This window comes from Nuphar pumila, chromosome 10 (assembly GCF_984573655.1).
Source record: "Nuphar pumila chromosome 10, dmNupPumi1.hap1.1, whole genome shotgun sequence".
In the NCBI taxonomy this organism is placed as follows: domain Eukaryota; kingdom Viridiplantae; phylum Streptophyta; class Magnoliopsida; order Nymphaeales; family Nymphaeaceae; genus Nuphar; species Nuphar pumila.
The window spans coordinates 112,613,111-112,735,006 of record NC_143258.1 but is presented as its reverse complement, the minus strand read 5'-3'; the positions used below and the strand labels follow the sequence as shown (position 1 = coordinate 112,735,006).

Genomic DNA, 121,896 nt, shown 5'->3' with positions numbered 1-121,896 from the left:
AAAGTAAAACACTGGTGTCAACATAAAACCATCAAATTTATTGAAGCATGTTGGAATCTACAACAATTTGGAAATGAGCTGTTCGAATATGAAGCAACATTTTTGGTTTAGCCATTCCAAGATTTGATAGATTAGATGAGATTTCATCCATCATTATCTTATCATTTGAGATTAGTTTCCATATGAGTTGTAGATAAGGTTTCTTAATTTGGATCTTAAACCTGTGTAAATGTGACTGAACATTTTCGGTGTTTTTCTCCCTTTCTCCTTTCTGATTTCTAAATTTATTTTTATTCAGTCCTTCCTTTATTTTTCACAAAGAAAAATTTCTTAACTTATAGATTCTAAGTTTTTCCATCCCAAATGGAACATTAGAAAAAATGAAATATCAAGCCTAAATATGCAACAGAGGTGACAACATAAACAGATATAAAATAAGAAAGGAATGAACACTTAATTTATTGTCCGCACAGAACCTTGCATCTTAGTACCTTATCATGAACATAAAACCCAGGTGTCACCATAATCCTTACCCTTGATGGCGTTTGCAGTCTCTGCTTCCCTACCAGAATATCATCCATGTAAAGAGGATTGTAGTTTCTGTTCTCTTCAACCCTCAGTATTGATAATGGAGGGCTGAAGGAGCAAGCCAGAAGATGAAGCAGCCACACACATTTTGCTGCAATGAAGAATGATTGCAACAGTTGCTCAGGCCAGGGCCTGGACCAGTTCAGCGTAGAAATGATGCAACTCATTTTCTGATCACAAAACCTACCGAAGTCTTCACTGTAGTATTTAGTTCCTTTCTTCAATACTTCATTCCAACTTAAATTCCTCAAAGCAATAAATGCTTCGAATTTGGCTTGCTGATCCTGATGTGGGTCTAAAAATGTTGGACATCCATTCTTTTGGAACACACTGTTCTCGAAGTCTTGATATAAGGCATGGTTTAGTATTGCTTCCAAATGGTACATGACCCCTTTTGTGGGTTTCAAGCTCATACTAAGGTTATATGGTTTGAGTACTAAAGTGAGTTTCTCCATCAGATCATCATCAGTTTCTTCAATCTGGCTTACAAGAGTTCGACAAAATTGTTTCATTGAAAGCCTTGCTTCAGACACTATCTGTAAGAACCCCTCCACCATTACTTCATGGCTCACAGGCGTAGAGTTATCTTTGTTACTGTTACCATTAGTTTTTCCTTTCTTTGCCAGGTTTGGTTTTTCAGGAACCAGTGCATCCTTCCCCTGCATAGCATGTTTCAGAGCTTGCTTCAGATCTTCACAGTATGCTTCTAAATGTGCAAGCTTCTGTTTGAGATCCATCACTATAAATTTCATTTCTGATGCCTCAATCAATGCTGCATCTCTATTCTCATTTGCTTCCATAAGCTCTCTCTTTAACGATTCAAGTGACAATATTCCCCACTCCTTCAAAACATCTGGGGCATCGATAGATACTGCCCTGTTAACTGTTGCTGTTTCAGCTTTTGTTTTCTTCTTTAAACGAGGAAATAACCAAGAAAAGATTGGAGCACTTTTATTCTTTTGAGCAGTGTGCAAAGACAAATTAGGCTCTGTTGCAGGCACAACAGAGTTCTTATGCTTACTGTAATTGTTCATATCAGTCCCCTTACTCTTATTTGCAGGCTTGCATTCTTCATAAGACATAACTGTGCTGAATTGCCCAGAACTTGTTCTTGTACATGACCTCAAAAACACATTTCCTGGTGAGGATTGCAGTATACTCATGCAGTTGAGTGATAAACTCGTATAAAGTCTATGATCATCTTCTGAGCATATGTGCCGTTCTCTGCCGAACAAACCAGAAGACGGTCTTCCTCTCCCTCTTTTAATATCTGGGAAACCCTCTTCATTATCTTCATCATATTCTGCAACTGCTTCATCAAGCTTGCAGTCAATGCCATTCTCATTCTCTAATAACCTTTGCAAGTCTGAGAGTTTGTGATGATAACCAGGTATAGCCTCTTCTTCGTAACTCTACCAATGATTACAACTTCAGAAACCACCAACCAGAAGCATGATTACACCAATAAAGCATACACAAGCTGGAAAAACCACAATTAAATCCAACATACTTGGAAAATCTTTAAAGAAAAAAGACTAAATGTTACAGGAGTATATCAGTTTATGCTATACACCGGAAGGTCAAAATTGACAGTTATGCTTCATCCATGAACCGTGATGAAACCCATATTTACCAATGGTAAAGCATACATTAGTTGACCTATTTTTAATATGGAAAGTGTTAGAGGATCATTTTTGGATCGATCTCAATTGGACCCATCAGGCTCCCATGGAATATCCAACTCCGGTTCAAGAAAAGGCCAAATGGATAAAGATGAAGAAATCTTACCTAAGATAAAAGCAGGTAAATCAGAAGGTTCTCAAAATCTGAAGATCTCGTGATATTTCAGCACCCTCTCAAGATCACGCAAATGCAGCTGGCGATGATCCCTTCATGCGTGATGTCTTTCCATTTTCTGTTACCTTCCTTATCTTATGGTGACGGGTGATATTTTTCCTGATGTAAATCTGGACTCTTCTGCTGTAACTCTGTGCCCTTCTCTATTAATAAACTTCACTCTTACTCTCAGGAACAGTTGAGAGAGTAGAAAGCTTCATCCTGGATGTAAGATCAGTTGATCTGAACCACGTTATATAAGTGTCATTTTCTTTTAGGGTATCAGAGCACCATGGCTTCCAGCTCATTTACGCAGTCGTCCATGCCTAGTGCCTCATATTCGAGCAGATCTTCCGGTATGTCGTCCGGCCTCTCCTTATCTTCAACTGCTAATAATCTGCATCACCTGTTATCTATCAAGCTTAACACTGAGAACTACCTACTTTGTGAGTCTCACTTTAAGTCAATCCTCGTTACCGAAGATTTGGTTGGATTTGTTGATGGATCCAAACCGCCTCATTCAAAGTTTAAGGATGGCATGACAGAGTTAAACCCCTCAAATGTTGAATGGTGATAATGCATATTCTTAATACATAAAATCATGCATTTATACATCTTTTATTGGTTTACATTCCATACTTATAATGTTTCAGGAACAAACAAGATAAGATTCTAATTTCGTGCAATTCGGAGTTAAAATGAGAAAGTTATGACCATTTTACGGTTCAAGAGCAAATCCCAATGCAATTCAGACCTAGATCCAGTCCAAAACACATTAATTGGATCTTGGATCCAATTCTAATATGTTTAGCAAACATTTTTAATCAAATCCATTTCAAAGTTTTAGAAAAATCCATTTTGAAAATGGTGCCTAGCAATTATTTTGATTTTAAAGCTCTTTTTGAAATTTTATAAAAATTAAGACTTAATTGTAATTAGTTTCAAAGCCATTATAAATACTCACATTAGGGTTGGTGTGAAAGGGTCTTCAGCCCATTTCACGCCAACCTCACTTCTCTCTCTCTTTCCCTTCTTTGAATTCCAAGCTTTTCCTCTTTTGTTTGTTTCTTTCTCTCTTTTCTTTCTTCTTCTTTTTCTTTTTCTCGGATTCTCAAGAAATTGGTGAATCTTCTTTTACCTCTCTCACTTTGATCCATGCAAGGAATTGCATGAATTTGTATTTGTAGTTTTTTTTTATGTTTTGATTTCTTTTAGTTAATCTCATAATTCTGCAATTTTCATTGTGTTAGATCTTTTAGAATTAGATTAGTAAATGATTAGATCTCATTTCCACTAATTTCTTAAGTGTTTATTCTTTGTTCTAATGAAATAGATCAAAGTGATATATGAAGATTTCAGAATCCAAATTACGATCTGTAAATTGAATCTGATTCGTGCTTGAGTCTAGTTGCTCTCCGCAAAAAATCAGCACGATCAGAGTCCGATTGACGGGTTGTTCTGAGCTTTTCCGGCCATATATTCTGATATCTCTGTTTTATGCAACTTTTATTTCCTGCATTTTTTTAGTATTTGTTTTTGTAATATCTGGAGTTTCCGAAATCCAAATCCGAATATGTAAAATGGATTGGATTCATGAATGAATTTAATTTCTACAGTGAAATTTTTATTTATTTTCAATCTGTTTTGCTAGACTAAATCTGTTAAATTCCAGAAGTTGTCAGAAGTTTTGATAGCAATTTTCACAGTTTTGAAGTTGTTGTTTATTTATTAATAAATCAAGTTCTACTTTGAATTTTTCAATTCTGTAAATTAGATTCTTTGCATTCATGTTTTGAGAATATATCTGAAAAAATTGAGAAGGATTGTAATCCAATTGCTATCTGATTCTGTCGAATTACAGAAACCTGTTCTGACATAAAATTCTGTAATATCTAGTGGCAGAATTGTAATTTCAGGTAGAAGTCCAAATTAGTGAATATTTTGCATTTCTTGTGTTTTTGTATTGTTTTTTGAGGAGGTGGCACCATTTGCTGATTCCACATGATTGAAATGAAGTGAAGAAGCAAAGGCGAAGAAGCTCTATTTTTAGTTTTTTTTAGCATTTTCAATTCCTAGTTAATTATGGCCTTTTTTGCTACATTTAAGCTTTGTAATTAATTTTAATTTCAGAATAATTTAGGGTCTGTAATAATCCTTTAATTCTCATTTTGTAATTATTTTTAATTAGTTTAATTTTTCTTTTTAAGGCAATAAATAAAGTAGCATTTGTGGAATACGAAGTTGTATCAACCCCTTCCTCGTGTTCGATCTCGGTTCTCACTACTTGTGAGAGTTGGATTTTTAAATTTGGTGACAAACTTTTATAAACTCTTTTAATAAAAACAACCTTTAAAAATACATTAAAAAAGGTTACACCAAATTTTGACGTCGTTGTCGGGGAACGACGATTGAAAAAACAAGTATTCGTTTATTGCCTACGCTTAATTAGGATTATTAGATTTGATTTTTACAAAATAATTAGGATTGTTAGTTTAACTTCTTGCACTTGAATTAGGATTGATAGTTTGTTTTTGCAAATTAAGATTAGATCTACGTTGCTTGCAAAGCCATATTGCCGAGTTTACTTTCTTGCATGGCTCACCCAAAAAGGAAAAACCTATTATAGGTGACAACTTTTCCTTGATTGGTACCTTGCACTTAGTTTAATTTTTGAAAATCAATTGCATAATTGCAAGTGCGTGTTGTTTGTTTGATTGTTTACTCGCTTTATTTACTTTTCAAAATAACTGTTGCTTCGTGGTTGCGTGGTTTGATCGCGAGTGCACCTTAGTTAGGTAGAAAATCCAAATCTAGGACGTTTGCTTACACTGGTCTTGCGTTAGGTGTATGTAAGGGCATAGGTCAAAGGATCTAGAGCTTATATTGCCATTCGAGGACCCCAAGTCCTTAGTCAGAAAATCCAATAGATCTATCCCCGTGGAGGAAGATCAAAGGCTTACCCATCCACTTCAAGAATATTTTATTCCCAATGTCTATACCCCTGCTTCCTACATCACCAGACCGGATGTGGGAGCAAACCAATTTGAGATTAAGGCCAGTGTGATACAGATGCTACCTTCGTTCTATGGCCTTAGTAACGAGGACCTATATCGTCACCTCGATGAATTTTTAGAGATCTGCTCCACTGTGCGGATCCACAACTTCGAGGATGACGCTTTGAGGTTAACTCTATTTCCTTTCTCCCTAAAACACAAAGCAAAACACTGGCTTAAGTCTTTAGACACAGTTCACATTGCTACATGGGAACAATTACAAAAATAATTTCTGAAAAAATACTTTTCCATTGGCAAGACGAATCAATATCAAAAAGCCTTAACCAGTTTTTTGCAAAGAGAGAGAGAGCAATTCCATGAAACCTGGGATAGGTTGAAAGACTTACTTAGGAAGTGTCCCCACCACCAAGTTCCAAAATGGCAACTGGTGCAATATTTTTATGACGGTCTTACTGAAAAGAACCGTCAAATGGTGGATGTTGTGTGCGGGGGCACATTTATGCTAAAAAATGAAGACGAAGCATGGACACTTTTCAAAATATTAAGTGACAATTCTATGCACTATAATTCATCTTCTAAATTTGATAGGACCACCTCTGATCCTAATGGTCCGAAGAAAGGAGGGAATAATAAGTTGGGTCCAACCAAAACCTTCATATCAAAGTGGACCAGTTGACCAAAAGAATAGATCAATTATTAGTCAACCCAACTTCATTGAATCAAGTGAGTCAAGTGTGTCAGCTATATTCTAGCCTGGCACACTGTGTTTCTGACTGTCCTGAAGTACTACTCTATCCTAAATTTGTTCAGGAAAAGGTGAATGTTGCCCAAGGTTTCGCTAGTCTTACACATGACCCATATATACCCACTTATAACCAAGGTTGACGAAACCACCCCAACTTCTCATGGAAAAATCCACGAAGTCCCACCCACAAATCAGACCAGGTAACTTTCAGCAAAGTTACCAAAGATCCATTTCTCAACAGCCTCCTCAGTTGAGCCTATCTTCTCCCCAAGAACCCGCAAGTCAATCTTTTGAGAAGAAGCTCCTCAAGGTCTTTTCTGACATAAAGGTCAACCTTTGTTCTCATACAAAGTCAATAGCAAAATTAGAAACTCAAATGTGACAGTTGGCTGAGGCCTTGAGTAGGCGCAACAAAGGGAGACTGCCAAGTCAACTTGTGAGTAACCTAAGGGGTAAAGAATCAATGCATAATGACCTGCACATGGCAGAGACTCATCAGGAGCAGGCCAACATTGTCATGACTTTTCGGAGTGGGAAGGAATTTCACCCACCTCAAAAGACGACTGAAGAACACAAAGACCTACCCATGGAGCAGTCAACTTCTTCTTCTAGGCCCAAGGAAAGTGGTCAGGGCCCATAGCCTGAGCTTTCTTCTTCATACATTCCTAAAGCTCCATTTCCTGAGGCCTTAAACAAACAAAGTGTTTTTAGCAAGCAAGGTGCCAAAATGCAAGAAATGCTTCACATCTTCAAGTATGTTCATATAAACCTTCCCCTGCTTGATGTCATCCAACAGGTGCCAGCATATGCAAAGTTCCTTAAAGAACTTTGTACGCAGAAAAGAAAATCTAGATCTTTGCCTAAGAAAATTCTTCAGACTCAACAGGTGAGCTCAGTGTTTTTGCACCAAACACCACCTAAACTTAAAGATCCTGGGGCACCGATCATTTCATGTTTTATTGGAAATAGGAATATCGAGCGTGCTTTGCTCAATCTTGAAGCTAGTGTGAACATTTTACCTAGTTCCCTATATGATATGTTTGGGATTGGGGATTTAAAACCCACTACGACCATTCTTCAGTTGGCCGATAGGTCCACCAAGCTTCCTCGTGGAATCTTGGAAGATGTTTTAGTAAAGGTCGATGATTTTTATTTCCCTGTAGATTTCTTTGTTCTAGATATGGAAGGCACCAACATCACCTATCAAACTCCTATCATTTTAGGCAGACCATTCTTAGCGACTCCCAATGCATGTATAAAATGTAGAACAGGGGACATGTATCTTTCCTTTAGCAATAAGAAAATCAAAATAAACATCTTTGATACTGTCATGGGAAATTCAAGAAATGATGAATGCTTCTCTGTTAAGCATTCTGATCCACAGTTGGATATGAGCATGTTGAAATGCTCGGTTTGTCGCTCTACAACACATCCACACATACTTTACATTGAATTACAATTAGGTGTGGATGCTAATAATGTTTCAAATAAAAAAAAGAGCTACTATAGGGTGACAAAGGGTTGAGTTGAAGGTAATGTGGTTGAAAAGGAAAAAGATGAAACAATTTATTTAAGACCTCCAGATTGAGCATGGCCATCAGTCCATTGATCTCATGGACGATGGAGGGAAACCAGAGATCTGTCTAGATGAAGACGTAAAACTTAACGCTTGGTGGGAGGCAACCTACACTAGTGTTCTAAATTAGTAGTTTTCTTGTTTTATTGCTTTATTTCTTTTGCTTTTTGTGTCGTGAGCGTGAATGATAGATCGTGCATACTGTAATGAGTTACAGGACTAGGACAGTCTGGAGTTTCACATCACAAGGCACCATATCAAAATAGTTTCAACATTTTTGAGCATTATCTGATCGTATCTTTTCCTTCTTTTGCTTTCCTATGTCTTTACGCGCATTCATATAGTTTCACTTTCCTATGTCTTTACGCGCATTCATATAGTTTCATTCAAGCATAGGGGAGTGTCACTGAGGATAGTGACATTTAAGCATGGGGGAAGGTATGATATACCTAAAAATTTCTGTCCATGAATACATTTTTAAAAAAACTCATAAAAATTAAGCATTTTTAAAGCAAAAGATTAACAATATATGATGGTTTTTACAGATCTTTGACATTTTGAGATGAATTTTAAGCCCCATGTAGATTTTTTTTCAAAAAATCAATTTAGATAAAAAGGTTACTTATGTGGTATTTGAAGAAAATATTTGTTTATAACTATGAAAATCTATTATGATTTACATAAATACATATGTGCTGAATTTTCAAAAAACAAGCAAATGTTAACAAAGAAAGAAAATAAAGAGCATACAAATAGTATTTTGACACTTCTAAGCTGTAGTGCATTTAAAAGCAACGTTCAGGCACGAGTTGAAGTGCTTGCACTAATATGATTGAATTCCTAATCATTGGGCTCAGACACGAGTTGAAGTGCTTGTACTCAAGTGAATAGGGTAGTTAAAATGTCAAAACTCTCTGTGCAATTATCATATGAGGCCTTTTGGATTTGAGTAATTAAGCATGAGGGATGTTTTATACTTTGTGCCCTAAAGCCATCTGGTTTAAGAGCCACCGGCCCGAAGCTCGCTACAAGGATCCATTAGAAAACCCGATTAGTAGAGACATTGCTAAAGCAGAGAGAAAAAACTATATGTAACTATGAAAATCCAAGATGTAGTGACTCGAGTGACTAAGTCTAAGGAACACTCTGTGTCTAGTGCTCTAAGGTCGTCTGATCTGGGAGTCACTGTCCTAAAGCTCAAAAGAAATTTTAAAAAACAGTACAAAAGTGTTTATGTAATGATAAATAGAGGATGACATAAGTAAGCAAGTTTTTCTAAAAATAAAACATACATGATCTAGAAGTCTAAAGAGATAAAAAGAAAATTTTCTAATGTGGAGGCATAGATGATTTAATAAATGAAAAAAAATATGAATACTTGAAATATATTCGTTAAAAATAGCTTTTTACTTGCCTGATATTTGAGAAAATGGTGAAAAATATGTATGACAAAGATGTTTGTGGGTAACATCACTGAAAACCCTCACGAGACCTTACTCGTCTACTGGAGTAACCCAGGGGTTTAAAGGGCTTGTTGCATATGCTAAATGCAACCGTGATTCCTACGAAAGTGAGTTAGGCAGTTTTATTTTAGTTATTGTATTTTTTTAAAATGGAGTTTTGTAGCCTAGAACAGTGTTTGCTCGAGAACTAGCAAACAATAAGCATGGGGGAATTTGATAATGCATTTATTCTTAATACATAAAATCATGCATTTATGTATCTTTTATTGGGTTACATTCCATGCTTATGATGTTTCAGAAACAAACAAGCCAGGGTTCAAATTTGGTGTGATTCAGAGTCAAAATAAGAAAGTTATGGCCATTTTACAGTTTAGGAGCGAATCCCAATGCAATTCAAACCTAGATCCAGTCCAAAACACATTAATTGGATCTTGGATCCAATTCTAATATGTTCATCAAACATTTTTAACCAAATTCATTTCAAAGTTTTAGAAAAATTCATTTTAAAAATGACGCCTAGCAATTATTTTAATTTTAAACCTCTTTTTGTAATTTTATAAAAATTAGGACTTAATTGTAATTAGTTTCAAAACCATTATAAATACCCACATTAGGGTTGGTGTGAAAGGGTCTTCAGCCCATTTCACGCCAACCTCACTTCTCTCTCTCTTTCCTTTCTTTGAATTCCAAGCTTTTCCTCTTTTGTTTGTTTTTTTTCCTCTTCTTTCTCTCTTTTCTTTCTTCTTCTTCTTCTTCTTTTCCCTCTCCTCTTTCTAATTCAGCAATAGAGGCATGCTTTGAGCCCAATCTGGAGTGAAGTTGCATATCTTTTTGGTTGAAGATCAATCGGATTCTCAAGAAATTGTTAAATCTTCTTTTACCTCTCTCTGGAGTGAAGTTGCATATCTTTTTGGTTGAAGATCAATCCGATTATGAAGAAATTGGTAAATCTTCTTTTACCTCTCTCTCTTTGATCCATGCAAGGAATTGCATGAATTTGTATTTATAGTTTCCTTTGATGTTTTGATTTCTTTTAATTAATCTCATAATTCTGCAATTTTCATTATGTTAGATCTTTTATAATTAGATTAGTAAATGATTAGATCTCATTTTCACGAATTTCTAAGTGTTTATTCTTTGATCTAATGCAATAGATCAAAGTGTGAAATTCTAGAATTTTGTTTTTCCTGATTTTCTGTAGCTTTTTGTTATCTGAAGATTTCGGAATCCAAATTATGATCCGTAAATTGGATCTGATTCGTGCTTGAATCTAGTTGCTCTCCGTAAAAATTCACAACGATCGGAGTTCGATTGACGGGCCGTTCTGAGCTTTTTTCGGCCATATATTCTGGCATCTCTATTTTCTGCAACTTTTATTTCCTGCAACTTTTATTTCCTGCATTTTGTTTTGTTTTTGTTTTTGTTATATTTGGAGTTTCCGGAATCCAAATCCGAATATGTAAAATGGATTGGATTCATGAATGAATCTAATTTCTGCTGTGAAATTTTCATTTATTTTCAATCTGTTTTGCTAGACTAAATCTATTAAATTCCAAAAGTTGTCAGAAGTTTTGACAACAATTTCCACAGTTTTGAAGTTGATGTTTATTTGTTAATAAATCAAGTTCTACTTGATTTTTTCAATTCTGTAAATTGGATTTTCATTCAAACTCCGCCTGTGTATAACTGTTTAGTTATACACTGCCGGTCCCAAGCCCGAATAAAGGAGGAGGGTTGCGGTAGGCCTGTGACAACCAACATAAAAACTTAGTCATACCCTATGAAAATGAACCAATATGAGAATTTCGTTGGGGCGTTCCCTACTGAGCGACGCGCTGTACTCTCTAGGCCCGGAGGAGTGATAAATGGGCAAGGGTTGCTAGGTCGTCGCCCAGAAGCGACGCGTCACACCGGCGCCCGGGTGTGGTGTCAAATAGGCAAGGGTTCCCTCACTTTGTTGGACGGGTGGGGGTAAAGAAGTTAGTCCAAGACCATAAAATTAGGTTAGCCACTTGGAACATAGGGTCTTTAACTGGTAAGTTGGTAGAGTTAGTAGATGTTATGTGTAGTTATTTTATGTCTACAAGAGACCAAATGGGTAGATGAGAAAGCAAAAGTGATAGAACCTTGGGGATATAAGATTTGGTATACAGGAATAAATAGGAATAGGAATAGGAATGGAGTAGGGATTGTTATGAGTCGTCAGTTTATAGATAATGTAGTTGAGGTCCGTAGGAAGGGTGATAGAATTTTACTTAATAAATTAGTATTAGGTACAGATATTATTAATATTATTAGTGTTTATGCACCTCAAGTAGGTTTAGATGATTTCATTAAGCATCAATTTTGGGAAGATTTAGATGGAGTAGTACAAGGGATATCTTATGGAGAAAAGCTTTTCATCGGCGGTGACCTTAATGGACATGTAGGCATTAGTAGGGATGGATTTGAGAGTATCCATGGAGGCTATGGTATAGGAGAAAGAAATGAAAGTGGAGAAAGGATTTTAGATTTTTGTTTGTCAATATGATATGATCTTAAACTCCGCCTGTGTATAACCCGGATAAAGGAGGAGGGTTGCGGTAGGCCTGTGACAGCCAGCATAAAAACTTTGTCATACCCTATGAAAATGAACCAATATGAGAATTTCGTTGGGGCGTTCCCTACTGAGCGACGCGCTGTACTCTCTAGGCCCGGAGGCAGTGATAAATGGGCAAGGGTTGCTAGGTCGTCGCCCAGAAGCGACGCGTCACACCGGCGCCCGAGTGTGGTGTCAAATAGGCAAGGGTTCCCTCACTTTGTTGGACGTGTGGGGGTAAAGAAGTTAGTCCAAGACCATAAAATTAGGTTAGCCACTTGGAACATAGGGTCTTTAACTGGTAAGTTGGTAGAGTTAGTAGATGTTATGTGTAGGAGAAAGATTGATATTTTATGTCTTCAAGAGACCAAATGGGTAGGTGAGAAAGCAAAAGTGATAGAACCTTGGGGATATAAGATTTGGTATACAGGAATAAATAGGAATAGGAATGGAGTAGGGATTGTTATGAGTTGTCAGTTTATAGATAATGTAGTTGAGGTTCGTAGGAAGGGTGATAGAATTTTACTTATTAAATTAGTATTAGGTACGGATATTATTAATATTATTAGTGTTTATGCACCTCAAGTAGGTTTAGATGATTCCATTAAGCATCAATTTTGGGAAGATTTAGATGGAGTAGTACAAGGGATATCTTATGGAGAAAAGCTTTTCATCGGCGGTGACCTTAATGGACATGTAGGCATTAGTAGGGATGGATTTGAGAGTATCTATGGAGGCTATGGTATAGGAGAAAGAAATGAAAGTGGAGAAATGATTTTAGATTTTTGTTTGTCCTATGATATGATCTTAGCAAACACTTGGTTTAGGAAGAGGGAGTCTCACCTAGTAACATTTAAAAGTGGGGTTAATACGAGTCAGATAGATTTTTTCCTACTTAGAAAGAGAGATAGGGGTTGTTGCATCGATTGTAAGGTTATACCGGGAGAAAGTGTAGCTACACAACATAGCGTCTTAATTTTAGATCTTAAAATTAGACAATGCCACAAAAGGGATAGACATAGGATAGATCCTAGAATTAAGTGGTGGGCACTGAAAGGAGCTAAACAAGGAATGTTTGTAGAGAAGGTAGTTAAGGAAGCTGATTGGTGTCTCGAGGAGGATTCAGAATCAATGTGGAATAAGATAGCGAGTGGCATGAGAAAAGTGGCTAAGGAGGTATTGGGTGAGTCTAAAGGCGGTGCACCACTAGGTAAGGATACATCATGGTGGAACGAGGATGTCAAATTAGCTATTAAGGTTAAAAGAGAGTGTTATAGAAATCTAAGTAAGAGTCGTGATAATGAGAATTTAGAGAAGTATATGATAGCAAAGAAGGAAGCTAAAAAAGTTGTTCGAAACGCGAGGGCTAAGGTATATAAGGAGGTTTATGACAAGTTGGATACCAAAGAAGGCGAGAAGGATATTTATAGGCTTGCAAAGATGAGAGATAGGAAATCGAAGGATTTGGGTATGGTTAGATGTATCAAAGATGAAATGCAAAGGGTTTTAGTCAAAGATGAGGAGATTAAGGAGAGATGGAAAGATTATTTTGATAAGCTATTTAATGATAGTCATGCTCAAGATCTTGGAGACTTCTCCATTCCTTTTCATGAGATAAATCGTGACTTCATGCGCAAGATTCAAAAGAAAGAAATTGTAGAGGCTTTGAAGAAAATGAAATCAAGAAGGGCAGTTGGCCCAGATGGTATACCTATCGTGGCTTGGAAATGCTTGGGAGAGAAAGGTTTAGAATGGTTGACAAATCTTTTTAACTTGATTTGGCGAACAAATAAGATGCCTAATGAGTGGAGGAAGAGTAATTTGGTGTCTTTATATAAGAATAAGGGTGATATACAAGATTGCACAAACTATCGTGGTATAAAACTCATGAGTCATACTATGAAACTTTGGGAGAGGGTGATTGAGTCTAGGTTGAGGAAGGTTGTCATGATATCGGAGAATCAATTTGGTTTTATGCCTGGAAGATCAACTATGGAAGCTATACATCTTCTTAGACAACTTATTGAAAGATATAGAGAGAGGAACAAAGATTTGCATATGGTTTTTATTGATTTAGAGAAGGCATACGATAGAGTACCTAGGGACGTTCTCTGGTGGACAATGATGAAGAAAGGTGTTTCTCTCAAGTACATTAGTATAATTAAAGATATGTATGAAAGAGTAGTAACCAATGTCCGCACTTGTGGAGGGGTGACAACCAATTTTCCGATAACGGTTGGGTTACATCAAGGATCTGCTTTAAGCCCTTTCCTATTTGCGATAGTGATGGATGAGCTTACGAGATCAATTCAAGAAAATGTACCGTGGTGTTACGGTGTATCTGGGTCCAAATTTAATATCTTGGACTTCTCAGAAGTTCTGCTAGATCCAGCACAGAGTTAGAGTACAGATTTCTAGCTAATACATCAGCTGAAATTACTTGGTTCAGGCAGATTATTCAGGAACTGGGTATTAAGCTTGAAAATATCCCAACTATATGGTGCGATAATATTGGTGCATCATACTTGGCCTCACACCCCATGTATCATAACAGAAACAAGCATATGGAAATCAATATCCACTTCATTAGAAATAAATTAGCAAAGAAGGAATTGGTTGTAAAGTATATATCCACCAAAGACCAAATTGTGGTCATTCTTACAAAGCCCTTGGCAACTCAGAGATTTCAGTATTTATGTGACAAGATCAACGTGCTTATCAGCTCCTTGATCTTGAGGGGGGATGTTAGAGGATCATCAGGATCATCTTTGGATCAATCTCAATTGGATCCATCTGGCTCCCAAGGAATATCCAATCCGGTTCAAGAGAAGGCCAAATGGAAATCTCACCTAAGATAAAAGCAGGTAAATCAGAAGGTTCCCAAAATATGAAGATCTCGTGATATTTCAGCACTCTCTCAAGATCACGCAAATGCAGCTGGCGAGGATCCCTTCATGTGTGACGTCTTTCCATATTCTATTACCTTCCTTATCTTATGGTGATGGGTGATATTTTTCCAGCTGTAAACTTAACTCTCACTCTCAGGAACAGTTGAGTAGAGAATTTTATCGTGGATATAGGATCAGCTGATCTGAACAACGTTATATTGGTGCCATTTTCCTTTAGAAAGCATGTAAACTTGTTATTTCAAGAGGAACAAATTTTCCTTGTTTCTTGGCGACCATGAATTGCCAAATACCGAAAATTTTACATAAAAGCATAATCTAGAGGAAACATAGAGGTGAATCATACCAATCAATAGAACTTAAGTTAGTTGTAGTCACGTCTTAACGGACAAAGAAAGACACATCCTAGAAAAAATAAAAGCAGGCACTCAATTCTTCTCCTCTTAAAAGATAAATATCTTAATTACCAACATCACTTTCCAATTTCTCTTTTCTATTACTACTTCAGTTTTAATATCATATTTTCCCTCAATTTGACAAATTCTAAAATTCCCAGCGTGGTGAATATATCAACACCATTGAGCAAGCAAAAGAGAATCAGCATTCAGCAGACAACGCCTTCCGAGAACAATAAAACAATCACACACTTATATCTGAAAGATCTGAAAAATAAGTGAACAGACAAGAAAAAAACAGCATCACAAATCATCTATTTTGAACAACCATATATTCAACAAGTACAAAAGAAGAGAAAAAAATGCACTGGAGCAAGAAGCCCTTACTGGTGTAAAAACAGGATAGTCCTGAGCAGAAAATTGCTTGGACGAACGTGAGCCACAAGGAGAAGCACAGCTCTGCACCTTGAGATTAGTGGGACTGTTACCCTGTAGCAACGTAGCATGAAGGGCCCTGATATCCACGGCGTTTGCGATGGCCGCCTGAATTTCCTGCCTGCTGATTTCCTGGCTGTTTTGAAGGACTGGTGTGGCCATGGAACTACAGTGACCAAGAACAGGCAGTGGAATTTGTCAGAGAATGAAAATCACGAACACCATGAATGAAATAGTGAATAGCCACAAACAGAGAAGAGTTAAAAAATCTCTCAAATAATGAAAACCATGAAGACAATCGTTGAAATAACGAAATCCCTAAAAAAGAGAAGAGAAATGGTTTCTCAGAGAATGAAAATCATGAGAAAATAAATGAATTAAAAATCCAGAACCAGAAGCGGAGAGGAGCTACAGTCTGCCAGAGAATGAACACCATGAAAAGTTGTGGTTTGGAATGAGAAGTGGGTCAGCCTGCGTGCGCAAGGAGATAATATCTAGTGCAGGATTTAGAGGAAGCAGAAACTAAGAGATGACAAAAATAGGTAGAGGAAAAATAAACGGCCAGAATGAAAGGGGGTAATATCCATTCCTTTTGTCCTGAACTACCTTTTCTACTGCACACTACCAGACTCATCTTTGCCTTTTTAGAATGAAAAAGGTACCCTTGTACTGGAGTCTGGTGCTGCTTTATTTGGCTCATTTGATTGCCAACTAAGCCAGGATTACGAGTTCATATTTCATAAGTATTTTACTCCATTAGGTAGGGCTGTCAATGGGTCGGATCCAATGTCAGGTATCCACCTGACCCGGACCCATTTTTCGGGTTGACAAGATAACTATAAAACCAAATTAAAAACTGATCGGGTTAGGGATTTCGAATTAGAACACGGTCTGGTTCAGATCCTGGTATAGAAATTTTGAAAATGCACGGGGTGGGTACCCGACCCGATTAGAGTTTGTAATGTTGTCAGTATCGGTGCCGATCCTTACGGGCAGAAAAAAGATACCCTTCACCCCTAAATCGGTTATTTTTAATAAATATACAAATATTAAAAAATATTTTTTAAATAAAAATAGCTTTTGGGACGTTGCAAGTTCGAACCCCAAATGGTATGGTTGTATAACTGATATAGGAGTTAGCCTAACCCAGCTTTCTCTGTCGAAAAGAAACAATAGTATTGCCAAAACGATGGCCACTGCGAGTGAGTCCCCCGTCCCATTCCGGTGGGAGATGAAAGGAATGATGCCCCCACAGCCCGGGTCTTGACAACGTCGACTCGCTCATGGGCGAGTATTGTAGAGGGAGATTCGGCCTCTGGCTTCGCTTCTAAAGCCGTCATGGTCCAGCAGGGAGAGAAGATGCATTTGGTGATTCTGGCGAGTCGTCATGATGAGATGCTGAAGCCGTTTAAATGGACTCTGCTGGCAGGGTTTTCGGAAGGAAACCCTCATAAACACCTCGAGTATCGGTACGCCTTTCAGGAATGGAAGGCTCTCTGGAAATTTGCATCTTCGATCAAGTTTTCATCCCACAATCATGGGTTTTTCCTGATAAGGTTGAACAGCATGGACGAGATGTAAAGGGTGCTTCAGGGCGGTCTATGGAAGATGGCCGGACGCACTCTGGTGGCGCACCAATGGATGCACGGTATGGATCTAGGACATTCCACAGAGGTCACCTGTGGCCATCAGGCAGTCGGATTAGCAGAGGTAAAGGAAATAGCGATGGCCGGCGACAGATCCCGCAGGCCAGACGATCAGCCGGCGATACCTCCAGCCGAATCAGTGGAGCGGGAACGGTTGGGCAACACCTCCCCGTTGCGCAACCACCCAGAAGTGGCCCATGTGGGAAGTCCACAGGTAGACCCCCGACACATCAGCAGGTCATGCCTTCCATGCTGGCTCCAAGAGCCCAGATCGACTCGGGAGACGATCAACCGCAATTCACGGCAGCTCGACTCCCGTCTCTTTTGAGGTCGATGCGTGCTTCCAGTTCTCTGCTACTCAACAGGAGAACAAGGAGAATCAACCTCCCGTGGAACAGAGGTTTCCAAAAGAGGGCCTTCAGTGTAGTGCGGCCAAAGTGCGCAGGCGTTACAAGGTCGGAGCATTTGACTGTCCCCGCCGTCCCCTGCATGACGCTGGTATGTCACGACCGTCTCTCATATCAGAACGCCTGCAACGCAGAGGTGGCTGATGGGCGTGTTTGACCTGTTAATCGGACCGGACCGGACCGGCTCGTTGAAATTTGGACGGTTCAAAAGCTACAGTAACAGTCCGGGCCCAACCCTTAACCATGTAGTGTGGGGCCTTACTGGTTTTATCCCTCGACCTAAAAACCTGTTATGATCCGGACTAGATTAACCTGTGACTCAAACTGGACTAACTCGTAAACCCGCATCAACCCGTCCAACTAACCGCATCCATCTTCAGAAGAAGACAACTAGTCTTAATTTTATTTTCAGTTCTAATATTTATAGTTTTAGATTTTTTTCTTTTTAATTTTAATTTGTAATTTACTTGTAATTTTTTTCATAGTGAAATTTTGGACGTTGGTCCTGTGATTTTTTCTCCTCTGAATTTTTTTACGTAAAAGCATGGTGTTCATTTTTTTTTTCTATTTTTTTTCAATTCTGTCGATTCGGCCTGTTCAACCCGTGAACCTAAGCCCGGCACAACCATGCCGATTTCACTGGGCCATTGCGGTTTGGCCTTTTCACAAATGGTCTGGTTCAATGAACCAGCCCGTATCAACTGGTCCGGTTCATGAACTGGCCCGTTAATGGGCCTGAACCGGCGTGCCGCGTGCCGGGCAGTGCCGATTCAGGCCCCTGCTGTCTCTACTGCAACGCAGGCAAGGTGTCTCATCGAGTCAATGTTGTAAACCCCTGATGGGGGGCTCCCTAACAGGTAAGGATCTGCCTAACCCCAGCTTTCTTATGTCAAAAAAAAAAAAACTTTTGACTGATGGATTAATCATGTGAGGTTGTGAACCTTGCTCAGAAAAACTCGAGATGCGTGACCAAGTTCACGAACGCCAAGCAAATTTTAGAGTATAGGCACATCAGTTCCCGAACTTAGACACACTAATGACACTTTACGTACCCCTCTTAGTTTTGTCACCTAGAATTTAGTCAAGCTCGCAGATGAAGTCAGGTCATCATGAGTAGAACCTGACCCCAACATGCCCACTATTTATGTGTGGGTTCGGGTTGACACGACCCGACCCTCATCTGACCTATTGACAGTTCTGATTAAGATAAGCCCTGACCTGATCATGACCCGACCCGTGAATAGAATTATGCAAATATGGGATTCATGAAAAATAATGTGGTCGGGTTTGGGTTCTATATATTTGACCTGACTATGACCGGCACCCGCCTAGTATTTCTATGGCCAGGTTCGGATCAACCCTGATCAAGCCCTAACCCAACGCGTTGATCCTACCATTAGGTGACCCAATCTTCAGTTAGAGCACGTTTGCAAGTGAGAAAGATGTTGGAAAAGTGATACAAGATAAAAAAAAAAAATTATGTATCATTTTTTGACCTTAAATGAGAGAAACTTGTTTTTAACAGAGTTTTTCTAAAAAATACATTTTTTGATAGAAAATCTTCTAGAATATTTTCTACCAAGAGAAAATAGTGAGGTCCACTCCCCCCCCCCACCACCCACCATCTCACCGTTACCACCATTCACCTACATTCCGAAATACCACCCTTTAGGGATGGCAGTGGGGCGGGGGACAAGGTCTCCACCCCCGCCTCCATCCCCGGCGGGGAATGGATTTTATCCTCCATCCCCGTTTCATGTCCTCCATCCCCGGTTCAAACGGGGATGAGGCGGGGCGGGGATATTGCGGGGAAAAGTGGTCGGGGCGGGGATGAGGCGGGGATCGTGGCGGGGACGGGGCGGGGCGGGGAAAAGTGCACGTCCATCCCCGCCTCCACCCCCGGACGGGGATGGATTTTAACCTTCGTCCCCGCCTCCATCCCCGTTTCATACCCTTCATCCCCGGTCCAAACGGGGCGGGGCCCCGCTTTCCCCGGGACCACTGCCATCCCTACCACCCTTCCCACAATGAATTTTCACTATCTATCACCACCATTCATCATACCACTACCACCATCATCCACCTCTTGGAAAATAGCATCAAACAAGCTCTACCCACCACCAGGCCACGATGATTTTTCACCACCACCAATCACTACCATCCATCTTACCACAACCCACCTCTCAAAAAACCAACCTCTCCACCATCCATCACCACTCAAGGGGGAGAGCTCCCCATTCTTGGTTCTCTGGATACTCTGAAACTACAAGAATCCTTAGAATGATATTTCAACCTAGCACCTTTTGTTTTGAGAATAATTGTTCTTTGAAGAGCACTGAAAGTTGCAAGTTGTGTTCGGGAAGAGAGTTATTGTCTATCATTGGCCTTCGTTGTAAAATCAGTCGAGAAGGCCTGAAGGCAGTGGTTTACCTTGTGACTAATGTCAACGGTTTGAAGGATCTAACCTAACTAAGATATAAAAATAAATATGCAATACTTTTATATCTTCTGATAATCATACATTTTTAATAAATCAAATTATAATGAATCCTTGAGAAGAAATTTTTTTTTAGAAACATAAAAAAGGAATAAGAATAATAAGATTCTCATACATATATTTTCCAAAAGAAAATGATGAATAGGTACACTTCTAATTATTTATTTTAGATCTACATTCTTTGCACTCGTATTCTAATAACTTAGAATATAATATACTTATACTTATAATATATATATAATTATATATAATGGATATACTTACTTTATAATTATAATAGATATCTTTATAACAATTATAACAAAAAAGAAGTATCAATTAAATAAATACACTGAAGCACCAATTCTAGTATGATATATCTGAAGTATTCACCTATTGATCCGGGAATATTGACATGAACTGAATGTCTTGCCGAAACCAATGAGCTTATTTCGAAGAGTCTTGACAAATGATAATTGAGACAAGATTTGATATTTTTGGACCACAAAAATGTTAGACTTTCATTTGGGTTGTAGATGTAACCAACCTGCTATCAAGGATATGGCAAAAATAAATAATAGAAAAAGAGGTCTAATAAAAAGATCTTTGTTGGTGAGCATGCCAATTGTATACCACCATTGATAAACACCACCATTATTCACCTCTCGAAAAACAGTGCCGAAAAATCTCCACTACCACCCACCATTATTCACCTTTCGAAAAACTGTCGGAGAAGCAACACCATCACCCCCCTCTTCCTCTCTCTCATTTTTTTTATTTTTTATTTTATTTTTCTCATACTACCAAACAAGTGCAAAATTTTCATTTAAAAAAATCATCATATCAAAACTTCATGTGGGCAAAATTTTCTTTTTTTATGAGAGTTTTTCTTGCTTCCAAACAATCTCTTTAAGTTTTTCTCATTATTTAAAAAAGTAAACTTAAGAAGGATAAAAGAGTAAATTTTTGTTTCGAGCAATCCTGAGAAAAATCAGGTCTTGTTTGCGAGCCCTAGTTGGGAGAGGGGGATTCACCAAAAGCATCTACGTTGTTTAAAGCATAGTTTTGGGAGATGAGACAGAACTGAAAGCGATGTTGGGTGGGGGCCTTCTTAAATGAAAAAAAAACAATAAAAGAAAAGTGACCCACATGCGGGGCTTAGATTTGTGGGACAGATCCTACTCGTCTCAAGCTGGGCAAGTCTAAGTCTTAAAAAGGCTTGCGCAGGGAGACAGTGAATCCTAGTACGTGTCAGGAACCAAAATTCTTACAGTTTGGCACAAATATCATTTTTTTTTGTTCCCTTCTTCCATTTACAGTGACCAACGGGATCTCAGCGTGGTTGATAGAAGCTGTCAGTGTACGTCTTTTTTGGTGGAAACCCTGCGGTGCGTTTTGGTTGGGGTTTGCCTAACCTCGTAACCCCAGCCTCTGTAACAAATATCGCAAGATTTATAAAACTCTTGCGATAATATCGTTAGAAATTGCCTGAAAGTTTAAAACGGCAAATTCTCATGAAATTTTCAATCCGTGACAAATATCGTGATATTTATCATTTTAGCAGATATTTATCGTGAGATTATAAAAATTAAATTTTTTTATATTTTTTAATTTATTTTTTATTGCCAAGATTTTGCCAAAAAATGCAAGATTTATGAAAATTTTAAAAATCTTTGAAGTTTTTGACTCCTGAGATTTTGCCGTTTTAAACTTTTGTCACTATGACCCCAGCTTTCCTTTAAAAAAGAAAAAAGATTGTACAGTGGTGGAAGCCACCACTAAACCTCGCAATGATTTGACCCACAAAACTTTTATGTCTTCTTTAAAAAAAAACCTCAATGCTTTTATGTGCTTTTTTTTAATTTTAATTAATTAAATGTTGTTAACATTAATATAATTACCTTAGATAAGTGCGTGCATGCCCCCCCTCCCCCCCCCCCCACACACACATATATATATATATATATATATATATATATATATATATATATATATATATATATATATATATATATATATATATATATATATATATATATATATATATATAAGTTTTAGAATCTCCTTGACAATGCCAAACCCCTTTAAAAAACAGATTTACACATTTTTTTTACTTGAGTTCGTGTGTGTGTATATATATATATATATATATATATATATATATATATATATATATATATATATATATATAGGGAGAGAGTATTGTGTAAGTTTTAGACTATCTCATGGACAATGCCAAACCCCTTTAAAAGACATATTTATGTCTTTTTCACTTTATCTAAATGTGTAGACGTTATCTCTATTTTATTTACTTGATCTTGATTAACTAAAAATCAAAATTTCTTGTTAAATTGATTTAATTCAAAGCATGCTTCTTATTGAATAAGCAAATGGTCACATTACTCTCGCTTTCTCTTATATATATGAGTTAATATTTGGTGCTATTGAACTTACCAAATTATATAGAATTATTGAAATGAAAAATCATAGGTTCAAGTTTTATCAACTCAATCTCACCACATAGATGTGTTCAAGAAGGTTTGTTTTATAAGGATCGAACCTTGGATAGTCTTATTTCGATTCAAAAAGTTATTTTTTGAGTCCTGAAATTTTAGTACATTATCGACTATTAATTTTTGAAGTCTTTAAAAAACCTGCTTATGTGTCACAATCATATAATTGAAAACTCATTTTCCCACTAAACAAATATTGTAGATCACATCCATAAAACTTAATTTAAACAAAAAAATCTAATACCTATGATTTAATTTCATATAATTTGGTGCCTTCATATATATAGGGAAGTGTTACATGCACAACCATTTGTGCATTTTAATAACATGCACAATTATGTATAACATAGAATTTGAGTTCTCCAAAACAGACCAATTCACCTGGTCATAATCTTTTGAAAGGTCCAATTTGATACATAGGGCAGGGATATGAATCCTTATATTCGAATCTACAACTTTATGGGCAAACAAGATGTTGTCTCGAATATCCTTGCCCTTCGGGAAGGCGTCTGGATTATAAGAAATGATTTTTGTGAATTTCTCTCATTTTATTGACCATAATTTTCATTATGATCTTATAGAAGAAATTGCATAAAAAAATAGGTATAAAATGAGAGACCAATGTCATCAAACCACTGGTAATTAATAAAACATCTGTCGAACTTACTCTGAACATTTGCAACACCAGTATGATTATTAGTCCACATGAATTTATGAGCAGGATCATGGATTTTGAATATCCTACCCATGAAAACAAAGTCTTGAAAATGGCTACAAGCTTGAGGGGGAGGTGGCAAACCTGTCTTCTATGAAGAATTAAGGATACAATTAAAGTCTCTAATAATCATCCATGGCCCTTTTCGAAAGTCCATATTGGCTAAAAGAGAGCTAAACTGCGGAAGGCGAACACCATAAAGATTACTTAAATAAACCCCAACCAACATAAAGCTTCTATTCTTAACAAGATCCTGAACAAAAAGCCAATATCTTAACATGAAACCCTCTCAGGATTCCATAAGCACATAATATACACACGCTCATCTACAGACCAAGCATCATGCACAAAGAGAAAATCTTTATACCTATAATGAAAAGCTTCAAATCTGTTAAGAGAGATCAGGGGCTAGAAAATAATATGAATATCAAGTCTATAAGACCTAATAGCATTATGTAACTCCACGTGAGTCAAATTTCTTGCAAACCCTCTAAATTCCAAGATAACACTTTCAGAGGTAGATTTCCCGCTGCTTTCATTTGAGGTAGCCGGAGAACAAAGATTCAAAGATCCCCCAACAAACACTTGAAGGCTGATCGCGAAGTTACTTCTTGGGCGTGTCGGGCTTCTTCTTTCCTTCAGATTCCAATACTCCTTTCCCTTTAGAATCAGCCCCAAGCTAGTCTTGGGAACTGCCCCCTACCCATTGAACTCTCTCGTGCTCCCCTTGTTGGTCCTTCATATGCACAGACCTATCCTCTACCAAAGGGATAGGTGCTACCTCTGTCGAAGTCGATTGCACCTCATAACCCGTAGGAAGACTAGTAGGACTCCTTACAAACACCTTTCCAGAATCCTCAACCTGTATCGGCTCCATGGCTGAAGTTTCAACAACTAATTGTACAACCGTATCCTGAACACCCGGCTGATCACAAATGACATGTTCTACCTGCTGGCTGCCACCACCTGATTCTCTAGAGTGAAAAATATTCGAACTTTGATGCCCATGCATCTCATCCACTGCCATCAGATTATCAGGAGCATAATCCAGATGCTCATCCAACCCACTGAGGACCTTGAACACATTAGTCCTCTCTGTAGAGGTCTTAGGTACCCATACCCGAGCCACCTTCCTCTTCAAGACGTGCTGCATCCATCTCGCTTCTGATTCACATTAAAAGTGGCCTTCAATTTCTTATGTGGGCAATTAGTGACAATGTTAATGACAAGGAGGAGCACGATAAGGAAGAGCACAAGAGGCATAATCATCTGATGCACATGAAGAGGCATAACCAAATATGTGATAAGAAAGTTCATGATAAGGAGGAGCACGATGAGGTGGCCAACCGAATATGTAATATGGAAGTCCTTGATGAGGAGCACTATGAGGTGGCTAACCGAATATGTGGTTATTAAAGGCTAAGGCAAATGGAGTCTGTTGTTAACCAAATGAAGGTTATCGATAATAACCAACTCAGGCCAAAAGGAGTTCATGTTAAAAAATAAAGAGAGAGAGAGAGAGAGAGAGAGAGAGTTCAAATATTATCAACGATAATCATAGAGAGTGAGTCCAGATATTATGATAAGAGGACTTCACGATAATCATAGAGAGAGAGAGTCCAAATATACTTGAACTATCTAATTGTAAAAACTATATAAAGACTCTCAATAATGGAACCTATTCAGGTAGTCGAGTTGAGTAGAGTTTTGGCTCATAGACGTAGGTGATCACAAACATCGAACCACGTAAATCGTGTGTAGTAAGTTGCTTTTTCAATTTGTTCATTTTGTTTTCATGGTATTAAAGCTAATAGCCTGATGAGGGTATTTTTGCATTCATATTAATTTTCTCATTATGGCTGCCATCTCAATCGAGTCGACTTCATCGGTGAAATATCCATACTTGTTTAACTTGAATGTCACTAATTTTGTGACAATCAAACTTAATCATAGAAACTTTCTATTATGACAAACTCAGTTTCTTGGTCTTGTTAAAATCCAAGATATGGCAAGCTTTCTTGATGGGGAATACCCCACGCCTCCTCAATATATGCAGACTCTAACTAGTGTTGTTATAAATCCCGAATACATGGCATGGAGGAAATCATACCCTTTACTGGGAGGATGGATTACTAGTACTCTTGTAGAAGAAGTCCTTGGAATTGTTGTTGGACTATAAACCTCGAGAGGTATGAAATGTTCTAATAACCTTCTTTGCTCATGTATCTAAAGAACATGAGTTCTTTCTTGTTTAAAAGTTGCAACTGCATCGAAAGAATGAAATGTCTATAGTCGATTATATAAATAGTTTCAAAAATATATGTGATGAGCTTGCAGCCATAGGCAAACCTATTGATGATGACACCAAGGTGTTTTGGTTATTAAATGAGCTTGGAGCTGGTTACAAATCATTTGTTACAACCATCCTAAAGTCACCAACCTCGTCATATGAACAAGCTGTCAGGTTGTTGCAAAGTCATCAAACTAGATGTGATTTGTATGGAGTGAACAATCACTCAACATCTTTTAGTCAAAGAACTGGAAATAAAAAATATTGATACTCCGATAAAAAACAACAGTTCTCTTTAAAAGGTCGTGAGTTCACTCAAGCAGGTCAAACCATAAATCATGGAAATAATTCAGCACAAAAGAATCCTTTCAATGGTCAAGTAGGAAATCAAATTCAATCAAAAAATAAAGAAAATGGTGTGACCTGTCAAATTTGTTTCAAGCCAAATCACAATGCTATCAATTATTGGCAGCGATTTAATCAGACATTTCAAGCAGAAGATGTTCTCCAAGCACCCACAACATTAAAACTCTCTGATGGTCAAGATAATGCATGGTTTCCAGATACAAGAGAAACTACTCATGTTACTTCAGCTGAAGGTAAACTTGACAATCTTAATAAGTATTATGATTAAAAAAAAATTATGATTGGTGATGGCTCTAAACTTGCTATTATTCACACTGAAAGGACAAACTTAAAGGTTGGAAGCAAAGAATTGATTCTTGAAAATGTTCTTGTTGTCCTTGAAATTAAGAAGAATATGATTTTTGTTAGCCAGTTAACATCTAACATCCCTTATTCCTTTGAGTTCTTGTCTAACAGTTTTTTGGTGAAGGATCAAGTCAACAACAAGGCAGCGGTGACGGGCAATAGAATTGGTGTCCTGTATGGAGTCACGCTGGAGAATAAGCAAGTCTATTCTACATGATTTTGATATGTTAGCAAGGATGTCTGACACGCGAGACTCGGCCATCCCAATATGCACCTATTTGATTTTCTAGTTAAAAACAATTTTATTGAGGTAACCGCACAGATTAAATTCTCTTTAGTATGCTCGAGTTGCCAAATGGGAAAAATGTGTAAGTTGTTGTTCCTTTAAGTTGATGAACATTGTTCTCAATCATTTGATAAGGTTCATTGTGGTTTGTAGGGACTGACACCTATATCTTCTTTTCAACAATTCAAGTTTTATACTATATTTCTTGATGAATATTCTAGATTCACATGGTTTTATCCGTTAAAGGCCAAATATGAGCTCACAACAAAATTTATTGAATTTTATAATTTGGTGATTACTCAGTTTGAAAAATAGCTATGTGCTGAAAAAATATTTGAAAGAAAAATGCATCAAACATATTAAAGTCTGCTAAAAAATGCCAGAACAAAATGGAATGGTAGAGCGTAAACACCGCTCTATTACTGAACTAGGATTAACTATGATTTTTCATAGTAATATTCCAATACGTTTTTGGGTGGAAGCCTTCTCCACAACTGTGTGGTTGATTAATAGATTTTTATTTCCAAATCTTCATATGAAGTCACCATTTGAGTTATTAACAAAAAAACAATTGGATTTTTCATGCCTTAGATCATTTGGCTGCAAATGTTTTCCCTATATTAGAGACTATAACAAAAATAAGTATGAAACACAGTATCTACCATGTGTATTTTTTGGATACAACGAGTTTTATAAGGGATACATGTGTCTTTACTCTCCTACTAACCGTGTTTTTATATCCAGACATGTGTTTGATTAACATGTTTTTTCCATACAGAGCTCCTGTCAAACTGTTTTCGTTTATATCTGACAATGAAGAACTAGTAAGTTTTATTGATTCAAACCATTGTCAGCAAGATGATACTTTTATGGAGAAGAGCTACATTGATGATAACCGTCAAACTAGTGCTCTCTAAGATAACACGTCTAGTCTTCCCACTGAGAGTCCAAATGATTCTCAAGATCTTGATAACCATGAGACTCATGGAAATCCAATTTCTCTTAAGCTTGATGCTCAACCGGAAGAAGATGTTATTCAACCTAAGAATTCTAATGTTGCTGAGACAAATGTTCAGAACATTCATCATATGATCACACGATCGAAAGAAGGAATAATCAAACTAAATCCTAAATACTTCTTGGCTCTAACTGTATCACTGGAACCAAACATTATTAATGAGGCTTTGAAGAGTCCAAACTAGTGTCAAGCTATGGAAGAAGATTTGCTTGCATTATAACATAATGAAATGTGGGTTTTAGTTCCTCACATGTCTAATATGAATGTGATCGAGAGTAGATGGGTGTTTAAAACAAAAATTAAAAGTGATGGAAGCGTAGAATGCCTTAAAGCTCATTTAGTGGCTAAAGGGTTCAGTCAAATACCTGGAGTTGATTTTGCAGAGACCTCTCGTGTCATAAAACTTCCATCAATTAGAATTGTTTTGACAATTGCTCTTGCCTATAACTAGGATATCAAACAGTTAGATGTTAAGAATGTGTTTTTACATGGGTTTCTGACTCAAGATGTCTATATTGATCACCCCTTGGGTACCGTGATAAAGATAAACCTTATTTTGTGTGTAAATTAAATAGAGCTTTGTATGGATTGAAATAAGCTCAACGAGCTTGGTATGACAAGTTTGGTACATTCTTGTTCTCTATGGGATTTTATTCCAGCGTTGCAGAATCATTCCTGTTTATTTATCAAAGTCATCATGGGACAATGCTTGTTCTACTTTATGTTAATGATATTATTCTCATAGGAAACAAACTATGTTAAATGAGTTTGTTGCCAAAGTTAGCTATGAGTTTGCCATGAAAGATCTAGGCTATCTTCACTACTTTCTAGGAATCGAGGATCATCACTTCTCTCAAGGCCTATTCCTGAATCATAAACAATATGCTTATGATTTATGAGATCGTGCTCAGATGCTTGGCACCAAGCCCGTCTCCACTCCTATGACATAATCTTTGTCCTACAAAAAAAAAGTAAAAAATTATTCTATGACTGTACTATATATAGAAGTTTGGTTAGAGGGTTACAATATTTGACATTTACTACCAGACATCTCATACAACGTAAATTATGTTAGTCAATTCATGCAAAATTCCCACTTTCAAATGGTGAAAAGAATTTTGCAATATATTCATGGTACCATTGAGTATGAAATGCGATTATTGGCTAATACTCAAATTTAGTTATATGCTTTCCCTGATGCAGATAGGGCAGGTTGTCCTCTTACCAGAAGGTCCACCACAGGCTTTTGCACCTTCCTTGGAGCCAATTGCATATCTTGGAGTGATAAGAAACAACACACAATGGCTCGTTCCAACACAGAAGCTGAATACAAGGCAATGGCGTTGACTACAACCGAACTTACATGGTTATCGTTTATTCTTTGAGACATCAGGATATATTTATCTGAACCGCCTATTCTATTTTGTGACAATCTTTCAGCTCTTCACGTGATCATTAAACCAATATTTTATTCTCGCATAAAGCATGTTGATATTGATTTTCACTTTGTTCGGGAAAAGGTGGCTCATGGCAGTCTTATCACTAAGTTTGTTCCTTCGTCACAACAGATAGCTGGCATTTTGACCAAGGCACTTCCTCGAATTACCTTTGATCGACTTTGTAGCAAACTTGGACTGTGGATTCACCACAACTCCAGCTTGAGGGAGAATGATAATGTTAATGATAAGGAGGAGCACAAGAGGTACAATCGTCTAATGCACATGAAGGGGCATAACCGAATATGTGATAAGTTCATGATAAGGAGGAGCACAATGAGGTGCCCAATCAAATGTGATTAAGAAATCCATGATGAGGAGTACAATGAGGTTGCCAAACAAATATGTGATAAGGAAGTCCATGATGAGGAGCACGATGAGGTGGCTAACCAAATATGTGGTCATCAAAGGCTAAGGCAAATGGAGTTTGTTGATAACCAAATGAAGGTTATCGATAATAACCAACTCGGGCCAAGAGGGGTTCACGTTAAACATAAAGAGAGAGAGTCCAGATATTATCAACGATAATCATTGAGAGAGAGAGAGTCAAGATATAATGATAAGAGGAGTTCACGATAATCATAGAGAGAGAGAGAGAGTCCAGATATGCTTGAACTATCTAATTGTAAAAACTATATAGAGACTCTCAATAATGAAACCTACTCAGGTCGTCGAGTTGAGTAGAGTTTTTGGCCCGTGAACGTAGGTGATCACAAACATGGAACCACGTAAATCGTGTATAGTAAGTTGCTTTTTTAATTTGTTCTTTTTGTTTGCAATTAGTTTCATCACGAGTCCTTTTCCTACACACACGGGTGCCAGATTCATATTCAAAACGTAAATCCCCTGAAAAAAGAATTACTCAACGTAATAGAAATCAAATCCGGTTGTCCAACATTAACTTTCGCTTCAATTAATATCCTGGCAAAGTGGAAACAAACTTGAGAGGCAGTTGGCTCATCAACCACAATCAACTTCCCATCAAGAGCTTTCACAACTAAACAAAACACATCATTGCAACATAGCGTGGGTTGAAGACGACAAACCCTAACCCATACTGGGATTGATCGCAAGCCATGGAACTTAGGTATACATGTCTCATCCCACAGCTCCCTCAAGAATGTCCCTCCGACTATGCTCCAAGGCCCTCGACGCATCACCGATAACAAATCCTCATGTCTACTGAAGCGAACCAAGAACTCATTATCGGGTAAAGTGGAAAAAACTGGTTTCGACTTCAGATTCCATCTTTTACACAACTTCAAAACATAGAACTTCCTCTCCATCGACTTTGTATCCTACTTGCAAACCAAATAGTACAAAGTTTTTCCTTTCTCAGCGTAAAAATTCTGAGGGATATGAATTGAATTGTTACCTCCATCATCTAGTGGTGGCAGCAGGTCTGGATCATCGCACAACCCACAACTTGAGCCCAAGAATGAGCACCCATCGTCCTCATGTCAGCAAACCTTGCTACACCGTCTGCTTAAACTCCAACGTGAACAACTTCACGTGCATGCTGCAAAGTCCATTCACCATCTAACTCATTGTTGACCACTGAATCAACAACCTGGCCAATCAGACGATTGACCCTGCCATCACCATCGTCGGTAGACTCCATCATTGAGGTTGCACGCTGCTCAAGATCACTCTCTGTAGGTCCCGAATTAGATGGAGGGATTGCGGGAGTTGTTTACTACCTTCTTTAGAAGGGGTTTGCTTTCACATGATATTTCGTATTTTGGTGAGCAATCCCTCTCTTGTTTAAATAAGTGAGTAAAGTAGTTAGAGAGATTTACTCCCTCCTGGGTAGCTGATAACTCAGCTGAAATTTGTTTAACCATTTCACAATTGAGCTTATTCAAAATGAGGTGCACTTCATTTTAGATAAGGCCCTCATCTAGGAAGTTTCTCCCATTAGAGAGAGAGTGGGCCCACCTCTCTCTTCAATGGGTGAGACTCTCTGTGAAACATGGCCACGAAGATCTCAATAGATCAACATCTCACGCTTGGCCATGTGAGACAAAACAAGATGCATGATTTAGCCTCCCACTATTGAAGTATTTCCCTTACATCAATATTCCTGGAATGAGTTATATTTTACAGTATCTCATCTGGACATGTCTTTGTTAGATATATCTTAATCTGATACAGAATACATGTTTCGAAAACATTTCCTCTGATATGCCCTTTGTTAAAGGATCAACAATCATACCAGATTTATGTAAATAACTGACTTTGATTTAATTCCTTTTAATCATATCATGAATATAATGGTACTTTACCATTATATGTTTGTTTTTTAAATTATCAGCTCCACTCTTCATAAGAGAGATGGTAGCCTGATTATCATAATAAATCTAGACTGGCCTGCTGGTTATTTCTTGCTTCAAATCATTGATGAAGCGGCTTATCCAAATGGCAAATGTGACAGCTGCATTGCATGCAATATATTCAGCTTCCTGAGTATGTTGAGCTACACAACCTTGTTTTTTATAAGACCAGGAAATTGTTCCTCCTCCCAGGAAGAAAACATATCTAGAGGTGGATTTACTATCATCTCCACTGCTTGCAAAGTCAACATTAGAATATCCAGTTAATTCTAAAGAATCACCTTGAAAACATAATTTCAAGTTTATATTCCATTTTAAATATCAAAATATTCTTTTTACTACTTGCCAGTGTGGCCATCCAGGATTACTCTGGTAGCAACTAACGAGACCAACAATAAAGTTGATATCAGGCCTTGTGCATAACACAACATACATCAAGCTTTCAACAGCTTGTGCATGAGGGACATTAAGCTTTTCCTGTCAATCACCTCAACTATCATTCTTACTCAACTTGACACCTTTTACCACTGGTGTTCTGCTTACAATCACTCATTTTAAATTTCTTGAGTATATGATTTATACATCTTTCTTGACTCAAGCTTAAAAGTTTAGAGTTTTTATCTCGAGTGATTTTAATTTCAAGAATATAGGATGTTTCTCCCATGTCTTTCATTTCGAACTGAGAATTCAACCATGACTTAGTTTTGACAATCATATCGTTGTCATTTCTAGTCAGAAGAATGTCCATATAGTGAGAGAATAACAAATTTACTCTTACTTTTTCAGACATAAACACAATGATCAAATTTATTTGCCACAAACCCTAATGATGTAATAACCTTATGAAACTTTAAGTACCACTGACGTGGTAATTGTTTAATTCGTATAGGAAAAATTTCAACCTATATACTTTATCTTCTTTGCCTTTTATTATATAACCTTAAGGTTGCTCCATAAAAATGGTTTCCTTAAGCTCATCATTAAGAAAAACAGTTTTAACTTTCATTTGATGTAAATCTAGGTCGTAGTGAGCTACAATAGCAAGAATTATCTTTATTGAGGCAAATTTTGCAATAGGTGAATATGTGTCAACATAATCTAATCCTTCTTTTTGAGAAAAAACCTTAGCAACTAATCTTGCTTTAAATTTATCAATAATTCCATCAGACTTGAGTTTCTTCTTTAAAAAATCAGTTTTCTGAAGAAATTTTCAAAATTGAAACCCGAACTCTCAGAAAACACTTCTTTTGTAAATATCTTTAAAATTTTGCAAAATTAGTTTAAAAACCCTTTAGTTTTCAAATTTTTTATATCAAAAACACAAAAAAAATGGAAAATGCAAAGAAAAAGAACAAAAAAATGAAAATAGAAAAGAAAAATACAAAAAAATAATAGTTTAGAATACCCCTTTTTCTTTTGAAAATGGATTTTTTTTAAAAACCCCCTTTTAGAAAATCTTTGAAAAGGGAGCCGCCTCTCTGAAGTTTTAAAACAATTTTCAATACCAAATTCGTAACTTCCCTAACGGCCTCCCGCTATAAAGGGAGACCACAGGGGAAGGCTAAAGGCATCGATTGTTAGCGCATTCTCAATCTTCACCATCGCATCTACTTCTTCTTCTCCCTCCATCCGATTGGTTATTCACCTCCCTTCACCCACGATCACCCTCTGATCCCCTTTTTCCTCTTCCTCTCATCTTGTTTTTCTGTTTCCCTTTTCTCCATTGGTGAGGAAGATCGATCCAGTCTTCAGCGCAAAAGAAGTCGATCACTCTGAAGCTGTGACTACAGGTGAGCAACCATCCTTTCCCTTCCACTTCTCCGATTTATTTTTCTTTTGGGTTTTCTGTTTTAGGCTTCCATTAACGCACTTCTGGTGGTGTTGGGTTGCCTGTGCAGCACCAATCCACCCTTGTGCTACAGCAAGAGGAATAATCACGTTCCAACAGTTCTTGTGTTTTGTTTGTTTCGTCGATTTGCACTTTTTTAGTTTTCGCTTATGATTATCAGATTCAATCATCTTATGTGTTTTATCTAGACCCAATCATATTCTTCTGTCGATTCTCTGTTTTGCTTTCATTTCAATTTTTTTTTTGAGAATTTTTGAACTACCTGATTCATGTTATTATCTTTGTTCGCAAAATTAGATGTTCTGTTTTCATTGGCCATTATCTTTTGATCTTCGTTAATATTAGGATTTCCTGTCTTGCTTCATTTCATAATATTTAAACCCTTTAGTTTTACTTTGCATAACATGTTCGGTTCATCTTTAAATGCATTTTGATGGTTCTGGTATCGAAGGCCCTTATAATCTAGTTTTGGATCAATGGAATTCTCAAACTCCGGTACTCCTCTGTCGCATTTGCAATTTAGTATGATTTACATGCTTTGGTGTGAATTAGCGTTTGCGCATTACCTGATCTAGTTACCCTCGGCGATAGAAGCATCAGCCAATTCATTTTGAATCAATGGCTGCATCGATTGGCCATCTGACTTCACAGTGTCGATGCCCAATCCAAATATGTGAAATTTTCTTTTTCCCTCATCGTCGTTGTCCATATTTCCTGTGTTTTTTTTAGTCATCTTATCTTCAGCGTCTTGTAAATGATTATTGGCTATTTCTGAAGTTTTGATCCATCGATAATATGTCTTCATTGTTTCTGCTATGTTTAACATCCCTTGCATTGGTTTGTCCGTTTCATATTGACATGGCGTTGTAAGTCTAATCCAGATCAGACGGTAAGAGATAAAGTCTTATTCCGAGAGCCTATGGTAAGGGCTCATTGCAAGAGACGCAAGGTTTAAACATCACTATAAGAATCTAAAAAAAAGAAAAAAAAGAAAAGAAAAGGGGATTCAACGAATGCTTCACCTGGAATTTAGAGGTTATGACGTGTGGTCATAAACAACAATAGGTTGTTCAGAATTTAAGTATGGGTCGATATATAGATTTCTGGAGGTGGGTTGAAGCTTGGGTATGATAGCATGCTGGTAGAGGATGGGTGAGCTCAGTCAAACGTTGGCTCAACAGATACAAGTTATGCGGAAGGGATTCAGATGAGATATTTTCGTAACAGGGGATAAATGGTGGTATGCTTTTCTATGAACAACCATCAACCTTTTCTTGAAAATGAGGAGTTAATGTGGGTTCATAACATAGTTTTATATTGAAAATGGTGAAAAGAGAGTTCCTCCTGTATTATTGACAAATCTACAGGTAACTCCTACTGTGTAGCAAGCCCCCGACTTAGATGCTAATATGGGCTAGAATCCATGGTGAAGAGATTACAGTACCTCTTCTGATGATCTTTTTGCAGGTGGTCTCATTGCTTAACTTCAAGTGGTATTATATTTAGTGTGTATGGAAAACCCCCATACTATAAATTCACCTATGAGTTTTTCCATCAATTGTGTAATTACTTAGTGACAAGTATGATTGCTGGAATCCCTTCCTTGAGCCAGTAGATGGTGTCGGAAGGTTCTACAAGTACCAGTAGATGGTATCGCTCATAGCATGCAGGCCGGCCAGGGAAGCGAGCTCAACAGGGCTAAGGGGTGCAGACTAGGGGCTGGTAGATTGGTTGCAGGTGGTGAAATTGTGTAGAGCTAAGGAAGGTGAGTTAGGGTTAGGCAGCTGGGTCACCACCACTGGTGGTGAAGGAGGAGAGGGAGATGGAGTCACTTGAGTGAGTGGGAGAGGGAGAATGGTTTGAAAGAGACAAGGGGTCAGCCCTTTAAATAGGGGAGGGAGAGGGTTGTGATGTTGCCAAGTAGCAACACCCAACCCTTTATGTTAAGTCTCCTTCCTTGCAAGTGTTAATTTCCAAAAACTGGATGCACCCCATGGGAAGTGAAGGGATGGATCTTGCCATATCTAGATGATCCAATTAGATCTAATCTGGTTGGTCTCTAGGTTAGTTAGTTACATTTTAATTATTTTCTAACTACTTCCTAGTTATTCTTCTTAATTCCATTTTGCAACCAAAAATTAAAACTTTCAATAATGTTTTTATGAAAGTATGAATTTCAATAATTGATTGAACTTAGTCAACCAGGTCATGGAAAATTATGACCCTCTGGTCATAAATATTCTTGTGATATTTATTAAATGACCATTTTACCCTTTAATTTTTGTCGGTTGCCTTTCAAGAGCATACGAGCTCCGTTTTTGACGAAATCAAAATCGTCTTTCTTATAATTGATACGAATGCAACAATGTGTTAGAAACTTATAAAATAGACCTTAAAATTATGATTTTTTCCTTGGTATTGTCAAGCATGGTTTAAGCTTATAAGAATTTCGATTTGGACGAAATCACTTTCATTCTCTTCGAATTTTTGATATGAACACAACCGTGCATTAAAAAATCATAAAACAAGTCATCAAAATATCCACTACTTATATATTATAACTGATCAAGAATATCGAAAGTTTTCAGGTGTTACACTTCCACTATACAAAATCTTCTAATAATCTCTATGACTGGTCAATGTACTACTAGCTTTGCAGTTAAGAGAGTTTGCCACTATGTTTGCCTTTTCAGAGTGATAGAAAATAGTAAATTCATAGTCCTTGATGAATTTCAATCATCGCCTCTGCCGTATGTTCAGTTCTTTTTTAGAGAACAAGTACTTCAAGCTTTTATCATCAATGAAGACTTCGAACTGTTCCCTATACAATTAGTGTTGTCATATTTTCAAAGCAAACACTATAGCTAACAACTCTAGGTCGTGGGTTGGCTAGTTTTGTTCATGAACATTCAGCTGATAGGATGCATAGGTTATGACTCTACCATTCTGAATTAATATGCATCCCAAACTTGTACCCGAAGCATCTGTGTACACAAAAAATCTACCTTGACCAGACAACAAGGTTAAAACAGGTGCAGTAGTAAGCTTATTCTTCAGGATCCAAAAGTTCTCCTCACAGTTTTTCGTCCACTTGAATTTAGCTCCCTTCCTCAGAAGATTAGACATAGGCAAAGCGATCCCCAAAAAATCATGTATAAAGCATTTGTAGTATCCTACCAGATCAAGAAAGCTTCTGATATCTCCTACTGTCTTCAACTGCTCCCATCTTAGTACAACATCAACCTATTAAAATATTTGACATGCACTAATGTCTACTAAAGTTGACCCAGATGTTATCTATATCTAATTCAATCAATTAGATTTAATCACATTAATTAGAATTTATCCAATAAGAATCATGAATATAAAGATGTCAGTTGGGTCAGATATTTTTTGATATCTACCTTGATCTAAGTCCAATTGGTCGGATCTTGTATCCAAAGTAGGATCCAATTAAGGGTTTGAATCCGACAAAAGTATGAATATGAATACACACAACTTTAAGATTTTAGGTTAGTCAAATCCAGGTATTAAAAATTATAACCACTCAATTGATATCCAAATGCATTGAAAATTCTCAGATATTACATATTTCTATTCTTAAAAGAATTTGTCCTTTCCTAATCCAATTCAGCTTGCTCTATTGTTAGGGTTGATATCACAGCTACTGTTGGGGTTGGGCTCCCCCAACTGATTATTTCTTGTCATCAGTATGTCTTCTTCAGCTTCCAATGCACTAAGACACTTCCTCTGTGAGTGGTTCGTGAATTGCTTAAGATATTCCCTCTTATTGCTTGTGTGCCTTCGCTTTTGCGAAGCATCCCGTGCCACCCCCACCATGTTGCTCGGGAGAATTTGCTCATCCCTCTCTTGCACTTTTTGAAAATCCTTAAAGTTTGAGGCTCTGTCGACAAGGATCTTCATCGCTATCCATTTCTGCATATCAGTCGCCTTATCATCTACTCTTCTTTGCATGTTGGCCACGTTCTTAGGACACCACAGGAGATGATGGCCCAACTCACGACAATAGAAATAGGCACCTGAGTCAGGAGGGCACAACTGTCCAACATGAGAATGGTGGCACCTCGGACACCGATTACCCCATTGTTGTTGGGGCCCAGTCTCTTCTTGTTATCGTTCTCTTAAATGGTGAATAAAAAAATTCTCAAATTTTAGAAGAATGTTCCAGATGCATGAAAAGTCCTAAATTTTTTTTGGCTCTGTTTGAGGTCCAGATTGGGTGATACGACCTTTGCAAGTTAGAATTTTTTTTTTGTCCTAAGAGAATTCTGTAATGATATACCTGAATTTGTGAATTTTATTTTTCTAAATTCATACATGTTTGTGGCTAAAAATTTTATGTGTGGTAGTTGTTATAATAAAAAACACATGATAAATTTTTTATGTTCAGATTCATTTTGGTTTGTGAATTAAAAATCACGAAAGTTGGTTCAAAACTCTAAAATTTCTGGAAGAGAGTCCGTTATGAAACATACACAGACTGTGGTGCGTAAATTTTAAATCAAAGATAAGATGAAGTTTAGACCTGATTTATATGAAGATTATGCTAGACACATTTATCTAACTACAAAAAAATTTACAAAATTTATCTCATTCTATAAATTCATTGGTTGATGCCTCCTCGGTAAGGCCAAACCAGACAAGTCTATTAGTGAACAGAAAACCAGTTTTACTAAAACATTTATTTCTCTCTGATCCGGAGTCTGATTGTGGCAAGGTTTGTGACTATAGTTAGCTAACACATTTGAGCATCTATTGTTAAAATTTTAAATTTTATTTCACTGTATTCTAGCCATAACAAAATTTATTTCAACTGATAAATTCTATTCATGTTATTTCAAGTTAGAAATTATGTTTAAATATATGTCATAATTCAGAAAGTGAACCAGCTGGACATAAATGATGTTCAAAATTGAACCAATTGGACACATAAATTATTTAAATATAATGTGGTCTAAATGATGTTAATTGTGTTGGTATTTGAATACGAATATATGATTATGCATATGCTATAATTTTCAATCATAAGGTTAAATAAATGCATGATATGTTTACATGCTTGAATGAGAATGATATACAACATATATTTATGATACAATGTTAGGGCATATTTCATGTTACACATGTGAATGCTTCCAAATGAGCTTCCTGGTTCAAGGAACCAAAATAGTGTTAAAAGAGCATCAATGACTATATTGCATATGTAAATGAATTGTTGTGCTATGAGACATGAAAATACATGAATGCACGTGAATTAATTGAGGTTCGAGGAACCTATATGGTGCCCTATATGCATAATTGAATTATATTTGGCATGTAATTTCCAATGTCGATTTGAGCATGTCATGAATTTATGCATGTAATTATGAAAATCCTATGTATGCACTTGTGAGCTCATTAATGTATGCTGAGTAGAGGTTCCAAATGAGAACCATATATACTAAATGCAATGGACTACCCCCATGAATATGTCATATCTACCTATGCCCTTAATAAAGATAGTCCTATGTTGGGGATTCCCTCAGTATACCTCACAAGTGTATATTTTATTGAAAATCCTAATCTACCTTGGAGAGGGTAGGTGGTACCCCCTGTGTGGCTAATATTATTTTGTTTAGTGAGAGTATTGTTGCACCGCGACTCACCTGGTCTTCAGTCCATAGGTGGTAAGAGACCCAGACTACTGAATATTGTTCTGGATGGTAAGTTCATGTCTTCTGCAGAAGTGTTAAGATCAATTATGTTTGCTATTACTGGTGGGTTTTCTCTCGACATTGGACCGCTCTCAGTAGATCCACTACAATAAGTCACTCGTAAAAATTTAAAATACATAGCATAATAAACACTCGAGTGGTCTTCTTTATTGCGATGATTTGACATATGTGTACCTGCATGAGTGATAAAAAGAGAAACAAAGACCTTATACATGAACAAATTTATTATGTGCAAACTTACGTGAAAACATACCCTAATAATTCATATGCATATTCATGTATTTCATCATGTTTTCTTATATGTTGCATGAAGCATTGATTGTGCATGATCAATTTAAAATCTTGTTATGATTATGGGAAAGATATGAGTTCTTATTGTTGTTGATGCCATGTATTCTTAGTTCACATATGCATGCATGATTAGTATATTTTCTACTAAGAGTTATTGAAGTTTGACCCCTACTTTTATATAAATACAAGTAATGAGTGAGCAATTATGAAAGGGTTCTGAGCTGTTGCGAGGGTATCATTTGAACCAATCATTTGGATCTCAGGAACATTCTTTGATTATTTGAATTATTAAATTTAAAACTAGATGTATGCACTTTTATTTATGTGATGAACATTTAAATTTAATTTACGAATGGATGTGATGTGCTTTGAACCTCACCGAGGACATGACATTGGATAGAAATGATTAGAGGAGAAGAATTCATGTGGAAGACCCAAAATGATTTTCTTTGTTGGTTCATATCGCCGACCCCAATTGTTTTGGGATGAAGCCATAGTTGTTGTTGTTGTACACCTAATTTCCAAATAGGGCATAAGTAATTTTCAGTTTTAAGGGATAATACAAAAAATAAAAAATTAAGGACTTGTCAATTCCAATATGATGGGTGTTGACTTTAGGCCCTTATTTTACAGTTTTATGAAAAAGTTTAGCCCATATTTGAAATTTCAAAATTATGTTTCTCATATTTGGAATTAAGGGCAAAAGGTTGGCCCCTAAATGGATTTTTCCTTAAACAAAAACAAAAAGAGAAAAACGTTAGCTTTTCCCATTTAACATGCTTTTTCTATTTTACTCTTCCATTCCTCAGTTGGATAGGATGGTGGCATCCTCTATGCAGTCTAAACATCCTCTTATGCATATCCATCTCCCAACTATCAATGTTTTTGGCTGTCAATCTTTATTATACTAAGTTCCTAATATGGTAAGGATGCAAATTATAATAAAACTCCCCGTCCATTTCCTACATTGAAAGGGTAGACTCTTCTTACCCCCATTATTGTAGTGCAACAGATACATAAGCAACGATCCTTCAAAACATTTTTAAAATATCCTTAAAAAACATGTTTTTTGCAAATTGGTCCCTGCCTTATAGCCAATTTGCAAATCGGTCCCTGCCTTTTCATTAACCCTAGCAAATCAGTTCTAGAGGTTAACAACTGTTAGCTTTCCTGATGATAACTGTTAAAGGGCAGTCAAACTGATGGTTCTACCCTTACAGGAGGACCCATTTGCAAAATGTAAAGATGGCAGGGACTAATTTGCAAAAACTTAATGCAAGCAACTATTATGAAAGGCATTTTGAACCATGGTCAAACTAACAGCTGTTGCCAGAAGAACCAATTTGTAATAATGGTGAGAAAGGGAAGGACAGATTTCTAAAATGGCATAAGGCAGAGATTATTTTGCAAATTGGCTATAAGGCGGCACCAATTTGCAAAAAATCCAAAAAAAAAAAACAGATTGATAAGCAACATAGTAGCAATAATTCACCAAGCTAGTGAACTGCTAAAATACAGCGTTGTGGTTCACCAAGTCCATTGTTTAGAAACAGACATATATAACAGCTAGTCCTATGTACAAAAAAAAGGGGCAAAACTACCAAAGTATTCGTGAAATTCTTAGTCAAGGACAGGAAAGACCATCATGTTGATGAAAATCCAGTATGGACTCTTTGACTTTATTCTGTGACAAAAACATGCCGATCCCCAGCCTAGTACCAAGGAGAGATCGATGCATCGTTAGGGTCATCTTTGTCATTTATTATCATATTAAAGTCAAAGCGCTTTCATGTCCTTGATTGAGACTCACGTAGACTCTGGTAACATGCCACGGTACCAAGAGAGAAAGGAGGGGACTATCAAACCCAGTTGTTGACAGGCAAGGATAAGTCTTCTAGCCTGAATGAGAATTCCCCAGCTGTATCTCTGCTTAATCTCATGCCTCCCTGTTCGTCAGCTAACCAGGCATCAGAATGAGCAGACGATGCCCGGAGCTCAGGCGGAAATGTTGACTGCACTGGTGGTGCTGACGGTGGTGGTGGTGGTGGTGGTGGTGATGATGGTGGTGGTGATGGAGGTGGTGGTGGTGGTGATGGAGGTGGTGGTGACGGAGGTGGTGGCCGTTTAGCAGTCACACCCGCACGACTGGTGCAGGCTCGGTCCCAAAGGAAGAGATGAATAAGGATTGGCTTGATAGCGTGCCGGTGCAGCGAGAGTTTCTGGCTGAGAGAGACTGTATCAAAGCACCGAATTGCACCTGATGAGGAAACCATCCACGGGAGAACCTTCTCATTGGCGACCCTTGAAACTATGAGGAGTTTTGATGCTTCTGTTGCTGCTCTATACAATGCGTTGAGTCCCGCTCTCTGTGAGGCCGACTGGTGATCTCCATCACTATCAATTACTGAAGATATGTAGATGAAACCCTGGTGCACATAAAACAAATTAAGCAATTCAAAAAAGTATCGAAATGCATGATGGCCATCTTATCTAAGTTTCATACGATGATGCTGAGCATTGACCAGTCTTAGCGCAAGATAGCAGTGACGTATTTTAGTCCAATTGGTTCAAATTACCACTGGTGTGTGTTGGCTTTCAGTTCATCTAAATTCAGCAGCATTTGTCCACACATGAAAATAGGCTTTAGTAGGAATCAAAATAAACAGGAGGTCGATCACATGAGATCATGCCATGACAATTTTCATTCCAACTGTGAAAATCCAAACATAATGCCTCCAGCATAATATCTAGGCATTTTCTGATAAAAAAGAAAATAGATTTCCAAAAGTTACACCTGTTTTTGACAGCATTATAAGTTATTCCAGCTAAAAATGTATCAAACTTTGTTTTTTTGTTTAAACTCGAGTTTATTCTTGAAATATGCATCTAATGTCCTAGTGCTACCTGCATCACAACAATGACAACAGTATCAGGGGATTTCAGAACCCATCCATTTCATCAACATATGATGCGAGTAACTGAAAAGGAATCCACATAACAGGGAGCATAATTTGCATTTACGAAACTTGTTGTCAAGCCTTGAACATGATTGTTTGGTCATGCTTAGTATTTCTAAATGCCAACCATCTTCATTGAAAGCCTTTGAACACTCCAGTGAAATTTCTGACACTACAGAAACTCTGTTTTTATCTTATGTAACATGGGTACTTCTATAAGGTCCGTGTTGAGGATAACCAAACTGTACATAAGGGCATAAATGTCATTGTTTTTTGTATTATTGTATCTTTACCAAGGGTATTCTTGTTAACACACACACAAAAGAGGAGATGCCTCAAAGGGACACCTTTGGCTGCAGCTCCTCTCTTCCTCATTCTCTTCTTCTTGGGCTATGTTTTTTCTTTATTCTTATAAGGCACAAATATGAAGGGAAGATTAACATGGCATCAAAGTAGACAAGTGATAAGACATTTATCAAGTATTGTTTAACCTCTTTCATGATAAGGCATTTCCCATTTATTAACTATTGTTTGATCATTCTCTTCTCCTTCACATCTTCATCTTCTTTTCTTGATGCATGATTTGCCTTTTTTTTCTTGATTTCTTTTCGATATTTACCAATGGTTCTTTATTTTTTTCATTTATTTGTTAATTTGATGCCCTCTTTTCTTTAATATCTAAGATATTGTCACATCTAAACCCCTCGTTTGAGATTCTTGCTGCTCAGCTTCTTTGAGAAACAAAGAGATCTGATCTACCCTTTTAGTTCAAATCTGTGATTAAGCAACAAAAAAAAGGAAGAAGTCGATATCAGAAAATCTGCTGACATCATCTTGCTGATGTCAAGCTAGGTACTACCTGATGTCAGCAGTGTTTTGACCACATCCAGTTCATTTATTCTCTCTCCTTTCTTGAATCTTTTTCTCTCTTCTACAAAACAAAATTATTTTTCTGCTAATCAGCATTCAATAGACCTGCAACATTTGTTCATACTTCATATCTTGATTTGTCCCTCCTATTTGTTCTTTGCCATTCATGGCATCTCATTGAATTTTTCATTCCTTAATCAACTTGACATTGGTAAGTTAGATTTTTCGAACTTTATTACCTTCATAGGTAGTCTTGACTTGATGGGTCTCTAAAAGTATCTATAGAGTTTGTTAAAGAAAAAATAAGGACGGCAGCTTAATTGAGTACCACAGTCAAGAATCCTACCTACGTTACATGGTGGAAGAATGATCAATTGATTCTTTGCATTCATTACAGTCACCATATTACAAGAGGTTCTCTTGCAAGTTCCTACGAAAAAGTATCAACCAAAGAGTTTTGGCTTATTTTTCACCAACGGTTGAAGCAAATTTCCATCTCCAATATTTATCATCTTAAAGGGGAATTGACAGAGATAAAGAGATGTAGTTCCCTATCTTGGAATACAAGTCTGTTACTAACTAGCTGATACCTATTGGAGCATCGATTTTGGATGAAAGTATTCCCTGAAGATTATTCATGGTATGTGCCTGGAGTATGATATGTTTACCATGATTGATGTTGGTCAGGTTCCACGACCATCTTTTAATGAGCTTGGAACCATGTTTTTAAAATATGAGCTAATGTTAAGCATCTTTGTGGATTAGATGCTTGCGAACCACATTATGAAGTCTTACTTGCAGCTAATACTGCAATTCAACCTCTAAATGCTAGTAGGGAAAGAAGTCGACAATATGGTCATGGATTTAGTCTTCTTTCTATACCACTAAGTCCTAGTCCAGGCTCTCTCACGTGGGAAGCGATTCATAAGAGCCTGAATTTCTATTGAAGATATGTTCACACTTATCGCCACTTATGACACCTATTCTAGGCAGATTTTGGGCTCTTGCTAGTACTCCCTTTCAAGGACCATGACCTATAGGCTCTGCATGTTGCCTCATATGCTTCTTCTTAGGTCAGCACATCATATGCTTCTTCTCAGGCCAGCACATAGGATATCAATGCATTAACTGTGAATTTCAGCCATATGAACATGCAACATAAGCCTTTGGTACACCCATTGGCAACAAGTGTAAATGTGCGTAATCCTTGGATATCAAAATTTAATGTGTAGCCTACTGTTAGTCGACCGCATATTAATGTGTGAATTCTTGAATCTGGGACAGCATAACATGACAAGTGACTCGGGTAAGCTTCTCAATGTCATACCATATTATGTTTTAGGTAACATTGTCACCATTGATAGAAAACATTTGCAACACTCACGTGAGAACTGCAGTTGCTCCTATTAGATTTGACATTATGTACTTGTTTGACACTTTTGTGGTTCCTAGTATTCAATATAATCTTATCTATGTTTTTTAATTGTCTCACCAAACTAACTTTTCATCTTTGCTTTTTCATCATTCATATCTATGAACAATTTTCACACAAAGTGAATATTTGTTTTCAAAAGATGTAAAGGCTTCTAAGTCACAAATGAAGATCAATCATCACTATTGCCCCACTCAATTTTCGTACTCATTGTGGGTATTAATGGCTTAGAGTATCACAATAAAGAGATCAAGTTATGATATAGAAGACTTGGTCATTGCATTAATTTTCTTAATTTTTTATGTAATAAGAATCTTATTCCTATAAAGAATAAGATTTCTAGAGCTTCTTTGTGTTGTTCTTGTTATATTTGTAAGAGACCTGAAAACAATCTAAGAAAAGAACTATATTTTCTTGTGGATTGATTCATAATGATCTTTGAGGACCAACTCCTATGTCATCTCTTTCCAGATCTTGTTATTATGGCATTTTGTGGATGACTACAATAGCTATACCTAAATATTCTTTCTCAAAGTTAAAGACCAAGTGCTTACTATTTTGTAGCATTTTAAGTATAAAATTAAACACAAATTTATGTAAGATATTCACTGTTGAGAGTGATGGTAGTGGTGAATACACATTAAATACATTAAGAAGATACCTACATGTTAATGGTATCTTGCATGAAATGTTTAGTCTGAGAACATGAGTGTGATGGAATCACAGAGAGTGAGCATAGGCATATTATGAAAACTGCTTCATTATGATGAAAGAGTCCAAGCTAAGGCAAATCTTTAGGCCTTCCACTCTATCGTATATCTCATAAACCACAGGTTAGGAACCACCTTGGGTTGAGACTCACTATATTTCATTCTTTTTAACAAATTATTTTCATCATTGAGTTTTTGGATATAGCATTTTATGTGCACATTAATGGCTCCTTATGCGATAAGTTTTTTCCAAGAGTGCAGGTTTTTCAATTCCTTGATTATGATGATAAACAGTTAGGATATATGATGCTTTGATTACACTATTAATTATGTTCTCATATCATGCCATGTGGCTTTCAATGGAGATGGTACAGAAAATTGTGTGGGAAATCATTCTATTGGGTGTCAAACCAACCCATTGCTTAGCTTTTCTGCCATATTTTCAAAGTGGGCAAGATGTTCACAAATCACAACACACCAACTTCCACAGAGCTGTCTCTGATACATAGAGCCATTGACTAGGCTGATAGATCCGATTGTGCTGTTTAGAATCTTTAGACAACTCAGGCAAGACACATGCAACCATTATTTAATAATGCTTGGCTAAATGGATACCCACACATCAGCCAGAGTCCTTTCCCCAGTCCTTTCAAGTTTATGGAAGGTGTTATAAAGAGTCTAGTGGCACACAATTTATTGTAGATGAGGTACAAGTCACCTAAATATTTGCATCCATCTAATTCCTTGAGTGATATTGCAAATGAGGTACAACAACCAGCTAGAGGTTTGCAGTCATCTAATGCCTCAAGTGGTTTAAAGAATGTGGCAGCTGAGTAAGCAAAACAGCTAAGGAGATCCACTAGAGCTCAATAATTGCGGGCTTCATGCTTGCTAGACAAATGGATTAGTTACAACTCTTTTTCTTTGGATGTTAACTACAACTCTCTCTCTCTCTCTCAAGGAAAATAACAATATTTCTGCAAAGTATCTCAAAATCCTCGATGGTTTAAGGCCATTAATGAAGAAATTAAGGTTCTTCACAAGTATAATAGTTGGAAGTAGTTGATAACATAGATAGATGTTGCTAGGCCTATAAAAAAAAGTATAAGAGCTGATGAGAGCATTAAAAGATATAAATCCAGGTTGGTTTCAAAAAGTTACATCCGAGAGTATGAACTTCAATGAAACATTGTGATCATGAGGACTATCCATGTAGTTTTGTATCTAGCTGCTACATTGAGATGAAGACTACACTAATTTAACATGAAAAATGTCTTCTTATATCGGGATCTACATGAGCAAGTCTTCATCAAATATCCATACCTCATTCCAAGGCTGATCTCTGAGGCACAGTTCTGAAGCTTAAGAGATTTTAGTCTAAAATAGGCTTCCAAAGCTCAGTTTAAGACATTCAATGAAGTGAGTGATTAGATCACTTAGCTTCATTAAAAGTTAGTGTGACTTAGTTTGTTCATCATGTTTCTGGAGGTATGATGATAGTATTAGTTTATGTGGATGACATTGTCATTACTTAGAATGACATTGACAAGATTGAAGACTTCAAAAAGATCTTGCATAAAAGGTTTCATACAAAGGATTTAGGAGTTTTGGGGTATAAGTAGATCAGTTAGATGATTCCTTAATACCAACTTAGTGTATACATTTACAAGATCTTTTGCAGAAAAGTGGCATGCTTGAGTGAAAATCAACAAAGACACCACACATCTATAGGAAGGTCAAAAAAGTGATGATCATCTTAGTAAGCTGAAGAGGTACAGGAAGTATTTCTGATGTACTTCCATATTTGACTTCTACTAGACCACACTTAGTATAACTAATTAATGAGGTCTCTCAGTTTATGCATGCCACTAAAAAAGTCACATTAAAGAGAAAAAGAGGATTTTGAGGCATATAAAAGAAACTCTTACAAATGGTTTGGTTTACAAGAATGGCAGAGGCACTCTACCTCATGTATCTTCAATGCAAGGTATTAGGAAGGTCATTCTTGAACCAATGTTGTAAGTATCGTACAATATGTATCGTTATTATGGGCAAAAGCGATACGATACACACTCGTATCATGATACGAGTGTGAATCGTATCTGTATCGTATGATACAACCCGGTATCATGTCGTGTCATACGATACAGGGTGTATTGTACGATACACTTTCAGCGCACATTAAAAATGGCCGAAACTTGTTTTTTATTTTTTGGGTTTTAAAGACCTCTTGAGGACCAACTTCCTCATTTGTGTAGAAGCCATTAGAGGGGTATCCACATACCCTAGGAGTCGTGAGAGCGATTTGAGGGTCGATCTGTGCGCAAGGGAGAGGAATTTTATAGTTTTCTCAAGTAAGAGTGCATTTCAACCATTTTTTTACTCAAGTGGGTTAAGGTAAAAAATCTCTATTACGATACACCTTCTTTTAAGGGGTATCCACGCACCCTAGTGCCAATTGAAGACTTCAAGTATGAATTCGCATGAAATAAATATTCAAGTGAATGAAAGGTTTCAATCCAAAGTCCAAAACATTCATTTAAAGCAGTGTATGCCAAGGTCTAGACATATAACACAAAAAAAGAGATTTTCATTACCATACCATACGACCTGAACAACCTTGGTGAAAGACTAGAGTCAACTTTGTTAGAGAAGTCGTTAGTTTCTAATACTTGGGATATTTGTGTCACTTATGTATTATTGTGTTGTGCTGTCTTATTTTTTTATACACAAGGATAGTTGATGTTTGATGATGTCTTATGCAGCTCATAGAGACATAAATTATTCATATGTGGTTTTATGGTTGTATTTTTTGCAAATTAATAATTGTTTCATGTGTTATGATTTTTTTTTTTAGATTTTTTTTTCTGATTTTTTATGACTTTTTGGAATTTTTAGAAAAAAATTATTAAAAAATTATGACTTTTACGATATGATACGATATGTATCTTATTTTGGGCCTGACTGATACGGGTAACGATACAATACTTACAACCTTGCTTGAAACCCACATATCAATACCAAAACACAACTATGAAACTAAATTATCTAGAAATAGATAAAATTAACTAAGAAATCAATAAATAACTAGAAATAACAGGAAATTCTAAGGAAAATAAGAAAATAACAAGAATTTAAAGTATCTAAAAATAATTCATCTCAACTCTGAACAACCTTGAACTCCTAGACCTCTCATCTATATATAGATGAGGGATTCTAATCCTAAAAGATTTAGACTTCCTATTTTCATAAGCCTTTAATTAAGAAAATTTCCTAACCCTATTAAACTTCTAAATCAGATATGGATCATTTATATAGATCAAATATCCACTACTAAAAGACCCAAATAAAGAAAAATATTTAAACTAAAAAAATTGGACCAAAAATAGATTCAGATTGCATCCCGCTACTACACTTGCATCATCCTCTCCGGATTTTTTGGAGAAGAATCGTTCTCAAGGTTGAGAATTGGCAAGGTTCATTATGTCAAACAAGCTAGCTTTGCTACGGGGAGGGATCACCACTTGGTGTAGAGATCATAAGCTCACCAAATTCAAATGGAAGTGTTATTGCCAAATTGAAGGAGTTGGAAAGCAATATCAAAGAATGGAGGATCAGAAAAGAGATAAAATGGAAGAAAAGAAGCTGTGTCAGCTGGTTAGGGTGGGGGGATCAGAATACTCACTATTTCCATCAAGCGGAATCAGATCGGTTAAGGATTAATCGCATACAGCAGTTCGTATTGATGGCACCATTTTTCTTGATAATGATAATTCTCCCCAATATCACTCACCATTTTCAGAAATGGTTTGGCCCTCCTAAACACACACATGGTTCCCTTATGCAATCACTGCTAGATCAAAGATACCGTTTGGGAACTCTCTCATATGAAAGCGCCTGGTGATGATGGTTTTACACCAGATTTCTTTAAACACTTTCGGGATGTTGCCCACCCCGACTTGCTAAATTTGTTCTGTGAATTCTTCTTGAATGGGCGCTTTCTAAAAGCACTCAACAAAACTCTACTGGTTCTTGTTCCCAAACGGATTTTGGCAAAATTCCTTGCCTCACGTCTTAAACGGGTGATTCATAAAATTGTTGGCATCACCTAAAAGGCCTTCATTCCGGGTAGACAGTTGCAAGAATGTACAATTTGGGCTAGTGAGATTTTACATAGCATCTCACTTTAAAAATCATAGCTTCATGCTCAAAGTTGATTTTTCAAAGGCCTTCGACTCTATCTCCCACAAATTTGTGTTAGACACCATGAAGATATGGGGTGCGGCAACAAGTGGTTGAATTGGGTTGAAGAGTTGATCACTAATGCTTCACTTGCATTCCAAGTGAATGGGTCTGTTGGGAAGTACTTCAAAATGCATCGTGGTCTCTGCCAGGGCTATCCATTTCCCCCCTTGTTGTTTCTATTTCAACAAGCGGTCAGCATTGGATTCATCAACCCGGTTACACTTCATGACCAAAGCTTTATGATACTCCAATACGCTGATGATCTATTGATCTCTGGCAAAGCGACAATCTCACAAATGGCAAGGGTAGCATTCATCTTCAAGTCCTTTGCTATGGTCTCCGGTTTGAGCATAAACGAATCTAAATGCTCTATCTTCACCTTCAATATAAACCGTCCAACGGCTCTAGCAGCGTCAACTATTTTTGGCTATCCATTTGGGTCACTGCCCACGACATATCTTGGCATGCCACTAAGCAACTCCAAGATAAAAGCAAGGTCTTGGCAGCCGGTTATTGACAAAGTCTCATCCAAACTGCATACATGGAGAGCACGCTACCTATCCTTGGCCGGTAGAGTAACGAAAATCAAGTGTGTCCACTCCATTCCATGTGTTGCGGCCGCTACCCGCAACCCCATGATCTATGTTGCGGTACATCTCAGCGGTTTGGGAGGTACAGGAAAAAACAAGACAAAACAACTAAATCGAGTACGAGCAGTTTGGGCTTGATAAGCGTTTCAAGTGTAGTTTCGGATCAGAACTGGAAGGCGCTGGTCTAGGGTTTCTAGGGACACCTAGAGACGTGTGTGAGGATCCGGGGTATGATCTAAATACAGGAAAAGGTTGTTGATGGATAGGGGTTGTCGATTTAGGAAAATCGGGCATTTCGAGCACTCGTTAGGATGCGATTTTGGGTTTCGTGTTATAGGAAGTCAATGAAAGTTAATTTAAGGTTAAAGAGGGGTTGTGGAGGTACTTGGAAGGTATGTAGCAGGATGGAATGGAGTTCCCCACGTTCTGGAACTCGGACACACGATCTGCAATGCAAAGAGGCCATCTGGCTCGTTAGGAAAGTAAAATGCACCGTCCAGGCGCTCAAGGAGCTCGGGCTCGAGTGACGGGGCTGGATGTCCAGCACTTGTGTGACTGATATGCTGAAGGGTCCAAGGAGGACCAAAGGTCGTGAGAGAGAAGAGAAAGAGACGTTAGAGAGTGAGAGACAGGGGGCGACTAAAGAGAGATGCGAGAATTTCAATAATCTTATTCTATAATGAAAATAGTTCTCCCAAACCTTCTTATATAGAGAGAGTTGAGGTTGAGTCCTAATTAACCCACACTTCATTTAATTAAGAAAAGTCAATAACTCATCTAAGCTAGGACTCCTACTCCATTAAGAACTCCACACTAATTAACTGAACTAATTAAGGACTCTTAATTAAAAGCAACTAATGAAATTTTAGAAGGGGAAGACGTCCCCTAAGACTCTTCTTGATCCATGTCCCCCCTCATGTGGGGCCCGTCTGCTAATGGGCCTTCCTCTTGGTGATGCTATGTGTCCAGCTCCTCTTCTTTCTGATTGAGACTCTGATCAATTAGTCTTTCCTTAATTAGAGACTAATTAACCTACCACATCATCAACCTGGGACCCACAGTGTGTTGGTCGACCTTCATGGGGCTCTAGAGGGGGCGTCTGGATCGAGATAATCTTCTAAATTTCTGGCTGTAACACCATGCCATTCTTTTACCATCCCCAAGAAGGTGGAACAACAAATTAACAAGATCACTAGGTGATTCTTATGAACCGGGTTTCTCTCAAATAGGAAAATGTCCTTGGTTGGGTGGGAAACTGTTACTATTAAAATTGTATATACATATAATGTGTATATATACAATATATATGCATATGTATCTATATGTATACATACTTATGTATGTATAAATATTTGTATATGTATATACGTATGTGTATACATATATTATATATGTTATATTTATTGTAAATATTTTTCTTTTTTTATTTTACTTTATTTTTTATCATTTGACTAGCCGTTGAGCTACTCCAACGACTACAAATAGAGCCATTGGACTAGCTCCAATGACTCTTTTTGGCTCTCTCTCTTGTATATAAAAGGGGATGAATCTCCTCTTGTAAAGCAATGCCTATAGCATTTTTGGGTTATTAATAAATTAATATTTTTTATGTTTGTGAGCCTTCTTTGTGTATTTCCTTTGTGGGATTTGTGAGTGTGTCCATAGTGACCACATTTGTGCTTGTCCACTTTGTTATTTGATAGACTTTTGTTTGTGATAGAAGGCTCGTCTGGTTCTTTACATGGTAACAAAGCAAGGTGCTCTTTGAAATCAAAGTTAGTTCGTTGGTTCGTGAAATTGTGTCCTCACGCTCATGTTGGTGGTTGTAATACAAGCTCGCTTTCTTCTTGGTGATTCATATTCAAGTCTTTATGTGATCAAGTTGTGCTCTCTTGAAGGTTGGATTTGTTCGTTGCTTTGGGTGCTCGTTGATCTTCTCAAAGTTCATAGAAGTGATGCTCGTGCTCTTGTGTTCTCTCTACATCTCTCTTTCTCTCTCTATATCTCCTTATCCTTGTAAAAATAAATGACAAAAAAAGTGTCACCATCATGCCCATAAAACTCAACGATACGAATTATGTTATGTGGTCTTCAATTATGAAGCATCACATTTGAGAAAAGGGTTATGGGGATTAGTAGATAGTTTTGCCCCGAAGCCTAAAGTAGTTCTCACTAAGGTAGAGAACGAGAAGGAAGTCCCTCTTTCCGATGTGGAAAAAACTAAGGCTATAACTAATTATGAAAAAAATAGAAAGAGTGAAGAGTGGGGCATGCTAAGATTATGTCTTGGCTCATCAACATTGTAGACATAAAAAAGTGCTCTAACTTTGCGAAATTTGAGCATACCAACAATGCTTAGGAATACCTAGAAAATATATATTTCCTTAAGGATATTGCACATGTGTGCAATCTATAAGAAAATTTTTGAATTAGGACTCAAGGCAAAAAAAACATTATAAAATACTATAACAAGTTATCCGAACTTTGGGAAGAGTTGACTCTACTTGAACCAAAGTGGCATTCTCCCAAAGATATTAAGCTCTCCCAAAGATAAATCGATGTGAAGCACTTTTATCAATTTATGAATGAATTGAGGCCATAATTTGAATCCACTAAGTCGGCTCTTTTGCATAGAGATAAAGTTCCATCTATAGTTGATACAATAGAGAAACTAAGTATGGAAGAGAATAGGTTGAAGAAAAATTCTCTAAAAAATGATAAAGAATCTGTATTGGCCGTCTTTAGGCTTGGATCTTATGCTCGTACTTATAGACCACCTCACTTTGAGAAACAAGCAAATGACTATGACAATAAAAGAAAAATCATTTGTCATTATTGTCATGAACTAGAGTATATTAAACCTATGTGCCCTAAGCTAAGAAGGGAGGAAAAAATCTATATGGAAAAGAAAGTGGCTAAAGTTGAAACACCTCAAGAGACCAAGGACATTGATAACTCTCAAGATGTATCCATTGGAATAGTTAAATCCTTGTCAAAATTGATGGAAGCTCTTCAACCTCTTTTTAAAGGGTTATCTTCTTTAACTGGAGCCACAGTCTTATCCTACTCCAACCCCAGAAAATTCTCTTGGCTTCTTAATTCTGGTGCATCTTTTCACATGAGCCCAAATCATGATATTTTATTTGAATGTCATAATAATTCGTGTGTCAAATATTTTCATTATCGATGGTACATTTCTTGAAATCAAAGGAATATAAAATTTTGAGAAAAATATTTTAAATAAAAAAAGTTTTTTATCCAGAAAGTTAGATACATTTCAAAATTAAATTTAAATGTTCTATTTATTTCTCAAATATCCGTTTATGGTTGTAATATTTCCTTCTCTTCAAATGAATGTTGGGTGCATGATCGCCAGTTAGAGAAGTTGTTTGGGCAAGGCCATGGATTCTTTAAAGATACCCAAAGATACTTTTTGTTGTAATGTTAAAAAATTGAATTTAAATTTATGCATATAAGATTATGACATCCAAATGTATCCAAAATTCAATATTTTTCAAGATTGGAATTTTTTTGTAATATTAATCATTTTACTTGTAAAGATTGTGTTCTTGGAAAAATAATGACATTTAATGATAGAATATTTATTTCATCTATACCACTTGAGTTAGTTTATTCGGATGTTTGGGGTCCAACACCAATTTTGTCAAAAGGCTGATATGCATATTATGTTATATTTATGGATGACTTCGCTAGATATACTTGGATTTACTTCCTTAAACATAAATATGAATTTTTTTCTCATTTTCAAAACTTTTATAAGTTGGTTAAAAATAGATTTAATAATGATACTTCTATATTTCTTACTAATTCAGGGGGAGAGTTTTTGTCTAATGAATTTAAAAATTATCTCAACTTACATGGCATCACACATCAAAGATATTATTCAAACATACCACAACAAAATGATTTAGCTGAAAGAAAACATAAGAGCATTATAGAAACTTCAAAAAAATTGCTTATTTCTAGCCATGTGCTTAAGGTTTTTTGGGCAAAAGCCATTTTGACCGCTATCTTATAAACAAAATGCAATCCTCATATTTCCAAAATATTTTAAAACTCACTCTTGATTATTCTAGATTAAGAGTATTTGGTTGCACATGTTTTGTTTTAACCAACAAGAATGATAAATTTTCTCCTAGAACTATTTTTTATACCTTTTTTAGATATGTAGACAACCAAAAAGGATATAGGTGTTGTGATTCTAAGACTGAAAAATTATATATTTCAAGAAATATAACTCTTTTGGAGAAAAAAATTCCTTGATAAACTGAGTATTCCTTTTTGCTTGATCTTGTTTCAAAACAAGATGCTGATGATCATGATTGTGAGTATGATCTTGAGAATGTTAATGAATAAGAGATATTATACCTCTTGAGGAAGTACCTCATGATGATCAAACTTATATACAATATCCTACACAGGAGAACCAAAACCCTTTATGTGAACTTGAATTTTTTTTTAGCTTTGAAAGTGAAGATGAACTACAAACTAGGAGATCATCTATAATATCAAAACCTCCATCAAAATTTATATCTTATGACTCATTTTCTTTAAAATAACAAGTATGAATAGCCATGAGAGTGGAATTAGAAGCTTTGAAGAAAGCTCAAACTTGGACTATTAAAAACCTTCCACAAGGAAAGAAAACCATAGGTTGTTGGTGGGTATATAAGATAAAAACCAAGATGATGGGACCCTTGAGAGATATAAAGCTAGACTAGTTGTCAAAGGATATTCGCAAGAGTATGGCATAGATTATGAAGAAACTTTTGCTCTTGTTGCCCGCATGACCACACTTAGAAGTTAGAACCCTCATTGCAGTTGCTTTACTTAAAATCTGGTTCATATATGAAATGGACGTTAAAAATGCTTTCCTCAATGAAAATCTTATGAAAGAAGTGTTCATGAAGGCACCCCCAAGTATGTGCATTCCTCAAGGGAAAGCTCTTTGCTCATAAAATACTTTGTATGTTTTGAAACAAGTACCCAAAGTTTGGTATGATAGATTTAGCAGAGTTATGCTTGATATTGGTTTTAGATCTTGTTTGACTAACACTGCTCTACTTGCTAAGGATTCTGATGCAGGTACTGTCATTTTGCTCTTCTATATTGACGATATAATCATCACTAAAGGCAATAAACAAGGAGTTTAAAATATTAAAAGGATTCTTAAAACTAATTTTGAAATGATTGATTTAAGTTTTTTAAAATACTTTCCAGGTATAAAGGTTGTTTATTTTCTTAAAAGGTATCTATTATCTCAGTCTAAGTTTGCTTCTGATATTATTCACAGGCCTGGTATCACAAATGACAAGAAGGTTGATACTCCCAAAGTTACAAATATCAAAACAAAATTTGATGATAGAGAGTCTCTTGATGATCCAACACCTTCTCAACAACTTATTAGAGCCATTTCTTATTTGTCAATTAATAGACCTAATATAGCACACTTTGTACACACAACTAGTCAGTTTCAGCACACTCTCACATCTGTTCACGAGGATTGTTTTGCATATCAATAGATATATTAAAAACTCTATCTCTAGAGGTCTGTTTATATCTTCTTCATCTGTATTAGACTTGCGTATATTGATGTAGATTGAGAAGGTAATCCCAACAATAAGCATTCAACCACGGGTTTCTGTGTTTTCTTAAGTGAATCTCTAATCTTGTGGCTGCGCAAAAAGCAACAAAAGCTGACTTTCGGGCCATGGCCACTACTATAATGGAGGTGGTATGACTAAGGATATTTTCGGTTGATATGGGAATCCAAATACAATGAGCTTTAAAGATGTGTTGTAACAATAAGAGTGCTATCTTCATTTCTAGCAACTGCACATTTCAAGAAAAGACCAAGCACATCGAGATGAATTATCATTATGTATGAGAAGAATATCTTAAAGGCGTCATTGATCTGCCATATGTCACATCAGAGTACCAATTGACAGATTTCTTCACCAAGCCTCTCGCTGCTCTTAAATTTCACTTTCTTCTTAGCAAACTTTCAGTTATTTTACCGTAAGTTTGAGGAGGAATGTTAAAATTGTATATACATATAATGTGTATATATATATAATATATATATATATATATGTATACATATTTGTATATGTATATATGTATGTGTACGCATATATATTATATATGTATATTTATTGTAAATATTTTTCTTTTTTCTCTTTTTTTTTTACTTTTTTTTTTGTCAACTGACTAGTCAATACAAGGTTGATTAGTCTTTGACTAGCCGTTGGAGCTAGTCCAACGGCTACAAATAGAGTTGTTGGACTAGCTCTAATGACTCTTTTTGGCTGTCTCTCTTGTATATAAAAGGGGATGAATCCCATCTTGTAAAGCAATGCTTCTAGCATTTTTGGGTTATTAACAAATTAATATTTTTTATGCTTGTGAGCCTTCTTTGTGTATTCCCTTTGTGGGATTTGTGAGTGTGTCCATAGTGACCACACTTTTGTGCTTGTCCACTTTGTTTTTTGGTGGACTTTTGTTTGTGATAGAAGGCTCTTTTGGTTCTTTACAGTTACTTCTCCCAAGCAAGGCCTAGGCATTCAGCAGTTGGGCCTTAAAAACATTGCTTTCATTTTGTGATTGATGATAAGGCTTCCTCATGGGTGGCTCTTGTGAAGGCCAAATATGACCTGCTAGGCACACATGATCAATGGACTGTTTCAGGATCCCGTCGTTCGAAGTCAGCCACTTGGTCGGGTTGGGTCTGGCCAGTTTTCCTAAAGCGGTGCAGGATTCTCACTGATGCTAGTGGTTCCAAAAGGATACTGTGAATTTGTGAAGAAGACAATGTATTCACCATTTCAGCTTGTTATTTTTCCTTAACTAGGCCTGGAATCCCCAGGTTCCTGGATGACCTACTATGGGGTTGTGGGCCTACACCTCGTGCACAAGTCTTTGCTTGGATCCTTTTCACATGACAGGCTGCAGACCCATTCAAACATGAGCAGATGGGGCCTTCACTTGGCTAGCCATTGTATTCTTTGCACCTCCCATGAAGAAAACAACTTCCATTTATTTTGGGAGTGTTCATATTTCCAGGATATATTCAGAGCTTCATGGGCATTACCAGAACTATTAAGGGAAGAATCATGGTTTCGCAACCTGTTATTGAAAGCTATGAAGGTATTTTGTAGTAGTTGATGGAAGTTCATTTGGAGACTTTGGTTATTCACTGATTGGTGGGCGATTTGGAAAGAAAGGAACTCAAGAACATTTAAAGAATCTTATAATCGCCCTGCTAATATCCTGCACCATATCCCATCAGACGTCTATCTAATGGCGGACAGGAAATGGGGATTTAAGAATTGTGTATGGCTACAATCTCTCTTTAAGACATGTAATTCCTTGTTTATATCTCTACAGGCCAATCTCTCGACAACCTATTCTGATGTATGATGTTTGATCTTTGATTAATGAAATGTTTCACCTTTCCCTCAAAAGCAAAAAGAAAAAAGGCTGGTAAATGCTTGTGTTTATTCCAAATCTGCTTCACCTTGTGGGTTGTGGGTGCACAATATGCAATAAGAACGTTGCCATGCTCCTCACGTAGAAGTTGTAGCATACAATCGAATATAAAGAGCGTGAAGAATCCAAGGATACTCATTCCAAACCAACAATAGTCTTCTTCTAGGCCTCTATGTTAATTTGGATCAAACTGATCAAATGGATCTAGCATAGGTATGAACTGGTCTTAAGTTATCATGAAGATGGATTAGATCTCTTCCACAGGAAGATCAATCATTCTATCCTATATAAGTTGTTGCTAAGCTGTTGTTGATGGTCCCTACGCAAATTCAAAGTTTGGACTAGGTTTGGGTCAAGCAAATGGGATATGGAGGGCTTTTGGATCCAAATACAAGATATGACTTGAGGATTCACTTTAGATTGGACCTAATTGGTTTTGGTTCAGGTCTAAATTTGGTTTATATGGGGATTGGGTAACTGATTCTAAGATGGGTTTTGGTGAATAAAATGACAAAAATAGGTTTGGGCTCATTAAGAGGATCTAATCCAGATCTACATTAACTGGATCTAGATTTTTAAGATCTTAGATAGGTCCTAAAGGAGGTTCATTTTGAATATATTTCAGTTGAATTTTATCTATTAGAGTTTAGATAATTTAGAAATATGACAGGGATAGGCAACCGTACATCATGTTCTTGTTTCAATTTTCTCTTCTAGAACAAATGCAATTTGAACTGCTTGCTCCAAATGTGTTACAGTGGCATAATTCAATTTTTAAAATATACCTAGCGATCTGATCATCAAAAGTCTCTTGAATCTAACCATGTAGTAAAAAATTATGAAAATCTTTAGTATACTGTGTGATAGATCTTAAGCCTTGTCAAAGTAGGAGGCATCACAAATAAGCTTGATGGGCCTTAGCTTGCACTCTTACATCTTCACATGCCTCATGTGCATTTGATCCCAGTAGATCAACTTTTTGCTTGCTTTGGACCTTGGTAGCAATTGATCCTGGGACTTGTGGATTGTTATGGGATACAATGCTTAAGCCTGTGGTTGGTTGAGTCTGTGTTTGGTTCTGGTTTGAAAAATAAAGTGACTTGGATAAGAATTTTAGTTTGGATCCTTGGGTTATAGTTTGAGTAAGTAGATTGTTGGATATGAATAGCATCTATTTGAATTTGGTAGGTAGGTTGTTGGATTTGGGTAGGATCCAACTGGATCATGGTTGGATCTGGGTAAGAATAATGGCTTGTCGAACCTATAATAGGTTGAGACGAATATTGAGTAGGGTTTTGAGAGTAATATTAGAATATGGATCGGATATGGATCCAGTAGAGGATCCATATCACGTGTATGTTTTATGTAATATGTATTACTAATATAGGGCAGTTTTGTCCATGTAAAAGAGTTGTAACCCTATTAAACTTAATAGTGATTTAGTGCAGCCATTAAGAAAATAGAGTGGCTGCCGATTCCCCAAAGAAGTTGTTGTTCTCTCCTCTTACTCCTTTCTTGGTTTCTTCAATAAAACACGCCAACCCATTGGCAGTTTTAACAAGTAACAGGTCTAGCCTAAACACGATTCATATCCATAATTATGATGGATCTAATCTTGACCTGGTTCATGATGATATTCGAGTTCCAACTCCTATTTTGATAAGCTTTTAATTAGGAAAATGTCCTAATTTTAATAAACTTCTAAATTTATATCTGAATTAATTATATAGATCCAATATTTATTATAAAAGACCCAAATAAAAAATAATATTCAAATTAAAAAAATGGATTCAAAATGATCTAATAGACTCGAATTATGCCCCACTCCTACTCCTGCATCAATCTCTTGTTCTTGCAACCCATCCTGATGCAGATTGCGTGGTGACCTTATTACCAGGTCGGTGACTAGGTATGGAGTATATTTAGACTGATACCTTCTATGATGGTTTAGTAAATGGCAAAGTACTATAGTGAGATTTAATATGGAGGCATGGAGACAAAATATCAATCCATACCAGAGGCCATGGTATAGGCATTATGGAGTCATTACCTTCTAACTGCCATGTACAAAATAGTGGGAAGTTGCTTTATTATAATAATCAGAATATCATAACTATCTCTTTCAATGTGGCCTAGCATGGAAAGATGAAACATGTGGAACTTGACTTTTATTATAATAATAAGAGTATCGTAACTATCTCTTTCGATCTGGCCTAGCATGGAAAGATGAAACATGTGGAACTTGACCAACACTTTGTGCGTAAAAAAGCAGAAGAGAAAGGAAAACAATCTTTGCAGACTTATTTACAAAGCCATTGCCAATTTCGTTCATTGGTTTGTGAAAGGAAAACTATATATATGCATGTGTGTGTGAAAGAGGAGATGACATGTTCTAAAAGGAACATCCTTTGGCTGCAACTCCCTTCCTCCTCTTCCTTTTCTTCCTTATCTTCTTTTGTTGTATTTTCTCTTTGTTCTTGCAAGACATGAATCTCAAGGAAAGATTGACACACTGTACCTATGCCACACAATGTAAACATGGGTGATATTGAGAACTTCTATGTACGGCTTAAATAAACCTTAAACTTGAACCAACTCATTTTATGATCTAGTGAGCTTATGGTCAGTAGACGGTATCAAAAGTGTCTAATGTTGATTATATATTTGTTGGTTATTAATTATTAGGTAACTATAGATCTTTGGCATGCTTTATACTTTTTAGTTCATAATTGACAATATATAACTTCATATGTGAGGATTTTGTAAAAGGTAGCATAATGGTGCATGACATGTTTTATACTTTAGTTCATACTTGATAGTTTATAACTTCATATGTAGAGGATTTGGCAAAATATAACATAATGGAGCATTTTTTATGTGTTTGTGTATGCTTATATATGTAGATGTATCCCCATATTCATTATTTTAGAAATTTCTCATGCCATACCTTTACACTCATGTCATACTTCATACCCCCACATGTACCTATGTGACATAGGATCTAAGTCACACGGACTCGGCTATAAGGTCGATGCACCCGCGTCGACACGCCCTGACACGGGTGCGGCTTCAAACATGGGGCGGACACGGTCAACCAAGTGTCGGACTCGGTCAATGCACCGGGAACGAGTCCGTCCACATTTTTGACTCGGTCAACTTTGACCAAGTCTATTTTTGTCCATTTTTTAGGGCAAAAGATGTATAAAAACTAAAAAAAAATCAATCGTTTTAGATTTTTTTAAAATATATATATAGCCGAGTCTTATTATATATATATATATATATATATATATATATATATATATATATATATATATATATATATATATATATATATATATATATATATATATATATATATATATAGTCGTGTCCCCGTGTCCAAAATTTTTGAAATTGCTCCGCACCCGTGTCGCACCCGTACCCGTACCGTACCCGCACCCGCACCTGCACCCGCACCCGCACCCATGTGACATAGCATAGGATTTATCCCATGTCATGCACAAAATAGCAAGGCCTTTCCAAAGCAATTTTTTAAAGGAGAAATCCGTCAATGACTTTCCTTTTAAAGGTTGATTCACATTTTGCAATAGTTATTACATTCTCTAGCTAAGCTGAACAAACACTACACTAGTTGAGGCTTTGGCATCACACTATCACCGAAACCAGGTTAAGATCTAGCAAATTACTTGGAGATTATTTGTCTAGTGTCCTGTATTTGGTCATTTTAGTTTCATCAGGCCGTCCTTTTCCTAAATGAACTCCAGTGAAATATTCACCTCAAATTGCCATATTCAACTTCCTGTCATTCGTATCAAATGCTATTAGCTAAAGTGTGGGCCTTATGTAACCTCATATGTTTCACTAAAACATAGAATTCACTTGTATTTCATGGACTCCTAAATGTCATGCATTATTGCGTCATGCCCAACATCTATCATCTTTATCAAATATATATACCTTCCATGCTTACCGAATGGACTGCAGAAACAGCCTTCTATCATAAAGGCAGTAATGGTATCTCACAACCAAGCATTGATAGTAATAGTTCATGCTAACTTCACATTTTTAAGCTTTGGAGAAGACTGTTCACATAACCAAACCTATTTAAGTCTGGAGAGTGTTCTCACACACTGATAACACTAGAATGTGATTAAGAAAAGAAGAATACCTTCTCATGGAGGTCACATATTGGAAGGGTGCTTCCAATTCTATTAATCTATCTGTGCCTTTGCTGTGGCAATGCAACACTTTGTGAAATTTGTACACAGAAGCTATTTTAAATGTTACATCATATTGAACCGCCACATTCTTGACTAAAGTCCATAGAAAAAAGAGAGATTTCGGTTTGATCTATGCTAGGTGGCACTTATTCTAAAGTCACACTTATACTAGATGCTGGTTTTCTCCGTACAATTCATAATCGGTTCCAGTTACATATCCTATCAACTGCAGATGCCTTCTTGGTCAATGATAATGAGTCATGCAAAATGCATGGTTGATAGACATCATTAGAGATCATGTAAAATGATGAGAATACAGAAATTAAGTGATCAATTGAAGAAAAAACCACATGGGAAAGAAACCTAGTCAATACAGAAACATAGAGATTTGCCTGTTTCAAGTGACAAGCAGATAGACCTGCTAGATAACAGGATGTAAACTGAACAGCAGGTACATCTGCCTGATATGCAATGCTAGTGTAGAGTCTGACGCACTGTCATGTGAAGGTTGCTATAAGCAAATGATGGAGCTACGATACAAGCTCATTTGAAACAAATATCCGGATGTATATCCTCACATTAATGACAAGAAATGTGGAAATAAGTTCAGCAAGGAACTGGTAATAGAGTTTGCTTCTGTTGTTGATAATTGCATAAGAGATTTTCCTAGAAGCAGACAAATTGGAAATTGACCATATTTCGTTTTTCTGAAAAGGAAGAAATATTTTATTAAAACAGAGATGTCAAAATAAAATAGAGGACAAGAAGTGTCGGGGACAATGTTTCTGCTTATTCTAAACCCCTTTTTGAGAAAAAAAAAATAGAAAAAGCTGCGTACATTCAGAACAACAAACTCTGCTTCATCGCTTCATCCCAATTTAGAGAGGCAAACTTCTTGGTATCCTAAACTCCTGTGGTATAACAACCTACTATATCTAGCACATGGAAGAATGAACAAGTTACACTGTTACAAGTGAAGTATGCTACAACCAAGAGGTGAAGTATGAATTGAAAGGCACCGGGATCTTCTCTCAATGAATTAACGAATACAAACTATAATAGATGATAAAACAAATCCAGAGGAAGGGAGGGACAGTATCCAGATGGGCATCAGCGAAAATTAAAGCAATAGTCAAGATCCATACTGTTAAAAGAGTCGCAAGATAATGCATATGGTAACTAAAGTTCTTGACTAAAGGAAGAAAAGTTAGTATCTACCTGAACGTAAAACCAGATCAGCCAATAAAGTCATTGTAAAGCTAACTTCAGAGATTGTGGTCATAACACAAATGCTTCCTTGATAATTAAATGATACAGAAAAGCTTTTTCATGCATGCAGAAGAAATTCTTCACCACTTAGAATATCCAATGCCAAAGTTTACCAAGAAAGAAAGATCTAGATTAAGAGAAATTGCGAGATTCTCCTTTATCCAATCCAAAAAATGGTTTTTTTTAGGTGCTCTAATGAACATACAATTTATCAAATAAAAAATTCAACGAATAGAAAGAAGAAAAAATCACCATCTTTTAACCGTGATCAGAGTAAAGTAATTACTCTAATGGCTTTATGGATCCGCGATGAGAATGAAGAAGGGTCAACATACCTCCTCTGTGCGGCTGATGGCAAAGCCCAGTCTGGCATCTCCATCTCTGAGTTCGAGCTCCACCGGGAACTCACCGGCAACAGGCGCGTACCATAGACGGACAGATCTCACCACCCCGATGTCTAAACCATGGTAATCTTCGAACCCGTAAAGCCCTGCGTTGGCCACATTCGAGAGCTCAGACAGAGACCCCGTGTTCACTGTTGAAGAAGCTCTGTCCCCTGATATCTGCCAACGTAACTCTACTTTAATCGCTAACAAAAATAGTTAAAATTTTTGAAAAATCTAAAACTTACTCCCAAAGAACCCTATCATTATCATTAATTAAATGATGCAGTAAGTAGAGAGATGCTACAGTAAAGGGGAAAAAATCGCGTGCAATCTTGTTGCATATTTCAAATGTGCTGCTGCATCTGCTGTTGCTGACAAGCTATATGAAAAAGATGGAGGGTGCTCAGGGGCAGAGGCACAACAGAAATGTGTAATATAATTGCACTTGATCCAGCCATGCAGTAAAGAGGTGTGCCCTTTTTAAGTCCTTTAATGAGCATCCAGTAACCGACCCAAAAGCCATAATTTTTTAGGGCAGATCAAGTGCAATCACATTGCACACTTTGAGTGTGCCGCCACACCTGGTCGCCCTCCATCTCTTTTCTTAAAGGCAAGCTGGGGTTAGGCAGACCCCCCACCAGAACAGAAAAAAATTATATTTTGCATTGAGCAATCAATCCTTCAATGGTGACCAATCTGAGGGATGGTGTTTCCAGGATTTTTGAATCCCCCTATGGCTAATTTGGCGAAGTGGTTTACAGTAAGGCAAGCTGGGGTTAGGCAGACCCCATCAGAATTCATTAACTTGTATGGGAATGAAAAAATTTAGATTTTGCAGTGAGCAATCAATCCCTCAATGGAGACCAATCTGGGGCATGGTCCTTCCAGGATTTTTGAACCCCTACTTTGGCTAATTTGGCCAAGTGGTTTCCAGTAAGTAGAGTTAGACTTCAAAAGAACATGTTTAATACACAGTGTACAATGTAATTGTCAGTTGTCAGTTGTGACCCTACAGCAGATGGAGGGCAGCCAGGTGCAGTGTTACACTCAAAGTGCGCAATGTGATTGCACGTGATCTGCCGTCATAATTTTGGGCACAAAGATACTGATACAACTATCATTGGGACTGACTGAAACATTATTGGAGTTGGGTTTGAAGTCTAACTCTGTTGGCTCATTGAGAAACTGACTAATACGGAAATCTATATTGGGTTGGATCAGATGACACCAGTTCACTGAAAGCACATTATCTTTGAATATTTCTATGGTTTTATCTTTGATGTTATCTATAGTACCATCCATTTCAGTATCTCTGTAAACTCAAATACTCTTTGTATCTGGTTAAGGACAAGCCAGGTTGCACGTTAGGTTTTCAAACTATAGGTGTTCTATCAGACTAGCCTGAGTAGACGAGGTCCCTTAAGCTGAAAATGGGTCCAATGTCAACCCATTAGTGTTCACTGGACCTGCTCAAATATTTTGTATTGAGGTTTAGGTTATGTTGGGATGATCATATGATTTAAAAATATTAGTATAAAACACTAGGCCAGAGTCAATTAGGGACATCGGAAAAACATCATAGCTCAAAACTATTGTGAAGATATTGGCGATATCCTGAAAGCATCATACACGAACACGATATTTTAGGTCACTGTTTTAAACCCTAAAATATATTAGATATTTACGTCTTTATCAGTTACTTTTTGTGAAAAAATAGGTGAATTGCAAATATATTTTCTTTTCATCTCTTCTTGCAAATATATTTTTATTTTTAAATTTATTGCATTTTACTGATAAAAATGCAAAAAAATATGAAATTTGACCGATGCTGCTTTGGCATTTTAAACGTTGTCACTACGGCTCAAACCTGACCCGCATAATATTCGGGTCTGATTAGAATGATTTTTTTTTATAATCTAAGGAAAAATCTCCTTCATTGCCGACTGCATATTGACTGGCCTCCTGTTGCTAAAACCCTTGAGGTCTCCTCTGCTCATCGAGGAGTTCACCCTGCTTAGACCTTGTGGTAAGGGACGCCACCCGAACTTGTGACATTCCGACTACTGGCTGACATTTATCAGAGCCCTTGTGGGCCAACCAGAATGAATGATTGATAGTTGGATTGCCTTCTCTATGTTCAAATTATGGCCTGGGTAGGTAGGGTTACCCAACGTATATCTGACCCATTAGAGGTCTCTCTCTCTCTCTCTCTCTCTCTCTCTCTATATATATATATATATATATATATATATATATATATATATATATATATATATATATATATATAAAGTTTTGGATCATGTAAGTATGACATGCATGTATATTTTTTTATGATCTTTAAAAATCAACGGCTCACAATGTACCAAAATTTTATGATTTAAAAAAAAACTTATTTTTATATCTAAAAAACATGATCCAATACATGATTCCTATCAAATAAACTATATTAAGTATACCTATAAAGTCCTGAGAAGATGCAACCTATAACTATGATTTCTAATAGGTGAAAGTAGTTACTCCCAGAGCACTTTAGCATTATATATATATATATATAGCATTTAATAAAAAAGTCAAAAAATATGATTAAAAATCTATTTTTTTAGAATTAACCCTGTTTCACCAATGGGTTCCACCAGTAGAAACCTGATCAGGTGCAATATAATTGCACAAATATTTGTGCATTAAGCACCTCATCACCCTCCATGGGGACAGGCATGTCAGTTGTGGGGCCAAGGACTGATAGGGGCAATCAGAAGTTTAATGCACAAATATTTGTGCAATCATATTGCATCCGATCCGGACCATTTCACGTAGTGCCAGTGAACAAGTGGTTAGCAAAAAACGGACCCCTGAGGTCTGTTTAGCATTTCTCATATAAACTGTCACAGGGATGTAACATTTTAATGGCGTGTCATTGGTGACATGAGTGGACATGCTTGAACACCACACGCATCAACAATATTTTTTAATGTTTTAAAGCACTATTTTAATAAAAAATATTTTTAATATTAAAAATTTGTTTTTTATTGATTAAAAAGTTTTCATGTTGAACTTGTGAGTCTAACCTACTTCAAGTGTCCTCGTGAGCATACAAATAAAAGGGCGGATCACTAATGCAGCCAGAAATTCAATTTCACAAATGTGTTTGTGTGTGTCCTAAACTACTTGTTTTTAACATTAGATGGAAGAGAGAGGTGCGTGTGGGGGCAGGGTCGGAGAGGCACAACATTTCAGTCAGGGTCCCTTTTAGGGATTTCAGGGTCAGGGTTAGGGATGGCAGTGGATGGGGGAAAACAGAACCCCACCTCGTTTGGACCGAAGATGGATGATATGAAATGGGGATTACCCGAGGACGGACTTACTCTTGCCCCCGCCCTGCATCGTCTCTGATTCTCATTAAGAAAATTACTATTATACCTCTCTCTCTCTCTCTCTCTCTCTATATATATATATATATATATATATATATATATATATATATATATATATATATAACCTAAAACCCTTTCTCGAATCTCTTCTGGCTTTTTTTTTTCTAACGAGTCGTGGGAGCTCTTATTTTTCTCCTCTTCTTTTTCTCTTTTCTCGAACGACAAAAGGCAACAGCAACAAAAAAAACCAAAACAATAAAGCCCTGCTCCACCCCTCGCCCTGTTTGGACCGAAAATGAAGGACATGAAATGAAGAAAGAACCATAAATGGAGATTAAAATTAAAACTCATACTGGATAAGACTGGAATGAAGGGTAAAATTTTGAGACAAGCGGAGGTGGGGCATCCCTGGACAGGGTGAGCACTTGCCCAACCAGTATGTGGCTCCCCCAACTCTCTGGAGTACAGCCTGTCAGAAGATGATGAGCAAATCAGTTGCAGCAGCGGCACACTAAACGTGTAATGTGATTGCACCTGAACTGCCGTCATGGTACCCAAGTCGGAGAGGACAGCGTTGATTTGGTTGACCCAAAACCCAAAGTGAATCGACGCGGTTCCACTGACATCGGCCACAGGCGAAGATGTATTAGTATTACCTTTGTTAATAGCGGCTCAGTCTGCATGTTCATGAAAACGATGGGTACGCCGGAGGCCTGGGCAGCAACGAGCCACGCGTTGGCCCTAGCAAGAGTGTCATCGAGATCGTTGTATTGAGCCGATACGCGGTCGGGAGCGCTGGGGAGGACGAGCAGAGAGAGAAAGCAGCTGGAGTTTGGGATGGGCAGGTAGTCCCTCATCATCTTTTCCCAAGGATACGACACGTACCCGTCCTTCAGCTGAGCCCTGCATAGTGCAGTCACCACTCTTGTGCTCCTCGTGCCTGGAAGCGTTCACCCAAAGTGTCACAAATCTCGTTAATCGGATTTTTTCAGCAGGAACACTGAAAATTGTTCTTCAGATCAAAAAAATCCTTAAAATATCGACATATATAAAATCTAATAAAATTTAAGAAATTGCATAAACAAAGAAAAAATCTACAGATCTAAGAAAACAAAAAACAAAAATGCAAATTTAACCACAATATCAGGATATTTTTGAAAAAAAAAAGATATTTCGAAACTGCCACGGTTTCATCACTATCAGTCTATCACTTAGTTTTGTTAAACATGTCACGATAAAATCATGATATTTGCAAAATATCGTCAGTATCGGTGACCATGGTTTAGAGAGAGAGAGAGAGAGAGAGAGGGGGGGGGGGCATATGCCACCTCTCTGGATGTGAGCACATGGACCCACATGCCATTGAACGTGAAAGAACACCATGCTCTTCCCAGGTCGGTTAGTGGGTAGCAGCCAGGTTGCTCCAGGACCAGATCCAACCTACTGGACGATCCAACATCTAGACCCAATGCATAGGTCCCAAGAATTTGATCCATTTTGGTTGGATGTCGGTCCAACTCGAGTTCCCATTTCAACAATGACGTCTGACTTAGGCTAGGGGTACAAGTTGGCCTCCTGTATGTTGGAGCAAGTACCCATTGTAAAAGGATATTTATACAAAGTCAAAAATGTCGACTAGCAGCCTCACGCACCGTAGCGCGGCATACCAAATTTATCCACCATCGTAGAAGCTACGCGGACAACAATATGACCCACGACAAAAATAAAATAAAGTATTTACGAGAGCACCACCACCACCATACCATGCTATACGGATTTTCAAAATTCTACGAACAAATATCCCGATACCAAGCAATGCTGTCAGTATCGTTGAGTATCGGCCCGACCCGATTCAGTTTTTTTTCTGGGTTATGATTTTCGCTGGGTACCCGACCCTAATAGGTTTTTTGTTTTTGCTGGGTTCCCAATCCAACCCTTGTGTTTTTAGTAAACATAAACTTCTAAAATTATACGAAACGTGATTTGATTGAGATTTCATTTTTGTGATCCTATAAAACCCGAACCCAAACCCCACAATTTATTATTTGAACAGGTCTGGGTACACCCTGTTGGGTGATCGGAGACCCGACCTGTTGACAGCCTACTCATGGCCCAGAGGTTTCGCTTTTCTACAAATTAATTCCTCAGCTTTCTAAAAAGAGCTAGCAGCATAAACTCGCTGTCTGCTCCAACTGTGGTATTGTCACATGGCCACTTTCTATAGCAACCCTCAAAATCCTCAGACTTTCTACAAACAACCAGAGTAGATAACCGCCATCTCCAAGTCCGGGACTGTCGTGGCCTAGAGGTTTCCGCTTTCTGTGGAATTCCAAGTATCCAAACACGCTCCCGAAAATTTAGATGACAAGACGGTTGTAAAGCACAAAAAAGCCCTTTCCTAAGCGTAGATTCCTAACGAGCCAGTGGATTCACAACGAACGCGATGTCTCCGCCATTGACAGAAGACGAACAAGGAAAAAGATTTGTAGAAAGTCGAAGATTAGGAAATATATTATAAATAAAATAAAATAATAACGCATTGGAGTCAACGGTGGCAGGCCGAGGTGGACACGAATGACTAACTGAAGAATCTAAAGAACATAAAATTTTCCAGAGTAGAAATTTAAAGAGAAAAGTAGTTCTAAAAAGTATATATGTACATGAAAAAAAAAATAAGAGAAGGAGAAGAAGGAAGGGGCTTGCCTTGGAGCTCGAAGCACTCGCTCTCGGTGCGATCGACGAAGCCGACGGCGTAGTTGGGGTCGTCGATAGAGCGGAGCATGTACTGCTTGCGGCCGGCTGCGTCGTTGGGGACGATGCACGCCTGCAGCTCCACGAACTCGTCGCGGCCCCTGCGCACCCGGATCGTGATGGACGTCTCGTTCCGCTTGTAGGCCGTGTGCAGCAGCTTCTGCACGCCGCTGCGCCCACTCTTGAACGGCGACTTCGCCGACGCCGAGCTCCCGATGCGCAGCTCCTCCACTATGTCCCCCGTCTGCAGCATCTCCCCGTTCCATTCGTCCGCCTTCGAGCTCCCTTTCAGGCACTCGATCGCCAGCACATGCGCGTTCTCCACCCCCGCCTTGTCCATCGGCATCCTCCTCTTCCCCCCAACTATCCCGGCCGGACTCTCCTCATCAAACACCCTGCTCTTCAAGAAAGGATTCGCCGTCTCCTCCGTCCCGAGAAGCTCCACCAAAGAAAGATTTCCCTCTACCGTTCGCTATCTCCAAAAAACAAAATTCCCGATCTCAGATCCCTCTCACGAAGACGATGCCACGATCCGAACTCCTCCTCTAACAGACTTCTCTGCAAATCGATGTGTGAATTAGTTTCATTAAGGACATGCTTAGGCACCGATGCTCGTGTTTCGAAGAGCAATTCGACTTCCACTTTGCGAGAACCATTCTCGCAAATTTAGGCAAGGTTTTGCCCTCGATAAAGGCCGGAAGACATCGGAATTTCGCGATTCTTCCGCTGAATTTTCGCGATTGCAGAACATATCGAGAAAGTGAACTAATTTTTTTCCAAATCCTTCGCAGAAAACCAAAGGTTTATAGCGAACTGCCCCATAATTCCGTAAAAACGTGTTTTTATATGCACATATATTTCAAATTTAGCGTCGAAAATTGAAGGAAGAACGAGACGAAAATTGTAAGGAGGAAAGTAGAAAAGAAAGGCAAAAATCTACCTCTCCAGAAGGCGGGCGAGGGTCGCTGGAAGCTTGGGGGAAGGAACGAACGCGTTCCGACGAGGGACTGCGGGAAATAAGAGAAAGAGGGAAAAGTCTCTCTCTCTCTCGATTGGCAGACGCCGTGCGCGGGCCGGTTGACGCAGACTGAGAAGGAGGGCGAGAGGGCGCGTATTTATAAGGTGGGGTGACGGTGGCCAGTTAGCGGTGATAGGGAGGAAACAAGCCTGGCTGGTTGGTGGTGAAAATGGGTCGGGTTTTGCAGAATATCCGACCCTAATTTTGACACATTGTTTCTGGATAAAATAGATCAGGAACGGTACCTTTCGCAATTCGGATCATTATGTTATTGGTTTTATGTTCAAATTCGAATGGGAATCCAATGCGTTTGTACTTTTTTACATGTAATAATGTCTTCTTTCATCTTTGGTGAAAATGGATCGGATTCGGTTGTATATCCTATCCTACTCTGACACATTAAAATGCGATCCAAATATAAACTCTGGTTTATTTTTCCGTGTTAGGATCAGCGTTCTATGTCCACTTTATGTTTGAATTCCCCAAATTGCTTTGGATCCACAATCGGATTAGGACCTATTTCATGTATTTTGGATTAAAGCCTGGATCTCGAATGATCCGGACCGTATCCGACCGTTCGCAATCTCTCGGAATGTTGACCGCAGGTGACGTGCACAGTCACGTCTTAACCATTTACGTTGTCCACCAATCATGAATGGGCTCGCTTCCTCTTTCCCTCAAAAATATCTTATGTTTTATATTTATATATTCTTATATATATATATGAGTAATACGTTCCTTAGGTACCCTTTTTCATTACGTCTCGTTGGGTACACTAAAAAACAATCGTTTTAAGTATTATTTTTTCTCAAGTTTAACACCGTAGATGTGATCTATGGGTTTTGTTTAGTGGGAACCGGATTTTAGATCGCTGGAATCTGACCTGTATACAGGTTTTTCCGGTGATCCAAAATCAATGGCTATGAAGGTACCAATTTTTCTCTACTGATAAAAATATGTTTTTTTGTCAAGAAAAACATGATCCAATAATAGATTCTCACTAAATTGAGCATGTTGAACACATCTAACAGTTCAGATCTATTATAAAACACTTAAAACCTATGGGTCAGAACGAGAAATGAGGCCTAATATGTTCAGTTCTTATATATATAAAAGAATGAAAACCCTCCCAAACATCAATATAATTTTTTTTCAAAATTCTGATGTCCTCTGGAAGATTGATTTACTATAAATCGATACTTAGATCGTGAAATTTATGAAAATCATACATAGTTGATTTTGAAACTTATAAAAACTTATCCATGCATAGTAATCAAAGGATCCAAGAACTAATTCCTATAAAAACAAGATATAGACTACATGGTCATTATTTTGAAAAAAAATACCAAAAATCCAATAAAACATCCATTGAAAAGGTTTAAGAGGGTTTTCCATTGGGGGTGGTTTTCATTTCCCTATATATATATATATATATATATATATATATATATATATATATATATATATATATATATATATATATATATATATAGGTGCACAACTACTTCCCGGACTCCACTTCGCCAAAAAAAACAGCAAAAACTCATTAAAACATGCATTTTTGCATAGGCCATGATGGACGGCCCAGGTGTTTGTGCTACCACTTTTTATATATATATAGAGAGAGAGAGAGAAAGAGAGAGCGCTGACTATATTAAGCCCTCTTTTCTGCTCGATTAGGCATCATAGTTTCAAGTGCTTCATGATAGATTTGAACTGTTAGATGTGTTTTATCATGCTTGATTTAGTGAGAATCAACTCTTAGATCATGTTTTTTGACAAAAAGATATATTTTTATAAGCCGGGTAATCCCAAAGCCTATTTCCACTAAAAAAACTAGATGTGAGAAAAATTACAAAAAAAACTGTGATTTTTAAAAGAGACTAACCGGGCATAACTAGATAAAAGAGAAGAACGAGTACATTACTTACACACACACACACACACACACACACATATATATATATATATATATATATAAGAAACTAAAATCCTCACCAATGAAAAACCCTCTCAAACCTCCTCAATGGAGGTTTTATTAGAATTTTGGATTTGATTCTGGCACATGGATTGGTTTTTATATGTTTCGAAATTAATGGTGTACAAATTTTCTAATTTTTTGAGGCTCCAAATGCTAATTTTTTTATCCAAATTTTTTTATACAAGTGTTGATTTATAGAAAATCAATCGTACAGACACATCTGTACGGTCAGAATTTTGAAAAAAATACCAAAGCTTTTCATTGGAGAGGTTTGTAAGGGTTTCCATTAGGGAGGTATATATATAGGCTGGGTTGGGTCAAAAGTCTGGTTCAGGCCGAGCTTGGGCCTAATTTATAGGCCGAAGCCCGACCCATTGCCCACCCAGAGGCACTCTGGATGCCATTCATCTAAAAAACAAAGGCTCGTTTTGAGCAGTTCATTTTAAACCATCCAAATTAGGGATGGCAGTGGACCAGGGGAAAGCAGAGCCTTGCCCCATTTGAAATGGGGATGGAGGCGGGGATGAAGGTTAAAATCCATCCCTGTGCAGGAATGGACTTACGCTTTCCTCCGCCCTGCCCCGTCCTCATCCCGATCCCCGCCTTGCCCCATCCCCAATCATTCTAAGGGATTGTTAATCCAACCTTGTGAAAATGGATTTCAGAAAAGAGATCTCAAGCCTAGAGGGACATTCTTAAGATCGCTATCTTTAGAACTTCAATCGCCCCACTCTGGGAAGTCCGAAGATGCAAAAAGGGGTTTGATGCGACTGAGTTCCCAGGATACAACTAGGCTTGAACCTCCAGAGAGTCACTGCTTCGCAAGGACAGATGATCTCTACCACACTTATACTCTGCAAGCCAAATCGAGAAGAAGGAAGAAGAAGATTTTAAAGAGTCAGAAAATTCTTATCTCTCAAAAGACGAAAATAGAAGATATTTATAAACTTTTAGAGAGGCCAAAACGTTTTGCGATAAATGAGATTAATGGTCATAAATCTGACGGTTTGAAAATAGGACGAAAAAAGTACCTGAACGGTCACCCACATTTGACTGTCAATCAAAGGCCTCCAAAACCGCCCAACAGTCACAATGCAACATTAACTCGATATGCATGCAACTTAAAGCTTTTCAAACGGTCAGATAACTCAAAACCGAAAAGTCAAAACAGATATTTTCATCTCATAAGCACCTCGCACCGTGCGCCATCAAAACACCACATTGCGCCTCAAGCGCGCGCGCGTGTGCGCGAACGGTGCGTCCGTTGGTCCGTTGCTGCACGATGCGCAACAACATCCGCAATCCACCTAAAGAATCAAGGCTTACCAAAGTAAAGAATAGATAACAAACTCTCTATTTAAACCTATTGAAAAACTTTTCTCTCTTAGATATGGGACTAAACTTTTTCAAAACACTTTTGGTAGTAATCTTAATATTTTAAAACTTTCCTAACAGGGATGACAATAGACTAAGAGGAAACAGGGCCCCACCCCCGTTTGAACCGGGGATGAAGGACATGAAATAGGGATGGAGGTGGTGGTGGAGGTTAAAATCCTTCCCAGTGCGAGGATGGAGGCGGGGATGAAGGTTTGTATTTTGAGACGGGGCAAGGGTGGAAACCCTATCCCCTGTCCCCGCGCCCCGGTCCATTGCCATCCCTAATCCAAATGCTGTCCATCCAAAACACCAACGGGGAAAAAATATGGGGCCTATCCAAGTGTTGGGCATCTTATTAATACAGCTTTGGATGCCTTTAAAACGAAAATTTTCAATTAGGCCAAACTTTTGCCCTTTATTCTAGAAAGGCTGACCGGTCATTTTTTAATTTCCAAAAACGGGTCAGATATGAACGGATCATGCGATTTCCAAATCAAAAAATGGTACATTACGTAAAAAGTCAGAATCTGGGCCTGACCTATATCCACTTCAGTAGAGTTGAATAAGGATCCAAATTTTTAATTTGAAGAAGGTATCCAGCAAAAGAAAAAAAAAGGATTTATAAAACAGATCACAAAAGTAATGATCTGAGCTTGAATCCGAGTTGGAAGATGACAATTTAAGTCCATATACGACCAGAATATGAATTCAACTTTATGTTAACATCCATATCAGAGAATTATATATACAGTGTACAATAAGATCTTAATTAATATCCATATCCAAGAATAATGTACCATACTTGCATCAGAGATCTGACACGGTCCAATCCATTTGCACACCTCCAACGAGTTGGATTCAGGTGCTACAATGTTTTTTTTTATAGGTGACACACCAAACCTAGCAATAAAACAAGTTTCGATCCGTTATCACGTGCCCGCAAGGTCAACCTACTGTTGACAATATTAAGCTTGGACTTGATGAGTTCGTTATTAGGGGTGGCAATAGGGTCGTGTCGGCGGGTCAGCATACCTCAACATGAACCCGACCCATTTATTAAACGGGTCGGCTGTGGCAAACACGAACCTGACCCATTTATTAAACGAGTAACCCGACATGACACGGTTAACCCGTTTAATAAACTGGTCGGGTTGGGTAAACAGGTTGGCGGGTTAGCGGGTCGGGTTCGTGTTAGCGGGTGGGTTGGTGGGCGGGCGGGATAGCGGGTGGGTTGGCGGGCGGATCGGGTAAACAGGTTGGTGGGTCAGGTTCGGATAAACGGGTTGACCTGCCCACCTAACCCGTTTATTAAACGGGTCAGCCGGGTTGACGGGTTGGCATACCCCTAACACGAACCCGACCCATTTAATAAACGGGTTAGGCGGGTCGACCCGTTTACGATATGAACCCGTTTAAGCCAAACCTGAACCCGCCTAAGAAGCGGGTTGGTGGGTCGTGTCAGATTTTGCCACCCCTATTCATTATACATTGGTTTTTTTTTTCTTGATTTATAACCCGAAGAAACTGCACTTGACGCCAAGACCTGATAGCTCTGACTCAGCCTGCCATATCTACGGTCATCGTGCCAACAGCGTAAAACTCTAAGGCTAAGATCCCTGCCCATGGAGCCTATGCTATGCATTGGCTTGTGCAGAGGGGCTCATGGGAATTGAACCTTGACTACCCGTCTAGCAGCCGACCCCACTGCGCCAAACCCCCTTGGGGGCAATTATAACTTGGTCTCACTAATGATTCACTAAAAATATCTGCTAAATGATCAAGGGTGGAGCCAAGAATCTAAGTTAAGATGTGCTCTAACCCTACCCATACCAAACCTTATAGAGTCAGGGTTGGTGACAAAGAAGGTTCGTTTATAATCGAGGTTGGATCTTAAGGAACCAATTAGTATATGGAGGTAGGTATAGTTTGTGAAATTTCATACCAGACATAGATCTGACACAAGTTCCTGTTAAGATCCATGGGTTTTCAATGGTAAAAAGATAAATGTATTATTTTTTCCGTTTCCTATAATCCATATGGGACCTGGGTATGGTTTTTCTTATTGTAGATCCATCGGACATAGGTCTGAACACAATACCAACACCTCAAAAGTCAAATCCGAATTCAGACTCATCTGGATCCAAACTAGATCCAACCCCTTGACACCCTTAAACACGAACATACAATAAAAAATAAAAAAAAATAATTACTAATAAATTATACTAACAATATATTTTAAAAAAATCAAATAAAACCCTTAATATTCTAACTAAAACCAACCACTCATTATTTATACATCCATGCATAACGCTAATTAAAAAAAACACAAAAGCCTTAAATCCCTAATTAAACATTAATTATATTAAAACTATATATCAAAACCCTAAACCCTAACAAACATCATACTATATTATGCTAATTGAAGAAAAAAAGACAAAAAATAACCCCCAAAATGGATCTAAATATTAAAAAACCTGGCCCAATAATTATTGTGTTGAGCTCAACTCGAAATTCTATTAATTATTTGCCCAATACCAGTCAATTCAATTTGGATCAAGGCAGGCCAAACCCAACATGGGTCAATGTATGACCCGCTGATTTGTTACATAAAAAATAAAGAGCACCCTTTTATAATATGTGAGGGGCCCTTTCCCCTCCGAACTGATCAATATAGGACTAATCGACCTCACTTTTAACGTTTTTAATAATGCTCTATTTTGAGAAAGATAAAGAGACCTGCACTGCATTTGAGAGAGAAAGCATCAATATAGGAATGCATTTATAAAAGAAAATTTTGCATTTCAAGAAAGTTTCTTATGGAAGAATAGTAGAAACCCTCTATTGCTTATAAAATGAGAGAGCTCCACCTATCTTATGCATGCAGAAGACATAATTTTGGGGCACTCAACATGGGATGTGGGCACAGTTTTGGGCCTGGGTGGGCGCTAACCACCAAGGCCCAAACCTTCCTATTGGGGTTTTTCAAATCGCATGTGCGCAACAACCCCTACCTGCCTCCGGACATAGCATAATGCACAATTTCAAGGCACTCAACATGTGAGGTGGGTACAGTTTCGGGCCAAGGTGGGTACTAACCACCTACTCTCGAACCTTCCTGATGGAGTTTTGTTACACTCCAAAAATTTTAAAACGGGTGGTTCGGACGAAGGCCCAAAAGGTAGGTCCGGATTTTCGACGGGCGGGTATTTCAATTTGAGTCCAACAAATTCAAGAGAATCGAACCTGAGATTCTTAGATCGTGGGACATATGGTTTACGTGTCAGGGTTGCAGAATTCTGTTGGACTCGATGAGGAAGAGGTTTCTTATGGTTACAAATTAGGCAAAACATGGGAAACAAGGTTAAATAACTAAATCGGGTATGTGCGGTTTGCACTTGGTAAGCATTTCAGGTGCAATTTTTATCCAAAACTAAGAGGACTTTGTCTAAAGGTTCTAAAGTAATTTAATTTGATTTCAACGGACTCAAGAGAATCAAACCTTAGATTCTTAGATCGTGAGACTTGTGGTATATGTGTCAGAGTGGAAGAATCCTACTAGAGTCGATGGAGAAGAGGTCTAAGGTTTCTTGTTGTTGCAGATTGGGCAAAAGAGGAAAAATTGGGTTAAAAGGCTAAATCAGGTATGTGTGGTTTAAACTTGGTAAGCGTTTTAGGTGAAGTTTATGTCCAAAACTAAGAAGACTTGTTCCAAAGGTTCTAAGGTCACCTAGGGACGTGTGTGAGAGTATGAGATATAATCTAAACATAGGAAAAGACGGTTGATGGTAAGAGATTATTGATTTAGGTATTTCAAGTGTTTAGGGTATATGGTAGGATGCAATTTTGGGTTCCAGGGTCTAAGAAAACAATAAAAGTTATTCTAAGGCTAATGAAGGGTTGTAGAGGTACCTTGAAGGTCTGTAGCACGTTGAGATGAAGTTTTTAATGTTCTGAAACTTGAATACATAATTTGCAATGTGGAGATGCCACTCGACTCGTCAAGATAGCAAAAAAGTATAATTTGGAACATTGAGGAAGCTCAGGCTTTAGAGAGGGGCTGGACATCTAGCCCTTAGAGTCCTGGTATGCTGAAAACTAGGGAGGACTGAGAGGTTGTGGGGGAGGAGAGAAAGTACAGAGAGAAATGACAAAGAGACAAGAAAAGGGACGGCTAAAGAGGGAGAAAGAGGTTCTCAAAATTTCAATTCAATTAATCAATGTTGAAAAAAGCCCCTCCAGACCTCCTTAAATAAAGAGAAATAGGGTTGAGTCATAATTACACTGACTTCATTTAATTAGAAAAGCTAAAAAACCAACTAAGTTAAGACTCTTACTTAACTAAGAATTTCACACTAATTAACTAAATCAATTAAAGACTCTTAAAAGTAATTAACTTCTAGAAGGGGGGACGTCCCCTAGGACTTGGTTGGATTCACACCCTCCTCATGGGAGATCCTTTGCTAATTGACCTGCGTCCTAGTGATGCCATGTGTCTAGTTCATCATCTTTTTGGTTGGGTCTCTGAATAATTAACTTTTTCTTAATTAAAGAAGTTATATTAGTTGTCATGCCATCAACCTCGTACACACAAAGTGTTGGTTGAGCCTTATAAGGCTCTAGAGGTGGCGTCTGGATCTTAGAGCTTGGATATGCACCATCTTTTGAATTTTGGGTCATAATAGGTTTTTTCAGGCTAGAGTGGTCACATGCCTACCTTGTCCCATACCTATCTCTGCCCCTGTAAATGATCCTTTGATATAAGATTTTTTTGTAATATCTAATATATATTTTAATATTTTTTTATGTTTATGAAATAAATAAAAGTAAAATTTGATCTTAAATATGGTTTATAATTTAAATTATATTTAAATTTTAAGTGGCATTTAATTGTTAATTTTGATTTAAATTAGTATTTAACTTTTAGTTGTATTTAAAGAGGCATCTAATTATTATTTATATTTAAAAAATTTATTTGGATATTTAATATCCATTTGGGATTTAATAAAGTCCATCATGGTTTTGGATCTATTGGAGACTCAAGTATGGGTCGCTCCATTAGAGTTTAGGTTTAGACCCACTTAAAAAAATCCAAGTGTGAGGGGCGAATAATGGAGTAAGTGGAAGAGAATGGGGGTGGGGGTGGGGGGCAATGACCACATATTAGGGCAACCAAAAAAGAAGCTTGGAGAAGCTTCCCTCTCATCTCTCTAACCACCACCCATATATTGAGTTTCCCCTCACTCCCTCTCTTTGCTCTCCATATCAAATTCACACCTAACCCTAACCCAACCCCTATATCAAACCTTATTTCTTACCTATTTTCTCATCCCTCATTAATCTCTCCCTCCCAACTTCAAGTTCTCTTTCTCTTTCTCCTTCTCATGGTTTTGGAGGAGGAGACTTTCTCTCTCAATTTTTGAAGAAGCCAAGCTCTCACTTACAGTTTTGGAGAGGCGAAGCACAATCACAATTTTGAAAAATTCTCTATTCCACGAGTTTTCTTGAGAATTAGAATTTTATGTTTTTTTGAAGTAAGAAAATACTCTAACTTGGTATGATTGTAGAGCTCTAAAGTATGCGAAATTTGAATTCTTTATGCATGTTAGAATGAGGTTTCATATAAATCTGAATTTTAAATGCATGTTAGAATGATGTTAGATGTAAATTAGCATTTATTTATGTGTTGGATTTGGTGTTTTCCCTAAATCTGAATTTTATATACATATTAGAATTGGGTTTTATGTAAATCTAAATTTTAAATGCATGTTAGAATGATGTTGTATGTGAATTAGAATTTATTCATGTGTTAGATTTGGGGTTTTCCCTAAATTTAAATTGTATATGCATATTAAAACCATATTTTATGTAAATATGAATTTATTCATATGTTATATTCATGTTTCTATGTAAATATGAATTTATTCATATGTTAGAATTATGTTTTTATACAAATCTAAATTTATTCATGCATTAGAAATATGTTTCTATGCAAATTTGAATTTGTTCATGCATTAAAAAAATATTTTTTTGCAAATCTGAATTTATACATGAATTAAAAATATGTTTATATATAAATTTGAATTTATACATGTATTAAAAAGATTTTTTATACAAATCTAAATTTAATTATTCATTAAAAATATATATTTTATGTAAATCTAAATTTATACATACATTAGAAATATGTTTCTATACAAATTTGAATTTATACTTGAATTAGAACCATGTTTCTATGCAAATCTTAATTTATAATTTTGTTAGAATTGTATTATACGAATCTAAAATTATGTTAAGATCTGACATGAGATTTATGTGCACATAAAGTATTTATGTATAGGTTTTGTGTGCACATGAAATTTATTTTTTTATAAAGTGCTTATGTAAAAATGAAAATCAGTTTTTATAGAGTGCACATATGCAAAGAAAGTTCAGATTTGATAGAATACATGTATGCAAAGAAAATTTAATTTTGATAAAAAACATGTACGCAAATAAAATTTAATTTTGATAGAATGCATGTATGCAAAAAAATTAATTTTGATATAATACATGTATGAAAAAAAAATTAAATTTGCTAGAATACATGTACAAAAAAAGTTTTGATAATATATATATATATATATATATATATATATATATATATATATATATATAAAGAAATTTCAGATTTGATAGAATGCATAGGTGTAAAAAAAATTCTGATTTGATAGAATGCATGTTTATATAGAAATTTAAGATTTGATAATGTACATGTATGCACAAATTTTTTAGAATTCATAATGTTTATGTATGCAAACAAATTTAAGATTTGGTAATGTGCTTGTATAAAAAAAAATCAGATTTTATATGATACTTGTATGCAAAAAAAATTTAAATTTGATAACATGTATGTATGCAAAAAAAAATTAGAATTTATAATGTTAGGCATCTTCCACTAGGTTTCTTTTGTAGGATAACCCCACTTTTCTGGTCTTTAATATAAAAATCATTAATGTAGAATTGAAACAAGCAATCATAATCTTAAAAAAATCTGCCTACTAATAATAATTTTTCTTGGTTTTAGAGACATGTATCTGTTGAGATAAATTGAAAGTTTTACCTTTAGGGTAAGTTTTGATGTAGCAATAAAGTTCTCCATAAGAAGAAACTTTTCAGTTTTGGGTGCCCCTCATACACACTATCAAATGCCCCTAAAATTGCCCCCACCTTCTTCACCTTTCAAAGAGTAAATCTTCTCAAAAGGCAAGGTTGGAAAAAAAGCACTCTTACTTCTCCCTAGAGAATTTGTTCCCATGAAAAAATTTAATGGGCAATCAAGCATGCCCTTAAAGAACGAGGGAAGAGAAGCATTATAGGCAAGTTGGGGTTAGGTAGATCCCCGACAGTTATACAAGGACACCATTGGGATTTGAACTTGAAACGTCCTAACACAAGGTGAAGTGCACTAGCTGCTCCTACCATACAAGCAAAGCCCCTCATTGGTAGAAGCATTACTAATATTTGCAATGGAAAGAACGATACCATTTCCTACCATGACTGTTTTATGTCCTTAAAATTTTGTTTTGTTTGACATTGTTGCATCATCTCAAGTCATGTCCTAACATTTTCAGGCAATATGATTCTCCTTTCACATTATTGGCATGTGACCAACTTGCGAGAATTTCAGTTAACACCAAATATCCCATCTCAATGCGAGTTGTTTTGACATTTGTTGGAATATGGATCATATCCAACCTTATGTGACCGAGCTTAACATTGGTACATCATGGGATAGCATGACTCATGAGATTTACATGGCTAGATCATGGGATAACATGACTCATGGGAGTTATAGGGCAGTTATTGCAATGGCCCATGTAGGGTAATCACTTATTGTGGTAACCTCCCATTACAGCTTTCCACTATAAGCTTCTCTCATAAGTCTATAAAAGAGTTCTGGTTGCTTGATGAGAATAACCAAGAAGTGTCCTCTTTCTCTCATTTGGGTTCAGGGTCCTGCTCACCATCGACTTGACAACATGGGCTCATCATGGGCGTCAATAGGCTGAGGAGAATGCTGAGCAACCACATTCACTAGTTTCATCCACAACGTCTATCAGTATGTATTCTTGCTTTTACATTCAGGTTCTATTTTGTAGAATGCCAACAGTGGGTTATGGGCCCACACCACGCTTCTGTTACGTGTGTGGGTGTGTCATCATTCTTGTGGCACTCACTGAAATCTCACGTTTTTTTTCATCGTGTTCTTTTTTTTTAGTATCCTCCATAAAGAACCTCGCTGCCAGCCAGCAGAATGGCTGTGATGGTCGACAACAAGTCGTTGGAAGCTAGCCCTCACCATCGACAGAGGAGGTCAGTCGTTGTTTTGGTTTGAGGTGGGAGGGGGTCAACCCCATCTAGACACACCTTACATCGCAACTCTGCCTACTATTGTCAGTAGTTGTCCACAGCTGACCGTCAGAGGTCAGCCCACCCCGTCAGAGGTCGTGCCTGGCCGTTCTGGGCTGGATGGTAGTGCAGTGGGCGGGGGGGGGAAGAACATTTTCACAACTTTGTTGTTATCATGCAAAATTTTACTTTTGTTTTCAAACCGACCTTTTGAAAAGATTTAAGAAAAACTCGCCTCTGTTTTAAAAAATATAGGGAAATTGAGAGAGAATGGGACTCATCTATCGATACGAGGTTTAACCATTTCTAACGCCATAACTTGAGGTAATCGAACAAAGGATCAAATATTATGCCTTACTTGCTTAACTGTCTAAAAAATTATTCTAAGTCCTAGAGTGCTCAAAGAATCATACATGTGCTACGATTTTTGAAAAATATTGATTAAAAACATGATGCATGCTTGGAATTATTGGAAAATACTTTTGAAAAGAATATATTTTGGGAAAATCATTTTTTCTGAAGAAGGACGGGGCGTGTGGCCTTAGTCTAAATGATGCAACCTTATTTTAAGTAGTGCATGAATGTTATTTTATCAAAACTCTTTTTGAAAAAAGATTTGAGAAAATCATGGAGAAATCCACCTTTGTTTCAGAAATTTATTTTGCATAAAAAGGGTTTTTGTGCCTTATAGAATTTAAATGAAATAAATTCACTACATATCCCTGTTTATGGCCACGAATATGCTTTGAATATATCTCATTAAATCCTATAAGGAGGGTTTTGAAATAAAAGTGTTGAAAATATGTAATGATTTTTGAAGATAGCCTAAAAGTGTAGGTTGTTTGTAACTTAAAAGAATATGATAAATCTGAATTTCATCCGTATTCTGATTATGGCCACAAATATCAAGTCCACTAAGTTTATTAACTTCTTAGAAAAAGGTGCATGTATCATTCGTGTTTCACCATTGTAGAATTAGAAAATGCATGTGAATCATCAACCATAGCAATTAATATTAAGAAAATAAATTATATGCAAATGCAACCCTAATCTATACAAAAAAGAAAATTTCTACTATTTTTTGGTATTTGAATATAATTTATATTGAATGATTGAATAATAAATTAAAAAAATAAAGTGAAAAATAAAGTCTTGACCTATCTTGCAAAATTAACAAACATGTTAGTAAAAAAATATCAACTTTTTGGGATTTGTCCAATAATATCTAAAAATTGAGGGATTTTATCTGTAATGAGCCTTTTTTTATGCATTCATAAAATAAAATAAACTAAATAAATATGCATGATTTAATAAAATATTAAACTAAACCAATTATAAAATTAGAAATTCAGAATTGAAGGCAAAATACCAAAATACCCTTAAAAGTTGAAATTAATTGCAAAACAGGGTTAAAAATCATAGTTTTTTAGAAAAGATCTTTGAAATATGCTTAATCCGAAGACCAAATTGATTCAAAATGATGCCAAATCGAATGGAGAGCACCTTGATATAATCAAGAACATGATAAAAGTCTGAAATCATGAAAACAATTCATAAAAATAATGAAAAAGATTAAATTTGCCCATATTTCAGCAAAACAGGACTCTGTGGAAATCCGGTTTTTGAGAAACAACTAAACAAGATATCAAATGACTTCTAAAAATCTTGAAAATTGTCATAAAAAAAGTTTAGCAACCCTAGAAAATGCATACAATTGAAAAATAAATTTTTATGATTTTTCAAGAAACAAATATTAAATAAAAAAAGAAAATATGCTATTGAATGTGCCATTTTGTACCCGTCACGGTGTCAGATCAAAATAAAATACTAACAATGATAAAAATTTATGAAATTTGACAAGGATAAATTAGAAATGACGACAGAGAGTCTCCTTTTTACGGATCAGAAAAACAATCTTTGGTTAGGGAGATATGATTCCGGCAAGATGCATTTGATTCTGGCCAATGCCTAACGATTCAAGAAAAATAGATTTCGGTTATTGGTTAAAATAAAATAGCAAATGACCTGTAAAAACCACAAAAATTAGATAAAAAAATTCAACATGTAAACAAACAGATCACTTTTTACGGAATGGAGAGATCATTTTTGGTGGAGAGAAATCACTCTGGTAAGATGATCCTGGATTTGAGCCATGCCTGACGATTCAAGAAAAGTAGATTCTAGTTTTGGGTTTCAAAAAAATAGTAAGTGATGGTCTAAAATCACAAAAAACACACCATAAAAACTAGACATGTAGACTAATTGGTCACTTTTTATGGATCGAAAATACAATCTTCGATTAGGGAGATATTGCTCTAGAAAGATGATCCAAGATCTGAACCGCATCTAACGATTCAAGAAGAATAGGTTCTGATTTAGGGATAAAATAAAATAATAAAATACCATAAAAAATCACAAAAATCACTCTGAAAAAATTAAATACGCAGACAAAGACACCACTTTTTATGGATCGAAAATACGATCTTCGGTTAAGTAGATATGACTCTGGCATGTTGCACTTGATTCTGCACAACGTTTTGACGGTGTAGTAAACAGGTTTCAGTTCTTGAATTTATAAATGGGTCATCAGATTCCCAAAAAATATAAAATTTTGCCAGATTCATGAAAACATATGTATATGACTCTTATAAAAAATACAGTTCAAAACGATGAAAAATTGCACATGAAATAATGCTGTTAACGAATGACCAGAATCAAGATTTGCGCAGAGCTGTTAAAGAAAATTCAAGAACTTGATCTAACATGCATAAAATGTAAAAGAGAGCATAGATGTAATATTTTTTTGATTTTTCATGGATGAAATAATGTAAATCTACATCTAATATGCATATAAAATAAAGAAAAATACAGAAAACAAAAACAACATGGGTTTTTGCTTTGATGTAGCCATGAGAAAAAGGGATTCGATCAATGGAAGATTGAATCACCTTCTTTCATGTGGCTCAAATAAAATCGATAAAAAGAACATCAAAGAGATCAAAAAGAGCAAAAGGATGAGGGTTTATCTGTGGCTGGATCAGATACCATACAACAAATGGATCAAAGAAAGAAGAAAAAAGAAAGTAACAATGGGAGGCACCATGAGAATAAAATAAACAAAAAAAAAAGAGAGAAGAAGGAGAGAGATTTACCTTGGGCTGAAGGAGGAAGAGGGTTGGAGAGGAGAGAGATAGATCTTAGATGGAGGAAGAGCATGAGATGGATCATGCTGGACGTCCCTCCTAGAGGGCCCTTTTTTATAGAATTTTTTTTAGGTAAAGATAGGGCTTCTAGAGGGTTGATCTAATTCACCTAATTAGCAACTAATTAGGAAAATCCATGAGGGGCAATTTTCATAAAGAATCCTAATGGAGTTTGGGCTTTGACTTTTTCTAATCTAAGTCTAATTAAGACTCTAAACAAGACCCCCAAATGTGGTGCCACCTAGGTGGGCCCCATATTTGGTTTTTAAAGAAATTAAAAGTTTAAAAACAAGGTTAAAATCAAAAGATAAAAATCAAAACTTAAAAACGAAAATGGAGTCCTGAATCCACTAGACTTCTGAATTAAAAAAAATAAAATGAAGAAGGGAATCAAAAGGTGATGCCACCTTAGGTGGGTCTTTTGGATCTAAGATCCATTTTCAAGTTTAATAAAAACCAAATCATAAATCCGATCCGGATCCAGATCTAACACATTGAAAAAGATATTTTTCTGAAAAGGCATTTTAAAATGTCAAATGTAAAGTACTGGGCTTGGATGTAAGATATAAAAAGTTGATTTTTAAATCCCAAGTTTGAAATTGGATGAAAAGATTTGAATTCGGATCTGGATCTGAAGTTTTAGAATGACAAATGGATCTGAATCTCAAACCATGAGTATGATCCAATGATAAAAGAATCCTGGATCAAAGATAAAAATATTTAGAATGGATCCCGGATGATAAAAAGGATAAGCTGGGTCTTGGATCAAAGATAAAATTAGAAATTGGATCTGAATCAGGATGATGTGATGGAAATGGATCTTGGATATTAGAATTGAAGAATGGACCTGAAATGATGAATGATTGGATTCTGGATATTTGATGAGATAACCCAGGTTCAGAAAGCAAATTGGATGAATTGAATAAAAAGATCCAGGTCCGGAAATAGAGAATGGATATTGGATATCATATATGGTAATGGATCTAATGTCCGAATTGAAATATAAATCGAATCTCGGATATGGATAAAATATCAGATAAAAAGCTTGATCCGAGTTCAGATTGGGAGTTGTCCCAGCTTGAAAAATTGGCAGAATTGATGTTCTAAGAAAAATGATCAAGAAATGTTTTTTGCCCTGTAGGGTGAAGAGTGACACTGGGCTGAACTGGTTTAAACTGGATTGAATTGGGTTCTAGGATTTCTAAACTCAAATGAATTAAAAAGACACTAACTCAAGTAGACTTCTAGGCTAGATGACTGAGAATAAATACAATTACAAGGAAAATGGTGAGAAATACACTATACAGTGAAGTGAGTGACGAGAATGTACTGAGTTTGAGCTAAAACTATACTCGATTGAACTAAGATGAACTAGATTAAGAGCTCAGGCAAGCTAAATTCTAGCTAAGGTCAGCTCAATTTCAGCTGAAATGAGTCGATATGGGCTAAAATGGACTCCAACAATGTGAGAGACGGGGTTTAAACTAAAACTGAACCACTTGGACTCCTGGTGAGCTCAAGTTAGACACAAAAAAACAGAGTTTACTGAAATTTACTGACTCTAGAACAATTAACTGAAATTCGAGCTAGAAATGAGCTTATTTCACGAGAAATAAACCAAATTTAACTGAAATGAATAAGATCTACTCATTGTGAGCTGGAAATGACTGATATTCTAATTCTTATGAACTTAAAATGAGCTTGGCTGGGTCTAACTAACAAGGATCTAAGGTGACTTAGGGGTAAAATGGTAAATGTTTAGGTGAAATGGGGTGAAGTGTAGGGATGGCAATGGACTGGAGGAAAAAGGGGTCCCACCCCGCCTCGCCTCGTTTGGACCAGGGATTAAGGGTATGAAATGGGGATGGAGGCGAGGACGAAGGTTAAAATCCATCCCCGTTGGGGGATGGCGGCAGGGATGAATGTACTCTTTTCTCCGCCATGATCCCCGCCCCGCCCCATCCCTGCCACTTTTCCCCGCCTCATTCCCGCCCCACCTCATCCCCGTTTGAACCGGGGATGAAGGCGGGGGTGGAGGTTAAAATCCATCCCCGTTGGGGATGGAGGCGGGGATGAAGGTTCTAATCTTGAGGCAGAGCGGGGGTGGAGACCTTGTCCCCCACCCCGCCCCGCCCCGCCCCGCCCCACTGCCATCCCTAGTGAAGTGACACCTAAACTGATATGGACCTGGAGGTTAGACTTCTACACTGTACTATAGGGTTGACATCTATGAGGAGTATGTCTAGAATGGACCTGGAAAATTTGGGGTGTTTACACTTGTCCACCGTGGAAGGCCCAACACGCCAGACGGTTGGCCGTCGTCGACAACATCTGGCGGGATGCATCACTGCAGCAATAGAGAATCGAAGTTCCATGCCTGGAGTCACTACAACCACCGACGGACAACGGTGGTCGATAGTGATTGATCATTATTGATCGGTCGCTGATGGGGATGACATCCCAAATGATGCATGTATATATATAGCCTTTTTTCCTTACCTTCACCGGCACCAGTGGGGAGGTCACGCTGGCGAAGGGTGTCGGTCGTGAAGGGGGGGGGGGGGGGGGTTGCCATCACCAGCGGAACCATCGATAATGGTTGCCGTTAGTTGGTGCGACGTAGGGCTCAGGCGATTTTAGGATGCCAGAGTGGCTTTCGTTTCTCAAAAGTTGAAAATCATTGGGTCTTTTAGATGTTTCAGTCCTAGCAGATCAGGTATCCTGACCTAAAGCTGGCCTGATTCGAAATCGGACCCAAAGGGTTCTGGGTGGATCGAGTTGATGCTGCTTATTGCACACTCGATCCAAACCTAGATTCAAGGATCTGGGTGGATCAGATCTGCCGTGTCTCAGAGCAGGCCTGATCCACGAAACAGATCTGTTATGGTCCAAGTGGATCGGGTAAGGACCTGATCCCTGGATCGAATCTGGATCCATTTGGGTTTCGGGTCTAGGTCTAACCCAGACAGACTGGACCCAGGATCTAGATCTGACCCAAATTCTTTATGGATCGGCTCTGGTTTTGGATCAAGATCCACCCTGAATATATTATGGATCAGATCTGGATCTGGACTGGATTTGACCTGGGTCTTATTTAGATCAGGTCTAAGTATGGACTGGGTTAGGTTTCAGGATCCGACCTAGGTCCTATTTGGATTGGGTCCATGTATGGACCGGGTCGGGTTCTAGGATATGACCTGGGTCCTGTTTGGACCGGTCCAGGTCTGGACGAGTTACAAATTTGGATCCTATTTAGATCAGATCTTGATTTGGATCGAGTTTGGATCATGGGATCCAACTCGAGAGCCGTTCATAAACGGGTATGGATTCGACCCGAGATCCATTGGAACTAGATCTAGAACTGGGTTGAATCGGATTAGGTCTGAAATAAGGTCCATGTACTATTTAAACCTTTAAAGGACTGAACCAGTTCTGTGATCGATACGACCATTCTGGGACTAGTTTAAAGTCGTTTTCACCGGTTCGTGCATGTAAAAACCCTATTTTCATAAATCTATGAAGGTGTAGGGATTTTCTCATTCAGTTTTAAGGGTTTATAAGCTTTTGTACATGTTTTAAACTGATTCAACTATTTTAGGACCGGTTCAGGCCCTTAGTTGACTGATTCAAGGCCATTTCAGACTAATTTAGAGTATTTTTAGACTTGTTTCTACCATGAGGATCTTGGGTTTTACCCATAAGAGCATGTTTTTGTCATTTTTTCATGCTTTATATGTATTTAATTATCATGGAAGTATGACTTTTTATATGCATTTGACTTTATTTAAGTTATGCATGATATTTAAGCATGAATTATGACTAAATTCATGACATATGTGATGCATTTTTATCAAAATTTATTTATGCATATAAGTTGAAGCATGAATTTATATTTTTTGTTGACATAATACAGATTTCGTCATGAATATACATGCATTATCATGTGTGCATGAGCATGTTCTATAATACGAATATGTTTGCTGTAAAAGATCGTGATTAACTGACTCATGAGATCACCAAAAGTGATCTAAGTTTTGTTGATTTAGGATTCTTTGGACCGTGTTAAGATTCAGTATTATGATTGTACATAACTTTATGAAAAAATGTTTCTACCTAAAGGTAAATCATTATGTTTCAAATTCACACAAGGTGTAATAGTAGATGTGTATACCAGTCCATGAAGCATGTTTGTAACCAAAGGTACAATGCTGAATTGCCTTTGATTACATGATCTGTTAGTTTCACTAATTAAAGTCAATTCCTTGTGAATTGAGAAGACAAAACAACTATCAATATTATCGTTTCCACCAAAGTGCAACAATAATGACCCAATCATGATTGCATTAGAAAATATGAATAATAAAGGGTCTCACATTTACATTTTTCAATATGAATCTTGTATAGAGCGATTAATCTCTCACTCATACAAAGAATAGAACAATCATTATGAAGGTTTTTTATGAGAAGTGAGAGCACTTAAAAAGATGTCTATGAGAAGTGGGAGTATTCAAATAATCTTAGTTTGTTGCGTTTGTAATTATGAGTGGCTAAAAATATTCGAGGTGTCATCTTTCACTGCAAGACAGTGAAGGAATTTCTTAAAGTTATTGGGGCAGAAATTATTGTTCTATATGAGACTTCATCTCAGGTCATTTGAATAAGAAACTTCATTATGAGTCTTGGGATTGTGGACTCTATTAAGAGACTACTAAAGATCTTTTATGATAATGAAGATGTTGTATCCTTCTCGAATAACAACATGAGCTCAACCTCATTTCGACATATACAGTTAAAGTACTTTGTTGTTAAATAAATGACAGAGAATCATCTAGTATGTATTGATACAATTGGTACGAAGAAAATAATTGTGGATCTCTTTACTAAAGGGCTAGCACCGCGATTATATTCTCAACATGTAAAAGGGATGGGTCTATTTGATTCCTTTTAATGTATGACAATACATTATGGTTATATGTGATCACATTTATGAAACAAAATTGATTCTCTATAGATTTGTATATTCTTGATTCTGCATAAATGATCTCTCATTTAGGTAGAAAGAATAACAGAATAACAATATTAAAGGACCAATAGAATGAGTTAGTGACCAACCTATTCATAAACATAATTTTAACATGCTAAAACACTAAAAATAAATTATATTGTAGTGCATAAAAATATGATATTTCATAAAGAAGTGTTCATCTCTATGACTCACATAATTCATTCTTGTGATACAGGATAGCATGTGAACACATAAAAATTGAATCAAAATAATAGTAAAACCACGATGAAGTATTTTTTTATGTCAATTGGTCAAGTGGGAGAATATTGAAATATGGATCGTATCCAACCTGATGTTACCCGATTTGACATGGGTACATCATGGGATAGCATGACTCATGGGAGTTACATGGGTACATCATGGGATAGCATGACTCATGGGAGTTATAGGGCATTTAATGCAACTGCCCATACAGGGTAACCACCGATTGTGGTAACCTCCCACTATAGCCTCCCATTACAGGATTCTCTCAGAAGTCTATAAAAAGAGGCCTGGTTGCTTGATGAGAACAACCAAAGGGTGTTCTCTTTCTCTCATTTGGGTTCAGGGGCCTGCTCACCATCGACTTGATGGCATGGGCTTATCGTGGGCGTCGATAAGCTGAGAACGCCGAGCACCCATGTATGTTTGTTTCATCCATGGCGTCTACCGGTATATATTTTTGCTTTTACATTTTGGTTTTGTTTTGTAGAACACCAACAACATTTTTAACACAAAGAAATTGGAATTAATAGAATATGCTTCTCCTCTTTTTGAACTTTGAATAAACTGTGATAGGAGTGGAGAAGATGCATCGACATATTCAATGAGGTCATGTCTAAATGTAACAACAAACTCAATCCATGATCTCCATAATGAGTAATTATTTTGATCGAGCATGATTGATACAAAACTAGCAAATGTATTCCATTGTGTTACTGGATTATGAACAAAGAAGCAAGACTACACGTACCATAGGTAGTAAAATTCGATTATCAATGAGTGAATCAAGCATGGATCTTCTGAGGTTGATGGCGCTATACCATGTAAATTTTTGAGACATGGAAGTTAACACAAACTCACACAACTCACAATGCACGTAAGATTTTTATGTGGTTTAGTCAACATGACCTAACTCCATGAGTTTCTTTTTTCTTATGCAGAGAGAGGTGCTTTTAGTTATTTATAATGTTGAATACAACAGGTGACCCACTACAACTCATACAAGACTCTTTCCTAGAAGGCTACACGATTTTCTTTCTCCTTTTTTCTGAGGCAAATTCAACGTGTTATCAACTTAACTCATTAGCTTTCCTCTCATTCAATGTGGAAAGCTCATTAGGTAAATTATCTTTTCTTTTGTTAATTATCGTGATGTTGACATATTGTTAACTCTCCTTCAAATCCAACGGAGACAAGGTGCTAACTTTTCTTTCTTTAATTAGATGACTCTGTATTGGCCTCTAGTTCAGACCTATTATTATTAACAGTCTCGATCTCACACATTCTCTAACGTGGTCAGGAAATTCTGTCCATCTATAGAAATGGGTGGTCGGTTGTTTTGAAATTGTCACAAATATCACCAGCATTTTGAAAATATCATGATTTGTTGCAAAATTTTCAAGGGCTAATATATTATATAAACATCTATTTTCAATCTATGGCATTTTTATCAAAATAAAACAGACTTTTTGCAGTCTTTTATATTATTCATATTTTTATCTCCACACACACACACACACACACACACACACACACACACACATATATATATATATATATATATATATATATATATATATATATATATATATATATATATATATATATATATATATATATATATAGGGGCCGAGGGGTGGGCACAATTGCACTGTAAAAAAATGAATTACTAATAAATAAAGTCCTAATCACGAAATATCAATCCAATATTTACATTTTTTAATTGTCAAACTACTTTGATACAATATAGATATATCAAATACTAAAACAAATCAGAAAAAACATAAAAGAATCCAAAAAATTATAATAAAATTAAAAGATAGAATCATGATTATTGCTATTTGAAAAACACAAACAAACCCCCCATCCTAATGTAAATCAAACTTAGAATGTGATGATTATTACTAATTAAAATGCTAACTTAAAAGAGGAAAGAAAAGCACAAAAAAGTCCCTAAAAGCCTAATTTAATCGTTGATGTAATCTGAAATTATGCAAATCAAAAGCATAACTCTTAACAAAAATCATAGATCGCGCATCTATGCTAATTGATAAAATAACAAACAAAACCCTTAATATTTTAAGTTTTAAGTTTTAAGTTCTAACCAAAATCAAGTGTTCATTCTTTATGGATTCACGGTTAATGATCATTGAAAAAAAACACACACAAACCCTAAAATCATATTTCAACACGTTGAAAAACACAAAATCAAAACCTTAATTCATACAAACATTGTAAATTATGTATTTATGCTAATTGATAAAAAAACAAAAACCCTTAACATTTTAACCAAAATCATGCATTCATTATTAATTATTCATGGATTCATGCTTAATGGTAATTGAAAAAAAATATAGAAAACCCTAAATGTATGGACAGAGTGGTTGTCCTAATATTTTCAGGATGATTAGATTGCAATTTTTTAATGTCAACACCTTTTTGTAGGCCATAAGCACTTAAGTTAATATTCAACACACTTAACCACTTATTTTAAAAGTGATTCATAACCACTGTTATGCCATTTTCAGAAAACTTAATGAGAATTTTTCAAAAGTTGTGATTTTCCTCTACTTTTTTTTTCTAATTACATAACAAAACGACTGACCAATAAATACATACAACCAAACTTTATGTAACAGAAAATAGGAGCACTTAGATTAAAAAACTGAATGAATACAAAAACACTCTTTCAGGGTTTTTAAGAAAAGATTGACCCTCCTGTAATTTTAGAAGGTTTGTTCGACTGTTCTACAATTTTAAAAAACTAAACACTATTCTGTTATTATATTATAATAGACGTGACTACTTTTCTGTTGTTCAATAGAATCTCAAGCTCTTTCTGAAATTTTCACTGAAGGATCTCCTTCTTCTTCAGCTTGGTAACCCAACACCGTCAACATGGTGTTCTCACCCATCGGCCCCCTTGGGGTTTTCTAGTGGTCAGGGTGGGCACGTGCCTATCCTCTTCATGACATGGGTCGATGCTCAAACTGCGTGTTAAAAAAGTTTTTTGAGCTTTCGTTATTTTATTTTTAAATTCTGACAGTACAGACGTGATCTCTGACATATTTTTTTTATAGGGATCAGCTTATGAAGGGTTTGATTCCAATACATGGGTGAGTTTTTATAAAGTTGGAAAAATCAACAGTCCAAAATCTTTATAAATTTTCGAGGCTCTAAATATCATTTTTTTCATCGAAAGATCCAGGTGTAGGATCATGCCCAACACATTTATAGGGTTAGAACCGCATAAAAAGCACCGGAGAAACTGAAAAACCCATTTAGCACAGGGTTTAACACCAAATGGGTTTAGCAGGGACCCATTACTCACACTGTATTTTCACATGTCCAATATTTTCTCAAGAAAAAAACGGGTTTTTAAAAGTATCCTAGGGCTTCTCGCCAAGATTTGTGACATTGGTTTGAGATCTGGCGTGAAACCGACTCAAGGACTGCGTATTGTTTGACTCTTACACCACTGCACGAGGGAATTCCTAAATCCTATCTATCATTGGAGCACATGTAAATGTAGTTCAAATGTCTTACAACAATAGAACGTAGAGAGCCATCCCAATGCTAGCAATGATTTATTCTCCCTAAGTTTGGGGTGGACTATTTATATTTTATATGATTCCCATGACAGTTGCATCTTCTTTTCCCAACATGGACCATGCCATTACATGATGGCGCACATATTGTGGATGATATTTTATGTAAAACTTTCTGATTTTATGTGGTTATACATACATAACTCCCTAGGTATTATGAAGAGAAGGTGAATCAATTTTCACATGGGATCATCAACTAGGGCATATTATCCAAAGAACTAGAAGAATAGACTACCACACACTCACTCTCTCTCTCTCTCTCTCTCTCTCTCTCTCTCTCTCTCTCTCACACACACACACACACACACACACACACACACACACACACACACACACACACACACACACACACATATAGTCATGTTCGGCCATTTTCTTTTGCCAGGAATGGACTGTTGAATTGTATTTTTTCATTGTTAAAATATTATTTTGAGTCTTTAAATCTAAGAAAATTACAAGTCTTTGATTTTTGAAGTCTTATAAAAACCAGCTCACATGTCATAATCAAATGATTCAAAAACCTATTTCCATTAAACAAACCGGGTAGATTACATCTATAAGGTCAGATTCTCTAAAAAAAGAGTAAAATTTTAAAAATAAAAACTGTCCACAGCCTTGTACTGTTAGGAGGAACCTGTAATATATATATATATATATATATATATATATATACTAAGTAGGTTCCAACCTTAAACAATCTACCCCTGCCAACTCGACCATGAGACTTGATTGATGTTCAATTGGTCTAAAACAAATTCTTGAATTAAAGTTTCTCTTTTTTTTTTTTTTTTGGCAATGTGCTCTCTCTCTCTCTCTCTCTTTGTCTTTTTTCCTTCTCACATTGATTCTGATGTTACCTACTATAATTACATGTGTGGATTATTAAAAGAGTGATGGAGGTCTTTATTGTATTTTTCTTGATTATTCCATAGACTTCCTAAAATGTAAAGTTACGTTTTTTTTATTTGGTTAAGTACTTTTGTTAACGAATAAGCATAAAAGATATTTTAGTCATTTTGTTTGGCTACACAATGGCCAACTCCGTGATTTTAAAACGCCCCATCTCTTTGCCACAGAGATGAGAAAAAATACAGGATGTAAAATGGAATAACTGAAAAGCTTAGTAGTCTTCTGAAAAATAGCTGTGGCAAGTGAAGGAAGCTTTTTGAAAATTCCACTATACATTATATGATATTATGTACAATAAAAATGATCCCCGCCATCGGTCAGGCCGAGGGAAGATCAGATGCAACGAGATTGCACACTTTTACTGTGTCGCTGTAACGAGTGTGGGCAACGGGCCCGGCAGCCTGATTGGTCAAGCTCATGACCCAGCTCGGGTTTGAGCCATAATTTTAAGCCCGGACTCATTAGGTACCGGATTGAAACCCGGCCCCTTATATATTGGGTCAGGCTCGGGCTGCCCCCCCGGCTATAAAGCCGAATTCCATGAGCCTGAATTATTTATTTATTTATTTTTAAATATAAAATTTTAAAAATTAACTACTATTAATATTTACCTAATTAATTGCATGAGAACTTGCTATTTATTAATTATTACTATTTATGTTATTAGTTGCACTAATTATGAATTAGTTGCATAGAAACTTGTTATTCTCATTAACCCATAATTTCAGTCAAGCATTTATGCATTTTTAAGATTGGGCAAGGTAGAACTGGACTCGACCCGCTTCACATTGGCCCATTGGGCTAATGAGCCTAGCCATGAGCTTCACTTCAAACCCTAACCTGTTAACAACTGGGCCAAAACCCAGTCCGTTAGTAAACGGACCAAACTGTTGACCTGGCCGGCCCGATCAATAGGCTGGTCGAACCGGTCCATTAACGGGCTGAGCCCTAGCTGCACCTGATCACCCACCATTTTTGAGATACAACTTGTCAGCTGTGGAGCCCAACAGCCGATTGTGGGCGATCAGGTGCATCAGCACGCGCAAAGTGTGCAATTACAGTGCACCTAATATGTCTGTATTCCTTATTAATATTATTAAATGTTTGATCATTGCACTAATAAGCGACAAAAAAATGCTAGGGGAATCCTGACTTTTAATATTTAAATGCTTTGGAATAATTGGTCAAATAAGAAGATTCACGCCGAAATATAAAAAATAAAAAAAACAAAAGAAAATGATACTTGCGTTAAAAGAGTCAACGTGCAACCCACGAAGCCACAAGAAGGGTTCGGTATTACATTGACCCAAAAAAAAAAAAAAATTAAATATGGGTAATGAGTGGGACCCACAAAGAGAAAGAATCCTCTAAGAGAAGCTGGGCCCCATCATGCAAGGTAGGCCCCCACAAAGGCAGGCATCCCCGTCTTGGACTACGCCTGTGATGCAGATGTGCAGATGTATCGGTTTTAAATATTCCAGCTGTAAAACATGGTTGCATTTCAAGATTAAACTACTGTGAGTAGGGATGGCAGTGGACCGGGGGACAACGGGGCTCCGCCCCGCCTCACCCCGTTTGGATTGGGGACGAAGGCCATGAAACGGGGATGAATGTTAAAATCTATCCCCGTTCGGGGATGGAGGCGGGGATGGACTTAAGCTTTTCCCCGCCCCTCCCCGTCCCCGTCCCCACCTAGTCCCACCCCATCCCCAATCCTTTAAGGGATGACTATAGACTAAGGGAAAACGGAGCCCCGCCCCACCTCGCCCCCGTTTGGACCGGGGATGGAGGCGGGGGTGGAGGTTGAAATCCATCCCGGTGCGGGGATGGAGGTTCGGATTTTGAAATGGGGCGGGGGTGGAGACCTTGTCCCCCGCCCCGGTCCACTGCCATCCCTAACTGTGAGGGTTAAGGCCTCAGAGGTGTAAGGAGATCATCCCTAGTGGATCGGAAGCTTGCTTCCTAAACAGAAACCTACTTCCTTCCCTATGAACTCGCTTCTTGACCATATTGCTTCGTGCTCCCCATTATGTTTCCCTAATCTCCCCTCCAAATGGTTCCTTGGACATCCACTCATCTCTTTTTTAGGACACCTCTAATATTTGCGTCCTGCACTTTTTTTTAGGGGCATTTGTTTCTTATTCAAGGTCCCCTGCACTTTTTTTTAAGCTCGTTTGTTTCTTATTCAAGTTTCCTAAATCACTTTCCAGCTAGCCAATTACTCATCGACTCGTTCATGGGGGTGTGAATGGGTCGGTTTTACCCCCACATGTACCAAACCCTATAGTGTTAGGGTATGGTTATATAAATAAGAAGACCCGATCAAGACTTGAGTCGGGAATCAAATGTCCGATTAATACATGTAGCCGGGTATAATTTGTGAAATTTTATACCAGACCCGGGCCTGATCCGAGTTCCAATTAAGACCCACAATTTTTCAATGTAAAAATGACAAAAAAATTTATTTTAGCCAGTATGGCCGGAGTTTGGTTCATGTAGTTCTTATCGGGTCTGGGTATGGTTTTGTTTATTGTGGGTCCAGTCGGGTGCAAACGCAATACCATACTCAAAAATCAAAGCCAGGTCTGGTTCTGCCTGGGTCCGAACCAAACCTGCCCCTTTGACACCCCTACTTGTTCATTGGTTGTACATAATATTTGTATCAGGAGTAGTGTCCTTGATTTAAGTGGTGTGTCCATCTTCTTCAAATCTATGTGTATCCTTCAAAGGAAGTACCCTACAGCGCTACCAACGGGGGCTCGCCTTGTCTGGTATGAACAGCTAGTGCACGTGACCTTGTGTTGGGACGTTGCAGGTTCAAAACCCAAAGGTATAATTGTATAACTGGTTGGGGTCTGCCTAACCCAGCTTGCCTTTAAAAAAAAAGAAAGAGAGTACCCTACAGCGCATAGAGAAACCCCAAGTCCTTATCAGCCGTTTACTAGTGTATATACAAAGTCTTCGCATCTACGCCTAGTCACTCTCACTCTCAAGGAATCCAATGCATAACCAGTGGACCACGTAAGGCAGGATGGTCGTGGGCCCCATCCGGGTTTTGCCTTGCTGAGAGTGGGTCGATTAAGTGTCCCGGTTCGCGGCGACAATTCCTCATCGTAAAAAAAAAAAAAAAAATTAGTGGCTGGGAGCAATGCAGATTAGGAATGTCAATGGCATAAGCTCAACATCCCACTGAAATTGAGTAAGATCTTGCAAGCTTCTTTCACATCCAATTAGAAATTCACATAATCATAATGTTCTCAGTATGGAGCTTCAAAATATGAAGCGGATATCCATCAAAATTCTGTTTTAATTGATAAAAGAACAAAACCAATTATCTTTAATTACATGAAAATTCACATGCATTACTGGCAAACAGCTAATCAGATCTGGATATGATAAGAGATCTTCCACCATGAGTTTGAATCCCACCATACTGGATCCAATTATAACCGATTTTGGTACATCCTTATACACACCAATATAACATTGCCCTCTCCCTTGCTAGCGTCTTTGATAAGTCATTCTTACTTAACAATGAAATTAGACTAAGAAAATAAGACAAATTGGACTGCAAAATTAGCTGGGACCCTTTGTTTTTGGTGAATATAGTGAAGAAAAGTGGGACCATATCTCTAGGTGATAGTTGTAGACTAGCGCGAAGACAGCCTTTTTTTTATCTTTTTGCAGTGAAGTTGCTTAAATAAGTGATGATGTCAATCCACAATTAAGATTCATTCTTCTTTTCCATTACGTGTGAATTTAAGAATAATATTTGGCATCAAGTAAACATCATTTTCATTCCATTACGTGTGAAGTTGGATGCCATAATTAAGACATTTTATGAAATAGACATTGTACTAAAAGCTGGTCCACTTGAGGCCTAGGGTGGGGTTGACAACCGGTGGATGCTGGCCGGAGTTCTCTCAACCTTTCACTTGCAGCGGGATGTGACCATAAAATGTCGAAAAAATGACCTGTGTTGTCTTAAAAAATTGGCACGCTCTTGCAAAAAAAAATTGCAGATTCTTCACTCATTTAGGATCATTTTACCCTTCGCATGTAATTTATGCGGACCACCTGACATTCACACAAATATGGTGTGAAACGCCATAAGATTAAAATCGCTGAGGAGATTCGCATGATATTTGTGAAAACTTGCCGACACTCGCAAAAATATATTGCGAACCTCCGAATATAGTTAAAATTTCTTAGGAGATTCACATGTAATTTGTGTGGATTTTATAATATTTGCACAAATATATTGCGAACTTTCGAATATGATTAGCCTCTAAGAAAATTCTTATAATATTAGCAAACTTGTTGACATTCACATAAGTAGGTTGCAAACCTTAATATGGTTAAAATCAATAGGAGATTTGCATAAATTTTGCATGTATTTGGCGACATTCACAAAAATATGTATTTGTGTGAACCTGTCAACATTCACACAAAAATCTTGTAAACCTCTTAACATAGTTAAAATCACTAGGAGATTCACATGATATTTGTGCCTACCTTTTGACATTTACGCAATTATGTTGCGATCCTTGGTTAAAATTCTTGAAGAATTTTTGCATGATATTTGTGTCGACCTCCTGACATTTGCACAATATGCTTGCGAACCTTTGCACAACCTGCTTGTGGATTCACATAAATATCTTGCAAACTCCAGATATGTTTAAAGTCATTAAGAGATCCGTATAATATTTGAACTGAGCCGCCAACATTCACACAATTATGTTGCGAACCTCTAACTATGATTAAAATTCGTAAAGAGTTTGAATAGTTGCAAACTCTAGATATGATTAAAATCACTAGGAGATTTATATGATATTTGTGTAGATCTGCTATCATTCACACAAATATCTTGTGAACCTTCCCAATATGGTTTAAATCACTATGAGATTCATGATATTTGCACAAACCTACTGACAATTGCACAATTATATTGTGATCCTTGGCTAAAATTCTTGTAGAGACCTCCTAACATTAACACAACATGCTTGCAAACCTTCACACAACTGCTTGTGGATTGATCACTATGAGATATTTGTTTGATTCTAAAAGTAACAGTTTGTTTTATGAATGATTTTAAAACTGATTTATAATGGATATACATATACATTTGCAACAATGGTTCAGAGAGGCACACATATATTAGGCATGAACCTAAGGAAGTTCACAACTATTAGTCTTAGACTTGAGGAGGTTTGTAACTATCAGTCACAAAACTAAGGAGGTTCGCAACCTCCTCATATCTGCGATTAATAGTTGCAACCCTCCTCAAGTCTGCGACTAATAGTTACAAACTCTCTATGAATTTTAATCATTTTTTGAGGTTTGCAACATAATTATGTGAATGTTGATAGGTCTCCTAATGATTTTAACCATATCTGGAGGTTCATAAAATATTTATGCGAATGTCAGTAGGTCCGAACAAATATCATGCAAATTTGCTGGTGAATTTAACCATATTTGGGGCTTCGCAAGATATTTGTGTGAATGTTGATGTAACACTCCAAAATTTTAACCTAAATTTTTAGATATTTTTTTTAATGCGTCATTTAAGTCGAGGTTTCATTTAAGGTGTTGTCTTAACTGAATCAAGCTCTAAGGAGTCAGTTTGCACAAGCAACAACGTTTAATGGCTTCTTATAACAGAATTCAAGAAAAAACACCAAAGACAAATCCAAAAGACAATTGTTCTACTGAACTAAATTCGAGGGAGCTAGCTTGCGTGCAAACACTGCTTCTATCCAAGAGGAGCACTTTATAACCAAGTTCACATAAGGAACTACCTTAGCGAAATAAATTGACAGAAAATAGCAGATCTTTTCTTTCAAAAATGGGTTGCAAGTCTTCGATGAGTCACAGGTAATATAACACACATGAGAATTAATCTTAATCTCTTGGACTTGGATCCATATCTAAACTCAGAATCTGATTCAAACTTGAAGAACCTGAGTTTGAAACATAATACTAACGTATAAAATACGTCATATGCCAAATCATTCAACATTAAACAAATCAAGTAAGTTTTTTACATCCATCAAATGTTTAATATTTTAAAATCTAAAATCTAAAACTAAATTAATGTGGGCCTAGTTAAGGGTTTGGTTCAATGGCCTCCCATCCTCGCACCCCATCACTGCAGCTACTCCTCATTTGCAGAGTTATTAAATAGAGGGTCAAATTTGTCGAGTCTGGTAGATTGCAATCATCTCACATGTTTACAAAGAATTAAAGTATACAACAAAACATAATCATATTAAATGAACATAATGCATACACTTGAAAACATATATAATCTTGCATTAAATTACATACGTCATACTTTGCATCATATAAACTTACCAACATCTAAAATAATGCTTTATATCATAATATCATGCTTTATAAATCATGTTTCCATGATAGATATGCCACCACATTCCATACATAAGCAATTGCATAATACTAATCAAAACATACTCATGCTTATACGTAAGTATTTAATTAAATAATTAGAGTATATGTTCATCACAATTATGTCGTAGCACTTATCACAGGTCATAAGATGAATTTGTAGTGCTTATTCATCAATCACTTATCACGTGTCATAATACTTATCATAAGTACAAATCTTGATTTTATATGCACATGGTCATCTTTAAAAAATTTAAATTTGTCTTAACACAAGCCTTTCATGTACATATAAGATTCCAAATTTGCATAACCCATCTTTACTTCAAATTGCATATCATAATTGAGGGTAAACAAGTATTCACAATCTAAATTTGAGAAAACTCCAAAGTCCATAACATGCAAATTAACATTCCAACATGTTACTGTTATTTTAATTAAGCATGAATTAACACTCTAACAAGTAATTAGATTATGAATTAGAAAAAATCATTAATTCCAATACATGAACACATTATGATTTGCATGAATTAACATTATAGCATGCTATTAAAATTCAAATAAGCATGAATGAACATTGTAACAAGTGATTATATTGTGAATTAAAAAAAAACTCATAATTTTAATACATAAACCCATTATGATTTACATGAATTAACATTACAACATGTTATTGACATTCAATTAAGCATGAATCAATACTCTAACAAGTGATTAGAATGTAAATTAGGGAGAACCTCTACTTTTAGTACATGAATCAATTATGATTTGCATGAATTAACATTACAATATATTATTGACATTTATTTAAGCACGACTCAACACTCTAACAAGTGATTAGAATATAAATTAGGAATAACTCTTAATTTTAACATAACAATTGAATCTAACTGGCATAAATTATCATTTCAACATGAAATTCAATTTCAATTAAGAATGATACATGCAATTCAATTTTAGTGAAACATGATATACCACTCAATCTAGTGATTAGAGTGATAATAAAAAAAACTCTAATTCTAATATAAGAATTGAATATAAATTGTATGAATTATTATTCCAATATACAATTCATTTTTAATTAAGAATGATACAACACTTAATCAAGTGATTAGAGTATCAATTAAAAAAAATCTTAATTCTACATAACAATTTATTTCTAATTAGGCATGATACATGCATCTCAATTTTATTTAAGCATGAATCAACACTCTAACAAGTGATTGGAGTATAAATTAAGATTAACCCCTAATTCTAACATAAGAATTGAAACCAACTTGTATAAATTATCGTTTCAACATATAATTCAATTTCAATTAAGCATGATATATGCAATTCAATTTTAATTAGACATGATACAATACTCAATCAAGTGATTATAGTGTCAATTAAAAAAAAATTATAATTCTAACATAAGAAATGAATATTAATTGCATGAATTAGTAATCTACCATGCATTTAAAATTCAATTTAAATATGAATCACCACTCTAATATGGGATTAGAGTGTGAATTAGAAAAAAAAATTCAAATATAACATATGAATTGCATGAATTATTAATCAAATAGAAAATAAAAATTCAATTAAGCATGATACACAATTCCATTATAAACTTAAATTACAAATTAGTAAAAATTTCTAGTTACTACACTATAGCATGCTTAAATTTTTTACATACATATAAGGATCAAGACTCCTATATTTTTAAAAGATGAATCCTGCCAAAAACCTAAGAAGGATTCTCGGAAATAAAAAGGATTAAAGAAAGAGCCTCCTCCTTCTCTAAAATCGGTAATATGGAGGAATAAAGCTCCTCTTTTTTCTTCTTTATAAGAAGAGCCTCCAAAATCGACCAAGGGTGAGCTTCCTTTTTCTCAAAAATTGTCTTAAGAGGGAAAAGACTACTTCCTCCAACAATTTAACTAAGAAAGAAAGAAAGACTCCAAAATCATGGAGGGGCTAGAGAGAGAGAGAGAGAGAGAGAGAGAGAGAGAGAGAGAGAGAGAGAGAGAGAGAGAGAGAGAGAGAGTAACCTTACTCTTAAAAATGGGATGCGAAAAGTAAAAAATTATGGATTATTTATAGCCCAAGGTGGTTCGTAGATGTGCTTAGGATCTTGACAAGTGTATGATTTAAATTAAATTAATTATTAGGGTTCCTTCTCATTTTGACAGGTAAATGGTTAATATGTGTTAAAAATAAATTGCCTAGATCATATCACCTAATTGGGTCAAGAAGCTTGAAGAAACTTATTGATTGCAACCTCTTTTGGAATCATATGGGTGTTGGCCCCACTTTCCTCCCCTAGGGAGGTCAACTAAGAGAGAGAGAGAGAGAGAGAGAGAGAGAGAGAGGCTTCTAGAGCCTTCCTTTCACTTGTTGATCTATTTGTCTAAGTGGTTGGCCACTTGCCCAAGTGATTGGCCAAGTAGACATACCACTTGCTTTATCTCGTTTAGTCTAAGCTTGATACTTTTCTCACATTGCTTCTACTTCTAACTTCCTTACCACATGTCCTATATGGATTTGTTACTAACTTGGTCACATAGCTTCTACTTCTAACTTTCTTATCTCTAAGCTTGCCATGTGTCCTATATGAATTTGCTACTAACTTGATCACATGGCTTGCCACATGTGCCACACATGACTTTTCACTTGCTTGGCCATATGGTTATATGGCTAACCACATGTCTCTTAAGAAATGCTTCACCTCAAGGCCTTCTAGATAGATCTAAGTAGATTCAACCCCATGTAGGTCAATCCAACCAATCCAACATGAATTGGGTTGGTCCAAAAGATTCAATGTGAATTGGATCAATCCAATAACTATTTCAACAATTTTCTCAAACCCTAATCGATATGAAAATTAGTTTTTATTATTTAATTGTCATCTAAATTTCTAATTAAATATTAATTTATTTATTATTACTAATTTAATTAAAATTTAGCAATTAAATGCCAATTAATTATCATTTACTAATTTTAAAGGCAATTTAAATCCAAATAAAAATTATAAACCATATTTAGGAAAAAACTCTATTTATATTAATGAAAAAATCATAAATAATTCTTGGATTTTACACTCGGCATGTCCGTGCAAATATCATGTGAATCTCCTAGTGATTTTAACCATATATAGAGGTTCAAAACCTATTTGTGCGAATGTTAACAAGTCCCTATAAATACCATGCAAATCTCCTAGTGATTTATATCTTTCGAAACCCTGAAAAGGTTTTATAGAGAGTAGGGATATTGCATTCTTAGATGAAAAGGAATGAGGATTTGATCTTCAAGAAAATGATATACCATTTGACATCTTAAATGATGATGGTGTTCCATTGGATGAACTGGAAGTCTCTGTGTCGTTTACAAAGGATCAAGAGTCGTATATAGATGACGAGCAATCTCCACAACGTATAATTGAATATAAAAGGTTCAGAGTTTCTCTATCTTATTTGGATGATTACTATATGTTCTTGGCAGAGGAATTGTGTTACTCTATTGATTTGGATGAAGATGTTGATAATCTCAGCTTTCAGGATGCGATTAGTTCGCATGAATTTAATGAATGAATTAAAGCAATGAAAGATGAAATTGACTCAATAAAAAAGAATGAAATATGAGAACTTCTAAAACAAGAATATATATATATATATATAATACAAATTATATGTATAAAATTTATTATATATAAGTTATAATATGTAAAATAAGCTTATATGAGCCGAGTATAGCTAAGCTTTTCATAAGCCAAGCCAAGCCGAACGAAAAGCTGCTCATTACGTTTCCATCCCTACTAAGAACTGATTATTAAATAATATTATTACAATTTTGTAGAACTTGAACTACGAAACTATTTATCATTTAGCACCATCATTCTTAGTAGTGCCTTCATCCACACACCATCTTTTGTGTGTGTCCATGCGCACAAGTGTGCATCTATAGGGTGATGAGAATATGCAAACTGGGTCTTCAGTGTTTTTTTTAACCATATATAAATATGATATGCTTGATTGATTTTATAGGGATCGGCTTTTGGATTGTCTGATTTCAATGCAAGCAGACAGTTTTATAAGGTTTAAAAATTAGTGCTCCAAATTTTTTATAAAATTTCAAGGCTTAAAAAAATAGTATCTTTCATTGGAAAAACTGGTTTCAGGTGTAGATTCTTAGCAAATGGAACCATGCTGAACACATCTATAGGTCGGTTTAAGACAAAAAAAAGTGTAAAAAACCCCTCAAAAATCCAGTTTGCAACATCTTGCTGTACACACGCAATAAGATAGTGTTTTTTATGAAGGCATTACTAAAATTGATGGTGTTAAATGAAACCATCTTATCGTATAATGAAACCAAGGTCTTTTGAGTTTGAATGTTTGGGATTATTTAACAACCCATCCCCTTATCAACATATGGGAGACCTAATAACATGCTTATGTCAGAGAAGCAACCTTAACATATTGGGAATCAGGTTCACTGAATTTGCCACATTTTGAATATGATATCTCATTGATTTATTGGTATGAAAATATTTTTTATATTTAGATTTTGATATTATTTAAAATAGTTAATAAATTTCTCATTTGTTAGCATATAATCTTTGTATTGAATAGTTAATTTCATTTATTTGCATATTTTTCTATTGGCAGGTAATTAGGTCTAGAATATCAATTAAGACACAAGTAGAAACCCGAACCAGTTAAGACCCAAACTGATCATCCTCAAGCCTGTTAACCCATATGGGTCTGCTTTTATCAGTCATACTCATACCCGAACCCGACTTGAGTCAAAATGAGTATATTAAAGACCTGACCCAATACATACCTAAACCCGTTAACCCATATGGGTCCACAATTTCTAGCCATACCTGAACCCAAACATGAAACAGAAGGGTTAGTTTTGAGTCTTATAGACCCAATTTGGAATGCCGTGTGATAGGATCTGACCCGGTTACACGCCTACTTGTAACATAGTTAATTGTGTTAATATTTTGAGTTGGGCCTATTTTAGGAAATGCACATGAGAAGGCAACTCAAGATGATGGAATCATAGTTACCAGAAAACTAAATGGATATGCAAAGCTATGTGTGAAGCAAAAGCCGGAAAGAAAAAAGTAGTATAAAGCAGGAAGCGGGTTACAGTTATGAAGCAACATGAAAAATGTCTCATAGAAGACAATATGAAGCACGGGCTCAAGTAAATAAGAAATAACCTAAACACAAATATAAAAATGATATAAAAACCAATATGTAATAAAAAGTTTAATTTTCTAATATGAAAAATGCAGGAAGTGATGAGGAAGCGAGTGAAAAGTGACAAGAAACAAGAGGAAAACTTTAAGGAAGCACAAAGGAATCGATTTGTGAAACTAAAAGAAGTAGGCTTCCCCACTAAAAGGAATCAAGTTTTCCAAAGCTTTCTTTCTTTTGGGGAAAGAGAAGAGTTTTCCACTTTGGAAGCAAGAAGATTCTAGTAACTATGGAGTGTTTTGGAAAATTGTACCCAAAGGGCAAAGTAGGATGCTTTTTTCCTTTAAGGGATGAGATAAACAATATTTAATATTTTAATGTAATTTATATTTTTACTTATGTTTTTATATATTCTATATGTTTCATATTTCAGTCCACATGAGTTCCTGATAACCCAAGTTAAACTGTCTGAAATTTATCTTTCTTAATTTAATGGAGCATGAATTTAGATTTGCTTTTAATAATATCCAAAATATAGGGTTTTTTAATTATTGCTAAAAACTTTTAAGTACGTTTTCCTTCTCTTTACTTGATTGCAACAATTTGATCAGCCTGGAATGTCCTCTCACAATGGTACCAGAGCGATTCTCATTTTGCCCATTTCTCACATGCAAATGTGAAAAAGGGGCAGTGAGATTTTTTTTTTTTTAATGAGGAACTCTTGCCTAAACAAGGGAAAACCTAGAGTGGAGCCCCACGACCACCCTGCCCTACCTTACACCCGTGTGCCAGCGGGGTTTGATCCGGGGTCTTCAACTCAACACTTTCACAACCACTCTGCTGGCCACATTTGGGGCCCATTTTGCTCATTGCTCATGTGAATCCAGATTACATTTTCCACTGTGCGATTTGGAATCAAATGTGATGTTCAAATTATATGAGAGAGGTCGACACAAGGATGCATTATAAGGTTGAGTAGAAAGTTTTTTTGGAAACGACTCTCAAGTTGACGGGACGTCATAAGTTCAAAATTCACAGGTGACGTCCCTTGCCGGTTTCTTCAAGAGACTTCAAGGGTTTTACCAACCAGAAGCCAGCCAATGTGAGATCGGTGGTGGGGTTTTTTTTCATTGGACAATCCAAGAAAAATAAAAGGGGGGGTCCCATGTGGACAAGAAGGTAAAGAACTAAAGGAACGTGATTGGTTTGCACAAGAAAATGGACAGCTTTGTGGAGTTCCATTTAAATTATTTAACCTGTCCATGCCTCTAGCCAGCAGTAAATTTGGGAAACTAACCTTTCATTGAAAGTTGGAACAAGGTGAGATCATTACGAGCAAATATTTTTATGTGCTCGCCTTTTAATCACTGATTGTAGAATCTGATGAACAGGCTTCTTCCTTGAGATTGAGTCTTTTAATAGGGATTCGGTCTCACGGTGGTGTTCACCAAAATCAGTCGGTTTTCCCTAGTGAGGAACATCTATCAAGGTTTTTGAGTTTCGACCCTCTATCCTGTATCAAATGTGGTCATGCTGAACATGAGCCTTCTGCTCATGCGAAAATCGTGGCCGACCATTACACGTCTTGGATGAATGCCATGTGGCACTTAACGCTTCAGTTAAGTGTTGCATTCTGTCAAGTTTTGAATGAAAAAAAACTATTAAAAAATAAAATAAAGCATCCCCCCTCTCACCGCCATGGCTCACTGACAGTCTAGGAGCCTCTCTAACATGCACCAGCAACATCTATGAGACTCAAACGCCTCTGCTGCTTTGGTCTGTAAGTAATCTAGTAGAAGAGTCTCGTTCAATCCCATGTCCCCATACAAGAAGGCTAATGGCATTGAGGGAGAAGCTGTCAAGGTTGGGTCCCCATCAAAACCAGCCCTTCAGATCACCGTTCGACCCACTGCCCCTAGCGAAAAACTGGTGGTAACTGTCACCACCGATCCACCTGCTACAGAAGCTTTCTCGCCGGAGAGAAGATGCACTCATCGGATCTAGCAGTAGATCTCCAGCGACATCCGAATGGTCACAAGCACAACCATGGCATTAATGGCGAGCCATTATGGGAGACACCCCCATTGACTCGCCAATGGTGGTAACTGTCACCACTGATCCACCTTCCTTCGTTAATGGCGGGCGAGAAAGAAAAGAGAGAGAGAGAGAGAGCGGGGTCTGTAAACCTTATTTTTTAATACTTTTATTTTCATTTAAAATTTGACAGAAATAGGGAAGCATTAAGTGCCACATGGCATTCATCGGAGACGTGTAATGGTCAGTCACGATGACCTGATCTGCTTTGCAGTTTCACTAGTGAAATTAACCAGCTTATCCTCATTTAATTTTGGCTTGTTATTTGTCTTCAGTTTTTTTTTTTTTTTGCTTAAATTTCCCGTGACTATTGCAGCCAAACGGCGAAGGACCAGAATCGGTTACGAAAGAAAATTATTAAAAAGTCATCAGTGAGTTTATCTCTCTGAGTTTACTTAGTCCACTTTGTTGTAAAGTTTGCTTCATTTTATATATATATATATATATATATATATATATATATATAGTATCAATTTGGCAACAACGCATTTAGCACGTATCCATTTTCACCTATGGGTAGGTGCAAAATTATATGTGATAAATGAGTTTTTCAAAGTTTTGGTTTTATTTTTAAATTCTGACAGTACAAATTAATGTGATCTATGTACTTGATTTTATAGGGATAAGCTCTTGAAGTGTTCGACTCCAACACATGAGTGTTTTTTTATAAGGTTAAAAAAATCAACGGTTCAAAATCTTTGTAAAATTTTGAGGCTCCAACTATCATTGTTTTCATAGAAAACACAAGATCCAGGTGTGAATTCCTTTTAAATCAACGATGCCTAACACATTTATGGGGTTAGAACTGAAAAAAAAAAACACCAAAAGGGCAGAAAAACCTATTTAGCACATATCAATTTCACACCTACCGATTTCTTTATATATATATATAGAGTAGTAATGGGTAGGTGAAAAATGATGGGTACTAAATGAGTTTTTCAAGGTTTTCATGTTTTATTTTAAATTCTGACTGTACATATATGATATATGTACTTGACTTTATAGGAATGAGCTCTTTAAGTGTTCGATTCCAACACATGGGTGGGCTTTTATAAGGTTTGAAAAATCAATGGTCCAAAATCTTTGCAAAATTTTGAGGCTCCAAATATCATTATTTTCATCAAAAACACATAAACCAGGTGTGGGTTCCTCGTAAATTGATCATGCCTGGGTCAGAATTGCCAAAAACACCAAAAGGGCAAAAAACCCCATTTAGCACGTAGCACCTACCCATTTCTCTATATATAGAGTAATGGGTAGGTGTGAAACGATACATGCTAAATGCGTTTTTCAGGTTTTTTATTTTATTTTTAAATTTTGATCATACACAGATGTGATCTATGTACTTGATTTTATAGGGATTAACTCTTGAAGCGTTCCATTTCGACCATGGGTGTGCTTTTACAAGGTTAAAAAGATCAACGATCTTTATAAATTTTTGAGGCTCTAAATATCACATTTTTTCATCAAAAATACATGATCCAAGTGTGAATTCCTAGTAAATCGACCATGTCCAACACATTTATGAGGTCATAACTGCAGAAAAAAAACACAAGAAGGGCAGAAAACCCCATTTAGCACATATCAATTTTGCACCTACCCATTTCTCTATATAGAGAGTAATGGGTAGGTGTGAAATGATGCATGCTAAATAATATGTGCTAAATGAGTTTTTCAAGGATTTTTTGTTTTATTTTCAAATTCTAACAGTACTCCAACACATGGGTGGGTTTTTATAAGGTTAAAAAAATCAACAGTCCAAAATCTTTGTACATTTTTTAGCCTCCAAAAATAAATTTTTTTATCGAAAACACATGATCCTAGTGTGGATTCCTCGTAAATCGACCATGCCCAAGACAGTCATGGGGTTGAAACTGCAAAAAGATCACTGGAAGGGCAGAAAAACCAATTTAGCACATATCAATCTCACACCTACCCATTTCTCTATATACAGAGTGATGGGTTCAGGGTCCTTTTGTTTTATTTTTAAATTTTAGTCATAAAGATATGATCTATGTACTTAATTTTGCATAGATCAGCGCTTATGTGTTCGATTCCAACACATGGGTGAGTTTTTATAAGGTTCAAAAAATCAATGGTCCAAAATCTTTGTAAAATTTTTAGGCTCAAAATATCATTTTTTTTAATCTAAAAACACATGATCCAGGTATGGATTCCTTGTAAATCGACCATGCCCAACACATTTATGAGTCAAAACTGCAAAAAAACCACTAAGAGGGCAAAAAAACCCATTTAGCACGTACCAATTGCGCACCTTCTCATTTCTCTATATATAGCGTAATGGGTAGGTGGAAAATGATATGTGGTAAATGAGTTTTTCAAGGTTGTTTTTTTTTTTTTTTTTTTAAATTTTGACCATACAAAAGTGATCCATGTATTTGATTTTATAGGGATCAGCTCTTGAAGTGTTCCATTCTGACGCATGGGTGGGTTTTTATAAGGTTCGAAAAATCAAAGTACCAAAATCTTTGTAAATGTTTTAGGCTCCAAATTTCATTTTTCATCAAAAACACATGATCCAGGTGTGGATTCCTCATAAATCAACAATGCCCAATACATTTATGGGGTCAAAACTCCAAAAAAAACACTGGCAGGGTAGAAAAACGCATTTAGCATGTATAATTTAGAACGTATCAATTTCACACCTACCTATTTCTCTCTCTCTCACTAAAATATGAGTACTTAAAATTTAAGAACTAATGTGTGAACCACAACTTTCATGGATTTGTTTTTCATTTATCTTGAATCTAACCATACATATGTGATCTACATGCTTAGTTTTACAAGAACCTGCTCTTGAATCATCCAATTTTGATACATAAATGAGATTTATTAAGGCTTTAAAATCAATGACTCATAATTTTCATAAATATTCAAGCATTCAAAATTCATATTTTTTCAACGAAAATACACAATACAATGTTTGATTCCTACCAAATTCACCATGCTGAGCACATCCACATGGATTTGCAAAAAAGGTGTTGGAAATGCTCATATTTCTAGTTCTCGTATTCTAGTGACTATATATATAGTTTAACCATCAAACACATAAGTCACATAATCATATGCTTTTGCAGTGTATACACTATTTAGCAGTGATCTTGACCATTGCTACAGGCCTGGGTGGAAAATCAGGTCTTTACTGGTGGTCACAAAACACTGCTAAAAATTGTATTTTGGATGTGCGGTGTGCGACTGCACGTTCGAGCGTCACTTGATGCTTGATCTGTTTTGATGACACGAGTTTTCATATATATATATATATATATATATATATGTGATACAAGATTCATGCCAAATATGATATGGTGCTAAATGAAACATTTTATTAGATTTTCTATGTTTTTTTCAAAATTCTGACCATATATATGTAATATGTATGCTTGTTTTTATAGGAATCAGTTCTCGGTGGATTTTATTACAATACATGAATAGGTTTTGTTAAGGTTTAAAAAATCAATGGTCTACAATTTTTATAATTTTTTTAGGCTTTAAATACCATTTTTTTAAATCTAAAACTCAATTTCTATTTAATCAATAATGACAAATACATATGTATGGTTAGAATTTTGACAAAACATTATAAATATGATAAAATGTTTTATTTATCATGGATCTTGTATCCTATATATATATATATAGCATTGAGCAAAATTCTAAGAGTTGTATTGCCTTTTCAATGACAGTGTGCTTTTTGGTGTTCATGGCTTTTCTAAGTTTGTGCAAAAAAACTGTTATAGGAGAAAAAAATGCCCTCATCACCACAATTATTGAAAACTTCTTGCTACATGGGGAAGCTTCGCTTCAGAAGCGAGAAACTTTTCACTGCTCTAAAAGGATAAGCTTTGAGAAAGCTGCTTCTGAAATATGAGAAACTCAATTCCTTTAGTGGGAAGTTTGCTTCCTCCTCATTTCCCAAATCAATTCTCTTTTGTTGTTATTTAGCTCAAAATTCATAGCCTTTTTAACCAAGATCTTTGGCCAAATATTCTTTGGCTAGTTTTTTGAAAAATAGATTTTGGAGGACACACCCCCATGTTCAGCACTAGGTGAATCATCCGTCTTAAAAAGAAGATTCAGGATCACATCACTCTTGGAAGGAAGATAGATTTGTCCCTTGTAGAATAGGATCTCACCTTTAACTCTGTAGTTAGGGTGACTTTTCGGATCTCTACCCAACTCACACACCACTTTTCAATAACATCATGACCCTTTTGGGAGTTACAAGCTTAGCTCCAAACATTACAATTCACAGTGGCGAGTGTGTGCAAAATTGGTGCATCTTCGAATCACCGAGAAAGTGCATCAACAACTGGATTATTTGCCCCCTTCTTTTATTGAATCTCAAAGTTGTATCCCATCAATTTGGCAACCCACCTCTATTGACTAATTGTGGTAATTCGTTGCTCCAAGAGGTATTTTAGACTTTGGTGATCAGTTCAAACCAAGAAACACCACCCAAGAAGGTAGGATTACTTTTCTACCGTAAGCACCGTAACAAACATTTTCTTGTCATAAGTGGACAATACATTACTCCAATTTGGCAAAGCCTTGCTCATATATGGTATTGGGTGTTCCTCTTGGGAAAGGACAACCCCATACCATTGTCACAAGATTCCATTTTAACCATGAATACTTTAGAGATATTAGGCAAGGCTAGCACAGGTGCATGACACATGTCATCCTTCAACCACTCAAAGGCACCAATAGCTTTTTTCCGTCCACTTAAACTCATCCTTTTTTCAAAAGGGTTGTCAATGGCTGAGCAATAATGCCATAATCTCGAATAGACCTCCAATAATAGCTGGTTAGCCTCAATAATCCATGTAGGGCTCTCACTGTCTGTGGCTTGGGCCACACTCTCATAGCCTCCAATTTGTTCAGGTTAGCCCAAACTCCAAAACCAAATACGTGGTGACTAAGGCAACTCACCTTGGTTTGTCCAAAAAGAAACTTGGACATCTTAGCACTCAAACAATACTCTTTCAAGATCATCATGACCTCTCTAACATGTTGCAAATGGTCCTTTCAAGATCGACTATACACCAATATATCGTCGAAAAATACAAGCATAAACTTTCAGAGGTGTGATTTGAACGCATCGTTCATTGTGGTCTGAAACATGGTTGACGCATTGGCAAACCCAAAGGGCATGACCAGAAACTCGTATAGGCTCTCGTGTATCCTAAACGCCATCTTATGGACATCATCATTAACCATTCTCACTTGGTGGTACCCGGAACTAAGATCCAACTTAGTGAAGAAGGTGGTGCCATGTAGCTCATCCAAAAGCTCTTCTAATATCGAGGTAAAAAAATTGTCCTTCATCGCTATTTCATTCAATGCCCGATAATCAATGCATGAGCACCATGCCTCATCCTTTTTCATCAAAAGTACAAGTAAAGAGAAGGGACTCATACTAGGGCAAATGATTCCCTATTGCAACATCTCTCACTTGTTTTTCAATCTCATCTTTTTTAGAGTGTGCATATCGGTAGGGTCTAACATTCACCATACTCGTACCCTTCATCAAGAAAATCCTATGGTCTTTTGACCTGATAGGAGGCAGCCCATGGGCCTCAACAAACATATCAGAAAACTCACTCAAAATAACACCCAATTCAGTAGAAATTTCAAGAGGCAACGAGTCGCTTTTCAGGTCAATCACTTGGGCAATAATAAGGTATGCACATTGGGTGCCACAAAGCATTTTCAAAAATAATTTTTGTTGCACTTCCTCTACTGTTGGAGATTTGATAGCATCCAACAAAATGTCTTTTCCATCTCTGAAAAATTGCATCTCCATGGCAGAGAAATCCCACTCAACTTGGCCCAAAGTTCAGAGCTAATACATACCTAACACCACATCAACACCAAGTATGGAAAAAACATACAAATCTACCAAAAATTTGCCCCTTGTAACTGTAATGGGATGTCTGGACAGATCTCCACACACTTGAGGTTCATCCTGTTACCTGCTAGGTGTTCTTTGAATCTACACTCAATTTTCTAAACTACATTCTCATGGATGAAGTTGTGGGTACTCTCTATATCAATCAAGTCATTTACCTCATGGGAGTTCGCCAACCCCCCTATACACATCGAGTGGGGTGTGAAAACACCAGAGTGAGCATGGTAGGAGATGTCATGCTCATCCTCTCCGTCCGACAATACATAATCTAACAACTTGTCCTCGTTGAAATATGAATCTACAACCTGAAAAATGTGCAATCACTTGCATGTGTGACCCTTGATCCTCTTTTCACTGTAGTTGAAGCAGAGACCCTTTTTAATATGCTCATCCCATTGTGCACGTGAGATCTGCTCCACTTTAGGGTAGTTGCACCCAACTTATTCAGTCAACCCAAAGATTGTATGCGAGAATTGATAGACCAAGATCTTCGTATTGCTTGTAGCCTTCATTGCATTTCATTGAAGAGTTTGGCCACTTTATAGGCCTCTTTCGGGTCCCTAACTGTTGTAGAAAGGATCTTGATACGAACGTCCTCCCTTAGCCCTCTAACGTAGGAATCAAGAAACATCTCTTTGTCTACATGGGGAAGAAGAGTGCATAAATTTTTGAATTCAGCTTGGTACTACTCCAAGCTCCCATGTTGCTTTAGATTATTTAAGTCCATATAATGGTTCACAAGAATCGTAAGGCCAAATCTCTTCATGACTTTCCACAAAATCAGCTCAAGAGGGTTTTCCATGTATGGTGTCCAATCACTTGTACCATCAAAGGACATCACCTTCTAGGTGGATGACTACTTCGAAAACTCTTGCCTTCACCATCACATTATGACATGCGAAGTAGTGTTTCAACTTGAACACCCATTCCCTCATGTTGTTATTAGAAAAATGAGAAATGTCAAAATGGGACTTCTTACCAAATCAATGATTTTAGCCAAAAGGTGTCTCACTGAGTATGGAATCATGCGATTCCTTCGTGCGGTTTCTATAAAAATCATAATTTTGATTGAGGTGCCAAGGTAACAGCTGAGGCATGACCTTCAAACATGCATCAAGGGATGCTGCAACCCGCTCAATGCACTCAAGGTGCTTATTACTCTCCAGACGTTGTTAGACAAACTCGATTTAAGTTTGTTCACCAAATACACACACTTTCTCTGCATGCCAGTGAGCTTCTTTGGCCTTCTTCAGATAAGGGGTTGTGGTCCCTTCATGTGCTGCAATTTGCTCTAATACTAATCTGTGGTGACCTCAAAATTTCACCACTCGAGGCAGGCACAACTGAGTTCTCCTAAGACCTATGGGTGAGGGTTTTTAGGGCTTGTGCCTCACTGAATATGGTATGTTAGAGGCCTTAGGTTCCTCGTTTTGATGGTTTGGGGTTAGGACAAGAGAAACAATTATACAAGCTAATCGAGTAGTGGTGTGGTTTTGTGTTTTAATGCAAAAATAGGTCAAACGACTATATAGTTTGGTGAGATGGTTCGGATGGGGTTTAGGGACTTAGAAGGAGGTGTGGAATAGGTCTTTGGTGGTGGGTTAGGCTGCAATAAGGCTTGGGAAGTCAAAATAGGCAAAACGGGCCTATCGGGCTCCTAGGAAGTGTAGTTTTAGTTTTTGGGGTTCTGAAAAGGATCTAAGGCTTGGGTAAAATCTTGGGTAGGTGCAGAGGTCCACTTACCACTAATATGCAAGTCTGAAATTTTTTTCCCATGTTCTGGAACTTAGATGCACGATCTGCAATACCGAATCTCGTCAGTCTAGAAGCATCAAAAGCTTGTGATCTTTAGTGAGGGTGAATGGCCAGTCCTTGGAGACCTAGTATTCATGTGGATCAGAGAGAGAGAGAGATAGTCCAGTAGAACCATGGCTAGGTGTCTCAAAGAGAAGAAGAGAAAGAGGAGGTGCAAGAGAGAGAGTGTTCCAATTCAATACCATAAACTTCAAAATGGATCCCCAAGCCACTTTATATAGTGAGTAAGTTTGAGTTGGGTACTGATCTAATCTAAAATAGTAAATTTAACTCATATCCCTTATACACCCTCTAACTGCCAAAACTAGGTCTTAATTGGAAGTTAGAACTAAACCAGAGAGGGGGTTAGCTAGCACAACTGGAGACCTTCCCTAGCCAATCTTAGTTAGCTGAACTAAGTTGCTAAAACCATAATAAAATAAAATAAACTCAAAATCACAAAATGAAAATAATCAACCCAAAAGAGATTAGGAAAGTAGAGGAGGGGGCCTTGCCCCACCTATTAGGAAAGTGGGGGAAGTCCCACCCTTTAAAGAGAGCCCCATGTGGCCCCCACTAGATTGACTTGGTGGCTCCATCTTTCTTTTCTTCTCTCGTTCCTCTCTCTCTCATGCCATGTGTCTTATTGAATTTAAAAAGTTGCTCCATTTGTAGGGACCTCCTCAAGTTTACCATGTATCCACTGAGTGGGGACCCCTTTCCTCTTCCTTAGTTTAAATTAGGAGAGGACAAATGTCCTTTAACTTTTTTTCAACTTCACATGCCACCTCAACCGCCATATCAGTTCATTGAGACTCACTTTGCCATGTCATAGCTCCATGGTAGGGGTTGAATCCTAGATCCTATAAATAGGTGCTAGCTCTAAAATATGGACCGTAACATCCACCTTTGTGTTTGACTCTTTCGAAAGCAACTTCATGGAATCCTACCTAAGGGACTAGGCAATTCTCAAATGGGAGGGGATGATACAGTCCAAATTCTGGAGGGCCCTGCTCCAAATCCATTACCCCTGTCAAGCAAAGTGGATCCTAGTAAAGAGGACCCCAATCCACACTCAATGGCCCAAATTGATCCAATTCTGTTATACCTAATGATTTTGGTGGATTCTAGCATTACTATGCATCCAAATATCGAGAATCTGAATCCATGTTTTGTAGTCCTGACAATTGATGAGAATCCATTTCCTCATATCCGGATTCATATGTAATACACCAAGGGACTTGGATTGATTCAATTGAAGCTACATATCCAGAAGAACCTAGATCCAAAGTTGTGTGAGATGGAGCAGAGCAAGACGAGATTCAACCCAACTCGGCTTTGGGCAGGGCAGAGCAGAGCATGAAGCACAAAGCAGAACAAGGAAGACCCAAACTCGGATCCAAGGAAGGGTCAACTGGCCTTAGTGTGGCCCACCTAGAGGTCAACCTCCTCTTAAGAGATGCCTAGATGGTCGTGCAAGGGAGAGGTGAGAAGGTCTCTAGATAAGACCTTGACTAGAGAATGGCTCTATCTAAAAATAGAGTTAAGCCTTTTAGGATTTTTCATTTTTCATTTAATATTTCTTGAACTTGTGAAGGTTGTTAATGGCTCTCTGAGCCTTTAAATAGTGGTTCATTTTATATTTGATATATGAAAAAATATATGAATCAAGAACTGAAGCTCTCTCTCTCTCTCTCCTTGGGCGTGGCCCTCTCCTCTCTTCCCGTCCCTTGGCCCCTAGGCCCTTTTCCAAAAAATGGGTCCCTTCTTGACCTTGTTACAAATCTGTTTCCTTGGCTTGTCTCTCTGTCTTAATAAGGTCTAAGCCTTACTCTAATGAATGGCTGGTTTTCGGTGGATCATCAAGGTTGTAGTCTAGGCCATCTTCACCCAAGTACTCAAGTCGACTTGGGGAACTCAACCTTCCAAGGTGGATTGCTTTCCATACTGTAGCACCAAGACTAGCCGTGCCAAGTTTTAGCAGACCTTCTCAAGTATATCCCCTAAGTTTTAGTAAGTTGAAACCACCCTTACCCAAGATCAAACCCACTTCTGCACCCCCTTTGACCCAAACTGAATCTAGTTAACCAACCCAACTCTATATGTTGTGAACTGCAAAATTTGACCCAACTTTCTAATATTAAATATACCTCATCTGACTTGATCTAACCCTATAATTTTAACCATAAGTGCTCCACAGTGTCCCCAACTTACCCTTCATAAATCAGCCTAACCTAACCTAGCTAAGAGAAACAACCTATTTTCTAAACCCTGTCAAACCTAAAACTCAGTCTTGTCTTGATTTTTGGTTCCTTGTTTCCAACCTCATAAAACCTAAACCACATAGAGTTAGACCCTCAAATTTTAAACAGATCTTTCGAGACATATCTAAATTTGTGATTTTTTGCCCATCTATTTAGGAGAATCAAATTTTTAATAAAACCTTTCAAACCCCAATTGAACCTGTTTTTTGTTTACCTGATTTTGACCAACCTTTCTTGTGTTAGAACCTAGTCTGAACCCACCTAAGTCTGCATACACCAAATTTCTAAAAGAAAAAGCGTGTGGTATTGATCGTCATGATGATGATGTTTCATTTGTCATCTTAAATGATATCTATGTAGTATTGAGCAAATAAAAAAAGTATTGTACAATTCACAAAAAATCATGAACTTATTGTGAATGATGCGCAAACACTATAGAAAATAATTGAACAGAAAAGGTCCAAATGTACTCTAAATTATTTAGATGATTATTATGTATTTTGAAAAGATGAACGGTGTTACTTTATTGATTTAGATACAGTTTTTAGTAATCTTAGCTTTTAAGATGTAATTAAAATGCATGAATCTGAATAATAGTGTGAAGCTATATGCAAGATGAATTAATTCTATGAAAAGAATTGAATATGAGAATTGCTACATTACCTAATGATTGCATGATAATTGGTTCAAAATGAGTTCTTAAAAAAATACAAAGCAAATGGGATCCTTGACAAATTCAAAGCAACATTAATTGCAAAAAGGTTATTCTCAAAGACATACTCCTTAGTTGCAAAAAACGGGTTCCTTCTTGACCTTGTTGCAAAAAAGTACTCAAGCCGACTTGGGAAACTCAACCTTCCAAGGTGTAATGCTTTTCATGTTGTACCGGCAAGCCCAGTTGTGCCAAGTTGTAGCAGACCTTTTCAAGTACATCTCTTAAGTTTCAGTAAGTTGAAATAACTCTCTCCAAGGCTCAATCCCACTTCTGCACCCCCTTTGACCCAAACTGAATCTAGTTAACCAACCCAGCTCTGTATGCTGTGAACTGCAAAATTTACCCAACTTTCCTACATCGGACTTCTTTCATCCAACCTAATCTCACCCTATAATTTTAACCATAGATGATCCACAGTGTCCCAAACCTACCCTAAGAAAATCAGCCTCAGAACCTAACCAACTAGGAGAACCAACCTATTTTCTGAACTTTGACAAACTTGAAACCCAGTCATGTCCTGATTTTTAATTTCTTGTTCTTGACCTTAAAAAACCCAAACCATGTGGAATTAGACCCTCAAATTTTAACCAGTCCTTCCCAGACGTGTCTAGATTAATCTTTGAAAATTTAGGATTTTTTTGCCCATCTATTTAGGAGAACCGAATTTTTTTGGTAAAATCTGTCAGACCCCAATTGAACCTATTTTCTGTTTACTCGATTTTGACCAACCTCTCTTGTGTTAGAACCTAGTACGAACCCACCTAAGCTCGACGCACACCAAATTTCTAGAAGAAAAATGGCATGGAATTGATCGTAATCATGATGAGGTTTCATTTGGCATCTTAAATGATATTTGTGTACTATTGAGCAAATAAAAAAAATATTGTACAATTCACAAAGAATCATGAGCTTGTTGTGAATGATGAGTAAACACTATAGAAAATAATTGAACATAAAAGGTCCAAAACTCCTCTAACTTATCTAGATGATTATTATGTATTTTTGATAGATAAACGGTGTTAATTTATTGATTTAGATGAAGTTTTTAATAATCTTATCTTTCAAAATGTAATTAAAATGCATGAATCCAAATAATAAGTTGAAGCTATGCAAGATGAATTAATTCTATAGAAAAGAATTGAATATAAGAATAGCTACATTGCCTAATGATTGCTTGATAATTGGTTCAAAATGAGTCCTTAAAAAGAAATACAAAGCAAATGGGACCCTGACAAATTCAAAGCAACATTAATCACAAAAAGGTTATTCCGAGAGAGTTACTCCTTCGATGCAAAATTTACACCTATACACATAATTTTAGTTTTGGTAGTTCATTTTAACCTTGAATTATATTAAATAAATGTGAAAACATACTTCTTAAATGATGAATTAAAGGAAACCATATATATGCAACAACCAAAAGACTTTGCCTTAAAAAGTTAAGAAAATAAAGTATACAAGCTAAAAAAATCTATGTATAGGCAATCAACAAGATTTTGGTATATGATTTTTTGGCAAGGCAATTACCAAATTGAGTTATGTTGTAAATGGATTAGACCACAGTATGTCATTAAAAATGAGAGTAAATTTTATAATTTTGTCCTTATACATAAACGCCACTCATAGGAGAAAACAATACAGAAATGCTGACATGGCTATCATTTCACTTTGAAATGAAATACTTAGGTGAAACATCATATGTGCTTAGAATCAAAAGTACTAGAGACAAACACTAGATTGTTACGCTCAGGACATTTTGACTATATTATGAGGAAGTTTAAAACGAAAAGAAGTAGAGCCAACGCCTATTGTGAAATGAATAAAACTTATTAAGAATGATTGCTCCGAAGATGGACAAGAGAAGTTGGAAGTCCCTTGTGCTCAAAGGGTTGGTAGTCTGATGTGTACTAGACCAAGTGTCAGCTTGCGGTGAGTCTAGCGAATAGATACTAAAGCATTCTTGGCATTCCTCGTCAAAAAGAAGTGAAAAGAATCTTTAGATTTCTTAAAGAAACCCAAAGACTGTTATTAATCTTATAAAGTAAAGCTTATTTGTTATTCCGATGTTGACTTTGCTTAAAGTATTAATAATGGTAAGTCTACTTGTAGATTTATCTTTTTCTTTTTTTTTTTGCAAGGAG

The 121,896-nt window shown here is 36.7% G+C and overlaps 2 protein-coding genes across 3 annotated transcripts; both read right to left on the bottom strand.

The window, feature by feature from the left end:
* Window positions 1-347: 347 nt before the first annotated feature.
* On the bottom strand, window positions 348-16,073 carry LOC149827955 (IRK-interacting protein-like). Its single transcript, XM_090019746.1, has 3 exons — window positions 15,929-16,073; window positions 15,489-15,702; window positions 348-2,000 (listed from the first exon to the last, which is right to left on the bottom strand). The coding sequence occupies exons 1-3, from the start codon at window positions 15,970-15,972 to the stop codon at window positions 459-461; spliced, it is 1,800 nt and encodes a 599-aa protein (XP_089875872.1). The 5' UTR covers window positions 15,973-16,073; the 3' UTR covers window positions 348-458.
* A 24,694-nt stretch (window positions 16,074-40,767) lies between these two features.
* Window positions 40,768-70,965, bottom strand: LOC149827954 (uncharacterized). 2 transcript variants are annotated; one of them, XM_090019744.1, is made up of 5 exons: window positions 70,556-70,965; window positions 69,568-70,173; window positions 67,521-67,804; window positions 63,443-63,670; window positions 40,768-41,728 (listed from the first exon to the last, which is right to left on the bottom strand). In XM_090019744.1, the coding sequence occupies exons 2-5, from the start codon at window positions 69,959-69,961 to the stop codon at window positions 41,162-41,164; spliced, it is 1,473 nt and encodes a 490-aa protein (XP_089875870.1). In that variant the 5' UTR covers window positions 69,962-70,173; window positions 70,556-70,965; the 3' UTR covers window positions 40,768-41,161. The 2 variants fall into 2 exon arrangements, with proteins under 2 accessions (XP_089875870.1, XP_089875871.1); XM_090019745.1 differs by lacking the exon at window positions 70,556-70,965 and having other exon boundaries at window positions 69,568-70,438.
* Window positions 70,966-121,896: the final 50,931 nt, after the last annotated feature.

Coding starts and splice junctions, on each gene's coding strand:
- LOC149827955 (XM_090019746.1), bottom strand. CDS start 15,972: ATGGTGTTCATTCTCTGGCAGACTGTAGCTCCTCTCCGCTTCTG. Junction 15,703..15,928: donor GTAGCTCCTCTCCGCTTCTG/GTTCTGGATTTT, acceptor TGGTCACTGTAG/TTCCATGGCCACACCAGTCC. Junction 2,001..15,488: donor ACTATCCTGTTTTTACACCA/GTAAGGGCTTCT, acceptor AATCATTGGTAG/AGTTACGAAGAAGAGGCTAT.
- LOC149827954 (XM_090019744.1), bottom strand. CDS start 69,961: ATGCCGATGGACAAGGCGGGGGTGGAGAACGCGCATGTGCTGGCGATC. Junction 67,805..69,567: donor CGAGTGCTTCGAGCTCCAAG/GCAAGCCCCTTC, acceptor GAACGCTTCCAG/GCACGAGGAGCACAAGAGTG. Junction 63,671..67,520: donor CTGAGCCGCTATTAACAAAG/GTAATACTAATA, acceptor TTACGTTGGCAG/ATATCAGGGGACAGAGCTTC.